The 115,841-nt window shown below is 44.2% G+C and overlaps 3 protein-coding genes and 2 long non-coding RNA genes across 20 annotated transcripts in view; 3 read left to right on the top strand and 2 right to left on the bottom strand.

Annotated features, from left to right (window-relative positions):
* LOC111842910 (gap junction gamma-1 protein-like) overlaps nucleotides 1–12,448 on the top strand; it is a 33,535-nt gene extending 21,087 nt beyond the window's left edge. For 2 of the 5 annotated variants that reach the window (XM_023810013.2, XM_072717039.1), the window contains 2 exons: nucleotides 9,917–11,046; nucleotides 11,136–12,448. In XM_023810013.2, the coding sequence (XP_023665781.1) occupies nucleotides 9,948–11,046; nucleotides 11,136–11,149 (1,113 nt within the window). In that variant the 5' untranslated portion in view covers nucleotides 9,917–9,947 and the 3' untranslated portion in view covers nucleotides 11,150–12,448. Of the gene's footprint in view, nucleotides 1–869; nucleotides 968–5,796; nucleotides 6,016–9,916; nucleotides 11,047–11,135 lie in introns of all 5 variants that reach the window. The other 3 variants (XM_023810015.2, XM_023810014.2, XM_023810016.2) reach the window with 3 other exon arrangements.
* Nucleotides 12,449–35,806: 23,358 nt separating this feature from the next.
* LOC111842934 (striated muscle enriched protein kinase) lies at nucleotides 35,807–86,886 on the top strand. 12 transcript variants are annotated; one of them, XM_072717035.1, is made up of 44 exons: nucleotides 40,668–40,907; nucleotides 49,538–49,580; nucleotides 50,603–50,632; nucleotides 50,997–51,092; nucleotides 52,817–52,973; nucleotides 58,535–60,027; nucleotides 60,188–60,331; nucleotides 60,641–60,823; nucleotides 62,416–62,472; nucleotides 65,341–65,522; nucleotides 65,771–65,859; nucleotides 66,062–66,237; nucleotides 67,303–67,563; nucleotides 67,948–68,106; nucleotides 69,405–69,594; nucleotides 70,067–70,296; nucleotides 70,526–70,645; nucleotides 70,773–70,877; nucleotides 71,167–71,373; nucleotides 71,542–71,665; nucleotides 71,899–72,071; nucleotides 72,482–72,594; nucleotides 73,000–73,168; nucleotides 73,570–73,672; nucleotides 73,918–74,118; nucleotides 74,307–74,364; nucleotides 74,673–74,750; nucleotides 76,447–76,619; nucleotides 76,707–76,733; nucleotides 76,856–77,008; nucleotides 77,835–77,877; nucleotides 78,087–78,155; nucleotides 78,238–80,761; nucleotides 80,878–81,015; nucleotides 81,434–81,550; nucleotides 81,917–82,084; nucleotides 82,577–82,699; nucleotides 82,809–82,973; nucleotides 83,051–83,978; nucleotides 84,345–84,584; nucleotides 84,670–84,893; nucleotides 85,268–85,343; nucleotides 85,564–85,713; nucleotides 85,903–86,886. In XM_072717035.1, exons 1-44 carry the CDS (start codon nucleotides 40,812–40,814, stop codon nucleotides 86,120–86,122), a joined length of 10,575 nt encoding a protein of 3,524 aa, XP_072573136.1. In that variant the 5' UTR covers nucleotides 40,668–40,811; the 3' UTR covers nucleotides 86,123–86,886. The 12 variants fall into 12 exon arrangements, with proteins under 12 accessions (XP_072573137.1, XP_023665841.2, XP_023665848.2 ...); XM_023810078.2 differs by lacking the exon at nucleotides 40,668–40,907 and adding an exon at nucleotides 46,812–46,909; XM_023810075.2 differs by lacking the exon at nucleotides 40,668–40,907 and adding an exon at nucleotides 46,812–46,909 and having other exon boundaries at nucleotides 49,538–49,605; nucleotides 50,598–50,632.
* Nucleotides 86,887–87,032: 146 nt separating this feature from the next.
* LOC140593115 (SPEG neighbor protein-like) lies at nucleotides 87,033–91,561 on the top strand. The gene is made up of 5 exons (XM_072717040.1): nucleotides 87,033–89,232; nucleotides 89,554–89,660; nucleotides 90,183–90,490; nucleotides 90,807–90,948; nucleotides 91,087–91,561. Exons 2-5 carry the CDS (start codon nucleotides 89,554–89,556, stop codon nucleotides 91,223–91,225), a joined length of 696 nt encoding a protein of 231 aa, XP_072573141.1. The 5' UTR covers nucleotides 87,033–89,232; the 3' UTR covers nucleotides 91,226–91,561.
* A 1,075-nt stretch (nucleotides 91,562–92,636) lies between these two features.
* On the bottom strand, nucleotides 92,637–96,973 carry LOC140593122 (uncharacterized). Its single transcript, XR_011993394.1, has 3 exons — nucleotides 96,870–96,973; nucleotides 95,897–95,984; nucleotides 92,637–95,084 (listed from the first exon to the last, which is right to left on the bottom strand). It is a non-coding gene; the product is annotated as an uncharacterized lncRNA (long non-coding RNA).
* Nucleotides 96,974–107,450: 10,477 nt separating this feature from the next.
* On the bottom strand, nucleotides 107,451–110,486 carry LOC140592942 (uncharacterized). Its single transcript, XR_011993393.1, has 3 exons — nucleotides 108,986–110,486; nucleotides 108,421–108,514; nucleotides 107,451–108,003 (listed from the first exon to the last, which is right to left on the bottom strand). It is a non-coding gene; the product is annotated as an uncharacterized lncRNA (long non-coding RNA).
* Nucleotides 110,487–115,841: the final 5,355 nt, after the last annotated feature.

Genomic DNA, 115,841 nt, shown 5'->3' with positions numbered 1-115,841 from the left:
AATCCTGTCTGATTAGTGCGTGTAATGCTAAAAAATGTTACATGAAATCTTCTCAGAAATCATTTAATATAATATGACAGACATTTTATACAACATTTATATCATCGGTCTCTAAGCCGCTGCTTCCCCTGATGACGAGTGATCTGTTTTCACCAAGCTGCTTGGTAATTGCCCCGTAGCCCTTTCCAGCTTTGTGGAGGTCCACAATTTTGTCTCTGGTGTCTTTTGACAGCTCTTTGGTCTTGCCCATGGTAGTAGTTGGAGTCTGACTGTCTGTGGGGTGGACTGGTGTCTTTAAAGAGCTCAGACAGGTGCTACTAGTTTAGATTAATAAGTGGAGTAGAGGTGGACTTTTTAAAGGCAGTAACAGGTCTTTGAGAGCCAGAATTCTTGCTGATTGCCAGGTGTTCAAATACTTATGTGCAGCAGTGCAATACAAATAAATTCTTTAAAAATCATACAATGTGATTTCCTGATTTTCTTTTTTAATGCTGTCTCTCACAGTGGGAATGCACCTACAATATGAATTTCAGACCCCTCCATGATTTCTAAGTGGGAGAACTTGCAAAATTCCAGAGTGTTCAAATACTTATGTTCCTCACTGTATCTTGCCACTTGGCAGCCATCCGGGCAATTATTTTTGTATATTTAAATGCTGTTCCTGCAGGCTGTCATAATAAATTGATTTTGAAAGATTTCTTTTTTTTTCATAGTCATGGTCCGGATGTGGTCCTCATAGGGTGTCCTCTGGATATCGTAATGGAACATTCATAAAAAGAAATACTTAAAATTATATATTTTAAAATGCTATTTCTGGAATTATAGCTGTCATAACAAGGATTTATGAAGGATTTCTTTATTTTTCATAGTAACATGGTGGTCCTAAGGACCACAAAAAAGGGACGTGTTGCAGACAGCCTGACGACATCCTCTGGCTGTCCCTTGTTTGCTGGGAATCCACTTTCGGGTATGCCTCCCTTGTATTCTCATTTGATGATGTATGTCAGTGTTACTCAAAGTGTGGTCCACGGACCACTAGTGGTCCATGAAGTGATATCATCTCTAAAAAAAAATACCTAACCTAACATTGACTGAAGGGTAAAGCGAATTTATTCTCGGAACAAAAATGTATACATTTTATTTAAAAAAATGTATAAAAATAAATGTAGGCTAAAAATAAATCTGAATTGGCAGTGCCTAAATTGTTGCCTATCAACCCCGCCAATTTCGTCTCCTAAACAACATCCGCTGTCAGGTCAGTAGGCTAAGTGAAAAGAAGCAAAAAGCAGTAAAAGCATTGAACTTTAACTAAAAAAAATACACAGATAGTATGAAACAAGGATGGATAGATGGCTGAAGACGGGATCAGTTAAAAGAAAGGCAAATGATAAAGATACCGACGTGCATAGAAAGGAGTCGGGAGCTAGCGAGGAGTCCCACTCACAACACTGCTCGCAACAAGAGGTAGACCTAGCTCCACCAAAAAAAATTCAACATGCTGGGAAATCATCTACAAAAGTTAAAAGGAAATACCATGATAAATACTTAAAATTCAGATTTTTTTGGACTGGAGATTCCGAGGATCCGAATCCACACGGTGTCCTGTGCTACGATATCTTGGCCAACAAGGCAATGAAACCAGCTAAACTTAAGCGGCACTTAGACACAAAGCACAAAGATTACATTAGCAAACCCTTGGCATTTTTGAGAGGAAATGCGAGGAACTAAAGTTTCACATGCAAAAGGACGCCGCCCAGTACTTTGTCCCTGGAGTAAATGCAAAGGCTACAGAAGCCTCCTTCAAGGTCTCTCAATTGATCGCAAAAACTGGAAAACCTTACACAATAGGCGAGACTTTAGTTAAACCGTCTGCGAAAATAATGGCAAACAATATTTCGAACAGGAAACTTTAAATAAAATTGAAAAAGAAAAAAAAAACATTCCAAACCATTGGTTAACCATCGTTAGATGTTTTGTACAATAAAAGGTTCAAAACATTTATGCTTTTTTTTTTTCCTTTTTTTTTTTTTTGGCGTGGGTCGGGGGTGGTTGGATGTGGTCCCTGATTTTTTTTTTTTTGAGAAAGTGGTCCTTGGTCTGAAAGTTTGAGTAACACTGATGTATGTGAGGATATGCAGATCTATACTGAAATATTCCAGAAAGCGGGTTCCAGTTTAAACAGGGCTTGTCCTTTTAGGTGCTTAATTGCGCGTGCACGCCATCACGCGCCTAAAACGGTGAAGAGCTGCACAAAGAAATGCGCGCCTATCAATAAAAAAGAATTAAATTGTACATGCCTCATAATTTGTCACGTGACCACTCGACGCTCCACGGAATTATTCATGACAACAATGGCGTCGAAAAAAAGCATGGATAGCAAGGGTCATCCGTGTCAGAATGCAACATTTTTGGGGAGGGGAGGGATGGTTGTTGTTAAATAATTAATTCATAACGAATTAATTAATTTTAGCCTACCGTTTCCACTACCTGACCCGCATGGTCTTTGTTTTACCCATAACCAAACCATAAATAAATAAAGATGTTACACACAAATTACCACCTGTCAATCACTTTTTCCGCGGGACTCTGGCATGAATAGGCGTTGACAAACTTGGTTCGTAAAAAAGGTGCAAATTCACCTTTCTGGCAATACTTTGGCTTTAGACCGAATGAAACAGGACAGCCACGAGATACGTCTGAAGTGGTGTGTAGGATTTGCGGTCAAGTTATCCGCGCAAAAGATTCGTTATGGTAAAACCATGAAAAAGGCATATTTGGTGTTTGTTTAATCTAATTTAATTAATTAAAATTATTTTGGGTTTTTTTCTGCTGTTTCTGTATGCCTCATTTATTAATGTAAACGAACTAGTTCGTGTAATTCGTTTGGAGTTCACTGTAATTTGTATTGTGATTGCTATAACAACTTCCTTATTATTATTTCCTCATAATAATAATAATAATAATAAAATAAGTAAAGATGCGGAAATTGAAAGCATGCATTTAATTTGGCTATATAGTGTGATTATGTGTGTGTTTTTCGTGAGCTGGTTGCTGCTGCGGCGGGGGTGGGGCGGAGGATCGTGATGTCGGTTCAGCATCGTGATGTCTATCGGCCATCGGCAATGGACGATGGCATCGTCTATCGACCCAACCCTATTGTCCAACTTTTAATATTGAGCTATCCCCACTCCTAGTCCTAGTCCAACAGCAATATCCTTGGCTACTGTCATTACTCACCCTGTGGTCTAGTTGCAGATTCTATCCTGGAAGGCAACCTACTCAAGCACTTAAGAGATGACATCTTCATAACTAGTTAGTATTAGCTGTATACATGTTAAGGATTGGCTGCTGCTGGGATCGACTGCTGATGTGTTCTTCATCCAAGAATGAAATTTTCAGAGAAGACACTGGATAACAAATGCAATTTCAGTGGAGAAACAGAATTTGGCTCATACAAATTATTGGATGCCATCTCTAAGTTTTGGCCCATATAATCTTAATATTATGGTGCTCTTCCCCTCTGAGCCTTCTGCAGCAAGTGTTATGCAAATTGAGGACAATCTCCAAAGTATTGATGCAAAAAAGACTGAATTCTGAATTGCAAATTTTATTCACCAATAAAAAGTGATTCACTTTAAATGGGTTTCTACAAAATATGTTAAAGCATTAAAACTAGGACAAAATTCTCAACTAACACTAGGACTACAAAAAACAGAAATATGTACAAATACAAGTACATTTTGACCCATTGCACCAAAGTCCAACCACATTTTAGGCGCACAAAAAAGGTAAAATTGTGCACCTAGCACTTTTTAGGTGCAGAAATTTGTGTGCGCCTGCATTTTTCAAAGGACAAGCCCTGCCTTAACTCCAAAACCCTGGTAAAGTTAGCCTTATATGCAGGTTTCCGACTGTAATATCTTTCAGTGTTTAGAAAAAAAATTCAGTTTTTGTACAGTATGTGTGGACTTCGCATTCAATAGCCCAGCTGACTTGCTTAGTCATTGGCAGTGAATGGACACAATGTGATTATGAATGAATATGTATACAACACATATTCAAGTTACATGGTGTCCATTGTCCCCCATAGTTTAATGCTTTGAGCACACTTTACAGGACATGTCTGTATTATTTGGGTTTAATGCTTTGAGCACACTTTACAGGACATGTCTGTATTATTTGGGTTTATCCATGCCATCATGTTGCAGCAAATAGTGGGCAAATGTAGTGAGACTGCAAAACTATTTCAAAAAATATTTTCCCAACCAGACCTCTTAGGGGCTCCGTAGCAGTACCATCTAGACAAAAATCCCACAAATCAATAGGTAAGAAGTCACAAATGTAATGTGATCCACAAATAGACAGTATGTGATCCACAAATGTGCAAACCATGGTAAAACTGTCTACTTTAGTGGATATGATGACATAACACAAAAAATACATATTTGCACATAGTTAAATATTTGTGGATCATGTCTTCTGTGGGTTACAACTAATATAGTCCATTAAAAACTTCCACACAAGTGCCACATCCCATGTGGTGGTGTCTAACCTGGCAAAACAGATGACAAATGATGGAAGAAAATGTTGCTGTAAACATTTTGCGACACCATGAAATAGAGCTGGGCGATATGGCAAAAAAAATGATCACTATAATTTTTCCTGTATTGACCGATATCGATAATTTTCAATATTATAGTTTCACAATTCTGTTCCATGTAATAATCAAAATAATAATAACAATCCTATCCTGACAAATAGAATGAATACATTAAAATAAACAATATTAGTAAAGAGATTTATTTTCCAACAATTTTACCATTTACATACAAAATTCCCTTAAATCAATAACCTTTTATAATTTTATGTATCCAAAGAAACACATACCATAGCTCAAATGAACAAAACCATATAATAATGTAACAATGTGCAAAACAGTATATATTACATAGATGTTAAAGGGCAAACATAAAATAAAGCAGGACAGAACTGACTGCAACAAGTATCTGCCTCTATTCTTGGTCTCTTAAACTTTTTTTTAAAGTTCTGAGGTAGAAAAGTGTCTAAACCAAACAAAACACTTATAGTTTATTTGGCATTTTTTTAAATATCTAAATACTCAACTTTAAAATGTAACAAGTTTTGAATTTTTCAAGTAATCAGAATGTTAGGACATGTAGTACCTCATATTAAAGAAAGTAAACTGTGTGTAGTTTAACAATGCAAGTATATTAATATACAATATAATATACAAATGTAAAACCAGGGCTGTGGAGTCGGAGTCGAGGAGTCGGAGACAATTTTGGGTACCTGGAGTCGGAGTCGGCAAAAAGTTAACCGACTCCGACTCCTACTAAATTTAAACGGGAATTAAAAAAGTAAGTTGAAATGTCCCAATTCACAAACAGTCATAATGAACTACTTCTCTGCTGTAAGAATAAAGCCCAATGCATGCAGTGCATAATGTTACCACAAAACGAACATGTCAAGTAACCATGAAGCATGCTTTTCATTGACTGTATGCGTCACTATATGGGATGTAATGCACAGGTAAGGTGCGGCACTGCTTTCCATTGTGTCGTGTTCCACTGTTACAGGGAACTGTGAACCTAGCCTAAAGCCCCCCATACATTTACAGATGCACTGCCGATTTTTCGGGCCGTTCAACGAGTCATCACACGTCAAACGGCTGAAAAATCATCTGGTGTGTTCTCAGCTCCGTCGGCTCCCCTTCGCTATGCGCTAGTGAAGGGAGCCGAAGGAGCCGAGAACACAGATCTCCCTACCTGTCTCCAGCAGAGGCTCGTTCTGCTGTTCAGCTGGCCGGTGAATGACACAATGCACTAAACTTCCGGCTGGCTGACAGAGGAGACAGCCACTGCAGCAGACAGAGGCATCACATTACTTTGGATGGGGGCGGTGGTCGAGATTTTCGGCAAGCTGGATCTGCCCGTCCATGTGGACACCCGTAATCTGCGGCCACCAATCAATTGCCGCGATTGTACACGCACATCGGTCAGTGGCAAAATCCTTGTTTTCATTGTTTGTCTATAATCTGGCATTATAGTAGAGTGTTGGCTTCCTAGCCAGTAGTTCTGTGGTGAAATGACATGTATGTTGCCTTCCTTTCCTTCAATGGATGTAGAAAATACATTAGCATAGTATATACATACAGAGGAGTCGGAGTCGGGGAGTCGGAGTCGGAAGATTTAGAAACTGAGGAGTCGGAGTCGGAGCATTTATCTACCGACTCCACAGCCCTGGCTGGAGGGGAGAAAAAAGTACAGTGGTACCTCAAAACTCGAACTCGAATCTATTCAGAACTCCGGATCGAATCCTAAAAAGTTCTAGTTCTGATCGAATTTTCCCCAAAATAAATAATGGAAAACCAATTAATTGGTTCCCGGCCCCAAAAAATTACACCTACATATGTTTTTTTCTAGCATCTAAACACAAAATGAACCGGACAAAACAAGAAAAGCATATACTGTACTAAACACATCTAAGCACATTTATCAAAACAGTAATTTGTAAAGTAAGAAAATAAATGTATCCAAACAATGCGTCCTTCCCCGATCGTCCGCTCCTTCCATGTGCCACATCCCCTCGTTAACCCCGTGTGGAATCCCCATGTGATCAGCTGTTTCTGGTTGTTGTCTATAAGTAGACATTTGAGTTCGAGAACTGATGTACCACTGTGTGTTTAATTATGTTATTAACAAAACTAATCATTTTAACTTACCAATTGCTAAGTGCAGTCGATGCCCTAAACACTGAAGTCGAGTCCAGTTTTTTAACAACACTGCCTTGACAATGTTTGGTCCATTGTCTGTAGTAATACAGACCTGGCAGTCCCCAGGATGACAGAGCGTCTTCGAGCGCTATAGCGATAGTTTCTGCTGTATGTTCCTCTGGGAAATACAGTTTGCAAACATTTGCTCTGTAAATTCCATTCTGTGTCTATGAAATGAACAGTAAGACTTATGTACGGCTCCGATGCATGACTTGATCACAAGTCTGCTGTACTGGCTAAGTGTCTTGCGTCTTTTAGCGCAGCTTCTAACTTCACCCGACATTGCGCTTCCAGAAATCTAGAAAAATATAGAGAAAAATATTTTCGGCCAGGCATTTGAAACCTCGGGTTGACTACTTTTAAAAAGTTTCCTAAAGCCTTATTTTTCTGGCATCATATCTTTCGCCAAGAAGTAAGTATGTAAGTAACTGCGCTCGCAGTGTCCCGATGCCCTTTTGATTTTTTACTATATGGAGTCATTGACTGTTGTTTAGGAATAGCTTCAGTACTGGAGGACTTGCAAGCCACATCACCCGAGGGTACTTTTTGGCAATCACTATACTCGATTGGGTGGTATTTCTGAAGGTGGTGAAACAGATTTGTTGTATTACCAGACTTTGTTGGAACCTGTTGACGGCATCTTTTGCAAACTGGGTTTACCTGTGTTTTGTCCGTTCGAAGATAACCGAACCAATTCCATACTTTCATTGACTTGTGCCATTTTTTCGGTATTATCTCCTCCTGTGCATTTAACACATTCTTCTTCACTTCACTCACTGGTGCAACCATGTCGCCCAACATCTTTTTTCTAAAACACACCCACATTGTTAATGTTTACAACGTTGCTTCTTCAAGGGAGGATGGGCAAAATTACAACGTCTTCGCTGTTATGCTGGTGTTCAGTAAACCTAACGTGCTGCTCAATAGACGATGGGCCATCAAGTTGTCTGTCTCAGCGCATTCTCTAAAACTGATCAAACAAGTTTGCTCTAGTTTTATAGTCTGTGTATCATTGTCCTCTTTTTTTATCGATAAAAAATCAAGATCGTGTTATCGCCCAGCACTACCATGAAATAAACGAAAGAGCATAATATGAAACAATATACAGTATACCGGGTGACAAAATAAAAACATCTATAATCATATTGCACAGCCCTAGTTTGGTTCTCTGAACTCGTGTGTAAGCGTTAGACAATTGCAAGATATTTAAGATATTTATCTGTTGATGACCCAGACTTTAAGGGGAATAGTCCATGTTGGTTATCGGTTTTTCCCCCATAAACTGAATATGTTGCATTTTTAAAGTCTGATGGGTCCTCAGGCATCCCATGTGGCATGTTCCATAATGACTTATCCAGACTCAAACCACAGTGTTGCTCTTTAAGGCAGGAGGATGAGGAGGGTGCACTTGGCTGGTCAGTGCTTTTGGGTCTGTGTTGGTCTGGTGCTGCCCTCCACGTGACGGTAATTACGAAAGGTTTGCTTGCTCTTTCTTCACCTCCTCCTGCCTGTGCTCTCAGGATGTTTTCTCTGCTGTGAGCTTAGTGGGCTCGAGGTCACGGGTGGAGTTTTGTGGGGGTGGTGGCAATGGGGGGCAGCTCCTCCCATGTGTCCTGAGTCAAAATTACAATAAATTTGCATGTTCTATGCGGGCACTTTGCACCATAGTTTAAGAGGTTAGTTACCTTATTGGCAGACAAAAGTAGGTTATGTCTACATGTGATATGTGTGTTAACATATAGAGTAAGCAAGCCTTTTTTTTTTTTTTTGGCCCCTCAAGTAGGGCTGGGCAATATGACCTCTAATCAATATCACAATTAATTTAATATTTTATCTCAATTATAATTAATGAAAGATGATTTTTTTTTTTTTTTGCACTCCTATTTCACCTACAATGCTTGTACTATAAATATGCTATTAAAGCTGGGATATTTTTCCCAGTGAAAGACTATACCTTTATGATTTTAAAATAATTGCAGGAAACACAGAGATGAACCATTTAGGGTTATTTATCGAATATTTAGAACAACTGAAATCAAAGGCCAAATCGCTTGAAATGAAAACATCTTATGAAAAAGGTTATATTACTTGCGAACAAAATTACTGTGGAAACCGTTCATAGTTGATCAATTCAGTCTGGGTGAAACCTGATCACTATAAGCGGATTATCATTATAACTGTTTTTTTCTTTTTCTTTACGTCTCAAGCTGATTATCATCCAGTTGACATTTGTGTATTTTACATGCATGCTAATAAAACGGACAACTTCACTATTTACTGAATTTTATTGACTCAAAATACAGTACAACTGTTTCAAGCACCTTTCAAAGTACAGTACTGCAGAAATTAATAGCATTACAACTAAATATGCTTCAACTCATTTTATTATGATACTTCGAGGATTTTAATGTTTTATGTACAAAGTGCACAAATTACTGAAGTCTATAATTCAAATATGCTGTAATACAGTACTGTACATTAAATGTAGCTTAATGTTTTGCTACTGCATCTCAGCTCATTTTTGCCAGTTAATCATAAACATTTTATTTTAGTTTATATTCGTAAGCGAGAGAAAATGACTTTTTCCCATCATGTTTTTTGTGCATGCAGCATTAGTTCAGGTAGCTAGCCAGAACCAGATGGGTTACCGCAAGTCAAAGTAGGCAAGTAAAAAGAATTACCGCAGTTTCCCCCCCCCCCCCCCCCATATGTAATCCATTTTTAAAAAGACCCAAAATGAACACTGTAAGTGGACTACTTTATTACTACAAGTGAATTATTTGAACTTTATTCAGGAATGATTCTGTTCCAAGCCTTTTGATCCATAGGTGTGGTTGATCACTATAACCATGATCACTATAAGCGGTTTCCACTGTTTTAAATATTGCTAGAGTTCTCAGTGTTTACATTTGACCTTTTTCGAACAGCCCACCAGCTCTAACACCAGCACAAAATCTGTTCCCTATTGCTCCATCCCCTTATCCCCAGACACTCATCTTTATTTGGTTGCTGGTAGTTCAGTGAGAGGAAGGTGGCCGTTCCAGACAGAACAGTGTCATTAATAATAAAATTATTTTTTCCCATTAATGCTGCCATTATTGAGCTTTGGTGACTTCTTTCCAGTGCTGAGTAGCCCACCCCGCACTCCTGCACCATGAGCTGGACCTTCCTGACACGCCTGCTGGATGAGATCTCCAAGCATTCTACCTTCGTGGGCAAGATCTGGCTGACAGTGCTGATCATCTTCCGCATTGTGCTGACTGTGGTAGGGGGCGAGTCCATCTACCACGATGAGCAGAGCAAGTTCAGCTGCAACACTGCGCAGCCAGGCTGCGAGAATGTCTGCTACGATGCCTTTGCGCCTCTGTCGCACGTGCGTTTCTGGACCTTCCAGGTGATCCTCATCACCGCCCCCAGCATCATGTACCTGGGATTCGCCATGCACAAGATCGCCCGCATGGATGATGTCGACTACAGACCACGGCATCGGCGCAGGGCAGCACTGATCCACCGGGATGCCACCGAGGACGATGGTGAGGAGGACCCCATGATTACTGTAGAGAAGGAGCCTGAGAAGAAGGTGAAGAAGGGCAGGGTGCCTGAGAAGCGGCATGATGGGCGGCGGAGGATCAAGCGGGACGGGCTTATGAAGGTCTATGTGCTGCAGCTGCTGTCCCGCGTCACCTTTGAGGTAGGCTTCCTGGTGGGCCAGTATGTACTGTACGGCTTTGAGGTGCCTGCCTCTTACATGTGCAGCCGTGGGCCTTGCCCCCACACCGTGGACTGCTTCATCTCCAGGCCCACAGAAAAGACCATCTTTCTGCTGGTCATGTATGGCGTCAGCCTGCTCTGCCTGCTGCTAACCGTGCTGGAGATCCTGCACCTGCTCGTGAGCAGTGTCTGTGACTGCTTACAGCACAAGCGCCCCATAGTGGCTGCCCACCGGTCCACACCATGCTTTCGGGCTGCCTCTGCACCACCAGAGTACCTGATGGCCCTGAAGAAGGGCTGTATTCGGAAACCACACATTCTGCAGGACTCAGGTCACGAGTCTCTGAGCTACGAGGCGCCATCCCATGAGCTGGAGCGCCTGCGCCGCCACCTGAAGCTAGCTCAGCAGCACCTGGACCTGGCCTACCAGCACCAAGAGGCAAGCCCATCTCGCAGCAGCAGCCCTGAGTCCAACGGCACTGCTGCTGAGCAGAACCGCCTCAACTTTGCGCAGGAGAAGAGGCGGGGGCCCTGTGACAAAGGTGGGTCTGCGAGTAGCTGTGCCAGGTGTTGACGGTGATGAGAATGCCTGTGGCTGGTTTGTCACAGATCGCCTTGCTTCTTCCACCAGGTATCAGAGCATAGACATCCTGTCCCCTGGCCCAACCAGAGTCTGTTCTGTCACCTGCCTCACTGGGGAAGCTGTCCTGGGATGAGCTACTGGAAGTGTTTGTCTGTCAGTATGTCTGTGGTGACCTGCCCTGCCCTGCAGGGAACAAGAGGCTCATGGGCTTAATGGTCAACATCTCAATGCCTATTGAGAGCCTGCCCCCTAGTGGTCTTCTACTTGCACAGTGTGCACAGGCTGTATTCTGCTCCACAATGTGGCTCATTTTCTAAGAATAAAAGGGTGAACCTCAGCACCTATCACTCATACTGTGAAGCATTTCTTTTGGTATCTTCTATGGTGGGACCAGAAGGACAGACTTGCCTCTTTTCTGTTAGAGTAATGGTTTCCATGGGAATGCACCTGGTGTAGCTGTGAGATGAGGTCTTCACAGAAGGGAACTTGGGGCTTTGAGCAGAAACAAGGGTGCTCAATCTGGTCACTTTTGCAAGAATTGGACAGCAGTCACTCCCAAATGGGAAGTGGTGTGACCAGGGGCGGATTAAGGTGTACAGAGGCCCCTAGGCTACAGTAGTCTGTGGGGCCCCCAACCCCGCCCCCCTCCACGCCAATGGGGGCCCCCGTGCAGGCTGGCACACGTGGGGCCCCTAGGCTTAAGCCATATCTAGCCTGTGCGTTAATCCGCCCCTGGGTGTGACCACTGTGTCCCTGGAAGAAGCTTGAATGTTGCTCAGCACTGCCCCCTTGTGGGTGACTGCGACTTCTTTGACTCTTCTTTTTTTTTTCTCGTTTCTCTTTATGCTAGAAGGTTTGTGGGACTGTGGATCAGAAATTAGAATCTTTTTCATAAACTGACCCTTTCGTTAGAGACTCAAGGAGCCAATTTTGTTCATGTTCACTGCTGGCTGATCTGGTCCAGCCACTTGTAGGGATGAAAGGGCTTCTATGCAAGTTCCTGAACACTAACTACTGAGTTACGGACAGAGTATTGTAATGTCTGCCTGTCCTGATATGTACATTGCTGTACTCTATATGTCCCTGTTTACGTTCTGATTTCACTGACAGTTTTTGGCACTGAACAGTGGTGGTTATTTGAAGAGGGCAGCAGCTTGTCAGAACTCTCATCTTTAAGACCCAGAAAGAGCCCCCCTGCAGGACATCATAGGCATTCCTTGCGTTTGACATTTCATGCCATGCCTTTCAAACCAGTATTTTGGACATTTCATGGCCGAATGGGAAAGTTTTGTATGCATTTTGTACCAGTGATATTTGTTAATGTTTCTTATGGAAAATAAAGTTTTGTTTTTTTTCCCCAAGTGCGTTCTGCAGTATTCATTCATTTATTCATTCTTCCATTTATGAATGTTCATGTAAAGCTGGATATTTTTCTGCCAACATCAGTATCATCGCTCTTCATCTTTAATTTATGGAAGATTATAAGCACAAAAATTCAAATGGAAATTAATTTTGCAATTCAATATTCAATCAAAGCATGCATTTGTCATTTCCATATTTAATCTGAGCATTTAATTTGAAAGTACATTTTGCAATCTGCAATTCAATGTGTAAAGTGCTTATGCAACCCTTAATTCATTTCAAGATATTTTGAATAATAAGTAGAATAACAGGGCACTGAATTGCATTTCGTATTGCCATGGGTTTTTTGCCTCTATTCAAATGCAATGGTGTCCCCGGTAATTGCATTGCGTGTTGTGGGGGGAAAAACTGAATTTGCAATTCCCAACTCATCGAGGTGGACCTTCATTAACGACGTCACTTCCTTGTATAATTGCCATGCTCACTGGAATTTGCGCAAAAGAGGCAAATGCAATGGAGAAGTCTGTTGTCCAACTTCTCTGAGAGGCCACCGCGGCACTTGAAGAGAGGGGTCCAAGCCAAACTCCAGATCGGCCGATGACTGTGTCAGGTGCTGGCAGACCGGGTTGTCATGGAGCAAGTGGAACGCAGGGTAAGCTTGTTTTAGCATGTAAAAAAAAAATGCTACCCATCGACATTATCTGACAGAGACATTAGCCCAACAAAATATGCAACCCATACAAATTTTGAAATAAAACAAAGTTGAGAAAATGGTAGCCTCATTTGAAGCATACTGCCAGTGCCAACTAATCAATTTATCCCAGCTTCTAACTTTCCAACCATTGTAAGGTTCATTGGCTGAAATATGGTCACACTAAAGCCTACAATCATGTAGATTATATTGATGACCGTGCTGGTATTGTGGCTGGGGATCAGACCTTCCATGTGGAACCCTAGAAGGTTAATTCACAGTTCTGCCCCTGAGCAAGGTATTTATCATGAAGCTGCTCCAGGGTTACTATCCCTTTAATTACTATCCCTAATTGTTCTAATTTGAAAAAGGGATCAGCTAAATGTCAAATGGTGTGTCACTTGGGTGATTTAATGTGTTATGAAAAAAGATATGAGAACTTGTATATAACCATATCTCATTTACTATTGCATTACGATCATACATAATTTAAAGGATTAACTTATTGTTTTTGTTTGCAGCGGAGGTATTAAGGCTTTTTAGGCCATATAATCGGCCTCAAACTGCACCATGCATGATGCCAAACACCACCAAAAAAATATTCACGCACAGATGCTTCTGTCTGGCTAACCAATGGTAAGAAGTTGTTCCAGGGACAGCAGAAAAATATGAATTAGAGAAGGGAGGCCTGGGAAAAAGAAGACTAATGTTTTCTGGTAACAGTACAGCACATACAACCAAAACTGCATACACACCTGTAAAAAAAAGTTATAGTACCTAAATTTGCACTGATGTCAAGAAATGATTATTGACTGTAAATAGGTTTTATTTTCTCACTCAATCAGGTCTGTGTGTACTGCCGCAGAATTTACCAATATGTTACTGTCTCATTACCCTGCTTTGCATGACTGTGGGGGCTACCAAGTCCTTCGGATAAGAGGTTCCTCACGGTCTCGAACAACAGCAGTGATTGATTGGCCCAGTAATGGGTACACTCCTCATTATTTATGAACGTCAGCCAAAATTGGCCAAGCTATTATATATGTGAGGCCACTACAGAAAGATATCAGTTTACAGGTAAACAATTTACTTTGATGTTAACAGATTGGGTGAATGTGAATTAGCCTGTGTGATGTGAAAGTTGGCATGCTGAAGGCACACTTAAAGCTTGCGTGACTAAAGCATAGGTATAACCATCATATTTAGATACTTTATACATCTATGGTGGCTGCCCCAATATTTTACAATAATTATACACAGTCTAGGTTATTAGGTGTGATTACTTGCATATAAGTCATAGACACTGTGGGAGCTTCTAAATGCAATATTTGTTTTGTGTATATCTAAAAGAAATCCGTGAAGTGTTGTGTATTTATTGGATTAGTTCAGAAAATTTAAAAAGGGCAGGACCTTTTTCATTACAGAATCTCACACAGATACAGGAGGATGAGTCACTAACACAGTGCATGGTGACTAGTATGTACTGTGGCCAAAATTTCATGATGAACCACATTCAAAACCATGTTGATGTCTGTGAAATGTAAGTAACCATCTTACAATTTATCATATACATACAATTTTACTGCAGTGGTGATCTGGCTGCTTGATTCATCTCCATACTTGTACATACAGTGCTCATCCAGCATCTCAGGCCACTGCTTCATCCTCACCCTCCACCCATCCAGCATCTCAGGCCACTGCTTCATCCTCACCCTCCACCCATCCAGCATCTCAGGCTACTGCTTCATCCTCAGTCTCCACCTATCCAGCTTCTCAGGCCACTGCTTCATCCTCACCCTCCACCCATCCAGCATCTCAGGCCACTGCTTCATCCTCACCCTCCACCCATCCAGCATCTCAGGCTACTGCTTCATCCTCAGTCTCCACCTATCCAGCTTCTCAGGCCACTGCTTCATCCTCACCCTCCACCCATCTAGAATCTCAGGCTACCGCTTCATCCTCAGTCTCCACCTATCCAGATTCTCAGGCCACTGCTTCATCCTCACCCTCCACCCATCCAGCATCTCAGGCCACTGCTTCATCCTCACCCTCCACCCATCTAGAATCTCAGGCTACTGCTTCATCCTCAGTCTCCACCTATCCAGCTTCTCAGGCCACTGCTTCATCCTCACCCTCCACCTATCCAGCATCTCAGGCCACTGCTTCATACTCACCCTCCACCCATCCAGCATCTCAGGCCACTGCTTCATCCTCACCCTCCACCCATCCAGCATCTCAGGCCACTGCTTCATCCTCACCCTCCCCCCATCTAGAATCTCAGGCTACTGCTTCATCCTCAGTCTCCACCTATCCAGCTTCTCAGGCCACTGCTTCATCCTCACCCTCCACCTATCCAGCATCTCAGGCCACTGCTTCATACTCACCCTCCACCCATCCAGAATCTCAGGCCACTGCTTCATCCTCACCCTCCACCCATCCAGAATCTCAGGCTACTGCTTCATCCTCACCCTCCACCCATCCAGAATCTCACTACTGCTTCATCCTCACCCTCCAGCCATCCAGAGTCTCAGGCTACTGCTTCATCCTCACCCTCCATCCATCAAGCATCTCACCCCACTGCTTCTTCCACACCTTCTGACAGAGCCAGCTGGTCAATGGAACTTTTGTTTGAAAGTTCTGTTCGATGAGCAGTTTATTTTTTTATATTATTTATATATTTTATATTAGTTAATATTTTTATATAACTACAGCTACTATTACATAGTAATATTTTTTAACAGTGGAGACTGGAGCCTGATTTACAGTCTGCTACAAAAATGTACTGGGACTTAATGTTGCAGAATGCAGAAGACAAGCCTAATTTGCTGATAACTTTAGATATGCACAGCACTGAGACAGCGATGCTCTTCTATAAGCAGACCAATGTTGATTGGACTTGTCCATTTGAAGTGCGCTTGAAGGGTATGTATAAAATGTATAAAATTGCATATTTGTGTCAACTGTGCTTAGTGTTTTTAGTGTCTTTTGTGGAAGATGCTTCTAGGCCAAGGCCATTCGGTACTGTGCAAAATCATATCAAGGGACATGCTCCTTTGGAAGAACACATTTCAAATAAAAATAAATTGTAATATTTTTGACAAACATGCATATCGGTTTTTATTTCACAGCAGATCGGGGATGGGGTTAAACGTCACTTCTTTTCTTTGCTGTTGGATAAGATCCACACTGGACTACACCTGGACCTTGGTAAGTCACATTCTTGCTCAGACTGAAGACTGTTAAGGAATGTTATATTAATCCAATATGTTGCCGTGGTGTTGAACACTCATAGTTTTTGTTTTATACCTCCTTAGACACGTGGTGGAAAAACCATATTTTTCATCGGCGAAGCAGACCACTACATCCAGAACATTGCTAGATGGTGACCTTTTCAGGGTGGTGGGGAGAGTTATTGGCCATTCTTTCATCAATGGGGGCCAATGCTGACTGGTCTCAGTCAGTCTCTCTTCCTACTGCTTTGTGGATCCAATGATGACACCTCAGTCCAGGAGTTGAAAGACTGTCCTGACCTTGATGTTATGTACATTGTTGCTCTTGTGCAAACGTAGAATAAATTTATAGATATTTCATACTCAGTCAACAGAATTCAACACAGTTTGTACAGTTATATCAGCATTTGCTTAGATAGCTTGTCTATAAATGCATATGTATTTAAATCAATGTAATGCAACCTTGTTTAATGTCTTTTAGGCATGATCAGTTTTTTTATATGTTTACTTTGCTTTCATAGCTTGAAAACAACAAAGACTTAGCTTCGTCTTGCTCAGCAATTGTTAACAACTTGGCTATCATTGGGACCTGCCCATGATGACTGTGGCCAACAGATGGTGGTTGGCTGAAAAAATTCTCCATCATGGTGCATGTTATTGACAAGTATGTGCGCTCGTTCAGTTGCTTGGAATGTGCAGCTAAATAATATCCATATCTCGTGCCATCTTTTTTGTACTAGGTGTTGCCGTCGTGAAAGGTAGGTGGCACAGATAAGAATTGGGTTGAAAGACACTGGGGTCCTAAGGATGTTAAAGAAACAGCCTGATTTGGTAACAATACTGTTCCCCAGATGTGCAACAGCTATACTAGAACCAGAGGAGTTGTTCACTCGCGCACAATGATTGTTTTACGTTTGTTAATGATATTAATAGTAACCATTTTTATAACTAAATGCTTAGAATTACAATGTGGTACCAAAAATTAACAAGACCTGTTTTACAAATATGTGGTAATGTTAGATGATCTTCTATCAGCTGATCCTTCAAAGGATAATTTGGCCAGAACCAGAAAGTGATGAGGAAGACAACATTGACGAAATATGCAAAGCCACTGCATTCTTAATGGAATACATTGACACAGGTGATAAATGCAAAATAGCAGTTGCAAATGACTTATATACACTCACCTAAAGGATTATTAGGAACACCATACTAATACGGTGTTTGACCCCCTTTCGCCTTCAGAACTGCCTTAATTCTACGTGGCATTGATTCAACAAGGTGCTGAAAGCATTCTTTAGAAATGTTGGCCCATATTGATAGGATAGTGTAGCTGAGTTAGTTAATATATATAATTGAACTTCTATAAAACTTTCTCATTTATTATTATTATTATTATTATTATTTTAGTGAACAATTTAGTTTTGTGTATATAAATTATGTTTATTTTATTATAAGTAGTATTAGTTATCAGAGGGCATTTGTTTTATTGACAAAGGTTCCTTTTTGTATATTGTTGCGGGTGGGGCATTTTTCTGGGCTGCGCACCTTAAGCCATCTCGCTAATTCCCGGGCAGAAGCTGCTTGGGAATCGAGTTGGTAAGACATGTTTTTTTTGTTCTCTTGGTTTTTAAATTAATTTGTAATTGGACAACTGTGTTTTTACTTTATTTTATAAGTGTATAATTTCTGTTACTTTTAACTCTTGATTCATATGTTTTGTTGTAAGAATACTTGTTTGGAAAGTTGATTTTCTTTTTTTTGTTTGGCTGTCGCGGCCTAAGCTGGAAGAGGGAGTGCAATCACCGTTTTATGTGTTAACAGGTTGAGTCCTCTTCTCTTTTCTTTTATTGATGTTAAAAATTGTCTAATCGGTGAATTATGTTAAACAATGTTGTCTTAAATATAACTTTATTTCATTGTTTTGTTCATCTAGTCTTTTAGTCTTTATAATATATTCCGGTTTATAATTTTCTTTTGTCTTTTAAAAATGTATGGAGAAGCTGCTTGGGAATCGAGTTGCTGGAAGAGGGAGTGCAATCACCGTTTTATGTGTTAACAGATATTTACAGTAAAGCATCGTTGCTGAAATGAACCAAATGTGAAGTGATTCTTTCGCAACCATCTGACGACCGCTACATAAACTGGTGCCGTGACTTGGATCCATTTGGTCGGCGGCCGCCGATCGCCGAGGTCCAGCTGCGTGCCTGCGACAACCGAAATATCAAGTTGGTGGAATTGTGGATTTGGTCAGTGGTTGTGAAGGGTCCTAAGTAGTGTTAAATAGCTTTTCTTATACAGGTATTTTGCATAATAATGCAGCTTGTATGAGAATACTGTTATAGCCTAATTTTTTTTGTGTGGTTTATATTGTTTCCTGTTTAAGGCCTTCATTTCGTTATTATACTACTGAATGTTGCATGTAGTATAAATTATGGCAGACAAAGATTATGAGGCTTTTGATACCTTTACTCTAGGTTTTGGGAGAGGTAGGGTATTAAACAGCCCTGTTAGAAGTTTAGAAGTGGGACATAGAGAACTGTTTCAAGATGATACAAGGGATGCAGAGCACAACGCAGATACCACTACACAAGGACCGCAGTTTTCCACCCCTATCATGCACAATGAGAACGCCACACAGCAGTTACGTGAACTCATTGCAGAGTTAGGGACCCAGATTGGCGAGTCTATTGCTAGCCGCTTGTTAGCCAATCAGGCAGTGTCAACTCCTGCGCAGCCGCCTAGTTCTAGGTTGTCAAGGGTTGAAGCTCCCGATACTCTTTTTGATCTTTCCAAAGTAAATTTAGTTATTAAGCCAGATATCAAAGAGCCACTATTGTTTCGTGGTGATGGGACTGACAAGTATCTAATTCAAGAATGGATAGATGTGATGGAGGTGTATCTGAATAAAAAGGATTTGTCGGTCGAAGGACAGAACACCGAAATTCTAAACCACCTCCTTGGCAAAGCCAAAAGTATAGTAAAGGTAGGTTTAAAAAGCAACACCTCATGTGGCAGAGCAAACAACCCAGAAAAAATATATAGCATACTAAGGAGATATTTTAGTGAAAGCCCAGGTTCAGCTCAGCCTTTAGCTGATTTTTATGCCACCCAGCCAGTAATTAAGGAAGCTCCAGTGGACTACTGGGTAAGGCTGAATACTGCAGCTGAAGTAGCTAGTAAATACATGCAACGACAGGGGAGCAAAATGGATAATATGGATACAGAAATTGCAATGATGTTCATTAGAAATTGTCTGGACCCAAACTTGGCCTGTGTGTTTAGGTGTAAACCCATAAGCAAGTGGTCACTAATGGAAGTGCAAGAAGCTATTGACGAGTATCAAAGGGAGAGCTGTGTGAGGACCAGAAATGTGAACAAAACTCTAACCCAAGCTCAGCAGGTGGCAACCACTATAACGCCCATGAAAGCTCAGGAGCTTGAACTTGGCTGCAATGCTGTGTGTGCTGCAAAAAGTGCCATAGTCAACCTGTCGGAAGAACCAGCAGCCCCTAAACCAGATGCTTTGGAGCGTGTGCTCGGTATGCTAGAAAGAGTGCTGGAACACTCTAGCTTGCCTGTTCCTGCTGTAGCGAAGCCCCAGTTTCCATCGTCTACCCATTATACCCCATGTAGAGTTTGTGGTAATAGCTCACATTCAACGCACGCACACTGTATGAGAGAAAGGAGGTGTCTACTTTGTTTAGAGGTCGGTCATCAGCGGAGGGTCTGCCCTAATGCTACGGCAACAGTGACACAGCGTAATGACAGCTCGCATGATCAGGGAAACTAAGTTACCCACACCAGGGAGGGGGCAGTGTGAGTGATGAGAACGAAACCCTCACCTTCTACGATGATGTGGAGTCTGTATATAGTGAAGCAGTGAAATCTTCCTTACCTCATACCGTAGTGTTGTTACAAAATGTTGCTAGACTGGAGAGAGCCGACAGCTTGTTTTACGCCAGTGCACGCATAGATAAGACAATTTTGTGCGCTTTATTGGACACTGGCTCAATGGCATGTACCATGAGTGAAGAAGCAGAGCAGGAACTCAGAAGTACAGGTTCATTGCCAGAGTTAGGTGACACTCCGAGTGATATTATACTGATAGGCTGTGGGGGTTTCCAAGTTAAGCCTAAATGTATACATCATCTGAAGATGGAGGTGTATGGACATACATTTGTCGTGCCTGTTCTGGTTGTCCCCGGCCAAAAAGATCAGTTGATACTGGGAACGAATGTTATCAAACACCTTCTAAAACAGTTCAAACAGACGCCTCAGTATTGGCGGGTTCTAAGCAAGCCTGAGTCACCTGAAGCCCCTGAGGTGTCTCAGTTCCTCAATATGCTGTCTGGCATTCACAGGTGGAGGGGTGACAAAATTCCCGATGTTATTGGGACTGTCAAATTGTCTCAAGCTGTAACTCTCCTACCCAGACAGGAGCATCTTGTATGGGGAAAGTTGCCTGTAGACTCACCGCTCTCTGAGGGTAGCGCCATCTTCATTGGGCCTACGAAAGCACAGACTCATAACAAAAACATCATAGTCTGTAGGACTCTAATCTCCATGAGTGGTGATCGGTGGGTCCCAATCAGAATCCTAAATACTTGTGACAGGCCGGTTACACTGAGACGCAACACCAAGGTTGCAGAAGCGACACCCTGTATTGCTGTTGAGGATCTCGCTCCAGGAGCAATGTGTGATCCAATTAAAGTACAAAATCAAGCTGCATATGAAGGTGGAGCTAATGTCTCAACGCCACCATATTCCAGTTTCCATGACAATCTGCACGGACTTGGATTGGGTGACTTGGACATCGAGTCCTGTGAAGTGTCGCATTTCTGGAAGACTCAGTTGGTGCAACTTGTCCAAAAATATGAAGATGTATTTTCAAAGGGTAAGCTTGACTGTGGGTTAGCCAGTGATTTCGTTCATCGCATCCATCTGTCAGATGAGCGGCCATTTAGACTGCCATACCGCCGTGTCCCACCAAGCCAGTATCACAAGCTACGACAAGTGCTTACAGAAATGGAGGAGCGGGATATCATTCGCAAATCAAACAGTGAATGGGCCTCCCCACTGGTACTTGTGTGGAAAAAGAATGGTGAGCTTCGTATCTGTGTGGACTATCGCTGGCTAAATGCTCGAACAATAAAGGATGCCCACCCCTTGCCACATCAGTCTGACTGCTTGGCAGCCCTCAGTGGCAATGCCATCTTTAGTGCCATGGACCTTACATCTGGGTTCTATAACCTGGCTATGGCAGAAGAGGACAAGAGGTTGACAGCCTTCACCACCCCCATGGGACTCTATGAGTTCAACAGGCTTCCTCAGGGCCTCTGTAACAGTCCCGCCAGCTTGATGCGACTCATGATGGGTATATTTGGTGACCAGAATTTCCTAACTTTGCTTTGCTATTTGGATGATTTATTAGTGTATGCACCTGATGAAGCAGAAGCTCTTAGGAGATTGGAGGAGGTTCTGAAAAGGCTATGGGCTCATGGATTGAAACTGGCCCCCAAGAAGTGCCAGCTCCTCAGGAGAAGTGTTAGGTTTTTGGGGCACATCATAGATGAGAATGGTATTTCTACTGATCCAGACAAGGTCAAGGCTATTAGCGCTGTAACGGTAGCTGATCTCATGACGGAAGATGGCGTCACGCCGTCTCAGAAGAAAATAAAATCTTTCCTTGGGATGGTCATGTACTATCAACAGTTTATACCTGATTGTTCTAGTATAGCAAAACCTCTTTTTACGCTGACTGCCGCCCCAAGGCGAAAGCCAGGTGGTATGAAAGGTGCTGCTGTGTTTCGCAAACTCCATGCAGGTGATTGGAAGGAGGAACAGTCAACTTCATTTAATCGGCTAAAGGAAGCACTTTTGCACTCTGCTGTGCTTGCCCACCCTGACTTTAGCCAGCCATTTATTCTGTCAACAGATGCCTCTCTGGATGGGCTGGGTGCAGTTTTTTCTCAGGTCCAGGAAGGTGAAAGCAGGGCACGGCCTATTGCATTTGCCAGCAAAACACTAACTCGTGCCCAGTGTAACTACCCAGCACACTGGCTAGAGTTTTTAGCGTTAAAATGGTCTGTCTGTGACAAATTTAGCCATTGGCTAAAGGGGCACAACTTTACCGTCTGGACAGACAATAAACCACTAACCTACATCCTCACCAAACCTAAACTTGACGCGTGTGAGCAGAGGTGGGTAGCTAAGCTGTCGCCATATAATTTCAGCATAAAATACATTCCCGGTAATAGGAATGTGGTTGCTGATGCCTTGAGCAGACAGCCTTTCGTCCGTAGTCGTGTAAGCCAGAGGCTTATGAAGGAGCCCTATGGAATATTACTGGAGGAGTCTCAACAAATTGGTGAAAATGCGGTCCAAGATGTTTTCAGGCTTAGCGCTAACCTTCAAAGCATGGAATGTTTGCCTCTTGGAGATGGCTTGGAGTGTCGCTCAATGAGTGAATGTGAAGTGTCAGTTATTCTAAGGGGTCATGCTGAATGGGACCAAGGGCCAAAGCAGAGAGTAGTCAATTGGCTAGCTCAAGATCTAGCACAGCTTACACCACCTGGAATAAGTGCCTTACCCATGTATTCGCTCCAGGAACTTCAGGATGAACAAATAAGAGACGCTACCTTGTCCCAAATGATCACCTTCGTAGTCAGAGGAAGACGGCCATCACGCCGCGAAAGAGTCAAGTTGCATCATAAAGCACTAAAAACTCTCAAACAGTGGGACAAGCTGAAGATGCTGGACGGTGTCCTGTATAGGGTTTGCAAAGACCCACTAACTGGGAAGAAACACCATCAATATGTGGCTCCCTTGAGAATGACTCATTTCATCCTGAAAGCCATTCATGATGAGGCTGGTCACCAGGGCCAACGTAGGACTCTGCATCTGGCCCGGCAGAGGTTTTACTGGGAGAGCATGGAGCATGATGTTCGTGAATATGTCAGTTGCTGCAAGCGGTGTGTAGTGAGTAAAACACCTGAGCCTGAAGGAAGAGCTCCACTAGAGAGTGTCAAGACAACGCGCCCTCTAGAATTGGTATGTCTGGACTTCTGGTCAGCAGAGGACTCCAAGGGTAGGAGTATCGACGTATTGGTCATAACAGATCACTTCACGAGAATGGCTCATGCTTTCCAGTGCTCTGATCAATCGGCAAAGCAAGTTGCACGCCAGTTGTGGGACAGATACTTTTGTGTTTATGGATTTCCACAAAGGATCCATACTGACCAGGGTGCAAACTTTGAAAGCCAGCTGATTCAGGAGATGCTGCACATAGCTGGTGTGGAAAAATCCAGAACGACAGCGTACCACCCAATGGGCAATGGTCAGGTCGAGAGGTTTAATCGGACCCTCGGGAGCATGATAAGTGTGGCTGCCGTCAGCAGCAGTTATGCAGTTTAAGATAATTTCAAGGTTTAAGTTACAATAAATAAGTTAAAAATACTTTATTTTTTGATATATTAGATTTAATGTATACATTGTCGGTTTAAAATACACATTTGAAGGTTTTACAGAATGTTTCCAGGGTGGAACCAATGTTCAGTCTGTTGTTTGGGGTTGACAATATTTTCAGTTGCACGCCACACTCGATAGAGCGCAGCATGCGTTCTTCTCTCTCTCTCGGTGGCAGAGCTATGCAGAAGCATGCAACGAAGTTTTTGAGTAGTGAAAAGGAGTGACACTGTAAATTGTGTTTTCATTAACCCCTGCAAGTTAATGCGGCCAATGAGGTATGCAATTTGTATTTTATATGTTGTGGTAGAAAAATAAGATGTTTATGTGTGTCGAGTTTATGGTAGTCAAGTGTAATATGTTAACACTTGTAAATGTAAAATTGTGAGTGTTTTATCTTGTTTAATAATGTGCTTTATTGTTTATTCTCTATGAGAACAATTTTCTGTGGAAATTGATTATTTTATGTTGTTTGTACAGTTCTCACGGCATCGTCGGTGGCACCTGTGTGCAATAAATGCCAGTAAAAATCAAGAACGCCTTGTGTCCGTTTTTTCAACTTGGAGGGAGTTACAGTGAGAACTCAGTCTGCTCGACATGAGGCGAGGAGACGAGGAGCTGTGCCTGTCATCCACTGAGCAAGAAGAAATTCATCGCAATCTAGCATCAGACAGATAAGTCTGTGCATACGCCAGTAACCTAAGCAGCAAAGCAGTTGAAGTTTTACGTGGATGATCCTTTAAGTGATACATTTAAAACAAGTTAAATGTTAAGAAGTAGATCAATTTGGTCAACGGCTTTAAAGGAACACCGTAAGAATTGAAACTTTAAGTAATCTGGTGCTCTGCATGTTTCCTTTCTAAGTTCATGGTTCTGTTCAATTAAGACTTTTATAGGTGAAGTCATTTTACCTATTTGTGTTGTTTGGATGCTAGAAGTGTTGTAGAATTAAGTGCCACGTTGTATGTGTTGTTGGTTTTCGGAAAAGTTCAACATATTTATACGACTCAAGACGGTATTTATTCAGATATTTTATTCAGGTTAAGGTGTTGTAAAATCTTGAAGGTATTATCCATTCTTGATGTTTGGACAAGTTCACCTAAAGGCAAGGTTAAGCTTGAAGCTATTAATATTTCAGGCAATTGAGCTGGTCTGTTGTTAAACCGCATGTCTGTTTAAAGGTATAGCTATACTTTATTTTGTGCCAAGTAATAAGTAAACATTGCAGAATGGATCAAAGGACTGAATATGAAACTAAGAATGACAACTTACTTGATGATAGTAGTGCCACAAATGTACAGCAGTCACGTGAAGAGGAGCCACGAAGAAGTCAGAGACCTCGAAAGCCTACTGAAAAGGCTCAGCAACTGCATGATGATAAGTCAAAAAAACTTCAACATCGTTCCACTACAACTTATGATAAATGGAAAGCAACCGCCAAGCAAGCTAAGAAAATGATAAAGGGAGCCCCCTCTGTTGAGGTTGTTAAGGATTTGATGTGTAAGTTAAGTTGTGCATCAGCAGATGTGAAACACGCATATGAAGATCTGCGCAAATGTGCTTCCCCAGACAGTGAGATCCGTCGTAGAGTAGACACCTGTGACGCGGTATCAAAAATAATCTTGGACAATGCAACCTCTTATCTTCAGAATAAAGATAACGAAGATGTTCAGACAGAGGATTTAGTCTGGCCTGAGTCTAGTTCAGTGTTTTCATCTTCAGCTTCTCAAGGCACAAGTAAGGGCTTTCAAAGAAGTTTAAGCTCTGCAAGCAGTTCCAGCATAAACTCACGAAAGTCAAGCCTCTCCTTCATTAAGAGACAAGAGGCCGTAGCAGAGCTGGCTGCCACACAAGCTGCACTAAAGGTCCTGCAGGAGATAGAATGTGAACAACAAGAACTTGAAAGCCTTGAAAAAGAGGATTGCATTACAAGAGGAAGAAAATGTGGCAAGAAAGAAAGCACTGGAAGAGAAGCGCAGACAAATAGAGCGCTTACAGACTGTTAAGAAGCTAAGTGCGGTAAAGGCACGGCTCCAAGTTTATGAACAAGATGTAAGCTCAGATGAGGAAATAACAGAGTTACTTCATAACCACGCAGCTCAGCAACATAGATCTGCAGGAGCTATAAGGAGTCCACGTGAGCATCCTGTGATACACCAAGCAGATAGTATCGCTGTCCTCGCTGAAGCAATAGCAGAGTCTATTAATGTAAGCCGTCTCCCAGTACCTGAACCGTCTGTCTTCATGGGAGACCCACTAAGATACAATGATTGGAAGATGTCATTTCAAACCCTAATAGGCAGGAAAAACATTCCAGTAAATGAAAGGGTCTATTACCTTCGTAAATATGTTGGTGGACCTGCAAAAAGGGCCATTGAAAGTTATTTCCTATTAGGAACGGATGCAGCTTACAACTCAGCATGGGATATCCTGGAAGAAAGATTTGGAAGCTCATTTGTGATAGCTAAAGCTTTCAAGGATAAGCTTGCAGCATGGCCCAAAATTGGACCCAAAGACAGTGTTGAGCTGAGGGATTTTTCAGACTTCCTTAGAGGCTGCCAGGCTGCAATGTCCCAGATTAAGGGTCTGGAAGTATTGAACGACTGTGATGAAAATCAAAAACTTCTAACAAAACTGCCAGATTGGCTGGTGGCCAGTTGGAATAGGAAGGTGATTGAGATAGAAGAAACTTGTCGTGTGTTTCCTACTTTCAGTCAGTTTGTGGAATTCATCACAAAGGAAGCAAAAATAGCTTGCAATCCAGTAACTTCACTTCATGCCCTGAAGTCCAATGATGTTGAAAAAATAAAGACAACAAAGGCACGAAACATTGGTGCAAAAGTGCTTGTGAGCAACTCGGAAGAGAATGCAGAACGCAAGAAATGCACCTTTTGTGGAAAATGCAATCATGGTATTCAGACATGCTGGAAATTCAAGGAAAAACCAGTTAAAGAACGTGTTAAATTTGTTCAGACAAAGAAGTTGTGCTTTGGATGTTTACAACCAGGACATCATTCAAAGACCTGCAAAAAGAGGAGTGTTTGTGAAACATGTAAGGAAAAACACCCAACATGCTTACATGAAGAACGCGAAAGAGCAACCCGAAGAGAGAAAAGCGGCGATGAGCATGTGGAGAGTGTAAAAAACTCAAAATATGCTATGTCAACGGAAAGAACAGAGAGCAAACACACCCCTGAATATTCAAATGAAGCTACATCAAACAGAGTAGTGCAAGGCATGGACAGTATGTACTCCTCTACAGTTGTCCCAGTTTGGTTATCTGCATCAAGTAACCCAGAGAATGAAATTCTTGTATATGCACTACTTGACAACCAAAGCGATACCACATTCATTGTGCAAGATAAGGCAGAAGCTCTGGACATGAAAGGGGAAGCCGTGCAGTTAAAACTCTCCACACTTTCATCCAGAAATACAATCATCCCAAGTCGAAGGTTAGTTGGACTGCAGGTGAGAGGTTTCTATTCATCAAAGAAGATTTCTCTCCCTGTAACCTACTCAAGAGAGTTCATCCCCGCCAATCTAAGTCACATTCCTACACCAAAAACGGCAAGAGCCTGGCCACACCTAGAGCATCTTGCTGAGGAGATTGCTCCATTGATTGAGTGTGATGTAGGGCTTCTCATAGGATATAACTGTCCACAGGCTTTGCTACCCCGAGAGGTTGTCCCAGGTAAAGACAATGAGCCATTTGCTCAAAGGACAGATCTTGGATGGAGCATAGTCGGTTGCGTTAGCCCATGTGTCGACTATGGTGATGCTATAGGAAGCAGTCACAAGATAGTCGTGAAGTCAGTGAAACCTCATCTCCAGACATCTAAGAAGCTCACAAATGAAGTGAAATACATATGTCGAACCCAAGTTAAGGAGTTCTTTTCACCACCAGATGTGCTGAGGATGCTTGAGTCTGACTTCAGTGAGAGAAGAGTGGAGGATGCTAATTTATCTCAGGAAGATTTGCGTTTCCTAACCATAATGGAAGAAGGAATCAAAATTAAAGTAGATGGTCACTGTGAAATGCCGCTTCCCTTCAAGAAAGATCGACCAAATCTCCCAGACAATAAGGCATGTGCAGTTCACAGGCTTCGATGCTTGGAAAGAAGATTTGAAAAAGACAAACAATACCAAAAGGACTACACGGCCTTTATGAGTGAAATCATAACAAATGGGGATGTGCAAAGGGTCCCAATAGGAGAAATTAACAACAGTCCTGTGTGGTACATTCCTCATCACGGGGTGTATCACCCACACAAGCCAGGAAAAATACGGGTTGTGTTCGACTGCTCAGCAAGATTTGAAGGCGTGTCATTAAATGATTACCTTCTCACCGGACCAGAATTAACGAACAGCCTGATAGGTGTGCTCTGCCGCTTTCGCAAGGGACAAGTTGCTATAATGTGTGATATAGAGCGTATGTTCCACCAGTTTCACGTCAAAGCAGAGGACCAGGACTACTTGAGATTTCTCTGGTGGGACGATGGAAACTTCCAGGCTCAACCATCAGTCTATCGCATGCGAGTGCACCTATTTGGAGCTGTCTCTTCCCCTGGTTGTGCAAACTTTGGGTTGAAACATGTTGCTGCTCAAGGACATGGTCACTACAGTGAAACAACCATTCAGTTCATTGAACGAAATTTTTACGTGGACGATGGGCTCACAAGTGTCGCAACCAAGGATGAAGCCATCAAGTTAGTAAAGGAAGCAAGGCAACTCTGCAGTGCTGGCAAACTGCGAATTCACAAATTCATTTCCAACAATCATGAGGTACTTGCATCCATTCCAGAGGGTGAACGTGCAGATTCAGTACGAAATCGTGACTTGGTTCTTGGTGAGTCCCAAATTGAGAGAGCTCTGGGAATCAAATGGTGCATTGTTTCAGACCAGTTCCATTTTAGAGTGATTGTGGATGAACGCCCACTTTCTAGAAGAGGAGTCTTATCAACTGTGGCATCTATCTATGACCCTCTTGGCTTTGTGGCACCATTTGTTCTGGTTGGAAAACAAATACTCCAACAGATGTGTCAAGACAAGGTTGGATGGGATGAGCCACTGTCAGAAGCGCTCAAACCACGGTGGGAGTCTTGGCTGTTAGATTTAAAGAACCTGGCTGACATCAAAATTCAGCGCTGTTATCTCCCAGAAGGTTTTGAGAAAGTTGAAAGATGTGAGTTACATCATTTCTCAGATGCGAGTGTTAAAGGGTACGGTGAATGCTCTTACTTGAGAGCAATCAGTGTCTCAAACCAAGTCCACTGCTCTCTAGTTATTGGCAAAGCCAGGGTGACTCCTACAAAGGTCACCACAGTACCCAGGCTTGAACTATCAGCAGCAGTTATTGCCGTGCGAATGAGTGACCTGCTTAAAAGGGAGTTGGAAGTTCGAGCCAAAGAATTCTTCTGGACAGATTCGAAGGTTGTTCTTGGATACATCAACAACGAGGCTAGAAGGTTTCACATATTTGTGGCAAATCGCATTCAACGTATCCAAGAAGGTTCCAATCCAGACCAATGGAGTTATGTGACTTCTGAGAACAATCCTGCTGACCATGCATCACGGGGTCTGACAGCGAAGGGACTAATTACTTCCAACTGGTTCACCGGTCCAGATTTTCTCTGGCAGGATAAACTTCCTGCTGATGACATAAAGGTGGGAGAGTTGGGAGCCGAAGATCCAGAACTTCGTAAGACTTTTGTCCATAAGACACTGACTACAGAAGATTCGTTGCTCAATCATTTCTCAAGGTTCTCAAACTGGATAAGGCTAGTTAAAGCCATTGCACGACTCATGCGATGTGTCAAAGAGCTCAAGGGTCTGATGTGCAGAACAAACAAAGTCACCAGTCTTGAGGAGAGGAAAGAGGCAGAGTTTTTCATCATAGCTACTGTCCAAAACGAACTGTTTTCCGAAGAAATCAAAGACCTGAAATCGAAGGAGACAATAACAAGAGATCGTGCAAATAGACTGCGCAAACTGAATCCCTTCTTGGATGAAAAGGGTGTGTTAAGAGTGGGAGGTCGGCTGGAGCATGCAGATTTACACCCACACATCAAACACCCAGTGGTCTTACCGAGCAAAACTCACATATCAAGGTTACTGATTGAACACTTCCATCAAAAGGTTCATCACCAGGGACGTGGGATGACTATGAATGAGCTGCGATCAAATGGCATTTGGCTACTAGGATGTAGTCACGCAGTGTCCTCCTACATCTACAAGTGTGTCAAATGTAGGAAATTCAGAAGGAGTGCTGAAGTACAAAGAATGGCAGATTTACCGCGTGAAAGAGTTGAAACAGCGCCTCCCTTTGCCTATTGTGGAATGGACTGCTTTGGCCCGTTTCACGTTAAGGAGGGAAGAAAAGAGCTTAAACGCTACGGTCTGCTATTCACATGTCTGTGCTCTCGTGCTGTGCATATAGAGCTTCTCGACGACATGACCAGTGATGCCTTTATTAATGCTCTTCGAACCTTTATCGCCATACGTGGAAGTGTTCGACAGCTTCGGTCAGATCAGGGCACCAACTTTGTTGGAGCAAGACGAGAGTTCTTGGAATCTACAAAGGAAATGGACCAAGAAAGCCTAAGGAAACTAGGTTGTGAATTTATCATGAACCCAGCATCTGCCAGCCATATGGGTGGGGCCTGGGAAAGGCAGATCAGGACGATTAGAAGTGTTTTGACATCCATTCTGGATCATTCATCCAAAAGACTTGACACTTCATCCTTGCGTACCTACCTTTATGAAGTCATGGCGATCATAAATAGTAGGCCTTTAACAACTCACCTGTTGAATGATCCCACTAGTCCACAGCCTCTTACGCCGAATCACATCCTGACCATGAAGTCTTCAGTGGTTTTACCACCACCTGGTAAGTTTGTGAAGGAAGACCTTTATCTTCGCAAGAGATGGCGCAAGGTGCAATACCTGGCCAATGAATTTTGGACCAGATGGAAATCGGAATACTTGCTGAATCTTCAGCAGAGAGAAAAATGGCACAAAACACAGAGAAATGCCAAGATCAATGACATTGTGATGCTGATGGATAATAGTCTACCCAGAAATGAGTGGAAGTTGGCAAAGGTAACCAAGGTGTACCCTAGTGAGGATGGAATTATTAGGAAACTCAAGCTGCTAATCAGTGATGCGACATTGGATGACCAAGGGAAAAGAGTTAATAAGCCAGTGTATCTTGAGAGACCCATCCACAAAACAGTTACCCTACTTGAAGCTGAATAGTTCAGAACTCCTGTCTCTGTAACTTATGTTTGACCCAAGAGACTATCTGCACTTTTTTTTTTTGATTGCAACGAAGTTCAGTTGAAAATCACCAGTGATTTGGTGGGAGTGTGGCTGCCGTCAGCAGCAGTTATGCAGTTTAAGATAATTTCAAGGTTTAAGTTACAATAAATAAGTTAAAAATACTTTATTTTTTGATATATTAGATTTAATGTATACATTGTCGGTTTAAAATACACATTTGAAGGTTTTACAGAATGTTTCCAGGGTGGAACCAATGTTCAGTCTGTTGTTTGGGGTTGACAATATTTTCAGTTGCACGCCACACTCGATAGAGCGCAGCATGCGTTCTTCTCTCTCTCTCTTTGGCAGAGCTATGCAGAAGCATGCAACGAAGTTTTTGAGTAGTGAAAAGGAGTGACACTGTAAATTGTGTTTTCATTAACCCCTGCAAGTTAATGCGGCCAATGAGGTATGCAATTTGTATTTTATATGTTGTGGTAGAAAAATAAGATGTTTATGTGTGACGGAACTGTCGAGTTTATGGTAGTCAAGTGTAATATGTTAACACTTGTAAATGTAAAATTGTGAGTGTTTTATCTTGTTTAATAATGTGCTTTATTGTTTATTCTCTATGAGAACAATTTTCTGTGGAAATTGATTATTTTATGTTGTTTGTACAGTTCTCACGGCATCGTCGGTGGCACCTGTGTGCAATAAATGCCAGTAAAAATCAAGAACGCCTTGTGTCCGTTTTTTCAACTTGGAGGGAGTTACAATAAGGGCATTGCCTCCCAGAGCGAAGGAGAAATGGCCACAGATGCTGCAGACACTGACTTTTGCCTATAATTGCACAGCTCATGAATCTACTGGCTACGCCCCTTTTTACCTAATGTTTGGAAGAGTCCCGAGGCTACCTGTAGATGTTATGTTACATAATGTGGTGAGGGACAATGACATCACAACCTTTGACAGCTATGTAAAAAGAATCAGGGATGATCTTAAGGAAGCTCTTATGACAGCGCAGGTCAATGCAGATCACAGTCGGCGGCGTCAGGCTGACCTGTACAATAGGAGAATCAAAGGTAGAGACATTGAGGAAGGAGATCAGGTTCTCCTGGCTAATAAGGGTGAGCGGGGACGCCGGAAACTGGCTGATAAGTGGGAGTCTGTCCCTTATATCGTGGTAAATAAGGACTCCAGGACCCACACCTTTCGCATCAGGAACGCTAGTACTGGGCAAGAGAAGGTTGTTCACAGGAACATGCTTTTACAGGCTAACTTTCTGCCAATTGAGATGAATGATAGTATGGAATCCTTCTTTGACAGTGACTGAGATAGGCAACGCGCAGAGTGGATCAAGCAGGTCGGCGGTTGTGGAGGGATCTGAGTGCAACAAGACTCAGCGTACAGCTAGTTGGGTAGAAGGAACTATGCCTGCTGACAAGCCAGTGAGTGATGACTGTGTGCACTCAGACTCAAGCACTGCTGTTCGTGTAAGCCCTGATGATAGCAGAGCTAGTTATTCTGAGGCAGATAGGTTTCACAATAGTGGAGCAGAGGGTACACGTAGTGAAGCAGAACCAGAGGTCAGTACAAATGTTCCAGTAAGCCAGGAATCTGAGAGCAGAATTGTTAGGACCCCATCAGTGAGCTCGCTAGTCACCAGTTATGCGGTTAGCCGTATTAGGACCAGAGTGGGTCGGGTGATTAAACCGGTTAATAGGTTGATACAGAACATGACCCAGAAGAGCACATGGCTAGAAAAGGTGGCTGGTTGATCTGCCAAATCCTTAACTTTAAAATAACTCTTAGTCAATGTGACGAATGCCTCATTTTCTTTGTCATGGCCTGATGGTTTTTATGTCATTATTTTATTGTCATGTTTTTGTGGCATTTTCTCTCTTTTTGGGGATGGTAACAGTAATTTCAGTATTATTGTAGTACAAGGAAGTGTTCACGGCACTTCTTTTTGCGGGTGGACATTAGGGGTCTGGCCAGTCCTACATTGTCACTTTCCTTGAGTGGAAATATGTAATATCGCTCAATTTGTATGCACTGAAAAGAATAATCTGTGCTTGTGCTTTCCCCACTTGGTCACTTACCCTATCTGTGAAAGTTTGAGAAGTTCAGGGGGGAGTATGTAGCCGAGTTAGTTAATATACATAATTGAACTTCTATAAAACTTTCTCATTTATTATTATTATTATTATTATTATTATTTTAGTGAACAATTTAGTTTTGTGTATATAAATTGTTTATTTTATTATAAGTAGTATTAGTTATCAGAGAGCATTTGTTTTATTGACAAAGGTTCCTTTTTGTATATTGTTGCGGGTGGGGCATTTTTCTGGGCTGCGCACCTTAAGCCATCTCGCTAATTTCCGGGCAGAAGCTGCTTGGGAATCGAGTTGGTAAGACATGTTTTTTTTGTTCTCTTGGTTTTTAAATTAATTTGTAATTGGACAACTGTGTTTTTACTTTATTTTATAAGTGTATAATTTCTGTTACTTTTAACTCTTGATTCATATGTTTTGTTGTAAGAATACTTGTTTGGAAAGTTGATTTTCTTTTTTTTGTTTGGCTGTCGCGGCCTAAGCTGGAAGAGGGAGTGCAATCACCGTTTTATGTGTTAACAGATATTTACAGTAAAGCATCGTTGCTGAAATGAACCAAATGTGAAGTGATTCTTTCGCAACCATCTGACGACCGCTACAATAGCATCTTGCAGTTGATGGAGATTTGTGGGATGCACATCCAGGGCACAAAGCTCCCGTTCCACCACATCCCAAAGATGCTCTATTGGGTTGAGATCTGGTGACTGTGGGGGCCATTTTAGTACAGTGAACTCATTGTCATGTTCAAGAAACCAATTTGAAATGATTCGAGCTAGAGGTCGACCGATATGGGGTTTTCAATAGCCGATGCCGATGACGATATTTAGGAGTCAGGGTCAGCCGATGGCCGATATATGCTGCCGATATTTTTTGGCCGAAAATTGGACGTTTTCCGCTCTATTTGCATGATAAAATATCACATTAATAATAACAAGCGATACACAAAATTACTCAACTTAGCATTTATTGAATACTGACTTGTGTAAATTTAAATATAAACTTAAATAACAAAAACACAATACAACTTATAAACAACTTAAACTTATAAACAATAAAGATAGCAGCATCAGAATCACTTTAGCAGCAAACTCATTCTTCAGCTCCCAAGCTCACCAGTCTGCTGCAGATATTGCACCTAGCTTTTCCTGGTGTTGGCTTTGTGAAATGCTGCCATACAGGATTAGATTTTTGTTCAGCCATCAGACAGCAATTACTAAAACAGAAGAATAAATGCAAGGTTAGAATTTTTATTATAGTACCTTCATCTTCAATTCATTCTACAATTCCAGTATTCCATGCACATTAAAACAATTACACTCTAATACATTTTGAAGATATGATGAGTAGTGTACACTAACATGTTGTTTCTGTTGTTAGCAGACAGATAGCTTAAAGCCAAATTCACAATCAGAATCTAGTGATCCCGGAAAATAAAATAAAATAACTGTCGTATTGCACAGCCTTGTATGCAAGGACAACATAAGCCCCTAGTGATTGTGACGTTGTCTACGTATAAGCCCGTATAAAGGATAGACATGTTTAATGAGGAAACTAACTGCGCAAAGTCATGCACTTTTTATCTAGACGTCTGACAAATTTTTTGAATCTCCGGTCTCAAATGAAAAAAAGTTGCACAGAAGGACCATTGTCAGCATCAGCTCAAGTAAATGGTAACCACGCTTTCGAACAAACACTTTTCTCCGCCATGCATTGTTCTTAGCAGCTCTGTGTCTCTGAGGACGACGCTGTCTGTGATCAGGGCAGAGTAACGCAACTCTCACACACGCTGCAGTAATTGAGAGCTGCCCGCTCCGCCCCACACACTCACAGAGTGAAACTCTCCGACACAAGAAAAAAAACATAACTGATAACATCGGGCTGATATGGTAATAATTAAAATGTTAACAATTAAAATGATTAACGATTAAAAAACGTCTGTGAGCCCACCAATAAGCGCACAAAACGAACTCTATTAGAATCAATGATCCTTAATGTTACCTGTAAGCTACAGTTGGTTGAAGGCTCATTATCATTACCCCAGTTCCCAATAGCGTAATTCGCGTTTTCTTTTAAAGCAACATTTCATAGCAAACTACTTAAATAAACAGGTCATTGAAAGATCAGAATTTAAGCCTTACCGTTTTATCCCAGGACCCAAAACTTCTGGCTGTGGTCCTGCACAAGGCAGCATGGGTCACGTGTTCCACAGCAACAATAACACTGGGCTGCCCGCAGACGTGCCTGTCTGAAAATCGGCGTAGTGCACTCGGATATCGGCCGATGCCGATACATTAAAAAATGATAAATATCGGCCGGCCGATATATCGGTCGACCTCTAATTCGAGCTTTGTGACATGGTGCATTATCCTACTGGAAGTAGCCATCAGAGGATGGGTACATGGTGGTCATAAAGGGATGGACATGGTCAGAAACAATGCTCAGGTAGGCCGTGGCATTTAAACGATGCCCAATTGGCACTAAGGGGCCTAAAGTGTGCCAAGAAAACATCCCCCACACCATTACACCACCACCACCAGCCTGCACAGTGGTAACAAGGCATGATGGATCCATGTTCTCATTCTGTTTACGCCAAATTCTGACTCTACCATTTGAATGTCTCAACAGAAATCGAGACTCATCAGACCAGGCAACATTTTTCCAGTCTTCAACTGTCCAATTTTGGTGAGCTCGTGCAAATTGTAGTCTCTTTTTCCTATTTGTAGTGGAGATGAGTGGTACCCGGTGGGGTCTTCTGCTGTTGTAGCCCATCCGCCTCAAGGTTGTGCGTGTTGTGGCTTCACAAATGCTTTGCTGCATACCTTGGTTGTAACGAGTGGTTATTTCAGTCAAAGTTGCTCTTCTATCAGCTTGAATCAGTCGGCCCATTCTCCTCTGACCTCTAGCATCAACAAGGCATTTTCGCCCACAGGACTGCCGCATACTGGATGTTTTTCCCTTTGCACACCATTCTTTGTAAACCCTAGAAATGGTTGTGCGTGAAAATCCCAGTAACTGAGCAGATTGTGAAATACTCAGACCGGCCCGTCTGGCACCAACAACCATGCCACGCTCAAAATTGCTTAAATCACCTTTCTTTCCCATTCTGACATTCAGTTTGGAGTTCAGGAGATTGTCTTGACCAGGACCACACCCCTAAATGCATTGAAGCAACTGCCATGTGATTGGTTGATTCGATAATTGCATTAATGAGAAATTGAACAGGTGTTCCTAATAATCCTTTAGGTGAGTGTATAAGTAAAGACATTGAAGATTAATTTGTTCAACAGTAACAATTTTGGACCTACCGGATTACTTTGTGATTTCCATCTATGTGCCACGTGCAGTTTGGTGCAGGAACACTATATTTTCTCCGATACAGTGTTCAGTTGGCCAGGGCTCTAAGTTCCGTGGCCTCTGGATCCACTCTTCCATCCACTCTAAAAACTTGGGTAGAGAAATCAAATGTCAACAACAATTAACCACCAACAATCAAATGCAACAACAGTGTAAGTCTTGTGGCTTTGGCTAGTAACCAGGGGAAAATGTATTCTGTAACAGATAACCTCTTGATTAAAGATGAGCTCTTATCATACGGTATCCACATTGTGGATCTCCAGCACCAGTGTCCAGCTGTGCATCTCTCATATCTGAGTACATGGCTGATATACTTTTAGCAATAGAAAACAATGTCAATGTTAGGTAAATGACTTTCCAAGAATGTATAACTAAATAAATATGTATGTAAACTGCCTAACATCTATGCAGCACTGCAATACCCTTGAAACTAAATAATACTAAGACTAATATTTAGTGGTGGTAGTAGTAGTAATAATAATAATAGCTGAAAAAAACAGCATATACAGAAACAGCTGGTTACAGCTGACATTACCAGTATGGAAACCAGAGGAAACGGACCTGCAGCTAAATAAACTGGGTGGGGTGGGATGCTGTTGTAGCTTGATGCAATTGACAATGCACTTTATGTTTTACCCAAAAACATTTTTTGAATTGCACAATGACTAACCGTTTAAAACCAGATAAGCACTTACGACTTGATTAACTTAAGACAAATATCAATCACATATTATAAAAGAATACTTACCTCAGCCCATTTTGCTCCATTTTCTTGTGGATTGTATTTTTGTAGACTCCCTTACAGGACCGCAATTTCTTTTATCTTTAATCCATAGCGGAGGTAGCCCTCAATGGTCACCACAGGTATCTTGATGGCGAGTCTCCCCACTCTGCTCGTCACTGACTGCGTGAGTGCATGTAACACCTGTGTCAGATTAGTTTGCACCCTTCCTGTGTCAAGTCCAGTTAAGATGGACCGCTTCTCTACCCTCTGTGAGAGCAAAAACAACCTATGAAATGCATCTGTTGCTGATACCTGATTGCTTTCCATGTCATCTGCTAAGGCAGAAATATTTGCTGCAAGCTCTTCTGTCGCCATTACTCTAAAACAGGGCTATTCAACTTCAATAGCAAGTGGGCCGAATATGAAAATCACTGGGGGGCCACACAGAATATTTGTCAACTAATGGCTAAAAAATTACTCTTGATGATAATAGATATTATATTAGTATGAACGAATGACATCCATTTTCTTTAACTTTAATACTTTCACATAAGGAGCATTTTAACCAAGGTCCATATTTATATTTTGCTACATTCAAGATGAACAAAGCCATCAGACCAAAAACATTTCCGTGCAAAAGCGACCGATGGCGACTTGACACTGTTGAAAAGACGCTAGCAGACACTGTACTTTGCCTCTCCGTTCCTCCGAGTCCTCTGGAAAACTGGCAGAAAACGAGCCGTGATTTGACTTGTAGTGCCTCTTCACGTTGTATTCTTTCATGACAGATATGCATCCATTGCACAGTAAACAAACCCATTTATTACTCGTCGCGGCAGGCAAAACAAATATTTGTCCATCCATTCGCTCTGGAACTGGCGGTTTTCCAAATCAATTTTTCGTTTTTTGGGTTTTAAGAGCGACATGTTGTAAAGCGGTGTTAGCTTAGCTGACTCTGACCTCTTCACCTCTCACCCGCGAGCTGAGTGCAAGCGCAGAGCGAGTGTAGCAACAAATCACAGAACATGCCTGTCCGGCACGTAGGTGCGTAGTATAACGTGACGGATCGGAACCGTTATTGAAGTAGATCAGAGCTACTGGTATACCATAATTTTATTATATCACACACTGTGATTTACTGGCAGTCTTGCGGGCCATAAAAAATTTCAAAAGGGCCGCTAGTTGAATAGGCCTGCTCTAAACAAACAAATCCGTTGAATGCTGGTGAGGCCCTAAACAAGGAAGTGACTTTCGTTAATGAAGGTCTGCCTTGATGCGGTCTGACAGTTAAGAATTGCAAATTGAGTTTTCCCCCCCAACACGCAATGCAATTACCGGGGACGCCATTGCATTTGAATAAAGAGGCAAAAAACCCATGCCAATACGAAATGCAATTCAGTGCCTTGTTATTCTATTTATTATTCAAAATATCTTAAAATTAATTAAGGATTGCATAAGCACTTTGTACTTTGATTTGCCGATTGCAAAATTTATTTTCAAATTACATGCTCAGATTAAATATTGAAATGACAAATGCATGCTCTGATTGAATATTGAATTGCCAATTGCAAAATTAATTGCCATTTGAATTTTTGTGCTTATCTTCCATAATAATCGGCTCTCAAATCTAAACATTTAAAAGTATTTTGAAGGAAGCTAGATTTTTAATTCAGCAGTTATGATTTGAAATGAGGGGTGAAGAAAATGTCAGTTCAGTATGCTGGCTGCAGATATATTGGTCATATTACATTTATGCTACATTCAGTACTGCCTCCTCAGTCAGTTCTGTGACTTCGTGGGTGCTCTGTTTAATGGCAATATTAGGCCACTAGGTGGTGCTGTCACTACTTTGTAGCACTGTCACTATACTTTCAGCCTGGGTTTCAGTCCTAATGTCAAATTGGTAACTCCAGTGAAGAAGGAATCCATTATTGCTTGTTTCAGCATTTGATGTGATTTGAGGCTTGTAAATGTCAGATTCTGTCCAGAGACTGCATGCATAGGTATGACACTGTTACCATGATGACCAGAACTTGGGAAACTGGTGCTGGGGGCTGTGAGAGGGTATGGGGGCGGCTTGATGTGTAACCTCGGAGCTGGTGTGCCTGTCACGTTTTAATCAAAATAACAGGTGAATGCGTGGCTGGGAGTAACGGAACTCCACATTCCCTAAATGAAATGGACCCTGGCCTGGTTTGTCATGCCTCAGGATCCTGACTCTCCCTGTATTTTTCCTGTCTGTTGGTTCCTTCACTGCGCTCTCAAAAAGTTAACACACACCAACATATATGTGCACCTTAACACATGTACATTGACATAAGAAAAATAAAACGCATGCTCCCAAAGATATAGACTCCCAAAGATATAGACACACAGGTTTTGTGCATTGATTGGGTACTTAACCCAACTGGGGTGGGGGGTGTTGGGTCATCCAAAAAATTACCCTGTTGAGGCACAGCTGTCACATGACTCCACAGTCACCCCCAGGGGTCTGTTGGCTGAAGAGTAGAGAGCAGGGGCAAGGGAGCTCGTTTCCAGGGCTAAATAAGATTGGGGTGGTGTGGAAGCCTACGCAAAGAGAAGTGGAGGACAAACACGAGCCGAAGTGGAAAGAGTCCCACCGGAGTTAGTCACCCACCGACCCGCTGCGTCCAACCTCCACACCGCAACTCGCTAATGAAACCTGATCCAGCAGGACCCACTCTAAAAATACCATCGTCCAGGAGGACTTGGTCATTCTTGACACACTAAATTTGATAAAGATGACGCTTATTTTAATTTTCATTGCTCTGATTGAACTTTCCATGGATGTGTGAAAGTATTCCAGAACTTTCTAAGAGAAGCAGCATGAAGGTAATCCATACATCTGTTTATAATCTGTTTGCATGAAATGAGTTTTTACCAGAGTAAAGTTGTACACAGCAATGCTGGACTAAACTCCACTAATGATCGATTCCCTGCGTCTGAGAGTCTTGAGAAAGCTGATTTTGATGACACAATGTCTGAACTTTATTAATATCTTGGAACATAATTTTGATTTAAAGATTGAATTCCTAGAGATTTACCCAAAATCCTGTCCTCTACGAGAATGAAGGAGATTCACCATATTTGCAGTTATAGTGAGATGAGATTTGTGGCATAAACTGTGCTCAGGGTGTGAGCGACGCAGTAGCTTTCAGGGCATCTTCTGAGATATGAGGAAGGCCAAGGTCCAGCTAACCCTGAATAAGGGACCAGAGGAGAAGGCCAGCAGTATGGCACCCCCTAGTCCCCAGATACCATCAAAGCGTGCCAGAGGGACCCCAGATGAAGCAGCACCAGAGCCCAGGAGCTCTCCATATCCCACCCCAACGCCACCGGTGTTCATCCGAAAGATGCGCAATGCTGCTGTGGGCACGGGGTGCGACGTCCGGCTGAAGGTGGCGGTGGTGGGCAACCCACAGCCCTCCCTCTACTGGTACCACAACGACGAGCTGCTGGACACAATAGACCAGGAGTATAGTGCTCTCTGGGTGCGGGACTGCCATGCCTCCGACGCCGGCCTCTACACCTGCGTGGCCAACAACCAGCTGGGTGAAGCTCGCAGTAGCGCCATCCTGGCCGTGCTGGACCTGGGAGAAGGTTGGTAATGCAGTTTCTGGGTGTCTGGATTGGCGGTGCAGAACTGAACTGCATAAAAGCTTTGGTGGGGCGGTCATGTGTTTAGCTGGTTCTTTACCTGTAGGGTCAGCCATCTATCAGGACCTTTAGATGTGGGTTGTGACTGCAAATATCTTCATTCATTCATCACCCTGACCTGAAAGTTTGGTTGGGTAGAGGTCCTAAGCTCAGAATCCCTGGCCATCATGATCAGAGAAACAGTGCCATGTGGTAACGTTCCTAGGGGCATTAAACCTGCATGAGGTCATAGCGGTGGTGTGCAGGGTGTCTGCAATGGCAGCCCCCCCAGCTTCAGTGCCGCATTCTGACCTTTACCACAAGATGTGGGAGGGCAGTTCAGGTTGTAGGTTTCTGATGCGGCTCAAAATGGATGCCAGCTGCTCCTGTGCTGCACACTCTGGCCAGAAGGGGGCATTCTCAAGGGAGCTCAGTTTGCATGCCTGCAAGAGGAAGCAAGAGAAGAGTGTTTGAAAAGACACTATCCAGCCATGGGGCAAGTGCCGTTGCTGTATGTGATGGAGGTTGTCGTGCTGTCTGCATGGGTATCAGTGCCAGCTGGGTGCATAAGTGGCTCCTTGCAAATGGGTTTGTTATGCTGTGAGTGTGTAAAAACCTGCCAGCTCAGGGTGGCTAGACGGACTAAAGCAACTCAGAGTCCCACCCTCCCAGGACTTGGCTGCATCCTGCCCTACTCCTGATGCAATTGGCCCCCCAGAAAAGGCCTCTCAGCATCCCCACCCCCATGCCGCAGCTGTCATGTTGATCACCCCCCATCCCACTTTCCCTTCCCCACACCACTGGATATTTATACCCCGGAATTTGCCGGGCTACTGCTATCTGCACTCCGCTTACACCAGACAACGTCAAGCTTAATTATAGTCACGCTGGGGCAGGCTGGGAACTGTGCGGTGATTACACTTACTGCTGCTCTCCTAACTGGACCAGAACTGAGGAACAGCACGAGGTTTATGATGTCACCTACTGACAGCTGCTTTTCAAGAGGACATGAACATCATCGTTCTGTGTCACATTGCTGAGTGCAGTATAGACTGTTTGCTGTTTGGGCTCCAGACCTTCAAGGACTAGAAAAACGTTTTTCAGCCTGGAGAAAAGCATTAGCTAAGCAGCAGAAGGCTAAAATCTCATTTTAGTGTGTAAATGACTAGCCTTATTCCAGTAAGGTTCATTTCTAGTATTCTTGTGCCATGATGAGGCATCAGTATGGGGTGGGCTCATGTATCACATGACTTGCTCATATCATATGACCAGCTGTGTACATGACAGACATGTGCTGCCCTACACAAGCATTACCAGAGCCCCCCCTTTTGAGACAATGTGAAATTGGGCATTGATGTTGACGCCCTAGATGGACACCTGTCCCGCTTATACGATTGACAGGCTCTGGCTCTGAGAACCCAGTGTTATCTTGACAGGTGTAGAGGGGGTAATGCAGCAGCAACCAAAGTGACATGCACAACCTTCCACCTCCCACAGTTTGGGGAAAGTCCCTCTGGACCTTACAGGGTCTGCAGGCTGTCATGAAAACAGCTTTCTGCTGGTTCCCCTGGCCTTTCAGTATGCAGTGGGGCACAGAATGTCCTTCCAGGATGTTCACTTCTGCTCCCGTGTACACCCTGATCATCTCTCAGAGTGCCATGCGATTTGTTCCTCGGGGAGTTAAGGTTACCTGGGGTGGGTAGCACAAAAAACCTTTAGTTTTCCCATTAAATATAACACTTTTAGCCAGTTTCCCAGTCAAGGATTAAGCCTAAGCCTAGACTAGCTTTGAGTTTCAATGGTGAATCTCCATTGATACTGCAATTTAGTCCAAGACTTGGCTTAATCCTTGTTTGGGAAACTGGCCCTTAAGGTTTAACTTTTACTTAGCTAAGAGATTTATTTAAGGATGTTGCACAGAATCTCTTAAAAGGTTTCATTGGTACAGAAAAACCTTAAGGGATTTACTGTATTGAAAAGGATTTTACGGCAGTAAAATCGTACAGTTTCCACGGGGACGTCTGTTTGCTTGCAGTTGTGCGTGCTCGTGATACCTGTTATCGCCTCCAGTGTTAATTTTGTTGACGAAAAAGTTTACGAAAATACGGCCAGACGAAGGGTTTTTGTGTGACAATGACTAAAACAAAAACGTGATTTAAATATTTGTTTAATGACTAAACATATTATTCGTTTGACTAATTTAAATGAAATAAAAATAAAATCCGGATTTCGTCACCACTGCATATTTATCTGATAAAAAGAGAAGGGTCCAGCTGCAGACGCCTGTAGAGTGGAGCTCCGCCGGAAATACGTCACCTCCACAGGAAACAGGTGACTCAACTCTGTGTTACAGCGAATAAACACTAAGTTCACTAACCATAACCCTAACCCTAACCGGAGTACGCCCTTAAAGATCACGTGTTTCCTGTGAAGGTGGCGTATTTCCAGTGGAGCTCCACTCTACAGGCGTCTGCAGCTAGACCCTCTTGCACCTTTGCCCTTTTTGGCTGAAGAGTTTAGTTACACGCATGACGTTTGTATCCCAGGCAGTTCCGATGCGTAATCTGCTATTTCTCCTGAATATAATGTAAAGCAGTGAGAACTGGTTTTCAGTTAATTTACCTGGTAAAATAAAGTTTAAATAAATGACATAAATGCTCTAATAGTAGACTTTTCACACTTTTCCCGAGGGGTCTGCGTCAGAGGGAGGGGAGGGACTGGTTTGGGTCCTTAGTGTTCTGTGTCAGAAAAAGGGGCATGTCTGGCTTGCATCTTTGGGGGTCTGCTTCAGAGAGAGAAGTGTGTCCGGTTTGTGTCCTTAGGAGTTGCTTTAGTGAGTGGGGCATGTCCAGGTTTGTCTGCTTCAGGGTCTGTGTCAGAAAGAAGGGCCTGTCCTGATTGAGTCCTTAGGGGACTGCATCAGAGAGAGGATCATGTCCAGTTTGTGTCCTTAGGGGTCTATATCGGAGAGAGGGGTGTGTCCAGTTTGTGTCCTTTCCGGTCTGTATCAGAGAGAGGGGCATGACCAGTTTGTGTTCTTAGAGGTCTGTGTTAGAGATTAGGGGTCTACATCAGAAACAGGGGCGTGTCCGTTTTGTGTCCTTAGGGGTCTGTGTCAGAGAGGAGGGGGTGTGTGGTTTGTGTCCTTAGGAGTGCTTTAGAGGGAGGGGTGTGTCTGGTTTGTGTCCTTATGGGCTTGCATCAGAGAGAGGGGCATGTCCAATTTTTGTCCTTAGGGGTCTGTGTCAGAGAGAGGGGCGTGTCAAGTTGAGTGTTGCTTTAGAGCACAGGTGTCAGACTCTAGTCCTGGAGGGCCGGAGCCCTGCACATTTTTGGGTTTCCCCTCGTTTAACACACCTGATTCAACTTCTTGTGCTAATTATCACATAGCTGTTGAGCTGAATCATTTATGGTGGAACAGGGAAAGAACTAAGCTACACAGGGCTCCGGCCCCCCAGGACTGCAGTTTGACACCCCTGCTTTAGAGGGAGGGGCGTGGTCTGGTTTGTGTCTTTGCTGGTCTGCTTCAGAGACAGGAGCGTGTCCGGTTTGTGTCCTTAGGAGTTGCTTTAGAGGGAGTGTCATCCTTAGGTGTCTGCATCAGAGAGAGGGGCATTTCTGGTTTGTATCCTTATGGGTGTGATTTCATGGCCATCTTGGATGAGATGTTTAAATGGCAAAAAATAATTTTAAGCTGTTTAACCTGAGATTAGTATTACTTCTTTAAATTTACAATAGGAAAGCTGTATTGTGTGTTCATCAGAATGTTAGTAAGATGATCACAAGATGTGATTAGATTAAGTCTGAAAGTAACATCTCAGCTTTCTAGTACAAAAACTACTGGCAGTTTGCAAGGATGACTCATATTTCAACCAGAATGCACAGATGGGATTTTATAAACAGAGCCATAAAATTATCGTTATATTATGCCTGTCCTCTAAGCCGACTTGATTTTCTTCAGCTACCTAAACTATGATCGGTCAAGAGTCAGAACTCTGTGATGTGCATTTCAGCCAATCAGCGCCTTTGGTGTCATTAAGTTCTGGTGTTTTATGAGCATTGTTTCATCTTGTGATTGACAGCACAGCGGGCACATAATAAATGATGTCAGATATGTAACATTTTATTTTCTATCTGCAGAAAAACAAGACATAGACTGAATCAACTTTGTCAGCTTTAACTTTCATGTGAGTGCATAGTCTGAACCCTTACTAGCTGTTGTGAAAATGTGCTCATCTTTGTTTACTACTGTAGTCATTTCCTTCCATGCTCAGGCACTCTGCATCTCTGAAGAATTTGGTCTGTGGCTGAGTGTGTCTGTGCTGTTCCAAATGTAGTATCAGTGTAGGTCTGTCAGTTGCCATCTGTGTCTATGCTGCTCTGTATGATGTCAGTTCTAGTCTCACTCTTGCCCACTAGATTCACCATACTAAAGGCAGCTGCTCGGGACTTGTGCAATTGCTGCAAATGTTGCTCGCACTCATCTCAGAGGCTGCTCTTCTCCATTAAATCCTGCTTTTTTGCTGTTCCACATCCTGTACTACAGATGGAGGCTATTTATCACACTTGGATCCTCGTGTTCACGCTGTCTCATGGCACCTAGCTTGAACCACCTCAACACACATAAGCTCATTTATCTGAAGGTTTTATCAAAAGCGACTTACAGAAGATTAATGGCTTATGATAAACCGGAAATGAGGCACAGCGCCCTCGGCAGGACTAACAAGCCAGCAGCAAACCTGGAAAAGTCCTCCCTTTCATGTGAAAGGACCACATGTCAGCTGGCACTTACTAAGGTGCTTTGTGTTAGAACTCTGACACGCATGACAGGCGTGTAATTAGAGAGCCGTGTTAATGGAGGGTGACGCAGTATAGTCACCACCCCCTCAGCCAGCAGTGTGTAAACACTGCGACCTCCAGTAATACGAGCTGACCCACTGGCCTGGCACCAGGGGGGTGGTGGGGGCTCACATCGCCACCATGTCCACTCGATGTGTGCTCGTTACCATCTCCATTACCACGGCAACAGGTCCCACTATTAGAAAATGCTGTGAAATGTCCCAGACTCACTCCTGTCCCTCAGGATTGGGGGGAGGACTGTTCCTGATAACATTCAGAGGTGAGAGACTGCTGCAGTTGTTTGGAGACTAAGCAGCTGTTACAGTGTCGCAGCTTTGCCTGGTGGGGGCAGTATCGATCCCCACCAATTGACAGCTGAAGCTCTCTTCAGCCATGGTCTACTGTGGGGTATAGGCAGAATCTTAGGCTTTTAGGAGAATTAGGAGAGGTGGGGGATGATAAAAGGCACAGGAGAGATCAACCTACATTTTAGCTCTCAGGTCAGTGAGAGTGTGTGTGTGTGTGTGTGTGTGTTTGTCTGTCTGTCTGTCTGGCTGACTCACAGCTTTTTTCTCTCTGGAGGAAGCAGACCAGTGAAAGCTCTCTCTCCCCCCCTCCTCTCTCCCTCGCTGTCGCTGCCTCCCTCTCGCTCTTCCTCTCCCTTTCTCTGTCTCCATCACTCTTGCTAGCCACTGCACTGGCTGATATTCGGATATTCGGATCCTTGTTCCAACGATCGTGTGCGGGACTGCTGTGGTAGTGTCGGGGCCCTCAGTTCGCTCAAAGCCCCTGATGCAAATCACCGGTTCACCTGTGTTTATCACGTGCTGCTTTTTCACCAGCGCTGGATGAACCACAGCTTAGGAAATTCAAACTTTTCTGGCTTCATTGTCATTGACGTCTTTCATTGAAGTTTTGGCCGGAGATGCTGCCTGAACGCGGGACCAGTGAGTGTCTAGCATGAGGGGTGTCATTGCCACAGAGACGAGGTCACCAGTCCATGTGCCGGGAGGGCCGTGCATTTAAAAAAAAAAAAAAAAAAATCTCTCTGTCCCACACTGGAAGAAAAAATAGAACCTGGACCTGTTACAACCATGAAGAAGATCTGGTCAAAGAAGAGGCTCCAGGTGAGTACAGCTGTCTGTGAACTCTGACCCTTGTCCCCTTTGCTTATGATCTGTGTTGCCTGGCGTGTGGCCATCACAAACCATACAGGGCAGATGTGCATAGGAAGCCAGAGCTACAGCCAGCCGGACTGGACACCATCACATGTGTCCCCTGACTTACAAAATGCTGCCAGTGTGGGCTCTAAACTGACCTCCCTCCAAAATGTCACCGTGACACAAAAAGGCACCCAGGGTACCAGGAGGGGTACAGGCACAGGAAGTGACAGGATCAGACAGGAGCGGTCTTATGGAGCCAGTTGCCCTATCCCATGATGCCAAGCGCTCAGGAAAACAAAAGTTATGGTGCCTTTGAGCCAGTCAACTGTGCCAGGGTCAGGGAAATTGTCTTGCCATGTCTATCACTGCCTTCACTGTGTTGCTGTGGTTATTGCTTTATGCTTATTTTTTAATGCTTGTTGCCTGGCCCACCTCCCTTTTGTGCATGTCACACAGGTCATGCTTCTGGCTTCGTGGTACAGATTCATTTGCTGCAGTAGGTCAGACCGTGAGCAGTTCTTTAGGAAGACAGGAGGGAAAGAATCAGAATCACAGAGAGAGCGCAAAAGCTGCAGACTAAGAAGGCCAGTTTGGTAGCTGTTAAACCTGTCTGGTCCCTAGAAGAAAAGCTATGCTGTGTGTGATCTGGGTGAATGGCTGTGGAAGTGGAGCAGTGACAAACTGTGTCTATGTTTTGTAGGGATGCACTCTTTAGTTATCTGTGTCAGGGTCTAAAGCAGGGATCACCAACCTTTTTGAAACTGAGAGTTACTTCACAGGTACTGAGCCTTATGAAGGCCTACCAGTTTGATACACACTTCTTAAATAGCACATCTGTTCAGTATAATAAACATGTTTTAAATGCTTTTTTTATTATTTTAATTGTCATTTTCAAATCTATATAAATGCAAATGTGATAAAAGAAGAATAGCAACAGGATAAAATGAAATGTTAGATGCTGCTCACTGGTAAGTTGTGCTATTTTTAGAACAGGTCTGCGGGCGACTCATGTGGTCCTTGGGGGCATCCTGGTTCCCACGGGCACCATGTTGGTGACCCCTAGTTTAAAGATTGTTATGAGGGGCACAGTGAGCACAGGATGAGGTGGGGAACCTGCAATCCAGACATGAAGCCGTTAGAATGATGTTGGAGAAAATTCACATGTGGAAGAGTGGGTCAGGCCACAGAGGTGCAGTCAATGCAAGCCTGCAATGTGGAGGAGGTAATTAGGTCTGGGTCTGAGAGGATGTGGTGGCCAGCAAAGGGTGAGAAGGCGACAGGCTTCTTGGTCCGGCTGAGGCAACGATAAAACACAGGTCACCCTAACACAGTTTTTATCACACTCGGACTCAGTTTTATATTTTTAGCATGTTAACAACATGATAATAATATAAAGTAAATATAAATTAATAATATAAAGTAAACTGTAGTATTATTTTTAAACCTTAGGTGTGAGTATTCTGCATGTTTTAACATAATTCCTGTATATAGATCTGTGAATACACGATCAATGAATTAAAGGTTTTGGTAAACTAGATGGTTTAACTAAAATGGGTTAAGAGGAGAGCAACCAGTAGCCTGACCATAAGGCCCAAACTCCATCATCATCCTCCCATAAGGAGACAGACAGATACACTGTCATTGTCACCATCCATTAAGGTGTTGATTGTTTACAGTGGTGGGATTGGAGATGTTCAACATACGGGTCACTCTGTCAGAATGCAGGCCATCAGTCACTCACCAAGTCGGTAAGGCTGGGTTTCCGCCGTCATGTCCCGTCCTCTTAATGCAGGCTCCCAGCGGTCTTTAGGAGCCTCTGCATTTGGTTTACAAAGTTGACAGTCATATGATCTGCTGCTTTCTTCAAGTTGAGGGTTGTGTATGTGTATATTTGATTCCTGTATTAAATGGTCATCCTATAAAAAATATTCCTCCCTTTATGTGGGGTGAGTGGAGTGGAGACCCCATTCATCCAAAGATATGTGAAGCTCGTTGATCTCCTGAACATCCCCAGTTCCCTGTCAGTGTCTCCAGTTACTCTCCCTGGTCGCTGTTTTCAGTCGCTATCCCCAGTCGCTATCCACGTTTGCTGTCCCAGGGTGGGCCACTAGTCTGCTTGGGTTTAGCCTTTCACCACGCAGCAATAAAACCAACACCACAAGGTTGAGCCATGGGGGAATCTCTTTACATTATTGTAGTGATCATTTTCATGGGTGCTCTATATGGATGCATTAATCCTTGTCATCAATATATTAGTTGGAATTGGCTCAGGCCAGCTTGCCCTGAGAACCCCTGCCTATCTGAGTGTGAGCTATCCTGGATTCTCAATAGACCTGGCTGTTCCAGGCTCTTCCTGCTGCTTCCTGATGTTTCACAGATGTGTGTGAGAGTTTTGATTTAGTCTACATACTAGTTTCTCTCCTTCACTACTGCTAATTAGTGCTAGAGTTACCTCTGTAGACATCAGGGGGCACTGTTCATTTAACCTGTGCATGGTCATAGCACAGTGCATGTCTGTGATACTTGGTAATACTCTTTATTCTTTCATGTACATGCCCATCACTAAATACATTTTTTGTCTTCTCATTTCAGAAACCTGGACACTCTAGTCGAACCTTTGGACGGTTTACCCATGGTGTGTTTGGGTTTATAGATAACAGGTTATTATAGCAGAGATTCTACAATGGCATTCCAGAGAATTTGCTAGGCAACAATGTGTTTGCCATTCACCCAAGTTTAAGGATGCCTCAGTCATCTCAGTCAAGGGAGCGCCCAATCGATCATCCCAGTAGAGGGAGCACTTGTACTTCAGTCATCAGTTATGCATTCACCCACAATGTCCCAAAGGCTTTCCGACTTAAATCTGAAAAATATGTTGTCAAAATAGGTCAAGACCATCTGGGTGCCTTGAATTATTCTGGGACCCAGGGTGCACCAGAGCAGGTCACTCACTGTTGAGCCAGTTACTCAGATCTCTCAGAACCAAGCATGCTTCCTTTATGGGTGAAGCTATAGTCCTGCTGTATAAATGCTGGACTCACTGAGTCATAGCCATATCCTGAGAACTCTGCTTTCCAGCATCTTGCTTCTTTCTCTTTATTGTGAGGGTGGAAAGTTTCATGCCCCCAGCACCCCCCCACCCAGCCAGTCAAAGGTTTGTGATTGTGACAAATATCCAGCCGTCACCAAGGCATCCTGAAACTTAACCACAAACTCCATTTGCACATTCCTTGCTGTTAAATGTTGAACTCGTTATAAATATTATGCAAGCTCTTTTGCTTCTTGTACTGTAATAAATTACTGGTTGAAAATTTTTCTCTCTTGATCATGTTATTTGTGTTGTTAGTATTAGTTCTAATTGTGTCTGTGTCGAACCTGTCTTGTTTTTAAGTGTCAGAATATACTCAGAAGGTTCTGGTATGTGTAGCATGAGAGTAAATATGGCAACTTGCCACACAACCACGATCATGCCCCAGCAGACACGCACTGCTGTAGCCTCGTCAAACAGTCCCAGGCCATATCAGTAGTGCTGTGGTGATGCTCGACATGCTGCACGGTTTGGCTGCAGCTGATTGGCTGTGAGTAGGCGTACAAGCAGTTCCCATAGTAACAGGGCTTTTCTGTCTGCTTTTCCTTGCTACCACTATGGAAGCGAAGTTTTCCGCTCCTGCAGGAAACAGCGTTACGGTAAAGGCCCTCATTGAGTGTTCTGGATCTTCGTCCTATCCATCGTTCTCTACCTCAGTGATATTGAATGACAAAGCTCACGTGTGAAAGTCATAATTTATGGGTACACACATGAAGATTAAGTGGTCATGCTCATGTCATCATTGCTTTTTAACTGCCCTCTGCCCGCCCTGTCTTTTACCACCAAACATTTTGGTGTGTTTCCCTGTACGTCACTGCATCACCTCGTCTCTCTGTTTCATGTTCTCTCTGGTGTCCATCTCACCCTATGTTTCTCAATGTCATCCACATGACATGCTCCCTTGCTGCTCTCTGGCACCCCTGTGTCTGTCTCACTGATCCCATTGCCTGTCTCTCTTTCCAGACTCAGAGACCACCGAAGATGAGACCACGGAGGCCCACATCCCGATGGAGGCTAAGGGAGAGGTTGGAGGGCAGGCAAAGCAGGCCCCCCGCAGAGGTAAACCACTCTGTGGTGAATGGCCGGGGGTCTGTACTCACACAGTGATTTAGACATGTTCTCACAGCTGGCGGTCTGGGGAGGGTGTCCCACCCCCACTGAAACCATGAAGTAGGAACACAGTCTGAGGTGGGCTGCCAAAACAGTGAGCTGCAGGGGGCCTCTCCTTGTGCGTCATCAGCACCATGATGGTCTTCAAATGTTCTTCCCATGATTTAGATCAGATTGCACTTAACGTGAGATGACGTTCATCTTTTGCAACCATAAATCAATGACAGATGGCTAAGGTAATGGCTTTGCATTTACATTTGTCACCCCGCTGTATTATTTTTGCATTGTTGTATTATTTATTTATCTAGGTTCAGACATAGGAAATAAATCCTGGATGGTTGCATTGCTGAAAACCTTCTTAGCTAACATGTAGAAATATTCATGCAGATGGCTGCATCCAACAGGGCCAGTATGCGGCTGTTTCTGAAGTGTCGTACATTGGGTTGTTTTCTTGCTTGGCTTGAAACTACTTGGGGAAGAAGCTTTTAAATCCATCCAGCGTCTTTCTCTCTCTCACACACTGCTGCTACTTTAAGCCACTGACTTAGGCCACCTTGCCCAAGTGGACACAAAGACACAGGGACAGTGCAGGGGATGCAGTCAGGAGATGTTTCTGGCTGAACGTTGGTCAAGTGCCCCGTAGTGTTTTGCTAGTCGACCACAGCTCAGCGCAGTTTGTCAGCGAGTATAAATAACGCATTGTCTTAAATACTCTGCTACCGTCTGCGTCTATCAGAACCCAGTTGCTATGGAGAGGAATGAGACATGAAGCCCTGCCCCTGATAAGGCACCGAAACCTAAAACCATCTGTGCATGAAATCATAGATGGAGCAACACTTTCCCAGCTTCTCCTGCTGTACAAGTGTTTACAGGTATATAAAGGGTGAAGCCACAAACTGCTCTTCATAACTGGGTTGGCTAAACCATGAAACAGTAGGACTGATATAAAAGGCTCATCACTGAAAACCGGAGATCCTAATTTGGCTTCCAGCAGGTGGGTTCCTCTCACTCCTACTAGCGACTGGGTACTGCCAAGAACAACATGTTGCTCAATGAAGCCTGCAGCCCAAAGAGCAAGCTGGGTGGCTGTCTTGGCTGCCCCTAGCTGGCACAGTGTGGTGTATCGAGGGGGAGATTAATTAGCCGTTCTCGACTGTGATCATTTAAAAATTCATGTAATTTTAGTCACCATGGGAGCCTCTTACTGACAGACAGGGGTGTTTGCCTGCCCCCTGTTGACGGGGAATGCGCCTCCATGCCAGTTTTTCCAGCTTTGCCGTCCAGTACTGTTACTTTTGGTGGCCTAGGATTTACTCCTAACCTTCTGCCCTGCTCCTTGAAACCTTTCCACATTCAAGCAACAAAAACACTGTGCCAAGCAGTGGCCTGTTCGGTGAGCTTGGCACTTGGGCCACTCCTCTGTGATATGTCAGTTGAGCATCTGTCCCCCCCTGCTGATGATGTCACATTGCCAGGGGCTTTGCAGATCAGCAGTCCGGTATAGTGCTTATCCGGTACAGTGCTGCCCTCTGTGGCAGACTCAATGCCACAGATTTAATGCCTGTGGACATAATTGTACTCCTATCCACAACTCAGCCTGCTCCCTCATATAAACACAGTTTTCCTGTGAGCCTTCGGAGGCCCAGTCTTTGATGGCTTTTTCATAATTTCAGGTGAAGGAGTGAGGAGCGTCCTTGCTGAGTCAGGTCCGAGTAGGGGAATTCGCACAGACGGCTGGAGTCCCGGTCAGGACACAGTGGTGGAGGAAGAGGAGGCGCCAGCTTTGGGTTCAAGAGCACCGGGGCTGCAGGACCCCCTGAGAGCTGGCAGGCAAGCGAAGCCGCAAGAGGTGCCAGGGGGCCATGTCAGGCACCTGGGCGTGGAGCCGCTGATCCGAGCATCCCGTGCCAATTTGGCTTGCCCGGTGTGGGGGTCTGAGGAGAGCGTGTCTGTAGCTAGCGACCACTACAGCAGCACGTTCAGCCTCTACAGAGGAAGGACCTTTTCTGTGCCACTCTATGACCGCTAATGTCACAACATTAAAAAAAAAGACACCCCACCAACTCACTGGCCCTAAGGTACAAAAACATCACACCTCAAACATAATGCTCCCAACACAAATTACTGGACAGGCAACAGCAGACCCTGGACATAACACAGCCGGGCACACACAGATAGACATGTAACAATGAATTGCGAATCGGTTAAAAATCGAAGGAAATGTATGACGATTTAGACCAGCTGATGTGGAAAATGAATCACTACTTTATGAGTACCTCACGGTGCTTTACTTAAAAGGGGAAACCACGCTAAAAAGCTGCACATGCAAGCCGTAGTTTATTTGGTAATGCTTTATATTAAGTACACCTTCATAATGCATTCATTATGCATTTATAGAACATTCATTAGCAGCATGCAAGTACACTTTAACATCCTAACATCCCTTAACAGCTTTAATATATACTCAGCAAAAAAAGAAACATCCCTTTTTCAGGACTGTGTATTTCAACAATAATGTTGTAAAAATCCAAATAACTTTACAGATCTTCATTGTAAAGGGTCTAAACAATGTTTTCCATGCATGTTCAATTAACCATAATCAATTAATTAACATGCACATCCGAATATCACACCTACGTGACAGGTACAGGATGGCCACAACAACTGCCCAAGTCACACCAGGAACACACAAGCCCTGAGTCCAGCCTCTCTCAGCCTATTGCGGACAGTCTGAGCACTGATGGAGGGATTGTGTGTTCCTGGTGTGACTCAGGCAGTTGTTGTGGCCATCCTGTACCTGTCACGCAGGTGTGATATTCGGATGTATCGATCCTGTGCAGGTGTTGTTACACGTGGTCTTCCACTGCGAGGATGATCAGCTGTCCTTCCTGCCTCCCTGTAGCGCTGTCTTAGGCGTCTCACAGTGCGGACATGGCAATTTACCCTAGCCACATCAGCAGTCCTCATGCCTCCCTGCAACATGCCTAATGCACGTTCACGCAGATGAGCAGGGACCCTGGGCATCTTTCTTTGGGTGTTTTTCACAGTCGGTAGACAAGTCTCTTTAGTGGCCTGCGTTTTTAGAACTGTGACCTTAAATGCCTACTTTCTGTAAGCTGTTAAGGTCTTAACGACCATTCCACAGGTGCATGTTAATTAATTGATTATGGTTAATTGAACATGCATGGAAAACATTGTTTAAACCCTTTACAATGAAGATCTGTAAAGTTATTTGGATTTTTACAACATTATTGTTGAAATACACAGTCCTGAAAAAGGGACGTTTCTTTTTTTGCTGAGTATATATTAATAACAAACATTACATGATTATACAATTATAATGTTTGTTATTATTATATAATGTTTGTTATTAATGTATATTACAGCTGTTAAGGGATGTTAGGATGTAAAGGTATACATGCATGATGTTTATGAATGATTTCTGAATACTTAATGAATACATTATGAAGGTGTACTGAACGTTTTATGAATGCAATATAAAAGCATTATGAAGGTGCAGTTAATGTAAAGCGTTACCATTTATTTATTTGAAGATTTTTTTTTTTTTATTTTGATTTGGGATTTTTTTTAAACAGAATTTTATTCAATTTCAGTTGCACTGTTAAGAAGAGGACACGTTTTGCACAGTTTAAAAAGATAAAGAAATATTTTTGAATAAATTTGTCTGCAGCTAATTCTGTTAAAAAATTGTGAGAAAATCGTATCGTGAACTTAGAATTGTGAATCGTATCGAATCGTGAGTTGAGTGTATGGTTACATACCTACACACAAACCATGTTTCTTTCTTTCCATTCACCCTGTTTAGCCTTTAGCAAATAAACAGACATCAAATCGTGATGTAAGGTGGCCATGCACAGTGATCACCACCTTAATGACAGCACATTAAACAAGCCATTGTCTCCTTTCCTCCCCTGTCTCTGCCGCACAATTATTGATCAGTAATAATTGGTCAGTTTAAATTTAATCGTCCACTTCTGCGGTCATGATTAGCATTACAGTGGTACCTCAGAACTCAAACTTAATCCGTTCAGAACTCCGGATGGAATCCTAAAAAATTTGAGTTCTGATCGAATTTTCCCCATAAGAAATAATGGAAAACCAATTAATTGGTTCCCAGCCCCAAAAAATTACCCCTTCATATGTTTTTTTTTAAGCATTTAAACACAAAATGAACAGGATAAAACAAGAAGAGCATATACTGTAGTAAACACATCTAAGCACATTTATCAAAAAGTAATTTGTAAAGTAAGAAAATAAATGTATCCAAACAATGTGTAAAATAAAAAAAAAAACAATGTGTCCTGCCCCAATTGTCCGCTCCTTCCGTGTGCCACGCCCCCTCGTTAACCTTGTGTATAATTCCAGTGTGATCAGCTGTTTCTGGTTGTTGTCATTAGTCCTCTGTGTTTAGTCCGCGTTTCAGTTTGTTTCCCCAGTCCGGTCATTGTACTGTCCGTCTGCGTTCTGCCTGCCTTACATGTAATTAAACCCCGTATTCCCCGATACCCTGACGTCTGCGCCTTTGTCTCCGTTCCATCCCCGCTCAGCACAACAATATTATTATTATTAAATGTATTAATGGTTTATTATTAATACCTGTATTACAATAATTAATAAGAAATCCATCCATCCATTTTCCAAGCCGCTTATCCTAATGGGTCGCAGGGGGTCCGGAGCCTATCCCGGAAGCAATGGGCACGAGGCAGGGAACAACCCTGGATGGGGGGCCAGCCCATCGCAGAGTATAATAAGAAATCATTGTTTTTAAATGTATTTTATTATATAATAATATAATTACTGTTACTGTCTATCATTGTCTAAATGTATTTTTACTGTCTAAATATATGTATTCAGCTAGTGTAATTATGCACGATGCAATCACAGTGAATGCGAGGCTGAGACTGAAGCATTACCCTTTGTTTCCGTTGAGAGACGTGACTCATTTCCCTGCGCCTACAAGTTATCTTAGATCGGCGTTTACGGTTCGACTTCTGAGATTCAAATCGAGTTCTAAGTAATTTTTTTTTTGAACTGGTTGGTTTGACTTTTAAGAAATTCGAGTTCTAATGAGTTGGAGAACTGATGTACCACTGTATTAGCATTTACATTTATTTATTTACAAGTGCAGCTAGGCTTCCAATGAGATTAGCAAGTGCAATACAATACATCACAAGACATTGTAAGTGCCTAAGAGAAGAGCTATTCCTATATGATGAACTGGGTTTCTACTAGACAAGTGCAAAATGCAAAAGCATCCACACATGCCTAGAAACCAAAAGCAGGGCATTCCAGATGAAGCCACAGCAGGTTGGTGACTGGATGAACTGGGTGAGCTCTTCCCAGAAAAGATGGGTTTTGAGGTGTTTCATGCAGGTTTGAGAAGAGACTTTGGTGACTTGATGTGGATGCATAACTCATTTCTTCTCACATGGTGGAGGGAGCTCCAGGTGGGATTGGTTTTCGCATATCGGGAGCCAATGAAAAGTAACATGCTTCTGCACTTTTAATCAACTGCAATGGATTCAGAGCCCATGCTTGTCAGTAAAGAGTAACAGTAATCAAATAATGGGATGATAACAGCCTGTACTAGGAGCTGAGCTGCATATTCTGATAAAATCTGACCTCCATGATATTACATACACAGTAAATCCACAAGACTGGAACAGCGCTGCAGCAAAGCTGGTCAGCAGTAGGTAGCTGGTCATCTATCATTACCCCTAGGTTTCAGGTAGACTTTGATGGAGACAGGAAACAGGAAGCTCAGCCTTTCAAAGGTTCAGCTGGATATGCTATTCCCTCATTCAGATTGTGATGTCGGTGAGGCATGTGGAAATCTGAGCCAAGACTCATTTCCTGTGAGGGAAAGGTGATTTAAAGTCAGATGTTATCTGTGTAGTAATGGTAGGAAAAGCTGTGCGACTAGACCTAAAGAGTAAGTGTAGAAGGAGAAGAGAAAGGGGCCAAGGCCAGAGCCTTGCGGCACTCCAGTTATTATCTGATGCAACCTAGAAACCTGTGTACTCCACAGTACTCACATTATCCAAACAGACTGGATCTACTGCTGCATATTTTTAGTTACAGACTATTAAAGTTAAATGTGATCAAAAAAAGGAATATTTACAATACTGTAATGTTATTTTTCTTTGACGCAGTATTCTCTAATTGCAACATTTGATTCAGTAGTTCTTATTCCTCAGTTTTCTTGGTCAATTTAGCGTAATGCCTGTGTTATCTCCAGGGCCAGCTGTAGACACATTCCACACAACACACACCCCCACATCTCATCTACCTCCACTGCTTAAACCTTCAAATCAGCCCAAATTAGATCATGTTTTTATAATTAAATTTGTTTTTTGGAATATCGAGACTATATATTTTCCCTGCATCTCTTATTGTTTTGGGCCATGTTTCTTCATCTGCTTGTTGTCAGCTTTTTTATTTATTATGTCATAGTCTCTATGTCATTGAGACAGCCATGGGTCAAAATATCCTTCTTAGATGTAAAGGGAATCACATGTTTTCATATTATGAATGCCTGTCAAGCTTTCCCTCGCCCCCCACCCTTGTCCATGTCTGACCGACGCATCAATGAATACACACAGACTTAGAGATTCAGCAGTCAGAGCGGCATGCTGAATCTAAATTGTCCACATTTGGTCGGTGGTTTGGATTGGTTTCTGCGGCTTCTCATGCATGTCTTCTGTGTCTGGGCTCAAGCCCTCTTCTTGCATGTGTTTGTGCATGTGGGTTTTATCTGTTTTGGCGGTGCTGCAGTTGAGTGTGGCCCATCTGGACTCTGTCCTCCTGCCAGTCCTAGCAGTTTACATTCCTCAGTGCATCTGCCCCAGTAATTCCACACTGATTACTCTGTGCTTGTGCTTTTCCTGGATGTCCTTCCATACGGTATGTGCTGGTTTCCCACAATCCAGTTCGGTAGAGTTTGAAGGATATAGTTTGACCTCATCATGTTATTTCTTCAGCAATCATTTATGAGTTCCATTCCCATATTTGTGTTATTCTGCACACTTTACCCTGCTTTATAGTGAGCTGTATTTGATACGAGATCAGTATTCACATGGGGACCTACTGATTACACTCAATCAAAAGACCAAGACCTCCTTGACCTTGTTTAATTGTTTCCATTATAATTTGCTGGTATCAGCTGTAGGTTCGTTTTGCTTCCCTAACCCATATTCACTCAGTATTTAGGGTTTGTCCCTCACTCAGATACCCAGAGAGAGAGGCTTTAGAAAACCACCCCGTTTGCTTACTCCCCAGGCACATAACTCCAAACTGGGCCAACCAGCTGGGCTCCCTCCCATGACAGACCTTTACCCTGACAGGACATTTCCTTTAAACACCTTTTCCAGGAGCCAGTCGGAAGACACTCTAAGTGAAGTTAAGACCCAAGTCCACCCACCTCCCACTCTGTCCCCTCCCCAAATTAGCCAGCGTACAGCTGCTGCTCCCTTGCCAATCCGTTTTGGGATGATCCCTGCCAGATCCCCCTCTGAACGCAAAAAAGCTGTCACTCTCATACCAACTAATTACCAAGACATAGTGTCAGGAGACTTTGAGGAGACGATCAAGCAGTCCCAAGCCTCAGCAGCATCTCAGTCTGGTGCCCAAGACTCCCGTCCTCAGACTCCCATCAGTGAGGGCTCCTGGAAGGACCAGACTCACTGGCCCTTGGCTAAAGTGGGTAGACCCAGTTCCAAAATTTTTGAGAAGGTACGAGTCTTCGAGGAAAGGAGAAGGAGCACTGACCACACTGAAGGCTCCATCTCTGGGCGCTCTTGGGCTGGATTCAACCAGGCCGCATCCATTGACTCAGACGATGGGGGAAGCCGGTTGAGGATTTCCAGAGAAAACTCCAGAGAGGACCTGCGAGAGACACTGAAAGCTGATGCTGCAGAACGGCGGTCTAGTTTCCGCCAGAGGGCTGCTTCCCTGGAGGATAGGTCCCATTACTCCCAGAAGGTCCAGGAGATTGAGAACAAGTTCACACAGGAGCTCCAGCGAATCAAGAACCTGATGGGGAAATCCCATATGAAAAAGTCCTTTTCCACAGAGCAGGTGCACCAACATGGACGGCAACCTTTGAGAAAGCTGGAGCCCATCCCGCCCCAGGTCCTACAGAAACTGCAAGACAGAGAACGCATCCAATGGCAGCAGGAGCAGGGAGAGCAACTCACAGAGTCATTAGTGCAAAAATCACCGTCATCTCCTGAAGGACGACTGCATCAGAGCCAGTTGAATCCTCAACAAGAATCAAACCATAGACCAGACACAATGAAATCTTCAGTGATCAGCATAACAGTGAGTAGGCTTGGGGAGAAGTCAAACTCCTCTGAAAGCAAGCCACTTGCTGAGCTCCCTGGGCAGCGTTCCTCAAGGCAGATACAAAGAAGCATCCCAGTCAAGGAGGCATCAACAGAGATGTCACACACATCCAAAGATCAGACACCTTCTCAACCACCAAAAGAAAAGTCACCCCCCAGGAAGGTGCAGCCATCCATACCCAAGGTGGACCAGACCCAAGTAAAATCACTTGTTCAGACAGAGCCTCCCCATGTTGAAGAGCGTCCCACTCAGCCACCACCAAAACCCCCAAGGCTTTTACGCTCTGTCTCTTCAACCACTAGCCCAATGTCAAAGGAAGAGACGAGGGAGGCACAGCTAATACCTGCATCTCTAGCTCACAGGCTTTCCATCCCTATTATCATTGTGGAAGAAGATCCTATGAAAGAGGATGTTCTCATGTTAAAAAACCAGGTAGAGAAAGCTGAAGTTACTGAGGGATGGAGGTCCTGGACAGGCATGGGGAAGGTCCACCATGCCAAGCCATTGTCTCCTGATACAGGTGACCATTCTAACATTTTTCCTTTCAGTTTTCTGCTTTGAAGCTCTACTTATATGTCTGAATTTATCAATCCATTAGTTCATTATTACAGTGAAGCATCACAGTTGTATAGACATTTCAGATTACCCATCACCCCACATCATCTGAGGCCTTCATGCAGATTCCATGGATGTCTTATATGAGTCAGGAGGGGAGGACACCATGGAGGCCCCCATGTTCGAGTCCCCTCTGCAGGACACCGTGGTGTCGGCTGGCTCAGAGGTGGTCTTGAAGTGCATTATTACTGGTATCCCTTTGCCAGAAGGCAAGTGACCACTCCCCTTTCTGCTCCAGTGTTTAGACAGTTTGGGTTATATTAAGGATAGGGTTAGCACTCAATCAAGACTTTCTTGGTTAATATGATTTTATGAGAACAATTCCTCTAGCTTTTAGGTGCCATTCTCAGGCAAGTACTTTTTAAGGGTTCAGCTCTAAACATATATTTAAGCATAAAACATTTTAATCCAGTAATAAGCGTGCTCTGTAAAGGGTTGAGCTGTCAAACTTCACAGAATGGGAGAGTACTGGAGCAGGATTGCTAAGAGAGATCAAATGTTTATGTGTTTTACCCCAGTGACCTGGTGGAAGGGTAACACGGAGATAAAGAACAGCCCTATGCACTCGATCAGGATGGAGGGGAACAGACACTCACTGGTGATTGAGCAGCTGAATGCCAGCCATGTCGGGTCATACACAGTGATGGCTGCCAACTGCACAGGTCGGACATCCTGCAGCGCTATGCTCTTTATCAAATCAGGTGAGTGGAAATTCAAGGATGAAAGGGGAAGATACGGGAACATGCAGAATGAAAAGAGCATGAATGGTTTTCCAGTTAACCTATATGTGATGAATGTTGGATACCTCATGGAGAAGATTTTAAAATGCTAAATCACTTTCATCGAACCGCTCATGGTGTGAAACCTGCCACATCACCTGCGAATAAGTGAATGGCCTCTCCGTTTAGCTAAAACAGATTCAACAGACTTCATCATAGCAAAGTCAATGTCAAAGTATGTGAATATTAGTTACTAGAGACAGTAGGCAACCAAGAGGTAAAAGGTCACTGTGTACATGGACAAATGCTTTACACATGTGAAGCCACTGTGTCATTCCATGTCCATTATATAATAGCAGTGACGTGAGTTTCGGGGCTTCATCTACAATGTGTCTGGTCTGGTCTGGTCTCCTCATGCCTATCCATCAGCCTCCTGTTACAACCATTCTCATCTATCACAGCTCTAACTCTGCTGATAATTACCATATCAATGCAGATCACACCGTTAAAACTGCACAGTGATGTATTAAATAACAAAAACATATGTTGTTTGTTGTCTATACTGCATACAAAGACAGAACACTGTAACCTCATATTTTATCAATACTGAGTTATGACTGAAACTGGGTCTCTTAGGCTCTGTTTTGTCTTTTGACAAAATGGTTTTGTTCAGCTATATGCAGTTTTGAAGAAAATATTATTTACCTACCTGGTACACATTTGGGTGGACAGTCAAAAAACAGTGTTAGTGTCAATACTGTGTTTTGCTTTTGTGGGCAGTATAGCTGACTTTGATTTTATGTGGGTACTTCTTGTATGTGTCAAAGTGTAATTTGCCTTCTAGACAAAAATGATAGCAACTGATAGAAATGAGTCCAAGATGACAGAGAGGGTTGCAGAGCAGCTATGCTGGCCCAGGGAGTCACATTCAGCGAGGTGCTGAGAGCGAAAATACATTGGTTAAACTAAGCTAGTATACACTCACCTAAAGGATTATTAGAAACATCATACTAATACGGTGTTTGACCCCCTTTCGCCTTCAGAACTGCCTTAATTCTACGTGGCATTGATTCAACAAGGTGCTGAAAGCATTCTTTAGAAATGTTGGCCCATATTGATAGGATAGCATCTTGCAGTTGATGGAGATTTGTGGGATGCACATCCAGGGCACGAAGCTCCCATTCCACCACATCACAAAGATGCTCTATTGGGTTGAGATCTGGTGACTGTGGGGGCCATTTTAGTACAGTGAACTCATTGTCATGTTCAAGAAACCAATTTGTAATGATTCAAGCTTTGTTACATGGTGCATTATCCTGCTGGCAGTAGCCATCAGAGGATGGGTACATGGTGGTCATAAAGGGATGGACATGGTCAGAAACAATGCTCAGGTAGGCCGTGGCATTTAAACGATGCCCAATTGGCACTAAGGGGCCTAAAGTGTGCCAAGAAAACATCCCCCACACCATTACACCACCACCACCAGCCTGCACAGTGGTAACAAGGCATGATGGATCCATGTTCTCATTCTGTTTACGCCAAATTCTGACTCTACCATTTGAATGTCTCAACAGAAATCGAGACTCATCAGACCAGGCAACATTTTTCCAGTCTTCAACTGTCCAATTTTGGTGAGCTTGTGCAAATTGTAGTCTCTTTTTCCTATTTGTAGTGGAGATGAGTGGTACCCGGTGGGGTCTTCTGCTGTTGTAGCCCATCCGCCTCAAGGTTGTGCGTGTTGTGGCTTCACAAATGCTTTGCTGCATACCTCGGTTGTAACGAGTGGTTATTTCAGTCAAAGTTGCTCTTCTATCAGCTTGAATCAGTCGGCCCATTCTCCTCTGACCTCTAGCATCAACAAGGCATTTTCGCCCACAGGACTGCCGCATACTGGATGTTTTTCCCTTTGCACACCATTCTTTGTAAACCCTAGAAATGGTTGTGCATGAAAATCCCAGTAACTGAGCAGATTGTGAAATACTCAGACCGGCCCGTCTGGCACCAACAACCATGCCACGCTCAAAATTGCTTAAATCACCTTTCTTTCCCATTCTGACATTGAGTTTGGAGTTCAGGAGATTGTCTTGACCAGGACCACACCCCTAAATGCATTGAAGCAACTGCCATGTGATTGGTTGATTCGATAATTGCATTAATGAGAAATTGAACAGGTGTTCCTAATAATCCTTTAGGTGAGTGTATATTAGCCAGCATAGTCAATGGGCATGACATGACCCTGTGATGTGACAGATCACCCAGGGGAACAGTCATATTTTATCATTATGTTATCAGTTAATGATAATATGATGGAAAATACCATTTTCGTCTGTGTCAATTAAACATACTGTTATTTGAAAATGAGCTGAAAATACAAGCCAAATCCTTATTTCTTAACTTTTGCAAGTAATAAACGTCTGCAGATGTACAGCACTGAGCTGCATCTCTGCTAAGCTGCGTCTGCACTGAGCTACTTGTTTGCTGACCTGTGTCTGCGTGGAGTTGCATGTTTACTGAACTGCATTTGCAATGAGTTGTATCTGCGCACTGTGTCGGCAGGACCTTGCAGAAGTTGCTAGGCCGTCATTCCGCAGGGTCTATGCACAGCCTTACCACGGCCTCACCACACAGCAGGGAAGGGGATGCTTTACCTTATTAGGGCACCAGATACCAGTGTATTTATAGGGCTTCTCACTTGTAGCCGGTTTCCCATCTCGCCATGCAATTGATGTTGGCTTCCCCCAGCTCCGTGCGCTCTCAGGCCGCAGGGTCCTTAGCATATTGACATTGTGACCCCCTGAATGATGCACTCTGCTTGTTATTTACGCTGAGCTCGCTTACTTTTAGTGCTAATCCAGCAGACTGCTGGCCAGGTCTCACTATAAAGTCTGCAGAGTACAGGCTTGTCCTAATAAATAGAGAGGCAGGAAACACAGTAAACTGTGCAATAGAGGGCTCCTCTGTTAGCTGCTGTAGTGAGAAATTCCACAATAGCATAAGAATGCCCTTTTCTGTGTTTGGGTGAGCAAGGGGGTGGTGGTGGTGAGGGAGAGGGGGAGGGGTGGGGGTGGGACTCTGCTGCACAAACTTCCAGCCCCACTTTGGGTCACTTGTGCTGCCACTGGAAAGTTCACAGAGATGTAACTGAAGTTTGACACACCATGGAGCCATACATGAGTATCTGGTGTTCAGACACGAGCAGGACAGGGATGTAGGGCTAGGTAAGTTCATATCACTGTTCACTACTGCTCAGTGCTGACTATTTGCAGTTTACTACTCACTGTTTACCATTCATTCATTGCTTCTCACTGTTCACTGCTCACCATTCACTGTTTACTGCTCACCGGCTCACACTGTCTGATGCTTACAGGAAACGCCTTGCAGTTAGAGTAATTTCTGTACACTCATTGGACTAAATCTGCATCAGGCCTTTTCAAACAGCAAGTGAACCTGAAATGCTGAGTAGCTCTCAGATCTATTTAATATCATTTAGTGCCTTTTAAGATGTTTTGTCTGGGATGGGCTGGACGTGCCTGGTCCTCCCCGCCCCTCACGTTTTCAAACAGACAGTTGCCCACTTCTCACCTTCTATGCACCTTGTGTGCACATGCCTGTGTGTGAAGCTTACACTCCTTTGTTGTTCGCCGATATACTTTGGTTCTATTTTTGTTTTTCTCTTTCTTAAGTGATGTAGAACTCTTTGTTCTTGCTAATAGTCAGATTGTCACATCATTGTCCCTTGACTTGCTCAATGACCACCCTGAAGCGTGTTGGGTTTGTACATTAAAATTGGGAACCTGGCCAGATGTTGTTTTCTCAGTATTGCTGCCCCTTCAGGCCAGGAAGAGCTGTGCCCATATTTCCTGGGAATTTTCTTAATCATCTGTGATTTAGGACTGCAAGACTTCATCTGAACTCTTGTGTTTGTTCACCTGATTTAGATTTGAATGAATCTAAAGTTTAACCCTTGCACGTATGGTTTTGGAAGACAAAAGTTTAAACTCTTAGAAGCACGAATTGTAATTTTGCATTTCTTAAACAAGTCCATAAGTTGCTGTTTGCTTCTGCATAATTCTTGTCTGTCTGATAGAGATTCACTGTCTGTCTGTCTGATAGAGATTCACTGTCTGTCTGTCTGATAAAGAGTAACTGTCTGCCTGTCTGATAATCACAGTCTGTCTATCTGATATAGAGTCTCTGTCTGATAGTCCCTATCTGTCTGTCTGATAAAGATTCATTGTCTGCCTGTTTGATAGTCACTGTCTGTCTTTCTAATAGAATCACAGTGCCTGTCTAAAAGAGAGTCACAGTCTGTCTGATAGAGTCCCTACTGCCTGTAGATAGAAGGGTACTATCTGCCGGTCTAATTGAGAGTCACAGTCTACCTGTCTAATAGAAATTCACAGTCTGTCTGTTTATCTGATAGAGTCACAGTCTGTATGTCTGAGAGTCAAAGTCTGACTCCCTGCCTAGCCATAGTTTGACTCCCTGCTACCTGACAGAGCCTGCAGAAGACCAGCAAAGAGTCCATGGTGTTCCCTCAGACCTCAGCAGTGCCATCACATCCAATGAAGAACGTCTAAGCCCATTGGAGGAGGGCATGGAGGCAGAGGGAGGGTCATGTCGGGGGCCTGAGTCCAGGCGGGCGGTGGACGTAGCATTCAGGGAAGCCCCGTCATTCCAGGTAAAGGGGGTGCAGCCTCATGCTCTCATGCCCTCGTTTCTAAGGCAGTGAGAAAATGTGTCCCAAAGCCTTTAAATGGCAAAACAACTAGGCTTGAATTTTGATTTGTAGATGCTTATGAACCCCTGCTGAATCTGGGTCAGGTTAGGGTTAGTTATCTTTTCACCGATAACTTCATTTAGCAAATAGGCTTCATATACAGCAGAATCGTGTGGCTTATTTCTTCATCCCACATACATGTCTGACAGGTAACCCTAAACGACCAGGTGGGGACCGAGGGGGATGATATCACCATGAGAGTTTGCGTGCAGGGACAGCCCAAACCGTTGATCTATTGGTGGGTTCCTCAGCCTTACACAGTTAGTTTTATCTTCTGCAGTAGACAATTGATTGGGAATGAAACACCTTCCAGAGAGGGGGAAAATTCATGAGCTTTTGATTCTCCATCCAAAGAGCTTAAAGCATATTTTTCTCTGAATACACTTGCACACTTTCTCTGTTGATGGATCTCCCCTAAAATCCGCTGTCTGTGTTTTCAGGCTACGAGGCCGGCTGGTGATAAAAGCCTCCAATCGGCACACTCTGCAGGAGGCAGAGGATGGCAGCTTTGAGATGCAAATAACTGCAGCTCAGAAGACTGACACAGGGCTGTACACCTGCAAGATTGTCAATGAGTACGGCATGAAGCAGTGTGACTGCCACCTGGAGGTCTTAGGTGAGAGTATGCTCTGAACCTCCCTTGCACCTAGCTCGCATCACTGGTCAGCAGTACTGAAAGTTTCATGTTTCCATTAGAAAAGGCTTCATGCGTTACGCCTTCGTCATTATTGCTTCTGTGAATGTTAAGTCCTCCATGCTGGACTCAATAACGACTCAATAAGTCAGCAGGCACAGTTAATGATGCAGAAAACTATACAGAAAATAATCTGTAATTCTTTTTATTTACACATTTTGTTTACTCACACTAGTTGTGGTTACATATTTATCATATTCATGTACTTCGGCCATGCGGCAGCATACTGCCACATTGACAAGGCTTCATTTGAAAAGATTAAATCAGGACCTGCTGCCTCCCTCCCAGTGGGCCCCCATGGAGCACCCCCCAGGGCTTTCAAACACTTTGGACCTGGCAGCCATTAAATATGGATGACACATTTTATCCAAAGCCTCTCTGAGGCTGACCCTGGTTCCCACTTTGATGTCACACAAATGCCAGGGCTGGAGCTTTCCTCAGAAACTCAGGGCTTAAATGAACTAACAGCAGTGAACAAATGCAATAATAGTAACACAAGAGAAACTAAGGACGCCATATAAAAAGAAGCCATCACTTAGTTGAGGAGACAAGGATTTACTAAAGTGAATTAAAGAAGCTTTATTCAAGTTACCAGAACAATCTGCAAACTTGTTTCACATTTTAAAGTCATGCTGTTTCTCTCCCACTGTGGACTATAATGGAGAATCCTCCCCGGTGCAGAGTGTAACAGAATTACTTGCATTATCTCCATGGTGCAGACGTAACAGAAATACCTGCACTGTCTCACCTGGTATAGACCATAACAGAATGACCTGCCCTGTATTTCCCATTGTAAACTGTCATCTAATGGCCTGCACTTTTTCACTTGATGAAGACCCACAACGAAATGACCTACACTGTCTCCCCCACTGAATACCATAACAGAATGACCTGCACTTTTTCATCCAGTGTACAGCATAATAGAATGACCTGCAATGTCTTGCTCAGTGTAGACTGTAACAAAATGACCTACACTGTCTCTCCCAGTGCCCCCTGTAGATTCAGGCCTAGCCATCACCCGTGAGATTACAGATGTGACAGTGAAGGCTGGGGAGACTGCTCTCTTCGAGTGCTACATGTCAGGTTCCCCAGATGTTGATGTAGACTGGCTGTCAGATAGGAAGCTGATCCAACCAGCGCTGCTCAATTGCAAGATGCACTTTGATGGTAGCACATGCCGCCTGCTGCTCAACTCCGTCCATGAAGATGACAGTGGAACGTACACCTGCAAGCTGAGCACTGCTAAGGGTGAGTGCTGCTCTTACCTGGCACAGACCTCCTCCAGACACCATCCATATTTTTATTCATGTTCACTTACCACTAAGCCAGTCAGGATTGTGACAGTTGATAGTTTAGCATATACAGGTACATCTGTTTAAATCAAAGCAGCATTCATATTCATATAGCAGTTATTTCTAGTTTTGTTTATTTAATAACTTCACACATGCTAGAATTCAGAAGAAAAAGCAGAGACACTCAGACTTCAGACAGATTGCTTAATCCTACAAAGAATTACAACAGCATGGAAGTCACATTCAGCATCATCATGGAAAAGTGCAGGGTGGCATCTGAAGAAGCGTATTTGTATGCTTCAGTAGATCATGGGCTCTTTTCTTCTGCTAATGATTCCAGTGGAGTTAACTTCTAGCGCCTACCTCAAAGTGATCCCATCCACCGAGCCGATGTTCACCCGTAAGCTCGATGTGCTGGAGGTGCTGGAAGGCCGAACGGCTCGCTTTGACTGCAAGGTCAGCGGAACGCCATCCCCTAACATCATCTGGAAGCACTTTGGTAAGGAGTTGCCAAATATTCAGGCAAATACCAGACAAGTCTAGCAGAACCCTGTTCCACACTCCTCTGTTCTGTTCTGCACTCCTCTCTTCTATTTTATGCTCCTCTCTTCTGTTCCTACTGTTCCATACTCCCCTCTTTTGTTCCGCACTCCTCTATTCTGTTCCATACTCTTTTCTGTTCCACACACCCCTCTTCTATTCCGCACTTTCCTTTTCTGTTCCACACTCCTCTTTTGTTCCATACTCCCCTATTCTGTTCCACATTTCTCTATTATGATCCTCTCCTGTTCCTACTGCCCTCTTCTGTTATAAGAACATAAGAAATTTACAAACGAAAGGAGGCCATTCGGCCCATCAAGCTCGTTTGGGGAGAACTTAACTAATAACTCAGATTTTGTTATCAATTTCTCTTGTAGCTTCCTCAAAGAACTCAAGTAAATTCGTTAAATAGGATCTACCTCTCCTATATCCATGTTAGCTATCCCTCAGAATGTTATTTGCATCCAGGTAATCTACCATTTTCACTTGGATTATAGCTTCCATTATTTTTCCAGTAATGCTAGTTAAACTGATTGGCCTATAGTTTGCTGGATTACTTCTATCCCCTTGTTTGAATATGGGCATTATATTAGCACTTCCCTCTTCTGTTCCACGCTCCCGTCTTCTGTTCCACACTCCTTTTATTCCAAATTTCTCTATTCTATTCCATACTCCCCTGTAATGTTCCACACTCCTCTAGTCTGTTCCACACGCCTCTATTTTGTCTTCATGCTCCTCTGTTCTGTTCTGCACTCCTCTCTTCTATTTTATGCTCCTGTCTTTTGTTCCACACTCCTCTATTCCGTCCTATTCTCTTTTCTGTTCCACACTCCTCTTTTGTTCCATACTCCTCTGTTCTGTTACACACTCCTCTATTATGTTCCATGATCCTCTCCTGTTCCTACTGCCCTCTTCTGTTCTGCACTCCCCTCTTCTTTTCCACACTTCCCTCTTCTGTTCCACGCTCCCCTCTTCTGTTCCACACTCTTTTTTTTCCAAATTTCTCTATTCTGTTCCACATTCCCCTATTCTATCTTCTCTTTCACATTCTTTTCTGTTCCATGCTCCCCCTATTCTGTTCCACATTCTTCTATGCTGTTCTACACTTCCCTATTTTGTTCCACACTCCCCCCTTCTTCCCACTGTGCAGTTGCTACACTGTGATTTCTGATGAAATTACTGCAGTATATTAGATTTGTGTGATTTCCCCTCCTGTCTGGGAGGTGTATTGTCTACTGATGCACTCCCTCCCCCCAGACCTCACACTTACAGACAGTGAAAGCGTGCGCATGCTGAAGGACAAGGGCCGCCACTCCCTGCTCATCCTGCATGCCAGCAGCAGCGACGAGGGTCTGTACACAGCAGTGGCGTATAACGCGCATGGGATGGCAGAGAGTTCTGCTGAGCTGTATGTGCAGGAACCCAGGCCCACCATCTCCTCGCAAATGTAGGCGTCTGTTTTATGCCTGTCCCATTTTGCCATTATAACTATTAGAACAATAACTACAATGGAAGTAATTATGCATACTGCTGCCTTGCCATGAATGTGCTACCAGCCTTTTTAACAGAGTTCTATACCTGCAGCCATGAAACTTTTTCCTAAAGTTAAGTAATACATCAGTAGGCAAATTAATACTTCCATGGGTTTCTTTGTTTCCCAGGTAACACCCATAAAAACACAGACTGTTCCGTGCAGAAAACCAAATACCTAGTTCCCTGTATTCATGCTGTTTGCCATTATTGTGATTCTTACTGAGATACCTACTTACAACATGCACATGAGCGGTTCTCATCAGACAGGTGACCAAGGAGAGCAGATGACATGAAGATCACATGAACAGATATGAAGGAGCATGAATATGCTACACATGACAATCTCTTTCTCTTCTTCTGTGCTCCTCTTCTCTGGTGGCCTGCAGGGCAAAGCTGGAGAAGATGCCATCCATCCCAGAGGAGCCAGAGGTGGTGGAGAGTGAGGTGGAGCGCTACACCATGCCAGATTTTGTGAAGTCGCTGTTTGACCTGGAAGTGGTGCAGGGTAGGGAGGCTGTGCTGCGCTGCCAGGTAGCTGGCCTGCCGTACCCTTCCATCGCCTGGTTTCACAACGGCCACAAGATTGACAGCACAGATGACAGGAAGATGGTACAGCGTGAGTGGGTGTGACAGCTCCCAGTGTGCCGGAAGACATTAGGCTTCTTTCACAATCTATGGTGGCCTGGCTGCATGTGTCACATGACCAGGCAGTTAATCAGGTCTCACTCCATTTAGGTCCAGTCTCATGCTAACTGAGTCAAGCCCAGGTCAGGTGTCTTGGAGCTGAATGAGCAGCCATCACTGACGTCTGTCAAAGACGTCTGTCTTTGTTTGGACTCTTGCAGACCAAGATGTGCACAGCCTGGTCATTCGTATGGTCTGCCACACCCATGGTGGTGTCTACAAGAGTGTCATCTCTAACAGGGTGGGAAAGGCCACCTGCTATGCTCACCTCTATGTGACAGGTGAGATCTGCAGTTCTGTACTTTCACGGAACCCTGTGTAGCCCCGAATTATTTTTTAATTATTAATTATTGTTTTGCAGAATATTCAGTGTGTATGTGTAAGGTCTCTGGTGTGTCCTCTCTGCAGATATCCTACCAGAGCCTCCTGATGGGCCTCCAGTTGTAGAGGCCATCACCGGGAAGATTATCAGCCTGCGCTGGAACAAACCCAAAAGACTGCACCCATCTATAGGTACTGTCTATGCTAGTCCAGTCTGCAGTTACAGAATCCTGCTTCAGTTCTGAGTTGTACTTTCTGGCAGGGAAATGTTTGTCTCCAAGGCTGGTCCTCATCAAGCTCACAGCCACAGAGTGTTCAGCTACATCATTACCTGCTCCTTCAGTCTGCTGCTGGCTGAGCCTCCACATTCACAGTGGGAAACCCTGTGACCTATAGGAGGACAAATGTGGTGCATGATCAGTGAAAAAGAGCAATGTCAGCATCACACAGAGTGTGACCTGACATGTTGTTCTTACTGCAGACTCCAGTTCCCTGATGTTTGTTGTGCAGCAGCAAGCTGTGGGCTCAAACCAGTGGAGCATCATCGCCTCCAGCCTGAAACAAACATGTTACACAATAACATCGCTTTGCAAGGGGGTGAAGTACTGCTTCAGGGTCCTTTCTGCTACTAGCAAGGCTTTGAGCAAGCCCTCACCTTCTACAGATCCCCTACAGCTTGTGGAAAGAGGTATGACATGAGGACAATAATATAGTATATTATAGTATCTAACCTCATTTAGGCCTCTTTCAGGATTAGTATGGATATTCAGCTGTTTGGTGTGGTTCTGGTACTTGACCCTGCATCCATCTGGACCCACAGCCCCCCTGACTTTCCCCGACCCTTCTTTTCACACAGGTCCATATCTTCCAGAAGCTCCCGTCCTTATCGACAAGCCAGATATCGTCTACATGGTTGAGAATCAGCCAGTTAACATGACCGTAACTCTGAACCATGTCCAAGCCACAGTCATCTGGAAAAGGCAGGTGGTCTGAACACTCTCTCTCAACCCAAACGGCCATCTTTCATTAATTTAATAAATGCATTCATCTCTCCTGTAAAGCCAGAACTTCACATTCTCTCATGCTGACATTGTGCCATTGTGTAAGGTCAGCATGATTCACCGTGTGTCAAATCCCCCCCCCCCCGTCTACATAAACCTTTCCCCCCTTTTTAATAAACCTGTCACTCATTGTGACTGCTTGCCATCTGCAGGAATGGAGTGCAGCTGGAGAACAAACCTGGCGAGTTTGAACTGAGCATGCCCGATGACAACCAGCATACCCTTTGCATCAGCAGAGCCAGGGCTAGCGACGTGGGCCAGCTCATCTGCGTGGCCAGCAACCCACTCGGCAATGACTCCTGCATCCTCATGCTGGACATGGCAGGTCTGCCCTCTTACTAGTACCCCTCCATAATGCAGGATTGTGGGAAATCTGTCACAAGGATGATCCTGATAGGACAAACCTATAAAGGCTCTTGTTCCAGCTGCATATATTTAAATACTCAACAAATCATTTGACAATTTAAAATATTAATTTATATTCAATTAAGTTTAATTTGATAAAGGATAAATAAATAAATAAATTTATTTATTTAAGGATAAATAAATTTTCTCTGTGCCCAGTAATTAGGTATCAATAGTCTATATGTTGACAAAAAAATATTTTACACACACAACCTTCCAGAAATAGCTTCAGTCCTTGGTCTTGCAGGTATGCCTGGTTTTGTTCCCTAAGAATTGTGGGTAATCTCTTCGTGGATGACCGCTGTGCTTTTTCACATGGTCTTTTCTTAGCTCCGCCCACATTTGAGTCTATCATGGAGGATATGGATGTGCATATTGGGGAGACATCCCGCTTGGTGGTGGTCGTTTACGGCAAGCCCATCCCTGATATCATGTGGTACAAGGTGGGCATCACCGATGTCTGTTAGTTTTACCAAAGCTCCCCAATGCTTCAGGAAGGAGAGTTATAGATGGGATGATGAGCTGCAGTCATTTATGCCTAACTGCTCCTGCTCCTTTTCTATTTGTGACCTCCAGATTTGTGTTCAGTGGGTGACATATTTACCTGCACCATATTCCTCATAAATCCAGTTCCATAAGTACAATACATACTGACATCAGCTAGCCTTCAGCTCTGTTTCTGCTGGAAATTATGCATAACTGATTTCACTTAAGCTTTCAATGGTCAAACCCTGCCTCCCATCACTTTCATATTCACACAATATTGGCATGAAATGGGCTCACTGTTTGTCTTTATGATGTTACGTTTAGCATTTGCTCTATGTTCTTCAAATGTTCCTGTTGTCCAGGATGACATGCTGCTGTCAGAGAGCAGCCATTTCACCTTTGTGTACGACGACACAGAGTGCTCGCTGGTGATCCTCAACACACAGGAGGAGGACTCAGGGGTCTACACCTGTACGGCCCAGAACCTGGCCGGCTCCATGTCCTGCAAGGCTGAGCTCACTGTGCTCACAGGTGGGGTACTGTGGGTGAGGGCACAGTGTCTTCAGTCTGACATGGTCCCACAAAGTCCCCAGAAGCTTCTGAATTCAGTCATCTGGATCTAACACACACTCCTGCTCAGGACCGCTAGAAAATAACAGGCTGTAAAAGAAATACCATGAATGTTGAATAAGGGTCCAATGAAGATTAACATCTAGTTTCTGAGATAAAAATGACGATTATATCGTTCAGGCAGTGACAGGCTGTTTCTCATTATACGATGAGTTTAATAGCTTAATTAGGTAAAAGGTGACTATATGATGACTTGATAAAATTGTCATCCTTTGAGAGATTTTAATTGGGTTTTGAAGTAAAACCAGCAACAGTGTGTATAATCAGGTCTCCTAACATGAGGATGTGTGATGTTCCGATAGCTGCCAAGCAGGAAACAGAGGAACCCATGGAAGGTGAGGAGACCATTCTGAGGAAGATGAGGAGGCTCACAGACTACTATGACATCCACAAGGAGATTGGCAGGTGAGTGCCTGGCAGAAGGAGCAAAATAATGAAACATAGTAGAACAATGAGGAACATGATGGAACATGAACGTAGATTTCAGGAACTCATCATGCAGTATGATACCTTTGTCTGACCATATACTGTAGATCTGTAGGTTCTTCTTGAAAGGCATGACAGCAATGTTCATACATAGACAGACAGATGATATCCATACCAACTGGTGATCCCTCCCCCTTTTGTGGTCCAATGCACTGTTTCTCCAGGGGGGCCTTCTCCTATGTGAAGCGGGTGACACAGAAAGCCAACAAGGCAGAGTTTGCAGCAAAGTTCGTCTCAGTCCGTGCCAAGAGGAAGACGTCCGCCCTGAGGGAGATGAGGCTACTCTTGCGGCTGGAGCATGAGAGGATCATCTACTTTCATGATGCCTTCGAGAAGAAGAATGTCATCGTCATTGTCACTGAGCTGTATCCCTATGGGTTTTTCATGATTGTTTACCACAGATAACGTACCATCTCACCAAGGATAAGGTGCTCCTTCCCGCAGTGAACTAGTCTATCCTCAGCTCCAACTTCTGCTTGTGTCTTTATGGAGGCCTGATATGATAGCAGCTCTCTTGACTGAATGTAGGTCTTTCCTTGACCACTGTGTAAAGGTGTCATGAAGAACTATTGGACAGAATAGCAAAGAAGTCATCCATCATGGAGTGTGAGGTAAGAAAGTCTGATTCCCAGAGGGTGACCTTTAGTGATAAGACGCTGACTTCAGTTTGGTAAGCCACCCTGGCTTATACCTTTGAGCATGACAGCTATGGGTAACTAAAAGTATGTATTAAAATATATTGTTATAGGTTTTGGGATGGCCCTGTGTCCTCTTTGTGCTTTTGGAGTTTCACCTTCATCCATATTAGTCTATATGTTTAAAGCAGCAGGTCCAGTGGGAATCAGACTTAAACACATGCAGATTTGCTGTTTACATGGATTGGGAGGCCTGGCTAACATAAAGACTCCCGTTGCTGTAGATCCGGTCATCTATAAGGCAGCTGTTAGAAGGACTGGGCTACCTGCACCAGAACGATATCCTGCACCTGGATATTAAAGTAAGTTGTTCTCTGAGGTAGGGATGTATCGATACCAAAAACTCATGGTATGATAATATCACTATAAAAGGTTCATGATATGATAATTATCACGACATTTAAAAAGAAAAAAACTCTTTTAATAATTAATAATCAACATATTTATTTATATGAAATTAGTTCTTCCTTTTAACATAAAATGCTTCTGCTTTTCTTCATTAGTGAAATATCCAGCTATGACCTTAACCATTTCCCAGAACTTAGCAGTAATTGTCCTTTGCAATGAATGACTGAACAATGCATGTAATTGTAAAACAAAAACAAGCAGTCTGTAGTTCCTTTATAAAATATTATTTTTTTATTGCAGCAGCTTTATCTTTTAATCAAAACACAATCTGTAATTTCTGCCATTTACTAAATATTAATTGTAGAACATGAAGAATCATGAATACATTTATATACATTTACATTTAAATGGAAAAAAGTAAATCTACCTCTTTCTAAAGTATGGAATCAGATATTGTTTGTTTTGGGTTCTGAGTCCAGTGGTTAAATCAATTATTCATAGTTAATCCTAAGTCTAAATCTAGTCATATCCTAGTTCAGTTTTGCTCATTTTTAACTGCACACAGATCGTATGAAATAATTATTTTGTGTCTATTTATAATCACCTAATATTTCCTTATTTAAATTCTCTATCCAGTATCTTTAGCACCTATTTATCTTTACTTTAAATCAGTAACCTCCCCCCACATAAGAAACTCAAAATTCAACATGTATAAAAAGAAAAAACAAAATCACATCGTATACCATTCAGGCATAACACTATCCAAGGGTTGATATACCATTCAATTCAGGCATAACAGTGCCCAAAGGTTAATAGTCAGTTCAATTCAGCACATCATATCCTAACTGCACATGTTGTAAGAAATTCAAAGTTCCCTCTACTCATCCTTCACCATTGCTCCATGGGTCTAGCTCGCCATCCTGATATGAACTCCGTTCAGTGGGTCCTTGTTCGGCAAAGCACATGCAGAAAAATCCATTCCAGATCTTCGGAAGAGTCAATGTAGTGCAGAAAAAAACGATTTATCGTGGTTTAAAACATTTCTTACATCTTCCCTTTCCTTTAGTTAATTTTAAAAATATTCTTACACCACATAAGCTGTAAAATTAAGTTTAGCAAGTTTTCTTTTTACCGTATTCTAAATCCTATCGCAGCCTGCTGTTAGCACTCACTCTAGCCAGCCTCAACCGCTTCTGCAAAAAAAAACGCACTCGTACGTCGGTACGTCGTGACATCACCTCACAATCTGCATACAATTGTCTTTTTTCTTAAAGAGATGAATTATCGTTTTGTTAATATACTGTAAATGTGTTTTGGTTCCATTTGGCCAATTTATAAATGATTGCTGTAATAGTAATTGATTTAATGACCTATTGTCATGTAGGTTACAGAAGGCCAATAGAGCACAAAGCATTCTTTAATGTAGTATGTATTTTTTGAGACAGAGCTTATACGAGCTAAATGAGCTTATACGACCATGTGATATTCTAATTGATATCATAACAGTCCGACAACGGTTTTGAGGTATTTTTTTATCGCGATATCGCAATATTACATTTTTCATTACATCCCTACTCTGAGGACTTCCCACTGGCCCTGGTGACTTGGCAGGCGTGTAACACACCTCTGTCTCTTGAAAAACCCCAACAGCCTGAGAACATCCTCATGGCAGACCGCAGCAGTGACCAGGTCCGGATCTGCGACTTTGGCAATGCCATAGAGCTCACGCCTGGTGACACCCACTACTGCAAATATGGCACTCCCGAGTTCATTGCCCCAGAGGTTGTTAACCAAACACCGGTCTCCAAGGCAACAGATATCTGGTGAGGTGCCTTGATGCTGTATATGGAAGAATCATTAAATATAGTCTTTTCTACTTTATTGTTTCTGACTCTTTGCTTTTTTGGCAGGCCTGTCGGCGTGATAACCTACTTGTGGTATGTTAGCCGTATGTCTAACATCTGCAGGGCTCTGCAGTTGTACCTTGTGAATGTGATGGGGTTTGAGGGACAGGTCAAATAGGTGAAGGATTGACGGAACTGCTCTTTTGTCCTCCCAGCCTGACTGGCGTGTCTCCATTCGCTGGAGAAAATGACCGTGACACGGCCCTCAACGTGCGCAACTACAACGTGGCATTTGAGGAGGGCATGTTCGCGGGCGTGTGCTGGGAGGGGCGGGGCTTCATCATAAAACTACTGGTGGCTGACAGGCTGTGAGTTCATGGGGCAAGTTGGGGGGGGTGGGGTTTACATGGGCAGGATGTAACTTAGATGTAACCAGACCAACCCGATCTCACGAATTTTCGTGCAGCCATCACGACATAAAATCTATTTAAACGTGCTGTGATCACGTTTTCGGCTTTTTTTACGTGCTGGGGTAACGTTTCCCCTCCCTATGTGTTTTAATGGTCAGTGCCTAACACCGCCACTATGAGCGCTAACTGGTGACTAAGGGACGGGAAAGTCATGCATGGCCAGAATCATATTTTGTTTTTTGTGATCTGATAACGCTTTCCATAACGTGTGATGCGACCTTGCAAAACAGCGCTTGGATTTTACTTCTGTTAATAATTCCTTTTGAATAATGTCCGGGATTTCCCTCCATACACTAACTCATTCATGCAACAGAAGTAAAATCCAAGCGCTGTTTTGCAAGGTCGCGTCACACGTTATGGAAAGCGTTATCAGATCACAAAAAACAAAATATGATTCTGGCCATGCATGACTTTCCCGTCCCTTAGTCACCAGTTGGCGCTCATAGTGGCGGTGTTAGGCACTGCCCATTAAAACACATAGGGAGGGGAAACGTTACCCCAGCATGTAAAAAAAGCCGAAAACGTGATCACAGCACGTTTAAATAGATTTTATGTCGTGATGGCTGCACGAAAATTCGTGAGATCGGGTTGACCAGACATACCTGGTGTTTATGCAAAGTTTGCGTCCTCGTAGATACTCTGGTGAAAGGTAATTAACTGTCAATGAAAACAGATTTTCTGTGTTTCTGGTGACTCTAACTGGATCCATCTGTACTTTCCTCAGGAGACCTGATACAAATGAATGCCTTCGTCATCCTTGGTTCAAGGTGAGATTGTGGACCAAGTGGTGTAGAGTACTGGCGTAGCTGGTGTTATTTTGTGTTGACAGTGATGAGTCAACACTCACTCTACCGGCTTCCCTGCTCTTCCTTTGTCTCCACTACCTCAATGGCTTCTTTTCAGTGTTTCCATGCTTTAGATGCTTCTGTTCACTTCCACCAGTCAGATTCTGACACGGTTTAACCATCTCTCACAGACGTTGACAAAGGGAAAAAGCATCAGCACAGAGTCTCTCAAGCAGTTCTTGTCAAGGAGGAAGTGGCAGGTGAGGGGGGATATTTTTTTCAGTGCCTGAATTAAAACGGCATGTGCTTTGTGTCACCACCTTTGTCCCCTGCCTTCTGCAGCGCTCACTCATCAGTTATAAATCCAAAATGGTGATGCGCTCCATTCCAGAGGTGCTGGATGACTCCTCCAGCCACATCTCCATTGCAGTGCCTAGGCATCTGAAGGAGGGTACTCCCCCGCCCTCGTCCTCTTCGGACTCAGACGAGGACGTGGACGAGTTGCCTTTCATCCCCATGCCTCTGACTGTGGCCTTCTCCGGCTCTCGCATGTCCCTCAATGAGATTTCTGCTGATGATGAAGTTCTGGGGAGACCCACCAGCAGTGCCTTGGAGGCAGTGGGGGCAGAGGAGCCCATGGAGTGTGAGCCGGTCAGCAGAGGGACAGGCCAGACCAGGAAGAGGGAAGCGCAAGAAGGGGACACAATGTCAGAAGAGGAGTCAGCACAGATGGCCAAGCAGATGAGGGGACCACTGTGTAGGGGTTCAAGTGTGGAGTCGGATAAGGCTGAGAGCAGCCAGAGACGGGGAGAGCTGAGGAGGGGCAGCTCTGCTGACAGTGCCCTCCTGCTCCACATCACCCCAGAGGGGGGTACCACAGTTACCCCCAAAGAAGAGGGGGGAAAAAGCCTGAAGAAGGCAGTGTCCATGGAATTACCAAGGAGGAGTCCTAGTCCCAGCCCTGGGAGACTGAGCCAGGAGGACTACGCTCTAAAACTGGAGCTTATGAGGCAAAGACTACTCAGAGGCAGCTCGGGAGACAACAAGATGAGTGGCCTCCGGGGCCCCCTGCTAGAGACACTTGGCATCGGGGATGAGAGACGCACTGTGTCACTTGACCGATACACGCACCCACGCCGGGTGGCCGTGCCCCCACTCATCAAAGCAGCTTCCACTGAAGCCCCGGGGGTAGGGGCAGTCAAGACCAAGGTGCTTTGCAAGAGTGCCTCATTCACCCAAGGAGACAATGAGCCCATCCCCCTGCATCGACGCTCTGGTGCTCCTCTTGAGATTCCCCTGGCTCAGAGGGAGGAGCAGAGGCTCCAGGAGGCCACATCCATGTCAGCTCTGACCGAACAGGCCAGGCTGGACTCACGGCCCGTCACCCCCAGAGAAGTTTGCTCCAAGCCACCTAGTCCTGTTCCAGAGGCTCCTGAGCAGAGCACAGTAGTAGGAAAGGAAGCAAAAGCTTTGGGAGACACAGAGAGCAGGATGGAAGATGAAGCAGCAGACATCACTGGGGAGACTCCCCAGGTGAGTCATCCTGAAAGGAAATCTAGCATGTTGGAGAACCCAGAGGGCAAACAAGAAAAGGTGGCCATTAGTAAACCATTGTCCCTGGAGCGTGAAATGCAGGCCCAGATTAGACCATATTCTGAAGTAGCTCCCAGGGTCATTCAAGAGTCAGATCATGTGGAAGAGAAGATGAGAGAAGAGGCAAACAGAAAGGAGTGTGAAGGCACTAAGAAAGAAGTGAGGAGCCAGAAGAGAACACCTGAAATAAGCATTTCCACCAAGTCTATTGTGGTGACACCAGGTCCCAGTAAGACCCAAGTGAGTCCTGCCACCCAGCCCAGCCGTGTGACGCTGCCAGATGGCAGGACATCTGCATACTCCAGTATCATGCAAACCATCCTGGTTCCATCTCTGCAGCTTGCAGAGATGCCTGCACTTGTTCCAGCACCTGCCCCCTCACCTATCCAGGCACCTAGCCTTAATCCCACCATCAGCCCTCTCAAACCCGAGTCCTCTCCCTCACTGGAACATCCTGCTGTGTTCTCCAGGGTGAGATCCAGGACCCCCACAAGCTCGATACCCTTACAGGAGCTGGCATTCAACCCCAGCATCAAAGATATCGCTTCAGAGGAGGTGTTTCAAGCCAGGTTCAAGAAACGTGAGTCATCTCTAACTCGTGGCTTGAAGATGCTGACCAAGCCTAAAACTGAGGAGAAAGTGAATGTTACGTCAGCTCCTACAGGCGATGAAGAGGTGTACCGCCCAAGCCCTGTAGGCGTGCCCCTAGAGTTCATCAGATATGAGACACCCAGGCTAGTGGAAAGGTCCATGTCTGTCCAGGAGCTCAGGCCAGCTGAGAAGGAGAGCTTCATGCGGAGGCTCTCCCTGCGGATGAAAAGGGCTCCATCAGCAGACAGGAAGGATGAGAGGAATAGAGAGGAACTGGCCAACTCCACCGTCACTGCACCCAGGCGCAGAGTCTCCTGGGCTGTTGGTCGCAGCAGGTCCCAGGAGAAGAATGAGCCTGATGGTGAGGTGGAGTGCTCACAGGACGAGGGAGGCAGCAGTACACCTAGGAGATCTGGTGAGTCACCAGTGCTGGCTATGCGCCGGAAGATTGGGTCCACGGTGGCTGGGATCTCCATGAGGATTCGGAGCCAGTCTGAAGAACGGAGGGAGGAGAGGAAGGCAGAAGAAAAGGAGGCCAAGCCAGAAAGCAGAAGGGCTCCTTTGATCTCCATCCTGCGCCGCTCGGGCTCTGAGGGAGGCAGCCAGCGGAAGGTGGCAGAGCCAAGAGCTGGAGAGTCCATGGAGTCCCTTGAGTCCACCTCCAGTTTGCAGTCAGCGAAGGGTAAGAGAGCCTGCCTGTCGCCTGGCCACTCTCGTCCACAAGGTTGGTGAGCCCTCACCGCAGTGTCAGCTTTTCGGTGTGCTAGCTGCTCTAACAGCCCGCACTCTCATTTAAAGGACTGGATGATGAACGCCGGTCGCGGTGGGACCGCTGGGGCCTGGGCAGGAGCAAGAAGGAAAAGACAGACATCCCGTCCTCCATTGTCCGGGGGAATGGTGCCCTCCAGAGGAACCAATACTCATGCTTGGCCTCTGGTACGGGGTGCATAGCACCAAAACGCTGCCTGATACTTGTTTCTTTTTTTAGGTTGTTTATTTTAAAAGATACATGGCTGTTTCTGTCAGTCTGAATGATGTTATCTATACAGAAATAATTCTAACTGGCATTCTTGGGGAACATTTTAATACTACTCCTGATATTTGCATTTTGGTCCCAGTTAGCTGGTTAGTGACTGTTCCTGTTGGATCTCAAGGTTAGCAGGGGTTATACTGGAAGGTCTCTCATGATCAGCTTCACCTTCTGTTCAGTTTCCGTGTTGTTTCTGTTTTCCACACACCCACTTACATTTCCTGCCTCCCTAATGGACCTGAATAACAACCGGGATTCTTCTGGCAGGCCATATAATTGGTCATATTGTGTAGTTAAATCTAAGGGCTAATGTCAACCCCCCAGATTTCCCTCCAGTATTTCACATCAAGCTGAGGGACCATGTTCTGCTGGAGGGAGACCCAGTGACCCTCAGCTGCCTCCCAGCAGGAATCCCACACCCACGGATTGCCTGGGTGAAGGGTGAGCCCCCACCCCCCCGCCCAGCCCATCCTAATTATCATTCCACAGATTGTTTCCTGCTCTCTCTCAACCTCCAAACACAGCCTGACATCACACCTCATCATGCATTTCTAGATGTTTCATCACAAGCTACAGTTCACTGAAATTTGGTGACAGTGACCCACTAGTTACTTCACTGCAACAATAAGAATTTCATCCTATTCTACTGTCCATGCAATCATTTTAGATGAAAATGATCAGGCGATGACCACATTATTTCAGAGCCTGAGAGTTCCATTGAGATTGCTCAAGACTTTTACTTCTGAATAAGGGGAGCCCTCCGTCACCAGCCTGTGAGCCTCAGCTGTACTCAGTTTTCCTTCACAGACAAGAAGCCTCTGGATGTGGATGCCAGGATGAACATGATCGCTTGCCCTGACGGCCGACAGCTCCTCATGATCATGAAGACCACCAAGAAGGATGCTGGATTTTATGAGTGTGTGGCCACCAACCCCCTGGGCTCTGTTAGCAGCTCCTGCACCGTTTCCCTCGCCCGTAAGTACTTGCTATGACCTTCTCTACCCACGGTGACCCACTGTACCTGCAATGACCCCCCTGACCTGCTATGATGCACCTTGGCCCACTGTGCTTACTGAACCTGCCCTGACATGTCCTGACCTACTGTACCTGTCTGTAGACCTGTTGTACCTCCTGTACCTGCTATGACCCACTGTGCCCACTGTACCCACCCTGACTTCTTGTACCTACCATGACCCGCTGTACCCACCATGACCCACTGCTGCCTCCTGACACCTGCCGCATGGGGACCCCCACCTAAGGGTGCAGTGTTTGCCTGTAGACCTGCCATTACCCATCTCTCCAAGGGGTTTGATGGCCCTCTGTCACCTTTGCAGAGGGACACATACTATACTCATGCACAGAGACGTGGGTGTGACACTGCGCCCCGGATTAACCTCATGCTCGTGTGGTCAGTGCCTCTCCCTGTGATGTCACCCTCAGTACATACCAAGTCCCCGTCTCCTCCAGGTCTTCCAAATCAGCCTGGGACGCCAGAGATCCCCCAGCGGTACCGGGACACCGTGCTGGTACTATGGAAGCCCTCAGACACGCTGACGCCTTGCACCTACTCCCTGGAGAGGAGAACTGAAGGTGGGTGAGCAGAACCATCCCAGGTCCATACCTCCAGTGATCAGACACTTCAGCATAGCTGTGGTGGACACTGAGGCGCAAAGGTTTTTATTCACCTGCTTTTCACTAGGTGAAGAAAACTGGCTGATTGTAGCTACAGGTGTGGCTGACTGTTACTACAACGTGACAGACCTCTCAGCTGGGTACACCTTCAGGTTTAGGGTGGCTTGTGTCAACAAGGCAGGGCAGAGTCCTTACAGTAACGTCTCAGAGAAGGTGTGCTTGGACTCTTCAGGTAAGCACCTCCCATTTCCTCCATTTCTTACCAAAAAGATAAAGTTCATAGTCTAAGCTGAACCTTCTGTTCCCCAGCGACTCCTAAGGCAGCAGCCAGCATGATTATGAAGCCATCTGCATCTTCTGTCAGCTCAGCCATGCCCCTCAGGCCTGCTTCTGCTGCCATTCCCAGTAAATCTGGATTTGCTGTTTCTCACCCCACATCAACCCCTCCTCCATCCAATGTATCTTCCTTTTCTCAGTCACACGCCCTGCCCACTCATCCTGGTCCTGCCCAAGGAATTGTTCCTCCTGCAGCCCAAGCCCCACCTACTTGTCCTGCTTCTGCCCAAAGGATTGTTCCTCCCATAGCCCAAGGCCCACCTACCCATCCTGCTTCTGCCCAAAAAATTGTGCCTCCCACAGACAAAGCCCCTACAATCCGTTCTTCTTCCCACCAAGGATCTGCTCCCCCAACAGCTCAAGCCCCACCCATTCTTCTTGTGTCTGCCCATACTGAAGTCCCATCCCCTCCTGCACATGTTGCCACTCCCACTCAGTTTGTTCAGGAGTTTCAGGCACCGTCTTCAGTCCCCTCTACATCCACAAAAGCCAAGTCCACCCTGAACATCACTATGGGAAACCCGTCCCCTGGAGTCCAGCCCACAATCAGGACCACCCCCCCAAGAGTACTTCCTAAGTCATTGAGTCCTGTCAACGTGGTCCCCCCCATGACCCAGTCTCCTCCTGTCTCCCCACCCCCACTGGTCTCACCGTCCCCTCCTCTTGGCAGACCCATCTCCCCCATTCCCACGTATGTTCCCATGTCCACAGACCAGGCTACACCCCCAGCAACAGGCCCTACCCTCTTGTCCCCTGTAGTGATGGTGACCAGCCTGAGCCCCTTTGGGGAGGCTGCAGCCACCCCCTCAGTGCAAAAAGCACCTTCAGGAAAGCCAGGTGAGAGTACCTTGAGGCAGGGGGTGCCCCAGAAGCCATATACCTTCCTGGAGGAGAAGAGCAGGTCAGTAGCAGCCATGTTTCACCAGTGTCTACTTATTTAACATTCAAATGTCATACGGGGAAAGTGCTAAACCAGAAGAGAGTCAAGCCCTGTTCAGGTGGTGTTTACAGACAATGATGCATGACCCCAGGAGAGCTGCTTCTGTTGTATGTTTGATGCAGGGGTCTCCGCATAATCATATCAATGATTAGAGCAATTACCACTGTGTGAATACATTTAATGAGCCATGTAAAAACAAGGAGTTTATCATAATGGAAGCTTTAAGCTTATGTGTGTGTAAGATGGACCATGCATCCACTTGTGTATAAAATAACAGAGTCTCCCTACTTCTGGGGCCTTGCCATTTGGCTGACGTGTGCTGGACAGGGGCCGCTTTGGTGTCATCCGCGAGTGTCGGGAGAATGCCACAGGCCAGCTCTTTATGGCCAAGATTGTTCCGTACGAGTCAGAGAGCAAACAGGGCGTGCTGCGTGAGTACGAGGTACTGAAAAACCTGCACCATAGCAACGTGATGGTGCTGCACGAGGCCTACATCACACCACACTACCTGGTGCTCATCGCTGAGAGCTGCTCAGGCAAGGAGCTCCTGTACAGCCTTGTTGACAGGTCAGGCATATGTGTGTGTGGCGTGTACGGTGTGTGCAGCATGCGTGGGGCATGCTGATGACCCAGTACAACGTGCTCTCCCCAGGTACCGCTACTCGGAGGATGATGTGGTCAGCTTTGTGGTCCAGGCTCTGCAGGGCCTCGAATACCTCCACAACCGGCGCATTCTCCACCTGGACATCAAGCCTGACAACATTATGGTGTCGCCCACCAACGTACTCAAGATTGTGGACTTCGGCAGTGCGCAGAGTTTCAATCCGCTGTTCCTCAAGCCTCATAATTGTCACCTGTCTACCCTGGAGTTCATGGGTGAGTTGTCCTGCTCAGGTGATGGGTGAATTACCGTGTGATGTTACAAGTGAATATTTAAATTGCTGCTGGTTTAAAATGCAGACTTTTATTGTAAACACTAAGAGCTGGGTTGTTTCATTAAAAAAATCCTTAACTGCAAGAGCGCAACTTTGGATTGAGCACTGGGCTGGGGGGAGAGGGGGGGTTTAGGTCCCCACTCATTTATCATGACAATTTGATTATTTGAGAGGGGAGATTGTATTGGCCGGTTCTTGGGTGTTTTACAAGCCTCTATCAACCCATAATTTATACCCAGGCTTAACCGATCTCACCAGTATCTTTTTCTCTTATAATTGCCTATTAATTGCTCTCATTTTTCGCTGATGTAAAAGCTCCTGAGACGGTTAAAGGAGATGTGGTGGGCCCCCCCGCTGACATCTGGAGTCTGGGTGTGGTCACCTATGTCATGTAAGTAGCCCCATTGCCAAGGAGATGTGTGGGACATGACGTGTAAATACTTATATGATCACTAGAGAGAGAGTTATAGGTAAGATGGTGGAATTCATGGAGGAGGTCGGTGTTGTAGGAGACTGACCTGTCAGGGTGGCATGGTGACAGGTATGACATGTGAAGGCAGCAAAGTGACCGGATGTTTGTCCCGTTTCTGCTTTGGCCTCTGCAACTCCAGGCTCAGTGGAAGGCTGCCTTTCCAGGAGTCCGACACCCTGGAAACTGAGGCCAAAATCCTGGCTGCCAAGTTTGACCAGACAAAACTCTACCAGAACGTGTCTCAGAGTGCCTCTCTGTTCCTCAAAAAGATCATGTGTAGCTACGCCTGGTGAGCTCAGCCTCATATGTCACTCTTCATCCCAAGTGACGTACTGTGGGATCATTCTTAATGTTTTATTTTTATGATTAATTATTATTTGATTTTACATGCCTTGGAGGACACCGTGACAGCTTCTGCTGATGGCTCTCACATGCCTGTAGCTGATGTAGTTCTCCTGATGTCTGCACTGGCTTCCAGGGCCCGTCCGACCATCAAAGATTGCTTCAACAATGCCTGGCTGCAGGACGCCTACTTGATGAAACTGCGGCGGCAGACGCTCACCTTCACCACCACGCGCCTCAAGGCCTTCCTGGTGGAGCAGCAGCGGCGGAGGGCCGAGGGTGTCACCAAGCACAAGGTGCTACTACGCTCCTATCAAAGCTCGACGACCATGCCCACCACATCCACCGCCCAATGAGTGACCCGGCTGGAACAATGGGACAGCAGGGGTGGGATGTGCTGGCTCCAGGGTGTGGGGAGTCTATGCCCCCCACTCTCCAGACAGAGGAGTGAACACAGTACAGTACGAGTAGCAGTGGATCACTGATCCCTCCTCCAGAACCCAGCCTCCTCCCCCTCATTCTTTCTGAGCCAAGTATCCAAGTAACACCGGTAGAAGCCCCCCCCCAGGCTCAACCCTCCCTCCTCCAGAGCCCCGCCTCCTGTGCCTCCGAGCAATGTGTCCCAGTCACACTGGAAGAAGCCCTCCCTGGCTCAGCCTCCCACCTCCAGAGCCCTGCCTCCCACACCTCCTCTCTCTCCAGAGCCTTTTTGCAATGTTGTGCTTCTCTTTGCTCAGTGTTCCTGGTTCTTCATGGTGACACCTTCTCACTAGGGGTCAGAGCCACACGTATGAGAGCAATATGTCTTAGGACCCCCCTTTCAGACTGCCATACATGCTCTGTAAATGTATAACTCTGTACCCTTTACAACGACGCTCTGTGCAATTGTAGAGTGTATATCTTTTAATTTAGTTTTTACTATCTAATTAACATTCTTTTATCACTGGTGTGTATTTCTAAAATAATTGTTAGTATGATTTGAAAGTAAATCAGTGGGTGGAGTAGTGTATAAACACGCTAATTATGCCTTTGGGCGGTCAATGTAACGCTTCACTGTTATAGCTGATATTACAGTAAACATGGATCTTTTGTGGACTTCAAATAAATGTTTACTGAGTGAGCTCAGTGTTGCTGGGCATGTATGGGAGAATGGCGCAATCCGAATCTTGGAGACCCACAGAATCACGTCACTCCCTCTCCCTCTAAAGCTAACCTCACACAGAAGGCCTAACCCTGCACAGAAGGCCTATCACTAACCCCAGACAATTCTCGTACTTCATTCTGCTTTATTTTCATTCAGATGATGTTTCTGTTTGCAGACACAAACAACAGTACTCAAATATATTGACATGCTGTGGCCCAAATGCAGATTCTGCTGTGAAGGTTTTGTGTTTGTCAGGCTGCACCAAGGAGTCCAGGCCCCCATCCCACGCCAGGGGTCTCACTGCAGCTCATATTGGGAATTTGAAGGGGATTAGGGTGTGGTCACAGAGCTGAACTTTGGAACTCAGATGCCTCTTAACTTGACCAACTCAGGTATTGAGTGGGTCTGTAAATTTTTTTTCGACTTGTACCTCGACCGAAATCTTGGAACTCGACCTTTCCTGCTAAAACTTCCATTCTAAGTTAGGACCTCTAACAGGTTAGTCGAGAAAAATATAGCCACAACTTGACCAAAAACTCAGAATACAACAAAATGAAACAGACCTGTTAAAACAATAACCTGTTCATTCGTCCTCCTCAGCTCACCTCAAAACAGGTAAAGTGCTCATCAATTGTCACTTATTTCATGATTATTGCTTTTCTATGTGTGCTTAATTATGTGTGTATTAGTTTTATATTGATTGTTAATGCTTTTTTATCATTAGTTAGGTAGGTCGATAGGTTTAAATAGGCAATCATTTGGGGGTCCGGAACGGATTAAATTCATTTAAATAATTTCTTATGGGGAAATTCAACTTGTACCTCGACCAAATCACAACTCGACTAGCCTTCTGAAATGAATTAAGTTCATGTTCCAAGGTACCAATGTATTTGTAAAAGATTGTGTTTACTCAGTTAATTCATTCACTGTTTTTAGGACACAGTAACAAGGTGGCTTTGGAGTCAACTTGGCAGAGTTATTTCTTGTGACTGACACACCGTCTAACAGCTGCTAAGCTTCTTGGTGAAACTGTGCAAATTTAAACCAAATTTGGTTTAAAATCAAGTTTTGGGTGTGAGCAAGCTATTCAAGTGGGATGATCTTGTAATGTGTAGTTCAGCTTCATCTTGTTTAGGTGAAACAGGGGGCTCTCAAGTCTCACACATTGACTGTGAGACTCACGCATTTCAACCAGTTCACATGTTCACATGCAACACTTTGTGTTTCTCATGCTGAGAAGTAAGGGATAACTCCCACCAAGGTGTCCCATAATATGGAATTAATGCACAGGCATATAGAGTGGAGTTTTCCGAAGAGTTCATAGCTTTCCCAGCCAATCAGAAAATAATATTTGTTGATTCTGGGTAAATTCCAAAATAAGTTACATGTGATCCTGCTGCAAGCACAGTATTCCATGGATGTGCACACACATGGAGTACAGGCAATGTGGAAGTGGAAGAGCAAGATCTGATGAATGAGGTAGGCAGGGCTTTCAAGCCTCATGCATTGTCCATGAAACATACGCTCCTGTCACACATGGCTCGTACGATCCTCGTGTGTGCCACGCCCCCCTCGTTACCTCGTGTTCATACCTGATTGTAATGACCTGTTGCTTGTTAAGTTCAGCCTGTCTTGTGTATTTAGTCCTCGTCTAAGTCAGTATTCCCCAGATCTGTCATTGTGGTGTGATGTAATGTGCGTGGATGTCTGCCCTTTACCAGCCGATTAAAACCCCGTTTACCTGTCTGTTCGGCTCAACTCGCCTACTTGCCTGCTCGCCTGATCCATTAACGTAACACCTCCAGATCTCACTCCAAACTTTTGATGAAACTTGAGTCCTGAACATAATAAACACAACCATCACAATTCTTTCACTAGTTGATAAATTCCACCGGTCATATTTATATCTCAGACCTGCGAGATGTCCTCTACTCGAAGCTGATGGGTTTGATTGGGTCCAGGTGGGAGATTCCACAGCAGGTCATCATCCCACCCCCCAAGTTCACGTGCTGATATTGTCCTCCAGGGGCCACTCTCCTTTCACCCTGCCCTGTAGCTATCCCCCTCAGGGTGTTTATGCCAAGGCTATATAAGGTCGTCAGCTGGAGGCTTGGACTGCAGGGGCAGCAGCTCTTTCATTGACCAGGCCGGGCCAAACCCTGTGAGATACTCCAAAAAAGGACAGGCATCACTTGGAATGTGCCTCCCCTGTGAGAGAGGTCCCCTCTGGACTCTGTTTAAATGGGCCCATCTGACGGTCTGGCCACACTCACCACCTGCTGCGTCTAGAGCCAGTGGAGCCTGTTCCAGAGCCAGTTCAGGGTGAGTTCTTGGGGTTGCGAGGTCTAGTTCAGTGTACTAGGGGGATTGATGGAGAAGTTGTACATATGTGTGGTGGGCCAGAATGGGAGATGCAGTGGGTGCTGCTGAAGCTGGGTCACATTTAAGCATGGAGCTTTCGTGGTGTACCCTGAGGTCCTCCTCAATCTCTTAAGACACCAAAAGCTCACACACTTCTCTATTGGGTTCCTGTACTACTTCACCATCTTTGTCTTTCTAACATGTCACCGCTGTACCTTACAGTTCATGCTGAATGCAAATGGCACCCACACTCCTGTGGGGGTGCCTGTCTCCTCCCTGCAGATGTCCAAAGTCAAGACAGCCCCCCCTCCGGGGTGTGCCCTCAACATAAATGACCCCCAGGTGCAGGAAGCAGCAATTCGTATTCAGGCGTCTTACAGAGGCCACAGGTAGCTGTTTGCTTGGTGTTTTAATGATGTTCTCTACAGAAGATTGTTTGACACCTGTGAAGATTCAAGATTCAAAGCGTTTATTGTCATATTTACAGTAGAAAGTGCATTTCTCTATGTAATGAAATTCTTACTTTGCTGTCCACACAAAAAATATCGAGATAAAATATAACAGAAAAAATAAATAGAAGAATAAATACTTTAAGGTTAATGTGCAAAAGAGCTTAATGTGCAAAAAATTACAGTATGAGGTAGTATGATGTCCATTATTCTGTTAAGGAGATGGTAGTGGGGAAGAAGGAGTTGTTAAGCCTTCCTTCCTTTCCCCAACACTACGCAATCCCCATACACAGCTGGTGGCCATTGTAATGAAATGTTAGGGTCAGAATACCGTCCTGCATGACCTGAGAGCCCCCATGACTCTGTGTTACTCGTGAAAGTGACCAGCAGTGAGAGTAACCAGCAGTAAGAGTGGCCTGTGTGGCAGGGTCATGACCCTATGTGTGCATGTCGTGCCATCAGGTCACGTAAGGAGCTACGTGAGAAAGGGCCCCCCAAGGTCCTGCAGCCGCTGACAGATGTGCTGCTGCTGGAAGGCAGCGCAGCCAAGCTAGAGTGCCGGGTCAGCGCCTTTCCCGACCCCTTCATTGTCTGGTCCAAGGATGGCCGGGAGCTCAAGGATGGGCCCAAGTATCGCTATGTGTTTGAGGACCCCGACGTGGTGGCCCTGGTGGTGTGTGACGGCGTGTTGGGCGACCTGGGCCAATACACTGTGAAGATCAAGAACCCCTTTGGGGAGACCTCAGACTCAGCCTGCATCATGGTGGAGGGTGCGCGTGGGAAGGGTGGGGGTGGGGGTGGGGCAGGTAACCAATCAGCTGTTTTAGAAGTACTCTGTCCTTGGTTTGAATCCAAGTCCTGACTGTGCACCAATAAACCATGTAGCGCTTTGATCAGAAGGTTGCATGTTCAGGTCCCAAGACACCTCCTGTAACTTTATAATTGTTTTAATTGGGTAAAATATCTATGGCAATAAGAAACACAATAATAATAATAATAATTTACAATTATTATTATTATTATTATCCTGAGCAACACAGGAATAGCACACAGCATCATGGCAGGGTTGGGTTCTAATCCCCACAGTGCCTGCCAAGATCGCCAAGGGCCCCGACAGTGTGAAGGTGAAGAGGGGGTCGATGGTGAAGCTGAGAGCTGAGATCAGCGGGGAGCCAGCGCCTGATGTAGGCTGGCTAAAGGACGGGGATGACATCAATGAGGATGACAGGTGGGTGTGTCATCACAACAGAGACTGCTGAAGGCTGTGTGTGCCAGTCCCAGGAACTGAGGTGCCCTATGAAACATACAGGTCCAGCATTCACACGCCTGAAGTGACCTGATGAGTGTTTAAACGTGTCCCTCATAGGGTTTACTTTGATGTCGGAGACACTGACACGATCCTAACCATCAAAAACGCACACCTCGCAGACACAGGGAAGTACGAGGTCTTTGTGGAGAACAAACTTGGAGTGGATCAGTCTTTTGCCCGTTTGGACATCCTGTGAAGAGGAAGGGCAGGTGTGGACTTCTGCCCTGTGGCCCTCTCTGCTCTGATATCCGGTACAGGTTACTTCTTCATCACAGGGCTAGGAGGAACCAGGTGCCTGACCTATAGAAAATCACCTTGCAGTAAGGATGAATCTGAGCTACATGAGATGCAGGATGTCTCACCCATCAGTTTCCCGTGTCTCTTCCTCATGAGAAAAAGCACATCAAACCATCGGCAAATGCTCTATTCAGAAGCTATAGGCTTGGAGATCCATCCTTGGACAGGTGGAGGCCCTGACTTAATCTCCCATCAGCATCTCTGATATTTAATAAAGGACTGTACATTTCTCTAACTACTGCCTTGTGGGTTTTTAGCGAACGCCAACTTCATACACATTCCAGACTTCACAGTCAGTAGATTTTGGTGTCTACGTGAGCTTTCACACCTTATGGTTTTACACTGCATACTGATATTTGAGAGAGGATGACAATCCTGGGTAAAGCAGTGAACCTGCTGACTTCAACCAGCTTTATATTCCAGCTGCCCAAGCGAAATATACAGTAAATATAATTATTTAGGATATTCAATGCAGCGTCCAGATTCCCAGGCGTACTCAACAGCGCCATCTAGTTGTGCCATGAAATATCATATTAATTTCTGCAGGTTTTACATTTTTAGATCCTGTTCTCCTGTTGTCCGCGCATCGTTTTTGATCCGTGGGTCCAGCTTATAAAAAAGAGCACTTATTGGGGTGTCACTGACATTTGACGGCAAGCCAGATACTTTGCGTAGCTTTTTATAACACATATCGCAAATGCATTGAAAGCCTCTGTGCAGATAAATGTGTTAATACAATTAACGTGTTACTTTGAAGTGATTTTAACATAAGTGCAGCACACCGTGAATATTAATGTCGTCCAGCTAATGAGCCCGGGAGGGACTTTGGTGACTCTCCCTAGCTGTCTTTTACTCCAGGCCGTTTCAAGACTCCCCGGGCGAAATGTCTCTTGACCGTTAAAAAACAGGTACAGTATAATGCACGGAAAAGCTAAGGATTAAAACCAAAGTATCTTTTAACAAGAAGGGATGAGATCCAAGCAACTGAAGAAAGTACATGACGACAATTTTTGTTTTATATCATGATATTAAGTCAATCTTTTCGGTCGGCTCATTTTCGTCCCTAATGGACGATGTACGTCATTATCTGTTAAGCGGACGTCCAGGATATATTAGGAATCACCAAGCTGTGGGCTCCACTGCTGAAAAGCCTCGCTTCACCTCCATATCCAGTAAAGTTACCTGCGGCAGGCTTGGTGGCTTTCGCACTTTTTTATTATTATATTGATTTATAAATTAAAATATAAGAAAAAACGTATTGATCTAAGGAGGGGAGATTCTTGTGCATCAAGCTACAAAGTAGAATAGAATATAATACAATAGAAGCTTTATTGTCACTGTATTAAATACACTAAGAAACTAGATGGGCTGCTCCTTTTCAGTCCAATAAAAGAAAAGAGAGAAAAAAAAAGTAAAAAACAAAAGAGCATAATCATACAAATAAATATTTGAATGTATATGCATATGTGAAAACAGCCAGCCATAGGAGGGAGGTAGCAACTATAAATACTTTGCATGGAAAAACGATTTGTATAAAGCAAAACAAAGTGTAGGCGAACATATAGTGCAAAACAAGACAAAGTGCAAACGCAATACACATAGTACACAAACAGAATACCCCAGACATCCCATCTTTGATTGTGGATGAGGGACAACAGGGAGTGGTGGGGGGAGGTACTGGTCAGGCTTTGGCGGTGTTACGTTAATACTGTAACCCTATACAACGGTAACTATATCATAGCAAAATAACCCAAACCAATGCCCACCCCCATATCCCATTCGCCAAATGCTGTCAGGAAATACTAGACTAGCGCTGCTTTTTTACAATACAGTAGGCCTTTACTGCGGTATAGGCCTAATATCCAAACAGCGTGATGCCCAAGCATAGTGCAGGCTGTGTGTGTGTGTGTGTGTGTGTGTGGGGGGGGGGGTCACTTAAACTGAACTTATTTTTCCATGTGGCCTTGCCTTTTACATATTTTTGAACATAATATGTACTGCGCTTCGATAAACTATGTTTTCCTCACATGGCTGTAAATACAAGGCACTTTGGTGTTGGAGGTTCTCAAGTGTCTGGTAGACTAAAAAAAACACTCAGACAGTGACTACTTGGAGTAGGATCAGGTGCTGAATTAGGAGCTGGTTATGATCCCCCTCACGGGGTGCTGGTTGTGACACCCCCTCCATCAGCCCGATTGGTGGGTATACAGTATACACTCACTTAAAGGATTATTAGGAACACCATACTAATACGGTGTTTGACCCCCTTTCGCCTTCAGAACTGCCTTAATTATACATGGCATTGATTCAACAAGGTGCTGAAAGCATTCTTTAGAAATGTTGGCCCATATTGATAGGATAGCATCTTGCAGTTGATGGAGATTTGTGGGATGCATATCCAGGGCACGAAGCTCCCGTTCCACCACATCCCAAAGATGCTCTATTGGGTTGAGATCTGGTGACTGTGGGGGCCATTGTAGTACAGTGAACTCATTGTCATGTTCAAGAAACCAATTTGAAATGATTCGAGCTTTGTGACATGGTGCATTATCCTGCTGGAAGTAGCCATCAGAGGATGGGTACATGGTGGTCATAAAGGGATGGACATGGTCAGAAACAATGCTCAGGTAGGCCGTGGCATTTAAACGATGCCCAATTGGCACTAAGGGGCCTAAAGTGTGCCAAGAAAACATCCCCCACACCATTACACCACCACCAGCCTGCACAGTGGTAACAAGGCATGGTGGATCCATGTTCTCATTCTGTTTACGCCAAATTCTGACTCTACCATTTGAATGTCTCAACAGAAATCGAGACTCATCAGACCAGGCAACATTTTTCCAGTCTTCAACTGTCCAATTTTGGTGAGCTCGTGCAAATTGTAGCCTCTTTTTCCTATTTGTAGTGGAGATGAGTGGTACCCGGTGGGGTCTTCCGCCTCAAGGTTGTGCGTGTTGTGGCTTCACAAATGCTTTGCTGCATACCTCGGTTGTAACAAGTGGTTATTTCAGTCAAAGTTGCTCTTCTATCAGCTTGAATCAGTCGGCCCATTCTCCTCTGACCTCTAGCATCAACAAGGCATTTTCGCCCACAGGACTGCCGCATACTGGATGTTTTTCCCTTTGCACACCATTCTTTGTAAACCCTAGAAATGGTTGTGCATGAAAATCCCAGTAACTGAGCAGATTGTGAAATACTCAGACCGGCCCGTCTGGAACCAACAACCATGCCACGCTCAAAATTGCTTAAATCACCTTTCTTTCCCATTCTGACATTCAGTTTGGAGTTCAGGGGATTGTCTTGACCAGGACCACACCCCTAAATGCATTGAAGCAACTGCCATGTGATTGGTTAATTAGATAATTGCATTAATGAGAAATTGAACAGGTGTTCCTAATAATCCTTTAGGTGAGTGTATTTGCAGGCTATACCCAAATGGCCCCACTGAACCACATACGGATAGATGAAGGAAACCTGTGACATCTGGGACTGAGGTTTCCCCAGCCCCGATCCACCAAATGAGCCAGTGTATTTCACTGTATCACTGAGTATTTGCAATCATTGGCAAACATCACTTTTAGTGTAATTTAGCCCTGATAGCCCTTCCCTATGAAACAAATGTCAGCTCATTAAGGTAGCACGGGGATTAAACGTAGAGGTGAAGTTTGGATTCGCTGCTGCCGTCCAACATTTTACTTTAATAATGCAGTTTTAGTAACATTACTTCAGAGTTCACCGACAGCAGGCGGCGCTCTTCCCTGTGAAACAAACAGAATGTCATTAATGTAGCGCGGAGGAGACAGTGCCGCTGTGCCAAAACTCCAAACCAAATTCCGGGCTGTTATTTAGTCGTCAAAGGTGCCACGACACTTACGGAAGAGCAGGCCATATAACACGGGTGTTTCCATATAACACTTATTCTGAATAATCTTTTATTGTTGTCATAACTTTTCATCCATCCGCGAAGCTTTCGTGCCCTAAGCGCCTTGGAGCAAAATAGCTGCCTTGTGTCACTCAGATGGGTGTACAAACTAAAGCAGCCTGAGGTTAGTTACTCCCCAAAAAGATGGGTATGAAAGGCGCTATATCAAAGCGACCCATTATGATTACTATTATTATTATTAGTATTATTTGACTGGCGTACTTTTGGGAAGCGTGTGTGCAGAGCATGCACCCCTGCCATCTTCTAAAGCCTTTTCAGTGAGCCTGGACTCCAGTTAAGGCTGCGCGGCTCCCGGACCGAAGCCCCAGTGCGGCAGCGGAAGCGCGCAGTTGCCGCTTTAAGAGGGAGGGGAAGCCTTGAAACATTCAAGTTCCATGTTTGTATCTTGAAATTGAGAGCCTAGATGAACTCCATGTTGTTACAAAGTTATGTGCAGCAAACTTTTGTTTTATGTTTAAATATATTTATTTCCTGTTTGACTTTTTAATGACTGCATGCAAACCGGTTACATTCATGCACACATCGGAATTCAGGATATTTATATTTAAAGGTCAAGAGTCTACATATTTCACGTAATTAACTTAATATTTTAATAAAATTATAGTTTGAATTACACTAAGGACATACCCAGCAAACAGCAAGTCGTCCTTAGGTCGTCCTCAGGATGTCCTCTTTTGGTCCGGAAATCGTCCTCAAAGGACGAGTTCTGGACATCCTGATGGGACATTAATAAAAGGAAGTACTTCAGATAAAATTATTTATTTAAAATGCTATTCCTGGAAACTGTCACAACAACTTGCTTTTGAAGGATTTCTTTAGTGTTCATAATAACACGGTCGTCCTAAGGACGTCCTTAGGACATCCCCAAAAAAGGGACGTATTGCGGACGACCTAAGGACGTCCTCTGGATGTCCCTTGTTTGCTGGGTAGATCTCATGGACCAACCTTCCTCGTCAGTAATCACTCAAGCTAGCAAAGATGAAGAGGCAGTCCGGTGAGAGGAGGAGTCTGTGAGAGGCAGAGGTAAGCTTTGAAAAGTTTTGCAGAGTTGCGGAGCTGTCAAGCGCATCGGGCGCCGTCTCGCTGCTTTAAAAATGAATCGCTGCCGGTGTCTTAATTACAAGTACCCATATAACTGTATGCAGAAAGAGTAAGGTCATTTTGAATTTTAATACCCAAGACAGCATCCCGAGTGCTTGAGTTTTTGTAATGTGTGGTGCATAATACTTTGCACCACGTAATAATGTATAATGCATTGGTAGAATGTGCGGTATTGAATTAATTTAAGAATGATTTGTTTTACAGTTTCATAACTCGAAATATCTCTAGTGTTTTAAACTTTGACAACAGGGCAATGCGACAGACCGCTAATAGTAGGCCTAATTCGTGCGCACCTTGTTTTCTTGTGAATTTCTAGACAGTCCATGTAGAAACACTCAGAATAATTTAAGGGAATCCGCCTCCAGAAACCATTTACGCATACAGAAGCACCTCGACGCTTCGCTGCATAATTAATTGCCGGTTTACTAATGGGAAATTTTCAACCACGCCTTTTAATTTAAAGAAAATCACCGTAGAGGTGCACTTAATTACTACCTACCGTAGCATCCGCCCCGATGTTCTGTCATAATATCTGACGCAGGATTTTAACGTGTGCGCGAGGACCTCTGCTGTTTGCACGTATCTGTAGCGTCGCTCTCGTTTCAATATCACTGAATTTAGGCTTCATATTTCATCTATCCGTTTTCTGGAAGTACCTTTCTGGTCATTGAAAACGGTGTATCCATCTATAGGATCTGTCATGTGTTTCTCATTTAACTGCCATGTTTAACTTACATTTCAGAGCTTAATTAAAACTGAATAGTTTTATAAATCCATGCCATCCTCCTTGTGTGACGGTCATTCTGACCAATCAGTGCCGTGCTCCACGCGTGCCAGTCATGTTCACCAATTAGAAGTGGCCCAATGCGACTGCGTATACGCCCACAAACAACCACGTGAAACCAAAGGAAAACATTCCATTCGCTGTGCGAAAAGTATTGATTCTGCTGCTGAGCTTTAAGTGAATGACATACCTGTTTCATAGTCAGACATTGGGTGCGCTCGACTTCATGCAGCCGCTTACACCGCTGTCTAATGACTTAGAGGCTTTGATTTCTTCAGACAATTATGACATTATAGGAATAACTGAAACATGGATGAGTGACAATGATGGTGATGAGTATAATATGGATGGTTATACGTTGTTCCGTAGAGACCGGATAGGCAAGAAGGGAGGTGGTGTTGCAGTATACGTAAAAGAATACTTGCAGGCAAGGGATCTCACTGATAAAAATAAAAATTCAGAAGCTGTATGGATAAAACTTGATGCTAAAGATTCAAATGGCCTAATTGTCGGGGTTTGTTATAGAGCACCTAATGTAGCTGTAGAGGAAAGCAGAATATTATATGATGATATCAGGATTATGAGTAATAAAAATGATGTGGTGGTTATGGGTGATTTTAATTTACCTGGGATACAGTGGGACACAGTCTCTGGCTCTTCTGTAAATGAACTTGAGATGGTGGAATTAGTACAGGATTGTTTTTTTACTCAGTTTGTTAATACTCCTACCAGGGGAGAAGCCCTTCTTGATCTCGTTTTCTGTAATAACCAGGATAGGATTGGAAAATTAGAGGTTTTAGACCCATTGTACGGTAGTGATCATAACATGGTTAAATTCGAGGTTAATTTTAGTGTCCGAAGAGCAAAGTCGAAATTAAAAGTATACAATGTTAGGAAGGCTAACTTTAATGGTATGAGACGGAAATTAGAAACTGTAAACTGGACAGAGTTAAATAGCAAAACAGTAGAAGAGGCATGGGAATTTTTCAAAAGCACATTGTTGCAAGTGCAAGAGGACTTCATACCTGTTTCCAGCAAAACTAAATCTAGGAAACGACAAACAAGGTGGTTTACTAAGGAAATTAAGAATAAAGTCAGGAGGAAAAGGGCTCTGTTCCACAATTGGAAAATAACTAATGATTTCAAAATTAAGCAGGAGTATCTAAGTCTACAGGCAGAGTTAAAAAATGACATTAGGCTATCCAAGAGGGATGTAGAAAGAAAAATTGCATTGGAGGCTAAGCATGACAGTAAAGGTTTCTTCCAATATTTTAACTCCAAGAGAGCACTAAAAGCTGAAATCACTAATTTGCAGGATAGTAAGGGACTTATAATTGATAATGAAATTGATATGGTAAATGAGTTTAATGATTATTTTTCAAGGGTGTTCACAATAGAGAACACAAGTAACTTACCACCAATTAATACGAATACAGCATCGTCTATGACCAATATATGTATAACTGAGGTTGATGTGATACTAAGCCTAGCTAAACTCAAAATAAATAAATCACAGGGGCCTGATGGCATCTTACCTATAGTTTTAAAAGAGATGAGGGGTATTATTAGCCAACCTTTAACTTTAATATTCCAGAAATCGTTATTTGCGGGTGTGGTACCATCAGATTGGAAGCATGCTAATATAACACCCATATTCAAAAAAGGGGATAGAAGTAATCCAGCAAACTATAGGCCAATCAGTTTAACTAGCATTACTGGAAAAATAATGGAAGCTATAATTCAAGTGAAAATAACATCATAAAGGATAGCCAACATGGATTTAGGAGAGGTAGATCCTGCTTAACGAATCTACTTGAGTTCTTTGAGGAAGCTACAAGTGAAATTGATCACAAAAAGGCCTATGATGTGATTTACTTAGATTTCCAGAAGGCCTTTGATGTTGTCCCCCACAAACGGCTCTTACTAAAGCTTAACACTAGAAAGACTGACTGGGTCAATTGACCCAAATCAAACAAAATCACTGCTATTTCTCATTGAAGTTCTTGCTACAAAAATCTGAAAAAATCTGACTTTTATTTTTTTATCATTCTTGAACAGAACATGGTAACACAAATGAAGTTGCTGGTGAAATTAGTATTTTACAGCAGTATATACCTAGAAAGACTGACTGGGTCAATTGACGTAATGTCATGCAAATGAATTAGATAACCAAGTCATAATAACAATAACATAATAGTCATAACACCATCACCGACAGGGCGACTTGAGAGAAGAGTCAGCTGTCAAGTCACGGTCGCTTGTAAACGCAACAAAACTGTCACTACCTGTGACACGTGCAAGCGTCCTGTTTGCGGCAAATGCTTGGCCAAAATATGCATGAGCTGTCAAACGAAAGCTAACTGAAGCTAACTTTTTTCAGATTTCTGTAGCAAGAACTTCAATGAGAAATAGCAGTGATTTTGTTTGATTTGGGTCAATTGACCCAGTCAGTCTTTCTAGTGTTAAAGCTGCAGGGATTTTAGGAACTGTGGCAGCTTGGATCAAAAACTGGCTAACTGACAGGAAGCAGCGAGTAGTTATTAGAGGCACAATGTGTTACGGCGTGTGTAGCACGGAGCGGGGAAGCAGGCGAACGGAAGCCAGGGATCGGGGAATACGGAGTTTAATCCCAAAAACACAGAGCACGCAAAACAACACAACACAACAGTGCATAACGTCAATGACCGGACTGGGGATACAAACGGAAACGCGGACTAAATACACTGAACTAATGACAACAATCCGAAACAGCTGTAAAACACTGGGATTCCACATGAGGTTAACGAGGGGGCGTGGCACACAGTAGGATCGGACGGAGCGGGGCATGACACAATGTCACAGTGGACCTCCGTTCATAGTGGGGTACCGCAGGGTTCAATTTTAGGACCACTATTGTTCCTAATTTACATTAATGATATTGACACAAATACATACAGTAAACTGGTTAAATTTGCAGACGACACCAAGGTGGGCGGGGTAGCAGATACTAATCTAGCAGCAGAGAGGCTTCAACGGGATCTGGATTTAATTAGTGAATGGGCTGATACTTGGCAGATGAAATTTAACACAGATAAATGCAAGGTAATCCATGCAGGGAGCAGAAATATAAAGTACAGATATTTTATGGGTTCCACTGAAATAAAGGTAACTGATTACGAGAAAGATCTCGGTATGTATGTTGATGCTTCCATGTCCCACTCTCGCCAGTGTGGGGAAGCAATAAAAAAGGCGAACAGAATGTTGGGTTATATCTCTAGAAGTGTGGAGTTTAAGTCAAGGGAGGTGATGTTACACTTATATAATTCCTTGGTAAGACCCCACCTAGAATACTGTGTGCAGGTTTGGTCACCATACCTCAAGAAGGACATTGCTGCCTTAGAAAAGGTGCAACGAAGAGCTACGAGAATGATTCCTGGTCTTAGAGGAATGTCTTATGAGGAGAGGTTAGCGGAACTGAATCTGTTTAGCCTTGAGCAAAGGAGACTAAGGGGGGATATGATTCAGGTCTATAAGATTCTAACGGGTCTGGATGCTGTTCAGCCAAATGACTATTTCAATATTAGTCTAAATACTAGAACTTGTGGCCATAAGAGGAAATTAGCGGGAGAACATTTTAAAACAAATTTGAGGAAGCACTTTTTTACACAGCGTGTAGTTAGAGTATGGAATAGTCTTCCTGCTAGTGTAGTGGAAGCTAAAACCATGGGTTCCTTTAAATCAGAGCTAGATAAAATTTTAACAACTCTGAGCTATTAGTTAAGTTCTCCCCAAACGAGCTTGATGGGCCGAATGGCCTCTCGTTTGTAAATTTCTTATGTTCTTATGTTCTTATGTCTTAAAGCAATGCATTCTGGTCATGACGCAATGCAGCATGGTTATTTATTTATTTTTTTTCTAATCCAGCGAGAAGGGTCTGGCTGCAGATATCCACCGGGAGGACTCCACTAGAGGGACGGAAACACGTGATCTCCACAAGCGAATCCGAACATGACGTTATGCAAACATGCATGGAGGTGGTACCAGATATCACATAATCGTCACACACTGCCCGGACTTTAACTCGTCCGAACAGAAATCGAGTCTTTTAAAGTATATACTTGTTATTTTGGTGATCGATTTAAATTATATTATTAACATTGGAAACGGACGTTAATAATGTATTTTAATTCTACAAGAAGGGTGTCACACCCCGCTCCGTCCGCTCCCGATGTGTGCCACGCCCACCTCGTTACCTCGTGTGATTCCCTGATTGTCTCTTTCCTGTGATTCGTTACCCTTAGCCTGTGTCTTGTATTTAGTCCGTGTCTAAGTCAGTGTACCCCAGATCTGTCATTGTTGTGGTGTCACGTTGGATGTCCTTGCCTGTCCGTCCCGTCCTAAATAAACCCCGTTACCTGAACTTCTGGCTGCAACTCTCCTGTGTTCTGGTTCGTCGGATCCCGATGCTGACAGAATGACAAGTCTCCCGGAAAGCACGAAGCAGCAGTCCGAGCACCACCGGCTCGGACTGCTGCAGGACTTTGTGTACTGGCATTCCCAGCCCGAGGTACAGGAGGACCCGGTAGCCCTGGAGCTGGCTAGCCGGGGCCGGGACCTGCTCCTGAAGGAGCGCCCGTCGGGGCAGGACTACCCGCTTGGCAAAGCCCGGAGATGCCTCCGTCGGCTACAACGCCGGCTCGCCGAGCGAGGGGAGAAGCTGCAGGAGGAGACTCCGTCGCTCTTCCTGGGAGCCTGCTATCTCCTCCCCGCCTGGGATGACACCATCGCTACGAGCCTGGCCAGCTCTCATCCGGAGCAGCCCCCTCCGATGGAGGCTTGTTACTATCGGCCGGAGCGTCTGGGGCAAGGCGGAATTCGCGCCGCAAGAGACGGCATTCCCCGGGTTCCCAAAGCCCTGAAAGGGAGGGCGCCCACGCGCTCAGCACCCTTCCTGCCGGCTCCGGACCTGTCCGATCCGGACCTGCATGTTCCGGATCTGCCCGCGGCTGCGCTGCCTGCTGCCGCCGCCGATCTTCCCGCAGCTACTGCTGCCGCCGCCGATCTGCCCGCAGCTGCTGCTGCCGCCGCACTGCCCGCGGCACCGCCTGCTGCTGATGCCGCCGCTCTGCCCGCGGCACCGCCTGCTGCTGATCCCGCCGCTTTGTCGGCGGACCCGCCTGTCCTGCCCGTCCTGCCTGACCCGCCTGTCCCGCCTGACCCGCCTGTGGCTGCCGCTTTGCCTGCAGCTCTGCCCGAGGTGGCGGCGGTGGCGCCCCCTGCTGGCCGCGTGATGGCGGCGCCCGCCGCGGCGCCCCCTACTGGCCGCGGGATGGCGGCGCCCGCCGCGGCGCCTCCTGCTGGCCGTACACCGGAGGAGGAGGACGATGCCGCTCTGCCCGCGGCGGCTCCTGCTGTCCACTCGCCTGACCTGCCCGTCTCACCTGTCCTGTCCGGCCAGCCCTGCCCGCTTGTCCTGCTGGACCTGCCTGCAGTCCCTGCAGCTACCACCGCTACGCCTACGGTGCCCGCCGAGGCGCCCCCTGCTGGCCGCGTGCTGGCGGCGCCCGCTGCGGCGCCCCCTGCAGGCCAAGTGACTGCAGCGCCCGACGAGGCGCCCCCTGCTGGCCGCACACCCAAGGTGCCCTTCGAGGTGCCCCTTGCTGGCCATGTGACGGCGGCGCCCGTCCGGCCGGCACCTGAACTGCCTGTATCGCCTGTCCTGCCGGCTCTTGACATGCCTGTCTCACCTGTCCTGCCGGCACCTGAACTGCCTGTCTCGCCTGTCCTGCCGGCACCTGAACTGCCCGTCTCGCCTGTCCTGCCGGCACCTGAACTGCCCGTCTCGCCTGTCCTGCCGGCTCTTGACCTGCCCGTCTCGCCTGTCCTACCGGCTCTTGACCTGCCCGTCTCGCCTGTCCTGCCGGCACCTGAACTGCCTGTCTCGCCGGCACCTGAACTGCCCGTCTCGCCTGTCCTGCCGGCACCTGAACTGCCCGTCTCGCCTGTCCTGCCGGCTCTTGACCTGCCCGTCTCGCCTGTCCTGCCGGCTCTTGACCTGCCCGTCTCGCCTGTCCTGCCGGCTCTTGAACTGCCCGACTCGCCTGTCCTGCCGGCGCCTGAACGGCCTGTATCGCCTGTCCTGCCGGCTCTTGACATGCCTGTCTCACCTGTCCTGCCGGCACCTGAACTGCCTGTCTCGCCTGTCCTGCCGGCACCTGAACTGCCCGTCTCGCCTGTCCTGCCGGCACCTGAACTGCCCGTCTCGCCTGTCCTGCCGGCTCTTGACCTGCCCGTCTCGCCTGTCCTGCCGGCTCTTGACCTGCCCGTCTCGCCTGTCCTGCCGGCTCTTGAACTGCCCGACTCGCCTGTCCTGCCGGCGCCTGAACGGCCTGAGGTGGCCGCGGTTGCGCCCCCTGCTGGCCGTGTGATGGCGGCGCCCGCTGTGGCGCTCCCTGCTGGTCGCGTGCTGGCGGCGCCCGCCGAGGCGCCCCCTGCTGACCGGACGCCCGAGGCGCCTGCCCAGGCGGCCCCTGCTGGCCGCACGATGGAGTTACCTGCTGCGGCGCCCCCTGTTGGCCACGTGCTGGTGGTGCCTGCTGCGGCGCCCCCTGTTGGCCACGTGCTGGTGGTGCCTGCAGCTGCGTCTGAGGTCCCGGTGCCGCCTCCGCCTGCACCCACGCCCACCGAGGCGCCCCCTGCTGGACACATGCCCGCGGCCCTGCCTGAGGCCGCCTCTCCCGAACTGCCCGCGGCCCTGCCTGAGGCCGCTTCCCCAGTCCTGCCCGCAGCTGTGGCTGCCCCGTCTGCGGCCATGCCCGCGGCTCTGGCTGCCCCGCCTGAGGCCCTGACTCCCTCGCCATTACCCCGGCAAGGCCGATGCCCCCCAGGACCCCGACTCTCCGTCTCCAGCAAGGGACGGGGACATAGGCGTAGGACCTGGGTCCCGCCCTCCCTGCCCCCTGGCTCGCCCGTTCGGCCCCTGGCTGTAGCTCGGTGGCTGCCTGCGGGTCCTCCGGCTCGGGGTCGGCGGTCGCCGCCGGATCCCCCCCTGGATCCTCGGTGCCGGTCCTCGGTCCCTCCTCCGGCTCCATGTCGGTCGCCTCCGGGCCCCCCTGCTCCGGCTGGGCGTTGGACGGCGCCTTCGCCGGCTCCGGCTGCGCCTCCGCCTGCCGCGGCTTCCCCCTTCTGCCTGCCTGCACCGGTGTTCCCTCCTGCTCCCTCCGTGTCCCCTCCGTCACTCCCTCGTCCCGTTCCCTTGGCCCCTGGGTGGTCCCCTCCTGCTCCCTTCTCCCTCGCCCCTGCAGCCCCTCCGGCCGCTGCCTGTCGCCCGCCTGGGTTCCTTCGGGCTCCCCTTGTTCCTCCTCCCTTTCTGCCTCCTGTCTCTGCTCCTCGGCCCTCTGTGTCTCCTCTGTTCACTCCTGGCCCCTTCGTGTCGCCTGTGGGTGTTCCCTCTGTGTCCCCCTTCTCTGTTTGCCTGTCTGCGTTTCCTGTTCTTTGTCGTGTCTTGTCGTTCTTCTCGTCCCTGTTCTTGTTCTGCGTCTCCGTTCTGTTCCCTGTTTTTGGTTGACGTTCTGCTTTGTTTTCCAGGTCCTGTGTTCCCCGGTTTCGTCCCGTCCGTCGCCTCCTCTCGGGCACGCCCGGTGTGCGCGCCTTTGGGGGGGGGTTATGTCACGCCCTGCTCCGTCCGCTCCCGATGTGTGCCACGCCCACCTCGTTACCTCGTGTGATTCCCTGATTGTCTCTTACCTGTGATTCGTTACCCTTAGCCTGTGTCTTGTATTTAGTCCGTGTCTAAGTCAGTGTACCCCAGATCTGTCATTGTTGTGGTGTCACGTTGGATGTCCTTGCCTGTCCGTCCCGTCCTAAATAAACCCCGTTACCTGAACTTCTGGCTGCAACTCTCCTGTGTTCTGGTTCGTCGGATCCCGATGCTGACAAAGGGATGTTAATAGCATGTGTTATTTTTATTATTTCGGTACGTGTGAAATTCTCACTTTAATACGGAGCCCCCCCCACTGCGCATAGTGACGTTGGAATGACATCTTTAATATGTCGTTTTTGGACGTCCAATTTTGGTCCACTGAAGGGGTTGTTTTGTAACGCCAGGCGACGTCTTTTTTTGACGTCTAATGAACGTCTAGTATTGACGGCCGTGGGACCTCCATGTATGGGCTATTTATAGTCCAAATGTGGTCGTTGTGGACGTCTTATAATACCAAAAGCAGACTAATTTTAGATAATGTGTATGTCGTGTCTCGACTAAATTCATATATAAATGAACAATTTCACCATGCTTTCAATTAAAACTTAAATTTAAATAACGTATTGCTGCGACGGGCAGATGGAGGTATCGCGAACAGAGAAACACGGAGACTACTCTGTCGGAGAACATCCACTCAATTAATAATCCGTACAAGGATTACATCAATGGCTATTTACAACTGCACGCGGGGCATGCTGGGACATGAGCCCAGCCGGTGCTACAGTGTATACAACAGAACAGTACAGAGCTAAAGTATCATGAAAAGTAAAAAACATAATTTAGCATTAACCAGGTTTAGCAAGCTGGATGTTAATTTGTTCGACCGGGCATCAAGCTGCTGCCAGATTTTGAAATCCCGCGTTCTGCACGTGCACAAAAGTGTCCGCGAGGGATGTGGATAAAACTGTTACAGCTGCTCTGCACTACTCAGTTTTCACATGGTTTTCAGAACGAACATAAAAAACAATGCACGATAAAATTTATTGTCATATCAGCGCAAATGCACATAAAATACGTACGCATTGGCATAATAAATCATGTTTGTTTCGAAATAATCATCTGTATTCACATTTATTATGTTGATAACAACAATGTTGATATTTGTAAATAAAACTATATTTCCTGCACCTGTCATAGTCGTCCAAATAACGTCAAAAAAATTACGTTCAAATGTTGAATGTCATATTGACGTGCAAGTTGGGTCATGGATGGACGTTCAAATTGTGGACCTAGTTTGGACGTTCTATAGATGTCCAGAATTGGTCATGGACTGACGGACCTAATATAGACATGATCTGCACGCCTATCCGACGTCCAATGTTTAGTGGGCCCGAAGTCCCATAGGGTGATTTTTTTTTTTAAATCGTGTGGCACAAGTTATTTTCTTGTGCTCACAAGTTATTCTGTGCGCACAAGATAATTTACTCTGTATTTGAGGCCGAGAGTAATATGACAACTATGTCTACCAAAACTATGTCTCGACGTCTAAACAAATCAAACTGGAAAGACATTTATTTACAGTCAACAAGTAACACCATGAACTCATTTTCCATTTTTTTTATGCTGCAAACTGTTTCTTTGGCATTAAGGGTGAATTATACAGTCCGTGTTTATGGTCGCGACAGAGGTGAAGCGACATGAATTCATGCGACATGACAATATTTCTCCTTCGGTCATTATCGTTAATCATAATAATACACTATGATAAACAGGTACATTAAATACAATAAATAGGTGTCAGTAATATCAAAAAATGTTACTTGAACTCGGTGAGGTGAACAAATCAGCAAACCAATTAAAGTAGAAAACATAATCTGTCAACACAACCGAACAAAACATCAGTGTCAATATTAGTAGGCATAACCCTATATTCCGTCAATTTGCGAATCATATTCAAATAATCAAAAGTACTACATAATAACTTATATAACTTGGTCACAATTTATTGCACGCAGGCTATATTTTGTGCATCTTTAATATTGTTGACACTGATGATTGGTTCGGTTGCGTCAAGACATAGCCTACTATGTTTACCACTTTACTCAGTTTGTTGATTTGTTCGCCTCACCAAGTTCTCTTAACATTTCTTGTCATTACTGACACCTATTTATTGTATTTATTTTACCTGTTTATACCTGTTTTATTATTGACTACCGATAATGAAATAAAAAAATATTGTTCATATCGCTTCACCTCTGTCACGACCATTCATACGGACTGTATACCGCAGCCTTAATGTCAAAGTATAGTGCGCGGCAACGTTGTATTTACTCCTTCCAGTAATATTAATTACAAGGCTGTTGTATCTTATTGTACCCTAATGCCAGGTCTAGCAAACGTACAGTAGTACGGCGTGCTGAAATAAACCTCTTACAACATGACAGCTATACCCCAGCAAACATTTGGACGTTTGATGACCGTTGAAATGACGTCCCTCCGACACGTCCCGTCATGGTTGAAAAATAGTTCCAAAATGAAAGTTGAACGGACGTCTTTGACGTCAACTTGCCGTGTATTCGACGTCTTTTCTGGACGTCTAATGCGTCGTCGTCTGGATGTTTTTAAGATGTGTTTCTGCGTTATGTCAGTGTACTAATTAGCCTGAATATAAACGTCCTTATTGTGAAATGCACATCAGAATATAAATGGTTCAAAAAACGTCCAAAATCAGTCCAGTCAGACCTCAACGTCTATACAACGTTTAATCGACGTTTACATTACAAAACATTTATTTGTATTAAATAAGAAAAAAATATATATTTATATAACATATACATACATATAAATATACAGATAAATATATATAATATATTTAAATATTTGTGTGCATTACATATAAACACATACATACACACATACAAATATAAAAGTATACATTTTTAAAAAAAGGCTAAATATATAGTAGAACTGTAAATAGTAACAATTAAACATTAGTTAAACAAGAACGAAAAGAACAAGAACAAGCACATGAACACACACATGAATTATTTCTGTCAACGGGCTCATTTCCTATATCCCCAACTCTTCCTGGAGCATGTTTTAGGTGTTCAGCCATTGCTGCCTCAATCTCGGAGTCTGTTGCATTTGCGCTCCATCTTTTTACTGCATCTGAGGGTTGAATATTAAAAAAAATAATAATTACAAAAGGGCAAAATTGTCTTTATGATCCTACAACAACATTAAAAATACATCTTGGAACAACATTATCAGTTTCATTAACGAAGCATTTGAAAAAAGTAATCAACATGCATTACACAACATTTTTCTGTTGAATAATCTTTGGTTAATAAAAGATGTTCTGCATTAAATGTGTGCTAGGTGAATGAAAAAATAGCATGTCCCCTTCCCCTTCAAAACCACTGTGGTTGAGCAAGTTCCATAAGTAGGTGTGTAACTGTGTGAAAGTAAACAGGACATTTCTGTGGTCTTTAAGACAATATTCCTTCAATAGATAAAAGGTACCAATAAAAATAAATAAATAAATAAATAAATGTACAAAATTTCACGTCATAAGGCCAAAATTACCTTGAATTATATTGAATATGATTGCATCTCTAAATGGCTTCTTTTGCAGTTGGCCACCACCCCTCATGTTGAATTTTGCCATTAAGGCATGATTCTGTGAAAGAAATTACTCAGGATTACTTCACCATCAGGAAAATTTACTTGTAAGGTCAATATCACAATTATTGTAGTTGTAATATTATCAGCATGTTACTTGCATGCAATGTTAAATCATACATTTTAACAACCACTCATCTGTCAGGAAACAAGTTCCCTGAACTATGTTCTTATCCATATCCACATTTTTTGAGACAACTAATTAGTCATTAATGGCTTACACTGAAATTATGTTTAGATTTTTTGGTTTTCAGTCTGGCAGACTAAGTCAGTAGACATCTAAAACCTTCTGAACTAGAAAATAGGCATGTATGTGAGGAGATATAATGTGTGAAAGATTAAATCTGTAATAATAAAAAAAAATAATACCCAAAGCTGGGTTTCTTATTTTGGCCAGAATATACATTTACATATACATTTTATTTCTGAATTATGCAGCAATACAAACAATGCAAGGTAAAATACATACCTGTTCATGACTTTATTGACACAGTCCCTGAGAGAAGATCCCCCAACTCTGGACAGTTGCTGAACATAAATGTGACATCACAATCTGTAATACGATATTAAAGCACAGTTCAACTTTCCCTGGCAGTGTCTCTTTTGAAAAGTGTTCAAGAACATAACGCTCAATACCATAATAAATATACTGTCCACTGCATTTATTTTGAACTGGCACTCCTTGTGGAGTTTCAAGAAGAGTTCTAGCGTCTTTGGGAAGTCTATGGCCATGACGTCTGAGCACATCCAGAAGCTCATTTAATGCCTTGTGGGTCTGGTTTGTAGCAGTAGCCCAACTAGCCAAGTCCTTGTGAATAGATGGTGTTTCAACAATTGAACGTGAAGCCTCATCCAACTGCTCAGACTCAGTTTCAGTAGAATCAGTATCATAATTGTATTCTTCTTCATGTCTAATTGACACCACTGCTGCGCTAACAGAAGAACTACAGGCCACCATAAGATGTAATTCGTCGTGTGTTGATCCCTCCGTGAGGGGACTGCCCTCTCCCGCCAAGGCTGGCTCCACTGACCCCTCAGAATCAGAGCTGCTATCATATTCCACTAAGGAATCAACCTTTGCCCTTCGTCGTCTCCACTTCCTCTGGTACTCAGAGGACATGTTTAGCAAATCTAAAATTACGAAATTATTTTAAAGTAGTTACTGAAAACATCCATGTTAAAATTCATTTACAGACGCCAGCCCATGTTATTCTTGAGCGCTTCCTACATTTTGCTCAACATTTCACAGTCTCTTTCAGGTAATTTACTTTTTGAAAAATCTCAAAAGGCTACATTGAACAGTAAAACTTACTGGATCATTAAAACATACTGGTATGTTATTATTGACTGAATTTCATAGCTACTACAATATTTACCATTTGCTTGGGTTTTAACAAATTATTATTTTTTTTACTTTATTTAAAAGATCTTTCACTAAACATCTCGCTTTAAAGTCAATTTAAGCAGTTACAACAGCACTTCTTGCCCTACCAAACGCACTACTGATTTGCCCTCCCCCACTCCAATCTTATCTGAAATGATATCTTCCAGCTTCTGATTGACTGAACACACCTGATCCAGGTAACCAGCAGTGGGTAGGGCAGGGATAATTAGAAAACAATTAGGCCAGGTGTCCTTGAGGACCAGGGTTGGGAACCCCATATCCATTACACAATGTTCCTGCAGTAGCATGAAACTGCTCTGCTCATTTGTAATTATTTTTTAAGGCAGTGAAGCAAAATCCAGCAAACTTAACATTTTGGGGACTTGGTCATTTTGCTATCAGTTTTCCACCAAGAAGTTTGCTCAACTGCATAAAATAGCTCAACTTAAGTGTAGAGACCGCATGGGGCTTTATACCTGCGAACTCATGCTAACAGAGTTTGTTTTTAGGAGCAGCCTAACGTTAACACTACTAACTTTTAGCCTGCTAGTTAATTTTAGCCAAACTCAAACTACATTTTAGTTCCTTCGTGTCAGACGTAAAATTTATAAAACAATACAAAATGGACTTACCCAACAGTAGTTTTTTTATATAGATATATTAACTTTCACCCTCCTCTCTTCTTGAAAGTAAATAAGACTCGTGAAAATGCGTTAACTTTTCCTCTCCCTCTCTCAAGATAATCTGGAATATCGCGGTATATCGCGAGACTGCCAACTGTTTCCAAATTCAAATTAAAAAACTTTATGTATCCACATGGGGAAATAAAACGCACGCAGAGTAAAGCGAGTAAACTTTTTTTTTATTTGACAATCCACAACCAATTCGGACTTTAAATGGTAACCAGGTATGTACCTGTTCATATGTAAATGCATAAAAATAATAAAATAATTTTTTAATATTCGAAAACACGGGGCGCATAATGCCAAATGCAGTGGCTTCACAATCACAGAGTACTTTGTGAATAATTTGTCATAAAACAATATGTAAATAAACATTATTGTGCATTTCATTTAAAAAATATATCCTTTTCCCCCCACAATGAGTCTTGCTTGAATAGACGTGTAAAGGACGTCAGTGGCCGTCTTTTCACAACCTCTTAAAAACTACTCGGGGCACTTACTTTTTATTGCAGTATTAACCAAGGTGTAAGCACAGTCGCATTTGCATGTTTCGTGCTCAATTTCACAGTGGATTTAATAAAGGATCATGATGGACTGTAAATGCACGTGTAAAGGACGTCACATAGTGGACCTTCGCTCACACATGCACTCACTATTAAAATGCACTTAGCTAAAACTCAAAGTGACAGCTATACATGCAACCCCAGACAAATGTAGACATGTACAAATGTATCTGAATGCATTTTTAGGCAATGTTCTGTGTCACATATTTTTACCGATTTATGCCGTCCTACCCCGACCATTTTTGGCCAGGGACACGACGTTGCCGTCGGACCATTGTTAGCTGGGACGCAGCTAACCTGTTCCTTCCAAATAACTTGGATAAATAACTTGTGCGCACACGATAAAAAAAAATTACTCTATGGGACTTAAGGGACTTTTGATTGAAAAATATCGAACTTCTTAACTTCAAAGGAAACAAAGTGCAATTAACAGACCTTTAAAGCATGACATGAGATATGACATAAAATGTCCCAATAGCTCATTCAACCACACAAGTAACCTTGTAGAGGTTTTACCAATACCTCTACAGTTGCTTGCATTAAAGTTTTGCCAGAGTTTTTAAATGTTTTAGCCTAAATATTAATCTATCCATTTGCATAGGGTTGGAAAAGTAACAGCTTTATTATTATATAAACATATAAATATATAATATGAACAATTGCATAAATAACTAGAGACGCATTTCCGCAAGAATTGTAGGAGGAGCATCTAGAAAAAGTGAGTGGAATAAAAAAATAAGAATAAATTAGGAAACCAACAAACAAAACGGACTCAGTGTACTTTTAACTATTTTTATTACAATGATATGATTAGTAAAACAAAGTTATTAAAAATTAACTTTAATCAAAGACTATAGTGATGGGCATTGCCGCTCATCTCTAAGGCAATAAAAACATAGCGTTGACCCGGAGGTGCTGATTATCAACAGTTTTTAAGAAAGTGTTCCATATCTTCTTTGTACTGAAACACAAAACGAAAAGGGATCGAGGTCATCCAGATCGATTATTCTATTTAGTTTGTCAAGAGCTTTCTGGCAGTCCAGGTGTTGCATTCGTCCAGAACCGGCTGTGAATTAGCATCCCATATAGATATGTGCATCTAAAATAGTATAATTAATAAGAATAATTGTCATGTACAGTAATAATTACTTCATTTCACAGCACATGTAACATTTGTAACAGAGCTGCCTAGTTTACCAAAGCTAAACAGATTCGGAACTAAATAAATATTTATAAATAGTTTTTTCTTTTTCAGTAGCAAAATCTGTATGGCATTAATTACTAAATTAGAAACTACGAACTGTCGAACAGGGGATCGAGTTTGCGCACAGTCAGTCTAAGATTAAAAAACCAATTTAAAGCTAAATTTGGAGGAATAAAAACACCGGTCGAATGCCGTTGTTGCTTGTTCTACCCATTTTTTTTCTTTCGACAAAGCTAAACGATGTCCCACTGACAAATTCGGGCTGTGCATGACCATGGAGATCATGTGATATCTGGTACTAGTTCATGGCGTAAATTTGCATAACGTCATGTCCGGACTCACTCACATTCACGTGTTTCCGGCCTTCTAATGGAGCTCTTCCTGGCGGAGATCTGCAGCCAGATGTTCTTGGGGGTACTCAGCCTGCTGCACAAATTGGAACCGCCTCTGTTACGACACAACTTTGCCCTTATTAGCTGAAGATTTTTGTCACATGCATAACGTTTGTCTCCCAGGCAGTTTCGATGCCTTATCTATTTCTCCCGAAAAGCACGTAAAGCAGTGAGAATTGGTTTTCAGTTAATTCACCTGGTAAAATTAAGTTTAAATAAACTAAATTATGGTAAAATAAAGTTTAGAAATAAATGCTCTAATAGTACACGTCAGTTTATTTATTGTTAGTTACTGTAATGTTGCGCTGCTTTGTTTAATCGTCTAGTCTGTGAAGAAGACATTCAAGTAAGAATTGCATTGTACTCTGTACATGACAATGAAAACTTTGAATCCTTGGAATACATGTATTTGATCTTTTTCATGGCAGCTATCTTTTTACACAGGACCACTATACACAATAGTTAATTTTTTTTCACTGCTAACAGTTGCTTATTGTAAAAGAAGTAATGTGCATACAGGTAATATTTCTATAGATTTATCTACACCCTTCTGGCAGTGCTGTCATTGCAGTCAGGTCTCGCACACTACGAGGAGTAGAAGTCCGACTTGGCTGCAGTCAGTTTATACTCCCCTCCTGCAGCCGCCGACAGCTCTCGCCCCACGTCACGTCGGCTTTAGACAGACCTAAGCCCAAGTCAAACGCACCCATTCTTTACAGAAAGGTCCTAGTATTAGGGATCCAAGCAGTGTTAGCTGCAGGATGCCTTTTGTTTTTTTCTTACTGTAACTGATTTTTTATTAGGCTACTTTAACTTATCACAGTCAACGCTTTTGTAATAACTTTTATGTTTGTTTTGTTATGATTTAACTAGTGCTGTCAAACGATTCAAATTTTTTATCAGATTAATCACAGGTTTGCTGTGGATTAATTTCGATTAATCACGATTAAATATTCATTTTTAATCTACAGTATATTAATCGCATTTCATTTTGCATGAGCAAAACAGACTCAAGAAAAAAGGGAATATATACACTCACCTAAAGGATTATTAGGAACACCTGTTCAATTTCTTATTAATGCAATTATCTAATCAACCAATCACATGGCAGTTGCTTCAATGCATTTAGGGGTGTGGTCCTGGTCAAGACAATCTCCTGAACTCCAAACTGAATGTCAGAATGGGAAAGAAAGGTGATTTAAGCAATTTTGAGCGTGGCATGGTTGTTGGTGCCAGACGGGCCGGTCTGAGTATTTCACAATCTGCTCAGTTACTGGGATTTTCACGCACAACCATTTCTAGGGTTTACAAAGAATGGTGTGCAAAGGGAAAAGCATCCAGTATGCAGAAGACCCCACCGGGTACCACTCATCTCCACTACAAATAGGAAAAAGAGGCTACAATTTGCACGAGCTCACCAAAATTGGACAGTTGAAGACTGGAAAAATGTTGCCTGGTCTGATGAGTCTCGATTTCTGTTGAGACATTCAAATGGTAGAGTCAGAATTTGGCGTAAACAGAATGAGAACATGGATCCATCATGCCTTGTTACCACTGTGCAGGCTGGTGGTGGTGGTGTAATGGTGTGGGGGATGTTTTATTGGCACACTTTAGGCCCCTTAGTGCCAATTGGGCATCGTTTAAATGCCACGGCCTACCTGAGCATTGTTTCTGACCATGTCCATCCCTTTATGACCACCATGTACCCATCCTCTGATGGCTACTTCCAGCAGGATAATGCACCATGTCACAAAGCTCGAATCATTTCAAATTGGTTTCTTGAACATGACAATGAGTTCACTGTACTAAAATGGCCCCCACAGTCACCAGATCTCAACCCAATAGAGCATCTTTGGGATGTGGTGGAACGGGAGCTTCGTGCCCTGGATGTGCATCCCACAAATCTCCATCAACTGCAAGATGCTATCCTATCAATATGGGCCAACATTTCTAAAGAATGCTTTCAGCACCTTGTTGAATCAATGCCACGTAGAATTAAGGCAGTTCTGAAGGCGAAAGGGGGTCAAACACCGTATTAGTATGGTGTTCCTAATAATCCTTTAGGTGAGTGTATATGCACTTAACATGTTTACTCAACATCTTGAACAGGAGTCGGATGCATTCCATCTGCCACAGAAGTGCAATACCATGGACTCATATCAAAAAGTAAGATTTTTTACATAGCCGGACAACTTGTCGGATTTAAGGTACCTCAGTTTAAATGGTCTTTATCTTCGTTCACTTACAATTAGCCCGAACTACCGTAAATCCGACAAATAATCCAACTAATCGTGAAATCCAATTCTAGTCCGGTTAATTGCCATTAGCAATATCAGTTGATAACACATTACACGCGGTGCTTTACGTATAAAACTTCGTAGCAACAGGTCCACAGATAAGTTGGACGATATAGTGTGTGCGACTGATTTAATGAGCCACAAATGAGAAGTAGTGCTTAAACAGTATAAAACTACAACTTTCCCTTCTGTTGATAAAGGGCGCAGCCATCTTGGATTCTGAACTCGGGATCCTCTGTGCTGCTCCGAGATATTTCTCGGATCTCAGACAAACGGGACCGCGCATGCCGTCACTTCCGGCTTCATAACTCGGAATCCGACTCGGAATACGAGTTCCGAGGGCAAATGGAACGCACCAAAACTGCCCGAAATGGGTTGACAGAGACATTTCATGGATTTTGAGTCATTCTGCGCTGCAGATGGGTTAATTGCGTTAAAAATTTTAATCAGATTAATCATGATGATGGATTAATCCGCGTTAACCCGTTAATTTTGACAGCCCTAGATTTAACGCTTGTGTACGTGGGACTTCAAGGAAACACTATTACTTTACTAAGGATAAAAAAGCGGTCGAGCGCTGTGTGCAGACACAGCACTTTATATGCACACTTATAATCACTTTACCAGGCTCAGGTCGCTAGCAACCGGCATTTAATTGGATAATAAATAACTCTACAACATTTTGTCTTAAATTATGGTAAATTGTTTCGGATGAAGGGTACTTGGGATAATCTGGAAACAGCCAGCCAGCAAATAATCTGTTCAACTTCTATTTCAGACTTGTGAAATGTGAAATGCTGTT

This window comes from Paramormyrops kingsleyae, chromosome 1 (genome assembly GCF_048594095.1).
Source record: "Paramormyrops kingsleyae isolate MSU_618 chromosome 1, PKINGS_0.4, whole genome shotgun sequence".
NCBI lineage: Eukaryota > Metazoa > Chordata > Actinopteri > Osteoglossiformes > Mormyridae > Paramormyrops > Paramormyrops kingsleyae.
The sequence above is the reverse complement of the archived record's forward strand: the minus strand, read 5'-3'. Positions and strand labels throughout refer to the sequence as shown.

What these genes read in the sequence shown, in the direction of transcription:
- LOC111842934 (XM_023810073.2), top strand. Translation starts at nt 40,481, where the DNA reads ATGAGGAAGGCCAAGGTCCAGCTAACCCTGAATAAGGGACCAGAGGAG. An exon ending in TCCAAGGCAACAGATATCTG is followed by an intron (nt 76,620 to 76,706) that starts GTGAGGTGCCTT and finishes CTTTTTTGGCAG; the next exon opens with GCCTGTCGGCGTGATAACCT. An exon ending in ATCATGTGTAGCTACGCCTG is followed by an intron (nt 85,714 to 85,902) that starts GTGAGCTCAGCC and finishes ACTGGCTTCCAG; the next exon opens with GGCCCGTCCGACCATCAAAG.
- LOC140593115 (XM_072717040.1), top strand. Translation starts at nt 89,554, where the DNA reads ATGTCCAAAGTCAAGACAGCCCCCCCTCCGGGGTGTGCCCTCAACATA. An exon ending in AGCCTGCATCATGGTGGAGG is followed by an intron (nt 90,491 to 90,806) that starts GTGCGCGTGGGA and finishes TAATCCCCACAG; the next exon opens with TGCCTGCCAAGATCGCCAAG. An exon ending in GACATCAATGAGGATGACAG is followed by an intron (nt 90,949 to 91,086) that starts GTGGGTGTGTCA and finishes TGTCCCTCATAG; the next exon opens with GGTTTACTTTGATGTCGGAG.